At 38.6% G+C, this 144179-nt stretch overlaps 1 protein-coding gene across 1 annotated transcript; it reads right to left on the bottom strand.

Annotated features, from left to right (window-relative positions):
* Positions 1–34628: 34628 nt before the first annotated feature.
* Positions 34629–87555, bottom strand: NUDT14 (nudix hydrolase 14). The gene is made up of 5 exons (XM_081314036.1): positions 87255–87555; positions 61169–61212; positions 45873–45937; positions 43259–43496; positions 34629–35252 (listed from the first exon to the last, which is right to left on the bottom strand). Exons 1-5 carry the CDS (start codon positions 87333–87335, stop codon positions 35012–35014), a joined length of 669 nt encoding a protein of 222 aa, XP_081170162.1. The 5' UTR covers positions 87336–87555; the 3' UTR covers positions 34629–35011.
* Between the last annotated feature and the right edge of the window lie 56624 nt (positions 87556–144179).

Below are 144179 nucleotides of genomic sequence, written 5' to 3'. Positions count from 1 at the left end.
ATCTTTGGGACAAGACAAGGTACATGCTGAACTGGCTCATATATGTATCTCCTATAATATTGCATGATTGTCTGGTTTGGAAGCATTACTGTGCAGAGAGTGGTGAGGATGGCAGAAAAGATTATTGCTAGTTCACTTCTTTCTATCCAGGACATAGCATATAAGCACTGCTTGAGCAGGATACTCAGGTTTGTCTGGGATGCTATACATCCTCTTCACGACCTGTTTTCCTTGTTACCTTCTGAGGGGAGGCTTTGTGGTATCTGAAGCAGAACATCCAGATTCAGTCACAGTTTTGTTCCATATGGCATCAACCTTGTGAACTCCACTATGTATTCAAAATGGACAGTGATTAATATTTATATATGTATGGGTGTAGATATACATATCAATCAATCAGAATAAACCTGGAAAGGACCTTGGAGTTCTTCTAGTCTAGCCCCATGCTCAAGCAGGAGTCCCTATATCTGTCCAGTCTCTTCTTAAAAACCTCAAGCCAAGCTGTTCTGCTAGTTAACTGTCCTCACTGTTAGGAAGTTTCTCCTTAATTCTGTTGTTTCTTGTCTTGCTTTCTGGTCCTTTGGAAAATAAGTTGACCCCCTCCTCCTTGTTGGCAGCCTCTCAAATACTGGAATACTGCTATCATGTTCCCCCAGTCCTTCTTTTCTCTAGACTGGTCATTCCCAAATCCTGCAACCGTTTTTGGTATGTTTTAGTCTCCAGACCTTTAATTATCTTAGTTGCTCTTTGCATTTTTACCAAAGTCTCAACATCCTTTTTGTAATGTGGTAACCAAAACTGGATGCAGTATTCCAGATGTGGCCTTACTAAGGCTTTATAAAGCGGTACTAATACTTCACGTGATTTTGATTCTATGCCTCCATTTATATAATGAAGGATTGTATTGGCTTTTTTGGCTGCTGCCGCACACTGCTAACTCATGTTTAAGTGATTGTCCACTAGGACACCAAGGTTCCTCTTATACTTACTGTTTTTGAGCCAGGTTTCACCTAATCTGTACTTGTATCTTTGGTTTTTCCTGCCCAGGTGTAGAACCTTGCTTTTCTCCACATTAAATATCATTTTGTTAGATAGAGCCCATTATTCAAGTCTGTCAAGATCATTTGGATTCTGAGCTTGTCTTCTGAGGTGTTGGCTATTCGTGCCAGCTTAGTGTCATCTGCAAATTTGATGAGATCCCCTTCTATTCCCTCAACTACCATGTCATTTATGAAGATATTGAAGAGTACTGGGCCTAAGATAAGAATCTTATGGTACCCTACTGCTTACTTCCCTCCATGTAGATGTAGTACCATTAAAGACTATTGTTGAGTATGGTTTGTCGGCCAGTTTACAAATCCATCTAGTGGTGATGCTGTCTATCCCACATTTTTCTAGCTTACTAAGAAGTTGGTTGTAGTCTACTTTGTCAAATGCCTTGCTGAAGTCTAAATATACTATGGCCACAGCATTTCACTGGTCTACTAATTTTATCACTTTGTCAAAGAATGAAATAAGATTAGTTTGGCATGATCTGTTTTTAACAAACCTGTGCTGGCTACTAGTTATAACTTTATTTGTTTCTAGATGTTCACAGATTTGTGTTTTGATTATTTTTTCCAGTATCTTCCCAGTTATTGCTATCAGGCTGATTGGTCTGTAGTTTCCTGGATCTGGTTTCCCCCCCTTTTTTGAAGATGGGAACCACATCAGCTCTTTTCCAATCCTCAGGTAGTTCCCCAGTTCACCATCCTTCTGTGCATTTTATTTTAGATTCACCTGGAATATGCAATTCAACTCACATGTTGAAATCATCCCAGCTTACCTTCTCTGTGAACACCAACAATTCTAACAGAAGAAAAGGTATCATGGTAGATGAATCTGATGAAAGGGTAACAAATTATGGCTCTCAGTTGTGTGTAAAAGTCTTTATTTGGATGGCTGTTGGAAACATGAGAGACCACATGCTGTTAAGTATTTCATTAAAACCTGGAATACTATAGATAGAATATTTTGTTCATTTCTACACCCCAAGTTCCTATGCTTGGATACAAATATACAAGATCTGAATAGGTAAATTCCTGTGAGTCAAATTGCTAAAATAAACTGTGCTGTGCTGCATTTCAGTTTACTTATGTGTTTAGAACAGATCTGATATTGAGACCATATCTGCACATTTTATTACAGTTATCACACACACAATATATTTATCACATATTATACTACTCAACAGCTAGTTTTAATGTCAATGGCTTTCTGAAATGTTCTTTAGAGTTTAGTGTTTAGATATTTCAAGAAAATGACCGTGTAAAATTTACACTTTGTAAATAGAAAGCTGTGTCAAAAGCATGTGAAGTTTGTTTAGGCATCAAGTATAACTTTGGGAGAGTACATCTTAAATTGTAATTGTGAGTGGCCTGATCTTGCAGTATGCTATCTTTCTTAGATAATAATATATTATTAATTAAATTTAACATTCATTTCAAGGATTTTCTGATGTCTAACGTGTCTGTTGATATAGCTGCACTATGTGCTTCATGACTATATTTTTTTATAATAACAATTATATCGATGCCTGCAGAATAATTTGTTTAGCTGTTGGGGGCCCTGATGATGAAGCTGAGCGTCCCAAAGGAGTGGCCATCTCCTTCAGCATGTTTATTTTATTCTGCAGTATCGTGTCAGTGAGTCTGCCTAAATATAGCTCCTATGAAGAGCATTAAGTTTCCTGTTACACAGCCCTCCTCCAATTTACCTTACAGTAAATGGAGGGGTTGTGGTGGAGAGAATGAAATCAATGAAATCTCCATTCTCTGACTCTTACTGTGGTTAAGTAGAAAATCCCATTGTGTTGCTAACTCTTTCTTAGAGATTTCTTTCATTTCCTTTAAAATAGTTTTAAAAAACCCAGATTGTGATTATGTTGAATTTTTTTAAACAGTGTACTTTTTAATTTTATATTTATGTTTGGATAACCAATTTGCCAGGATTTCGAATTTATGCCACCTATGAATAGAGTCCCAAAACTAGTGTCATGTCAGGAAAAGAAAATTCATGCATAGAAATCTTGAAATGTGGAGGCAGAGGTTAATGTGGGAGGGTTTTCCTCTCACTGAAAGATCAGAGAGAATTATACCTCAAAATGGAAGTCTGATGGAGCTGCAAAAGTTCTACATGAAATAAAGGTATTAATTCCACTTAGGGACTAGCTCCCCTTACAAAAACAATGTGTAAATCAGTTACATTTAATGTATTTTCATTTTTTAAAGCATTCTGAAGCAGTATCCTATTAGCAGTACAAATTAAATTGCAAAGCCAGTTGAATTATAAATTCTACAAAACAGATATATTGACCTTTGAAAACATTGATGCAAGGAAGGCGTGAAAACAAGTAGACCTCCAGACTGAGGTTTCCCTCGGCTTCAGATAAAAGCTCTTCTCATCAAAACTGTCTTGACATGCTTTTAAAAGCTAGACAAAAGAATGAGTATGCCTAGTACCATGGGCTTCATATAAATGCTGTATTTTCATTTAAAAGGCTCTAAAATCCAGGTCTTTAGATTCTGGCTAGAAAAGAAGTCTGTTAAAATGGAAATAGGAAGCTAGGCAGCTTCCTTATGCTAAGAACATAAACATGCTAACTTGCAAATTGAAGGTACTCTTTTGCAGCTTAACACAACATGTGAACACAGCCATTGGGATGTAAAAATCATGGCTTTGAAGCCAGCCAACCATGATTCATTTAATAAACCGTAATTGACCAAACCATAAGTAAAAACAGAAGTTCTCAAACTGTGGAGTAGGACACTCAAGAGATTCTGAACAAAGGGGAGATGGGGTTGTACTTTTTAAAAAGAAAACTTGATCAGACCAGCATAGGCAAAGCAGAAATGACATCAAACTCACTCTGGCTTTGCTCTGCACTTTGCCTACACAACTGACAGTAGGTATTACATTATCAAATTTGACAACTTCTGTGATATATAAATTAAAATACAATTATTACAAATAAGCAGAATATTTACTGCTTATCTTACACCCTGACCCATCATTAATTTCATTCATGTTGGATAGGTTCCACAAAATGCAAAGCATTAAGAACTTGGGGGGGGGGAGTTTGTATGAAACAGGTTGTAGGTCTTTCTCAGCTTGTTCTGCCTAGCTTAGGGTTGGCAACTATGATGGCTCAAGAATCTCCAGAATTATCTGATGTTGTAACATGAGATTTATACTAAAGATTTATGTACACTATTGAACTATTGATTAACCCAGCCATCATGTTGCTTTTTAAATATCCAATTGTAAAATGAGAAAATCAATAAAATATTATTTATAAAAAAAGAATCTCCAGAATTTCAGTTCATTCAGTGAAACGTTTTTGTTTAAAATGAGAGACAGAGAGATGCTGAAACGTGCCTTTTGTTTTCCAGAGAACAGAAATGAAAGAAAAGCAAACTTACAGTGTAAATTTCAGTTGTTGATGAACAATGGCAGCTATGAAATAAAATACTTGGTCAGGTGTGATGCAACAGATGAGGAAACTAAAATAGTGCAGCTAAGCATTCTTGCTTGAGGCTCTGTTACACAGTTTCTCACGGCATGCAATGTCAGTTCTGCAGTGCGCTCTCTGAAAAATGCAATCCCTTTCTTGGTACTGGCTTTAGTTTCTGTAGTGTTTAAATGCATAAAAAAACTAGAACAAAAATATAAAGCACTTCCAGCGTAATGTGCAGATCAAATATTCTTGAAAGCCCTTTGAAATCAAAATACTGTATAATGGATACATAGTGCAATAATTGCTGTCTTGATAGAGCCACAGAGACTCAAGTTCTGTTCTTAGTCAATGCACCAATCCCTAAATAAGGATTGGATGGGGAAGAATTTCCTGAAAAGGGATTCAGGGAGCACCAATAAACTAATAGAAGCTGGCCAGCTTGATAGCCATGAGGAGAATATGCAGCTCACGAAATGCAGATTACCCATTTCTGATCTCAATGTACAAACTGTGCTGAGAAGGATCTATGCAGTAGGAAATACTTTTTAATTATGAGAGTTTTCAATTAGCATGTAGATAAGAATGGTTTTCAACTTGGAACCTGCATTCACACATTGCACTGAGCCAGTTTGTTTAATCATAGTTTATTGAATAAGTAACAACTGACTGAGTTTACCCAGCATGCTGAGTCATTAGTCAAGGATTGCAAGCCACAATGGCTGAGTTATGGAATTAGGTCAAAGCCAAACAAACCATATCATATGTCTCATCATAAAATTAAATATGAAGTGTGAACAGAGACAAGATTTTCAAAAGATTGCTGACATTCAGCTTCAACAAAGTCTTCTGAATGAATGTAGCTGATAGAATTATTGACCTTTCTATGAAGCAGGAACTGGTTATAAGATTAGGAAGAACAATGTAGAATATATGATTATTGCTCTTTAACTTGTTCATAACACCCGTAGTCAGCAATATGGTGGCCATGTTTGACTTCAGATTAGTGACAATGATTAGAATAAAAATGGGCTGAATTCCAAAAGGATTTCTTCCAATGGGTATTACAGTGACAGATGTAGGAAATGTTTGCACATTGAGGAAAACATTCTTGCTTCATGTCTTTTGGTTTAGCAGGATATAAATAGAACGAATGAAAGAATGGCTATTAGTCATCATCTATTCAAATAACCCTATTTTGTGGTTTATTTACTTATACAACTTAAATGCCATCCAGCTCCAATCAACTCTGGACAGCTCATTACATTAAAACAAATGTTATCTCTCCTCTCTCCTCTCCTTGTCTCTCTCTTTCTCTCTTTCATCTCTCTAAACAAGATGGTGAATCTGGTCAACAGCATACATATCATACACCCAAGATGGACCTTCAACCAGTCTCTAAAGCCTAGGAGAGAAGTCAGATCTTTAAGGCTTTCTGGAACACCCTGTGGGGGTGGGGATGTTAAGACATCTGGATGTTTGAGGGAAGCTCATTCTAGAGGGCAGGCACCATAACAGAGAAGGCAAGCAGTCTTAGCAGGTTGCTTAATCAAAAGGATGTAGAATGCACCAAGCCTGTCAAACAACCATAAGCATAAATCATTAGCAAAATGCACAGGCTAGGTTCACACAAGATTCTTGGCAAAAAAAGAACAGTTGGCTAGTTTTTCAGTATAGAGGGGTGTCCAGAGGGTGGTGAAAAAAGTCAAGATGGCAACCATAACAGTATGATTGAACTTCCACCCATTTTTAATGTGATACATATAGAAAGAGGCAGAGTTTCACTTTCACTACATTGGCTGCCATTTTGACTTTCTTGATCATAATCTCCACATAGAGTTATGCAGATGCATGCATACATCAGAAAGGACATTGTATGGCCAGCATCTGCAGAATCCTGCTAATTTTATCATAATGACAAAAACAATGTCATAAGGACAATGTTGGGGGCAATCAAGCTGACTTTGTAATACTGTAATGCCGCTTGGGAGGGGTGTGAAAGCCCTAATAAGCAGGCATATACATAGAATGAAGGCTCCTGCTAAGCTTGTAAGCCGCCCTGAGTCTTCGGAGAAGGGCGGGATATAAATGGAATTAAAATAAAAAATAAAAATAAATAATATATACCTTTTGTATATATGTGCACAATGCCACAACATATAAAGTTTGCTCACTTAACATCAAGTAAGTAACTTATGGGACACGGTGGCTCAGTGGGTTAGGACACTGAGCTTGTCGATCTGAAGGTCGGCAGTTTGGCGGGTCGAATCCCGAGTGCTGCGTAACAGAGTGAGCGCCTGTTACTTGTCCCAGCTTCTGCCAACCTAGCAGTTCTAAAGCACGTAAAAATGCAAGTAGAAAAATAGGGACCACTACGGTGTGAAGGTAACAGCGTTCCGTGCGCCTTTGGCGTCTAGTCATGCCGGCCACATGACCACGGAGACGTCCTCGGACAAGCGCTGGCTCTTCGGCTTTGAAACGGAGATGAGCACCGGCCCCTAGAGTTGGAAACGACTAGCACGCATGTGCGGGGGAACCTTTACCTTTACCTTTAAGTAACTTATGTTTTGGCTTAACCTAGTCTCTGTGAAGCTAAATAAGTCCCACAAGAAGACTTAACCATGGTCAACAACTTGGATGGTTTTAAAAAGATATTAGAGAAAAAATATGGTTATAAACCACAGTGAGTCACAATGGCTGTATAACACTGCTTCCGCTTCTGTTCCCAAAAAAGAATCTTGCATATTCTTAGTATTTTTTTGGCAAAGTATTTCTTCCAAAACATTTTCTGAGAAACTGGCTATAAAGAACGAATTTATTTCATGACCTTGATTTAAAACAAATGTAGGCTGTCCAATACAGCAGGTGCACAGAGGTTCATAGACTGTATGTTGTGTGTGCTTATGTATGTGAATGAACTGGACTCTTTTTCTTCCTAGAAACTGGCCATTAAGTTAGTTAAACAAAGAGGCTCCTCATTAGCCTCCTTTATGGTGCAAAAGTAGTAATGAGTCCTGGTGAAACAAAGTTATTGTTGAGCATAGGGAGACTGGAGTCTAAATAAAGAACTCCAGCCACTTTCTGGCAATGCCACAAGCTTTTTCTTAATTGTAAAGAAGACAAGAATGTAACAGATGAAGCTATTGCCATAGATCTGTGCCAGGAAGTTGTTAGCTTGCCCGCTTTTATTGGCACATTTAATACTATGCCATGACATTCCCAGGGGATCTGTAAGAAGCCAGAGAAGCTCTTGTCCACTGGAGAAATGATTGTGCAATAAAAAAGAGCAGATTCAAACATACCCTGCAGCAATGTTTCTCACCCTTGACAACTTTAAGATGTATGTACTTTACTTCCCAGAATTTCCTAGTGAAGGGAATAACTGACTGGGAATTTCTGGGAGTTCAAGTCCTCCCATCTTAAAGTTGCCAAGGTTGAGCTGCACAACTGCAATGGACTCTGGGCAGCTTACAAACAGATAAAACCATACTGATAGCCCAGACTAAAATAATCTTAGAAACAATATAAAACAAAGAAAACAATGCATAATTCACCAGGCCTGTCACCAAGCCAGGTTTTAAGAGTTTTCTGGAACCTTAGCAGAGAGGGTACAGTCCTTATCTTTGGGGTTAATGCTGTTCTAGAGGGTGGGGACCATGACAGTTGGAGGAAGAAACGGTCTCTCTCTACCTAGCCACCACAAGTCACAGTGCATCAGTACCAGAATAGTTATTTTGACATCTGAGAAGTCCATCCCAGAATGGTCTCTTCCTGATGATAAACATTCAAGTCATAATGAAATCATTAGCACCGGCTTGCCTTTTATAAGCAACCACCTTGGAATGCCTAAAGTGGCGCCTCATTCTACCTGATGTTTAACATCATTTGGGGGATTTCACACTTTGCAGCTTCCAATGTAAGGGGAATGTGATATTCAGGATAGAAAGAAGTATTGGTGCATTTGGACATTGTTATTGAAGAATGCTGTGGACAGCTAAGAAAACAAATGGATCATAGGGTAGATCAATCCAGAATCTCATTCAAGGCACAAATGACCAAATTACCACATCTTGGGATATATAACACAAAGAGCATAGCAAGGTGGATGGATCCTATTACAGGAAACCTGAAAGACTAGGATTGGGACAAATAATACTGGGGGAGACCCATCAATATTCTTGCTAAAAGTTGATACTATTTTGATGACACATAATCAAAGGGGGATGGCAAATTAGGATAAGGGGCACTGTCGGTTACCTCCCCTGAAACCCCAACTTGCAGTTAAGGTTCATTTTATTTAATTTATAAACTGCCTTTATTTCCTTCTTCACAGAAAGAACGTAACGTAACACTAACTGATGTCATTCCCTCACATTTCTATATTCTGTTGTGCCATCCTCTGTACTACCGTTTCTCAACTTGGACAGATTTAAGCTGTGCCCCATGCTGGCTGGAGAATTCTGGACATCGAAACCCCACAGTTTAAAACTGCCAAAGTTGAGAAACATTATTCTACACAAGTGTTCTTGTTGAGATGCCAAGGGCTATGGCTGTTTTGTAAGTTATGACATGATGGCAGGAAAACAGGCACTTCCATGTCAGGCATGCTGGGCATCGGAGACAGCAGAAATTATGTGTCCTAGCCTCAGGAACTGCATTTTGGCAATATGCAGTGTATTATCTTAAAAAAAACTTCCCTTTTTATATCCCTGAGTAATTTTTGGATCTCTCCCATCCCCAACCAACCAAATAACTAAATAAATCAAGTTAGAAATATTAGCTAAATTCTAGAATAAACTCTTATAAATACTTGTTTGTCTGGATTCGTGTACTTTATTTAAGTTGCCAGGTCTATATATGAGATAGCGTATATTATATATTGGGGAAATAATATAGTATAGATTATGTATAATCTAGTGATTGAAGATAGGAGCTCTGAGGCACCATGCCTTAGGTTTAGTTCTCTTTTCAGTAATGAAATCCTATTCAGTTTCTAAAAGCAGCTCTCCAGCTTTAGCTTTATGCGTTAATATGGGAATAGAGCCCTGGGGCTAGAGGTGGGTGTAAAAGATAACATATGCAAACTATGTTGAAACTGTTAATTTAAAAATATGGTAAAAATGCTAAGTGGAAAGAGAATGTAGCACCGATAAAAGGGTGCAAAATTTTATGAAGATTGCAGATTCAATCCAAGAATATTTTTTGCTGCTTCTTAGGTTTTGAAATACATGTTTTAATACTGTTCGTGATATAGGGGAGAAGTCAAACTACAGAACTGCCCCGATATATAATTTCCCCAAATGTTTGCAGTAAAGACATATAGAAAAGAAAGCTTGGGAGGGATGAGTATATAAACACATGCTCAACATATGATTCATCCAAAAGGGCTGGGGACATATAGGATGAATGGAGACAATAAACCTTGTCTGTCCGAGCAACTCTTGGCATGAATTCACAGGAATGCAAACTGGGGTGGAAGATTGGGCTGTCTTCTGAAGAACATGTTTGAGCAGGAAGCAGAAGGCATGTCTGCTCCTTGGTCCTGGTGACTAAGAATATTTCAAAGAAATGCAGAGGAAATACAGGGGTAGGTCTTCTAGGAATTGTGGGATATAGTTTTGGAATGTGATCTTCCAGACATGGCTTAATTTCTTAAAATACCAGGTAGCAGACAACACAAAATATTAGGGGACTTGGAAAGGCCCCCACAGGTGGAATAGAATAATTTATGCATTGCCATCAAAGTTCATACTTTCTGTTAAGTAAACGAAGAGCAAAAGAAGGGTGCCATATCTGAAGAGCTTACAGCGAAATGAATAATGTTATAGGTCTGCTTTTTACAATGGTATATGTTAAAATTTCCAATTGTACTGTATTAGGTGAACATAGTTATATTATGAACAACTTTGTGAAAATATGAACGTTGAAAAATGGGATATAAATATCTAGATAGCTATTTAAAGATATAGTCAGTAAATCATATGGTAAAAGAGTAAGAAATTTGAAGCCATCAATATACTGTTGGGCTGAAAATGATTCTCTTTCAATTTTATGGAAAATTAATGGCTTATTAAAAAAACAACAAAGGAAAATCCCAAAAGGCAATTGGACTTTCTTGGGTTTTTTTTCTTTTAAAATGTTTCACTTTCTCATCCAAGAAGCTTCTTCAGTTTTGGCTGAATGGTGGGGAAACCATTCAGCCAGAACTGAAGACCTTCTTGAATGAGAAGAGAAATGTTTTTAAAGAGAAAAAAAAACACCAAGAAAGAAAGTCCAGTCGTCTTTTGAAAAGCATCTTTGGGACAACCATGACCTGGATAATTGAGAATCTCCATAGACACACAAAGGATAATATTTAGTGAAAGTATTTCAGGTTGAGATATGATGTTCATATGGTACTTCCTTGAGCTTGACAGTTAAAGGTGATGGATTAAATCTTATGCAATCATCTTTTTAGCTCTCTGATAGTCTGAGTTTAATTTGCACCCCCAGGGAAAACATTGTAAGAAATTCCTTCTGTGATGCTTTTACAGATTATGGTGCAAGAAATGGGAAGTTACAGTGTATAGTGATGAAGGGACGGATAACAGAAAAGAACTCTTTAAGATCATTTGCAACCTTGCAACAATACCTTGCTACCCCGGCACTTCCAAATTAATTCCATAGTAGCTTAAAAGTGACCTGAGAACGATAAATGACTTTTCTGGAAATCAGATTTTGGCTAGTGTTAAATAGTTCTTCAGAATTCTTATGACAAACCAGCCCTTTCACTACTGACTAAAACAATAAATTAAAGCAAACAGTCATGGATTGGGGCAGGGTAGGTGGCAATTGGAAGCATCATATCAGGAACATCTAAAGAGTAATTAACTTTATCAAGTAATTCTGGATAATTTGTCTTTTCTGCTACTCATCTCAACTCTTGCTATGATTGTGAGAAATATATGGGCTAACAGAAGCTCATATAAAATAAAGTCAAGTCTGTTAGTCTCTTTTGGTTCCATACATCCTTCATTCACTACAAATACAGCAATTAAGACAGTAAACATGATGAAAAGCATTTATCTCATAAGATGTGCATAAGTTGGCAAAACAGCTTGGATGCAATAATCTTGTATGGCTTGATCTAAGACAGACATGTCAAACACAAGGCCTGGGGGCCGGATCCGGCCCGTGAAGTGGTTTCATGTGGCCCGCGAAGCCATCCTGGAAACAGTGAGGGAACGGCCCCCACTGCCTTGGCCCTGGCCCAGAGACCCTCCTTCTGCCAGAGACCCTCAGATCTGTCCCACTCCTGCCCAGGCCCCCATAGGCACCCTTGATGCGAACGATGTAGAGCTGGCCACGCCCACCCAGTAGGCCAAACACAGTCTAGCCACGCCCACCCAGTAGGCCACGCCCACCCTGGCCATACCCACCCGGCCCCCTGAGGGCAACCGCAATGCTGATGCGGCCCTCAATGAAATTGAGTTTAACACCCCTGATCTAAGAAGATCTGCAGACCCCAGTAAAATGGAAGGTTTCTATGGCTTATTTGGATTTGGAGCAAGCAATCATTCAGTCCTTTTAATAATTAAATGATATTTGAGTTGTCTAAACTTCAAGAAGGACATGAACAGCTTTCTTAGCACTAGAATCCAGACCTGAAATATGCCCTTGGTATTTAACAGCTCACATTTTAGATTGATTCTTCAGCTAGAGACTAAATGCACAAACAGATTAATATTTTAGTTTGAAAGTCTGTAGGATACTAATTCAAATTCTTCCTGTGAATTGAGATCAGGTTGGATTTCAATGAATATTACAAAAATAAAGTTGGCATTTCTACAGCTATAAGAAAAGTCTATAAATATCTCAATGGTTTAATTTTACAAGAGAGATGAAAAATATTAGCCAGTAGTAAAAAAGGAAAGCCACACAGTTTCAGGAGACATGGAATGCACAGTATACTAAACCTTTAGAAAATCCCACCTTTCTGATGTATTCATTAATATAGGTTCAGATAATGCTGTTTTTAATGTACGTATGTGTGATAAAAGCATTTTAAAATGACAGGAATTTTCATTGGCTGATCTGATTGGATGGTTTGCTCATCTGCATACAGATGGCCGATAGATGTGTGGGTATCACTTTATGATACTGAATACCTTGGTTTGAGCCTTTATCTGATGCTACTGCAGGTGCAATGGATCAGAATACCTCTGGATTACCTATAAAAGACTGCTAAACATTTGTGAACCAGAATAAAAAGAGTTGGTTCAAAGAGAAGAAGAAAGGCAGCTTTAACTTACCCAGATGGCATCATTTGATTCAAATTCTTATTAAATCAGTCACATTAGACTCCAAACAAGTATACATCCATATTCATACATTGTAGAATGAGCCAATGGCATTTTTCTATGCTATATAGTGTGTGTGTGTGTGTGAAAAAGAGGTGCTTTAACTCTAGAAAAACAATGTATAAATTTTTTATTTTATTTTTATTTTAATTCCATTTATATCCCGCCCTTCTCCGAAGACTCAGGGCGGCTTACAAGCTTAGCAGTAGCCTTCATTCTATGTATATGCCTGCTTATTAGGGCTTTCACACACACACCCAAGCGGCATTATTAGAAAGTCAGCTTAATTGCCCCCAACAATCTGGGTCCTCATTTTACCTACCTCGGAAGGATGGAAGGCTGAGTCAACCTTGATAAATGAAAAAGAACATGTGCTGTGTTGCCTGTCTTCCATAAAACCAAGCTGTCCTGACTTTTTCCCCCCTTTTGTCTATGGCCATTGTTTAAAACACTGACAGCTGAAATATAAAGGTGGTTAAGCCAATTATAAATGAAACATGAGATTCCAGTACTTATAGCATATGACCAATGATGCTCAGGACCCAACTCTCCCACTTACTCTTCCTTTCCAAACTTGGATCTGGAGATTAATGGACTCACATGGATCAGCCATGAGTAAGGACTAGAAATGGGGAATAGATTTTGTCTCTTTTTTGCCCACGGTTGCTCTTCTTCATCACTTAGGTTCCATAGGATGTTAATCAGCTGTGATGGGAGCTTGGGAGACAGAAAGAAGACCTGGTGCTTAGACTGTGGCTCTTCCTTATGTCTCCCAAGATCATTCTCACATACAATCACATCTGCTCAATTTGCAAAGACCTACAGAAGCCCCGTGGTGTTTTGGGGATGCAAGAGTCGGGAATGAACTGAACTGAACTCCGACCTCCGTTCATTCCGCCGGGACCTGAAGACCTGGCTCTTCGAGCTCTCTGGCCCAGGCTGAGGATTAATCTTATTTTAACTGGGGTTTTATTTATGCAGGGACAAATATAATTTTTTTAAATTTGTTTTTAACTTTTGTATCTTGGTTTTTTTAATCACCCTGTAAACCGCCCTGAGTCCTTCGGGAAAGGGCGGTATATAAATGTAATAAAATAAATAAAAATAAAATAAATAAATAAATAAATAACTCTGATAGACAGAGTCTTCATACATAGAAGGGATTATATCCTAAGGTAAGTATGATACATTGTAGGAATAACTCATATCAGATTATTAAAACAAATTTTGGCAAATATTATTGGTAAAGAAATGTATTTTGGCAGAAATATTATAGGATTGAGAGAAGCCGCATGACATCTCAGTTTCTTTATCTGTTTCAAAATGTTTGGGCTTTAGGAATTCTAGCTTCCTGCTCAGCAGACCACTGCTACAATGACCATAGGATGGCTAAGTAATCACTGATTGTCCTACTTAAAATCTTCAATTTAAAAACTTTGTCAATTGATCCTCAGAACTGATCCAACAGCCAAGCACTTGGATAAACCATGGCTTGCCACTTGGCAGCAGGATAATTTAAATCTCTTATTTTTCCAAACCTGTTTTTATTCTTCTGTTTGTTAAATAAATGTTGCTACAAATCAAGGCTAACAGCCTTGTAAGCAAGATGGAGTTTTAGAACAACAGCAGCCTTGTCAGGAAGAGCCAATAAAGTGAGCCAGACCAAACACTGATTTTTTTTAAAAAAAAAAGGAAAGGAAAGCCTAGAACAAATAGATTCACCTTAATTTTCTTTCATATCAGGTATTCAAGCTAAGAACATTCTGAAAAAAATGTGGTTTTTTTGGTGTGTGTGTGTCACAGAAACCAGATAATTTCAGGAAAGAAGTCATTCAGTTAGGTCCAGATGGAGGGGAGTTTACAAATCTTGATTTATAACAGTGGCATAGATTGAATCTCCAGTGTCACCTGAGGTCCCAGCTCCAGAACATTATGAACTGCTGGGACAAATTCCTAACTATAATAATCTGTAGATATTTCTTCTAATCACAACCTCAGCTAGAATTTGACCTGCTAATGGTCAAAAGGCCTCATTTTCCAAATTTGTGGGTGGGAGAAATTAGGTGGGCAATAGTGTCAACTTTCTCCAGGGAAAGAGAAATTCAACACTTTGTCAATAGTCAGACTTTGCCTTGGTGGTGATTGAACCATTATTACTAAGAGCTTATACTGTATACTCTAAGTGATCCATGTCCAGATTAGACTGGCAGCCACTTTTGGAGAGGAGAAATGGTGCTCTTCTATAAAACAATGTCATTAGGTGAGGACTCTGTAACAGCACCTGCCTTCTGAGACAGCCTATCCCATAGCATATGGATGACCCCAGTGTTGCTGATGTTTACACCTGACTGTTCAGCCTGTCTGTAATAGTTCTTATTGAATTATTATAAGTTGGCTATTATAATACTTTTCAGTTGTTTTGATTTTTTTGGAATTGTATTAGTTTTTAATCCTACATTAATTACGTAGATTCATAACTTGTGAGCTGAGTGGTTATACTGTATAAATAATTAGAAAAGAGGATGGGAGGAAATTAAAAGAGAAAGCTGAAATGGACAAGTTCTGTCCCTATATTTTCCTTTGGGCTTTAATGAAAGTGAAAGAAACCAGGGAGGTTGCAGGGTACATGAACAATATTGTACATTGCCAAATGATCATTTATGTTAATATCCCTTAGTAGATACATAAATTGCAAGTAAATTGAAAATCATACTCTTCCAGAACAATTTCTCCAAAGTTCTCTTCACTTTTGAAATAATTTCTAAAACAAATATTCTTTCACCAAACTGAATGAAAAACAGTGGAAAAAAATTGAATAATTTTGCCGCCAGGCACTGCTCTGATTCATAAAGCAGCTGGGTTGAGTTTTGAGATTCATCTGAAATATGGAGGGTAACAGATGCAAATAAGAGTTAGAACAACCTAGTTGGGAGCAAGGAAAGAATGTAAGCCTCTTGCCTCCACTCTTTCCTTTATGTGATTTCAGAAATGCTATCTCCCTAGTCTGAAGAACTTGCTCAGCTACTCTGCTCATCACCATATAAGTCTGCACAAATCCAGAAATTGTCTTCAGGAAGGTACTTGCTTCAAAATCTCTTGCTTTGGGCCATGATAAGATGTGGCACAGCTCCATAAATGGCCCAGTTCATGTTTTTAGATGGTAAAAACTGTGCTGAGGAACAATAGCCAATGGGTGGGACCAAGATGTTCATTTGGGGCAGATCTGGCTACCATGAAAACTATGGACCTGTCCCAGATCAACAGAGGTTCAGTACCTACTAAGGTTGCACATTGGACCTGGTTTGGGGGTAGTTGAGATGTGATCTGGTTCTGAAGACATAGCTATTAGTCCATTGTCATGGTTAGATCACTTTCTGATTTCTTTTCAGTTTCCTTGTGTTACTCCATGTCACAGGGGGACAGGGCTTCGTAGAACAGCTTACTCCAGCCTATTGATAGATCCAGAGGGAGCATTGGGCTTTTCCAAAATTCTGGTGGAAAATTTGGATAAGGCCCTAGTTATACCAGGAATAGGCATGGGGTGTCTTAGTTAAGATCTTAAGTTAAAATCACCCCTATGTCATCTCTCTAAGTCTATGCAGATTGCATATTAGACATTGGTTTTCTAAGGAGGTCTAGGAAATGAAGCACAAGAAGAGATGTCTGGAATTTTTCTGCTTATTGTGTCTGCTGGTAGTATGGTATGTTCTGGGTCCTATCAATTAAAGAATTTCATCTTCCAGGACCCTAAAAATGTACCCATTCTGTTGCAGTTCTTGACCTCTGAAATAAGGTCTCCCCACAGATTCGTGTGGCTCTCACTCTTATGTTGATCAAATAGTTGAAGGTTGTTCCCTCAGGACTTGATTTTGTTTTGACCTGTTCTGGGTTACTTTTACTCTTATTGTTGGTTATGTTCTTTTATTTGTTGTTTTTAGTGATAAACCATCCACAATCATTTAGGAGTTGGTGGGTTATAAAGCAAATAAGTTAATGAGCACAATTTAATAATAGTATTATTAAGGTATCTCTCAGAAATTATTAAGGTATCTCTCAGTATCTCTCAGAAAATCAGTATCCCAAAGTATACAAAGAATTGCAAACTGACAGCAGTTTGCAAAACGTGGGCATACATTAAGCATATAAATATCTCCTTGGAAATCTGATGTCCACTCTTTCAGCAGCCCAAGGCAAAATGGACTTACAGAGCAGTATGGAATGACCAATAAGAACAGGCAGACCTCAACTGTCCAATAGGAATTTGCCAGATACCAGACTCTGACCAAGATTGTAAATGAAGCACCAGAGATCATTCATGCACCAAGAAAGACCAAAAAACACTACTTTAAAACTGGAGCAGCCAAGAAGAAAAATAGTTTGCTTTTATGGTAGGTTGAAGCTGAGATGAAAACTTTGTGCTGTGAATAGCAGGTTGCAAGGTTGCATGCTTGAGTGTGAAATGATCAAATGGATACACAGAGGATGCCTTAGAAGTCATGGGACGTAGTGACATAAACGTACGGCCCTTTTTTTTCATGAGGACTTGAGTGGATTCCTTAGGACTGGAGAGGGGGAAAATCACTCTCAGAAAGGCTTTTGCTTAGGTCTTTGTGGGGAGTTTTTTTGACCCTTAATCCCTTGCAAACAGTTCCCCCTCTCCCCCCACCCCCGCAATCTGTAAGGTATGGTGGGAAGGGTGGGGGCTTGTTAATTGACATTCAAAAATTCTCACCAAGTTTTTCTTTTTGAAAGAATAAGTTCCATGACCTGAAAAGCTTTAAAAACCTCTGTGCCAGAGGCAAGACAAACTTTCTCCTGAGCAGGGATCTGGGGCAAGAATCAGACATTGTGCTGCCTGAAATAGAAGAGTAAATACTTCCAACCCCATGTTCAGACATAATGAAAATGGGTTCAGTTCATTTCCAGTCAGTGACAGTTCCTCCCATGTTCATTCTTCTGAATATTTCCATTTATTTCCACATTAATCGAAAAACTCTTTTTGTTAATACATAGAAAAATAAACTATGTAGTTATGTAGGATGAATGCTCTTGTCAAACATCTAACTTTAAATGTATTTCATATTAAAGTGCTCATTTCCAAGAAACACAGGCAGACCACTAACAAAGAGAGAAATGAAATATGCTTTTTAGCATAAAGCTGGAGTTTTAGTTTTGTAAAGCCGAAAACTATTACAAAATTTAGAGTTCTGAAGGGCAGGCTGGGTTGCTCCAAGGATTCCTTAATAGTGAGGGAAACAAACAAACAAAAAGATATAAAAGCTACTCTTTTATTTTTATTTGAAATCAAGATTGCATCATTCCACTTAGCAGTAGGACCAGCTCTGAGCTCCTTCTTGGCTACTGAAAAACAAAAATAAGAACCAAGCTAATGATTTCAAAAAGAAAAAGGAAAGGAAAGGGGGGGGGGCGGCGAGAGAAGTTGATATCAAAGAATAGGGGCTTTTTTCCTGATTATAAAGAACATAATTATATGATGAGAGAGACCTCTGCCCCCTGCCCCGCCACACCGCCCCTACTTTATGTCTTCACAAATCACCTCCAGCTTGCAGACTCTGCATCCCTTCTCTGCCAAGTTCATCTGGAAATGCATGGGTAGCTCTGGCTCTTGTCTCTCCTGTCACCCCCACTCTTCACATAAGCAGGTGGAACAGCTGCAGCTTTACAAGGAGACAGCCAGTTGGAACTCATCCTTTTCCATAGAAAATTGGCAGAGCAGCCGCTCCCTGTTCAAAGCAACTGAAGGAGGAGGTCAAAAAAGGAAACCCTTTCCCAAACAACTGGCCAAGGCTTGATTACCGAAAGTGGCAGTGGTGCCCCACCTGCTAGAAGGGTCAGGACAAAGGGTTTTGAAGATAGCAGCCTTTTCGGTGATTGGAACTACAGATTGACCTCAGTGCTGTTTGGGAGAGGGAAGGCACGCAGCTCATGAAAATCCTCAGGAGGCTGCAAAGAAGCTCTCGGGAGAGATTTAATGGGAGTCCTAATGGGAGCAGGGTATTATTATTATTATTATTATTTATTAAATTTATATACTGCCCTTCTCCCGAGGGACTCAGGGCGGTGAACAGGGCACATATAAATAACAAATACAAAAATTAAAAAGAGAATTAAATAATCGCCCAATAAAACAATACAGTATAAAAACCCAGACTGATGAATATGTTGTGCCCTGTGTTTGCTAAATCTATGGTTTTTGGTATGGTGATAATTCCAAATGTTTAATTAATTTAATCAGTCACTCTCCCCTTTCTTTGCAACAGCAAAGAGCTGTCCAGAGTCACTTTGCAGAGTGAGATGGATATTATATAAATTTAATAAATAAATCTGTAGAGTCCCTATCTTGCTGGGTTTTAGAATGATCATTAAAACTTGGCTTTGTCAGCAGATCTTAAATTAGGGCAAGTAATTTTGGCGAAGGGGGCCACATGAGAAACTAGGGCTGTTGCGGAGAGCCAAACCAATAGGCTTCCTGTTGCTCTTTGTCAGAGATCTCATTGGCCCGGTCGTTGGTTGGAGTTGAGCTTCTTCTTGGTGTCCTTGGTTGGCTGTGGGAGGAGGGAACGCAGAGCCTCACCTCACCTGGCTTCAGGTCAGCCCGGTCTGGCTACCACTCTTCTGCCATTACCCCAGTGCTCCCACTACGTTCCTTCTGCTCACCTGCAAGGCCTTGCTTCAGCCAAGGTGATGGTGGGTGGCCGAGCCCATGTCCCTTCAAGCGATGAGCGCTGTCACCTCCTCAGGCTTCTTCAGGTGAGGGATGAGCACTGAGCAGGTGCAGAAAAACATTCTCTTTCCTCTCCCTTCCATAGCCACCAGCTGACTGAAGGAGTGTACGGCAATGCTCAGACCCAGACCAATTCAGCAACTTCTCCCACCCCCTGCAGTGCACTTATTTACATTTGATTTCTTATTTCTGATTGATCTGGGCAGGGACAGCCAAAAAGCTGTAAAATACTCAGGTCTGCCTTAGATACTATATATTATATGGTCTTGTCTTTCACAAAGGAACCACTTTGGTGTAGTGGTTAAGGCACCAGGCTAGAAACCGGAAGACTGTGAGTTTTAGTCCCACTACAGACACAAAGCCAACCGGGTGACCTTGAATCAATCACTCTTTATGGCAAACCACTTCTGAAATCTTGCCAAGGAAACTACATGGGATTTTGAACATTAGTTGTAATAGCCGGAATAATGTATTAGCAATGCAGGCACACTGTATTAGGCCACTGCTGTTAATAGACAACTTCCAGGACATAAAATATGCAGACTTTCAATATCTCCAAATCTTTTCTCAGGCAAGTTGGTGGAAAAAATATTCTGAAGGAGACTGAAGATTTAAACTCCTCCAAAGTAAAGGGACATACCCTTATCATGTTTCTGTCAATCTCAAGCTTATGTTTGGCTCTTCTTCTTACTGGTTCACAGTTTCCTGCTTTTTAATTCTTGTTATTGCTGAAGAAGACTGAACCAAAATAGCAGTTCAATAGTTCTGCTTTTTATTATTTGTTAGCATTTTTTCTGTCTTCACTGAATAGCTGGCATATTGATTCTATTTCCTTTTATTTTGAACATGTCTAAAGAAGCCCTCTTAGAATGAATCAAGGCTGCTGTAGGATACTGAGTTTTTGTTTTCCTGAAATGAGCTTTACAGTTCTGAGCTATGATTGTACTTTTCCTTTTGTGACATGGCCCTCTCTCCTGTATGTGTGCCATTTTATTTTCAAGTCTTCAATACCTTTTTGTATACAGGTTGTCGCCAACTTACAATCACAACTGGGACCAGTATTTCTGTTGCTAAACAAGAGGATTGTTAAGTGAATCGCTCCCAATTTTTCCCAACAGTTATTAAGTGAATCCCTGCAGTTATTAAGTGAAACCCTGCAGTTGTTAAATGAATCTGACTTCCTCCCCTTGACTTTGCCTGTTGGAAGCTAGCTGGGAAGGTTGCAAATTGTGATCACATGTCCCTAGGATGCTGCATAAATATATGCTGGTTGTCAAGGGCCCAAATTTTGATCACACAACTGTGAGGAATGGTTGTAAGTCACTTTTGTTAATGCCATTGTAACTTCCAATGATCACTGAATGCTTGTAAGTTGAGGTCACACTGGCTTCTTCTGTGTTCTCATATTACTTTATCTCACAATTATGCCTTTAGTATCTCTTTCCTTAGAACTTCCACCAACCTTGAGCATCTCTACCATTTCAGGTCACCTGCTTTAGAACCTTGTTTATCATTGCTCAATTTTCTTGTCTTGAGTTGTGCATTCAACTATGCTTAGTTTTTGTTTCTGTAAAATTGAGAAGTCCATGTCACTTATGCTCGCTTTTCCCTAGTAACTCCCAAAAGCATATCTAGTAGGATTGCCTGGATTTGGATTTGAAGGGGAAAAGGTGCTTCAGAACATGTAGGAGCGTGCTGGCAACTCCTTAAACTGAGTGTGTATTTTTCTATGATCATATTGCAGCTGCAAAGGGCAGCTGCATGATCCTAAGAAAAGATGTGGTTGCTTTAGCGAATTACTGACAGGTGCCATGTTTAAGTCCCCACATACTCTGAAACATCTTTTTTCCGAAACTCTGAAATGCTGCATAGCCCTAATACCTATGTGTAAAAGTCACATCTAATAGTAAATTCCTTTCCCACAAAAAGTATGTCACATTATAGTGGGACCAAGGAACGCTTCCCAGGAAAAATGAAGGAAGCAATGAAGTTATGCAGACAGATACACACTTACGGTGGCTCTCCTGTTTTACAGCATACAATCCTTCGGCTGAAGGATTGGCAGAGGGGCAGCCTTCTCTTTGAGAATTCCTCTCTGTATTGGATTCAATCTTTAAACATCAATTTTAAAGATAAAAAACTCCATGGTACTGAAAAAAGTGGCTTACAACCATTTTTCACACAATTGTTGCAGCATCACCATGGTCATGTGATCAAAATTCAGATGCTTAGCAACTGACTCATGACAGTTGCAACGTTCTGGGTCATGTGATCACCTTTTGCAACCTTCTGACAAGCAAAGTCAATGGGGAAGCCAGATTCACTTAACAACTATGTTACTAACTTAACAACCACACAGATTCACTTAACAACTATGACAAGAAAGGTCATAAAATGAGGCAAAATTCACCTAACAACTATTTCACTTAGCAACAGCAATTTGGGACTCAGTTGTGATTATAAGTTGAAGACTACCTGTATTTCAGTATTTTTTGTACAATTAAATCTACAAATATAACTCAGCAAATGCGAATATCAGGTTCTTCTGGCTTAATTTTTTCAATTATATATAAATGTCTATGCTTGCCTTATTGCTGATTCAAAGACTTTAACTCCACCTCTAATATATTGTTTAGGATCTAAGCATGTTGGATGAAATGGGAAGCACCTTGCAATAATGAGCATGGAAAGATTTTTCAAACGTCTGGCAGATTTTAGTGCTCCCTGATGTTCTTAAAAGCCTGGGAGGGCAGTCAGATTCAATGCTTGACAAGTCTGCCCTTAAATCATTGCAATCAAACTACCATCAGCTGCTCTAATCACAGCATCTGTGATTAAATCACAGATGAGGGAAAACATCTTACAAGCTGACCTGATATTTAGTAGTAGCAGCCGCAAGCCAGGGCTTCTGAAAGTCAGGCACAAGGGTTGAGGTCAGGGAGCTGGAACCCAAAATGGTAGAAGACACTGAGCTCACTTTCCCTGAGAATGGCCCCCTCCCCATCCCACCATATCTTTCTATGCCCATCACCACCATAATATTCTGCCTCCAAGGTATCATACCCAAGGCTGGAGGTCTCTCCTTAGCCCTGGCTCCAACCAATCCACGGAGGGGAAGCCAAGTTGCTTAAGGCTTTTCAGCCCCCTGTCAGTACCATGAGGATATTCTATGACCATTTCCACACTCCAGCCCCAAAGACACTCGCAGGCACCCAGTAACATCCTCTGTTACTGCTTGTCAAGGTCCCTTCTCCATTCACCTCCAACCCAACCAATTCCCAACTCTAGGTCTCTCCAAGAGGGGGAGAAACAGTTTCTCAATGGGAAATCGAAGTCCATAGTCATGGGCACACTGTATGGCAAGGAGCCTCTTCCTCTTCCAAAGCAACAAGGAACTTCGTCCTCTTCCTCAAGCCTGTATAAAGAGAAGGCAGAAAGGCTTCCATGTAGGGGAGGTGTGTTTCACAGTAGCTTGCCTCTATTGGTATCCCCTTCCCTGCCCAGCCTCTGCCAACAACCGTCAGTCACAGGGCTGTCAAAACAGGAAATTCAAGCAACAGCTGACAGAGCCACACACCTTAGCAGAAAACAAAAATCCTTCCTCACAAAACTGTGGTATCCAGTGTCCTGAAAACACCATCTCTCCATCTAAACCAAACTAAGTCCTCCACCAACACCTTTGGCTGAATGTTGACACACCCTGCAGCCGGCCTTTAGAGAACTTCCACCAAGATGTCCCACAAACGGGGTGGGGACATTTCCAGAGCTGGTGCCAAGTGCAAGGGGAAGGAGAACATACCCCTTCCCCTTGCACTCTACAAGATGTTTCCAGTTGGCATATCCTGTATTCTACTCTGCAGGAGGATAGCCTGAACAAATTGAAATCCAGGTAGATGCCAGCCCAGGCATTCTTATGCTCCCATCTGCTCAGCTATCAGCTACCAATTTCCTTCTGTGCATCTGTACAACCAGCCAGCTAGTAGGAAAGCAATTCTTCTGTGGCTCCTGCTCTCATTTTTTTTTCTTAATAGCTTTTCTATCCCCATCCTTAGAAGTTTTAATATTTTTTGTTATTATCTTATTCACTTGACTAGTTTATATATTTTCTTTTTTGGAAACTGTGAATGAGTCAGTCACATACCGCACTCTGCTCTTTGTCCCCAACAGTTGTCTGCAATCCATTCTTGATGAACGGATTCTTGATTCTTCCTTGCTACTGTCTCCTTCCTTTTTGCAAACACTCCACTCAGTCTATTTGCTTGAAGTTTGCTACAGATAATTTTTCTCACTTTCTCTACCCATGTCACTTTATTTTGTGTGAAAACAAAAAAGTTATAGGAATTTTGAAAATACAGTTAAGTTTTAGCTCAACTCTCTGCCCCACCCCAAGTTCAGTTTCTACATGAGTTACCATACTTAGGGAAATTCTGTCTCTGCAATTTGACATCCCCCTGCCAATGACATATCTCTGGCTGCAGAAGAGCTATAACACACTGTAAATTCTTAAATATTCCAATTCCTCAGTGCTGGTTGGAAATGTGTTTCTTACAATCTCCAGAGCACCAGAAGGCAGGACAAGAAGCAACGGATGGAGACTAATCAAGGAGAGAAGCAACCGAAAACTAAGGAGAAATTTCCTGACTATTAGAACAATTAATCAGTGGAACAACTTTCCTCCAGAAGTTGTGAATTCTCCAACACTGGATATTTTTAAGAAGACATTGGACAACCATTTGCCTGAAATGGTATAGGGTTTCTTGCCTGAGCAGCGGGTTGGATTAGAAGACCCCCAAGGTCCCTTCCAACTCTGTTATTCTGTTCTGTTATTCCTTCTCCCTTCAATTATGGGTGAGTGTTAGCCATGTACTAATAACAGAGAAGAGACTTAAGAGACAGAAAATTATCACATAATCTCTTTAATTTCAGATGCTAATAAACTAATGCTGAAGATCATCCAATACAGATTAGAGCCCCCAATGGAATGGGAGTTGTCAAATGCCAGATGTTCAGTCTGGTTTTGGAAAGGGCTGAGAAACAAGAGACATTAGTGCATACTGGATAATTGAGTTAGCCAATGTATACAAGAAAACAACAACACAGTATCTGCTTCAGTGGTTCTAGGAGAGCTTTTAATTGTCTCAGCCATGTCGAGCTATAGGATATCCTTAGGAAAATGGGAATCCCAGAACATCAGATTGCCTTCATGCAAAACATACCCACAACAGGAATTCATAGTCCAGGGGAAAGAAATGGTGGAGTGAAGATGGCTCCACAAAAAGCAAAGCCAAAAATTGCAGTAGAATGAAGCATTGGCAGACAAGAAGAGAACTTGAGATCACTCACATGTGCTCCTGACAGTTGCTCCTTGTAAGGAGATTGAAAGACAGCAGTCTCTGGTGGGTTTAAAGCTCTGGGAAATGAAGAAATTACCATCTTCCTGAAACAGTGCTTAAAAAAGGCACTGGATTCACGTGCTTCCTTTTCTAATTATGTTCAGAAATTGCTTCTTAACTGCTTTTCAGTATAAGGAATCTTTGGATCAACAGGTTTTACAGCACACAGTGAGTTTCCTTTGATCCTTAGCGGGAAAAAAAAATCCAAATACAATTTTGAGGGCTTAAATAAACAGCAAAAGCATGATTAAACATTTGAGTTTAGAAATTTACGAACAGGCTAAGTGTCCAGATAAATTTGAAATAAGATTTTTGAATTAATTTTCCCTTCCTGTGGGAAAATGCTTTTGTTTTGAATTCTTTTTTTAAAAAAAGACTTAAAAATTGGACACTAAAGGGAACTAGAAAGAATTAAAGATGAGAGTTAAAGGAGAACACTCAAGCTTGACTTACAAATACAGAATGAAACAAAATAGTTTAACATTGGACATATTTTTGAAAAATGGACCTAGAGATTAATTTTAATAGCATCAATGTGTATAGACAGTATTTTAAAAATGTTGTGGAACAAGAACAAGTTTTACTAATTCTTAACAAAGATCGAGACTATTTTGAAAATTGACTTAACATGACAGGCTGCAAGAACAACAAGGAAAAAGATGTTACATTGAACTTACACAGAAAACTGCCTGATCTCTTAATAATTAATGATACAATTGGATGCAAAAGAAATAAAAACAAAATGATGTTATGGGAAAGTATATAAGAACCAAATTCAGCCATCCTTTGCCTGTTGTCACAGATGATTCACAAACCAAAAGTCACACGTAGTTTTGCTAGAGGAAGAATAGAGCCTATTCTTCCTAATCAAGACCGTAACAGCTTCCAGACACTGGGGCAGCACCTCCATAACATCATTTGATTGACCAGGGATTGAGATAAATAAATGGGTATTATCAGCATACTGATAATTCATAGAGCCTGGAAGTAAGATGGTGAGGCAACACACTGGGGAGGGAAGACTGAGCACTGATAGGTTGATCTTCATCACGATGTTGGGCAGATGTTCTCTGCACTCAGCAATTAGATAATTTGTGCTGAGCGATGACTGGATAAAGGTGCTGTTTGAGAGCTGTGGATTTTCAAGAATGTGAACAAAAGCCATTCAAAAGAATCTCTAGTAGTCAAGGAGAGAAGCAACCTAGAACTAAGGAGAAACTTCCTGACAGTTAGAACAACTAACCAGTGAAACAACCTGCCTCCAGAAGTGGTGAATGCTCCAACACTGGAAGTTTTTAAGAAGAGACTGGACAGCCATTTGTCTGAAATGGTATAGGGTTTCCTGCCTGAGCAGGGGGTTGGACTAGATGACCTCCAAGGTCCCTTCCAACAACTTCTTCTTCTTCTTCTTCTTCTTCTTCTTCTTCTTCTTCTTCTTCTTCTTCTTCTTCTTCTTCTTCTTCTTCTTCTTCTTCTTCTTCTTCTTCTTCTTCTTCTTCTTCTTCTTCTTATTATTATTATTATTATTATTATTATTATTATTATTATTATTATTATTATTATTATTATGTGAAGGAACAAAGCCAAAAAGTGAATTAAGTATTACCTGATAATCAAAGATATTGTAATATTACAAAGCCCTATGACAAAGCCTTTCTTCTCTTTTAAATAGTTCTGCAAAACAATAAAAAGTAAAACAGTCAAACCCATTTATATATGTTTTCCCCATGCTAGAGAAGGCAGGGTTATCTAGAATATGGAAACTCAAAAATAACTTGTGCTTCTTTCTGAATTTAGTCACATTCATTTATTCCCCAATAATTCTATTGAGAATTAAATCACATTCATGAAGAAATGTGGATGATGTGGATCAAAGAAGATGTGAAGCTTATATTTCTGTCAAAAGTCTCATTCTCTTGCTTGTAATCTTTACACTATATCCACGCCTACATTGGGTAGGGTTTAAGCAAGGAATCAGTGGAGAGAGAGTACACAGGGGGCCAGGTTGCTCACACCTCTTTCTTGGTGAGAATTATTTTGCTATCTTCATAAGAACCTCACCTTTCTCTTCCCTGCCTAGGACATACAATCTTGCCAGTTTCAAATCAGTGGCTTTCAGGAAGAAACTGGACCAAGGGCTGGTAATACATTTGAGGTCACATGTTGCTTACCTCTGGGAAAGAATGTGCAAAGCTCTGAAGGGGGGGATGCTTTGCTTTGAGAATGCTTCTCGCAAAGTATCTTTTCAAGGTGGCTTTGTGAAGCAGTGTGATACACAAACACACACACATGCCTCTAGAAAATGGAATGAAGTTCTTTTTGGAACCTCCTCTGGAACTTCCTTTGCTAAACCTTTGGCATATGCATCCTATATATTTTCTTTTATGGAGAAGGGAAGGTTATAGCTACCAATTTGTTAGTGAGCCACAATTAAGAGCAGGGCTCCACAGTTCAGTAAAAATGCTATTCCATAAATATTTAAAATACTTTGAGATGAACCAAATTAATTTGCTAATTCAATTTAGAATAAAACTCATTTTTCTTAAAAATTGTGGCTGGCAGGAATATCATTAGCTAATGAGATTAGTCATGGAAAATCAAGTCAAATATGAAGATTTTGAAGACTTAATGGAACAGCAGCTTACCAAAGGATTTTTTTTACCCATATTCAGTCAGGTTTAATGTTTTACACTCCAGAGTTTAATTTATACATGTGGCAGCCTAATTTACAGATGCAACTTGGAAGAAGCATTAGCAGCAATCCATACTCTGGATTCTGTGCTGCCTTCTGCAAAAGCAAACTAAATTAAAATTAATTACTCTTTCCAAAAGGAATGCTAATTCAAGATTCTAGGCACAAGGATTTCCAAGTGTATTTTGTGCAATAAATTACAACTCTGTAGTCTTTTAAAAAGCCTTTAATATATGTTTTTAAAGCAGCTCTAGTTAATAAAGCACTTCAAGGTTTTGTTTATTTTTATCTCCATTTACCAATTAATGTCCTCATGGTTGTGTTTGCATGACATACTAGCTTACCATACTTTAATATGGCATCTGCAGTTAATTTATGTTTCAGCATGCCATGCAGTTCCAGAAAAAGGCATGAATAAATATATAATATGAACACAGCTGATGTTAGGTAGGTGAACCCAGCATAGTGTGGGTTTAGAAGCAATAGACAAAAATATAGTAGTGCTTCTACTTTTTTCTTTGTATATATAAATTTCCTATTGCTTAGAAAGAGTTTCTTAACAAGCTTCCTGAACTACATCTTGTGAGTTTTCTTTCTTCTTTTCAATCATATCTAATTCTTGGAATTAATTGGATAAATCCCTGAGAAGGTTTTTCAAAGTGGTTTTCCGTAGCCTCTTTCCTAGGGCTGAGAGAAAGTGACTGGCCAAGGTCACCCATTTGGCTTGGTGCCCAAGGCAGGACTAGAACTCACTATCTCCCAGTTTCTAACCTGATGCTACTACACCAAACTGGCTCTCATTATTTTGTAATAAGATACAAATTGAGCAGTTTATCTGCATTAAAACTTGTAACAATTAAGATAAAAAGAATAGCCCACCCTCCCTAGTCCAGTCACTGTGGAGAAAATGAGCAGTGGCATGTTACAGATAAAATAGTTTTGACAGAAAATCAACTGTCTGACAAAGTGGAAGATAATATCAAGTCATCTCCAGGTGTTGTACAGCTTATATTTCCTGGCCTTTGAACTAATAGACAAAGGTGGTAAGAGGCCGAATGCTTTGAACCTCGTGTGGACCCAAAGATCAAGGGAAGTGCTACATAGCAGCCAATGGGCTCCAGGGATACTGTCTTCTGACATTTTGGGGGTTCCTGACAAGTTGAAGGGATGAAATCTATTTTCTTTTTCCTCTGTAACTCTCTTAATCTTATAATCCACCAAGAATTATGATCTATAACATGAGTGGCCATATGATTGATTGATTGATTGATTTAGTTAGTTAGTTAGTGAGTGAGTGAATGGTTTGTCCTCAATAAAATATCTTTGGCTTTCAACCTAGTATGAGCCTACTGTCCTTGAATTCCAGAAACCGTTGGCTACTTGTGGATACTGGTGCCAACAGATTTAATTATTTGTTCACCATGATTCCTAGCTCAGGTGCCTTTTCCTGAGGATAACTAACTCAAAATACTTTGGGTCATGCTCTGTTGGGTTCTTGATATTACACTAAGTCTGCTTCTCTTCCTGCAGATACTTTATTACCAGGGTAGATAACGTCATGCATATATGAAGGAGTGGGTTGCTGAATGTTTCTATTTGACAGTTTGTTCTACCAGCCTTTATTGGGGTATTGTTCTTCTCTGATTGCTTCTGGGTCAATTACTGTTTCTTCTGTGATTGTTCATGTTTATCTGTTACTGTTCCTGCTTATCTTCATGCCGGTTAATTAAAGTCTGATAAGGAAGGATTTGTTTGCCTCTTTCCTTGACTTTATTACTTTATTTCTACTCTTAGATTTGTTGGCAGGTACTTGCAGTTTCATTTATTAATTTATTTAATTCAGTTTAGGTGCCACCCCATTCCAAGATGATTCCAAATGGCTCACATTATAATAAACCATAAAAACACATTGCAAAACAAGATGGGATCCAGTCACTCTATATAAAAAACAGAGAAAACATTCAACAAGGGCTTCATCCATCTTAAGACACGGCTTGGGACAACAACTATATCTTCAAGACCTTACAGAATGACAAGATGGGAACCATATGAGTTTCAGGAACAGAACAGGAACATTTCCTGGGTCCTGATAGATGACAGTGTTTGATTAAAGAAATCCAGAGTCAGATCTCCTGGCATGTACTGGCTACACAGAAACCATGGGAGACAGACAGTCCTTTAAAAAATTCCAATGCAATGCCAAGAAGGGCTTTATAGATAATTAACAGCATCTTGAATCACAACCCAAGGTACACTGGCAACCAATTCATGAAGCAGCAGTGTCACATGGGCTTCCTGAAGCATGCTTATTGCTAGTATTGACATGGCATTCTGGGCTAACTGAAGCTTCTGAGTAGATTTCAAGGCAGTCCATGCATAGCACATTGTGATAGGTGATTATGGCATGAGTGATTGAATGAAGGGCCCCCAGATCCAATACAAATGGTGTTCCAGATGGAACTTCACAAAGATTCCCTCTGACAAAGCTGTTTTTCAAGCAGTAGCTGTGAATTCAAAAGGACCTCAGTTTGCATATCTGTCTTTACTGGCAAGTGCTACTCCATTGAAGAGCATAGCTGGACAATCCTTGGGTCCAAAAGGCCCTAATATCCATAGCCACTTGATCTTGGTAGAATTGAGTCCTATTTTGTTAATCCAGGCCTGCAAAGACTCCAGGCATTGGACAATCACTTGGCTGGACCTGCTATAAGTTCTAATCCTTTGGCAGTCGGGAATCGTAATTCTTTTATGGGTTCTGCAATAGGTGTGACTATGACCTGGTGATGCTACCTATATTTGTGGGACCAGAATTTATAGTAAAGTGTATAAAATGTTCCTTCAATTTCCACTAGTTAGCCATTTCATTAGCAAATTAGGATTTCTGGTATCCCACCAATACTATAGTTCATGGAATTTCCTTTTTCATGGTTAAAAACATAACATGGGGGAGGTATGTTTCCATACAATATTTATAACCTGAAGAGAAAAACAATTTGGGCTAGTGGTTAAGGCATCAGGCTAGAAACCAGGACACCATGAGTTCTAGGCCCACCTTAGGTATGGAAGCTATCAGGGTAACTTTAGGCTAGTCACACTCTCTTAGCCCATGACAACTAACTTGGGTGACAAACCAGTTGATCAGTTTATTTATTTATTAAATTTATATAAGAAGAATAGAATAGAGCTGGAAGGTACCTCGGAGGTCTTTTAGTCCAGCCCCCTGGTTGAGCAGGAAAACCTACACTATCTTAGACAAGTGATTGTCCAATCTCTTCTTAAAAACCTCCAGTGATGGAGCACTCATGATTTCTGAAGGCAAGCTGTTCCACTGGTTAATTGTCCTCACTGTTAGGAACTTTCCCCTTAATTCCAGGTTGATTCACTCGTTGATCAGTTTCCAACCACTGTTTCTTGTCCTGCCCTCTGGTGCTATGGAGAATAATTTGACCCCCTACATATGCCATCCATCTCATTGTCAAGCAACTCTGATCAGCTGATGACACATGGATTTTTCCCCCACAATCATAGTAATTGATGATAAAGTAAGGAATCCTGTTTTTTTAATCTGGGAAATATGAAATTAATGCAAATATGGATTGCAGAAACAGAAAACCATAGTGCAAACTTATGTATGCTCACTCTGAAATATCCAATTCAATGTCCCTCAGAGTCATGCATAAGAACAAAACTATACTCTGATCTTGTCCAGGCATGAGCCAAGGATTTTACCACCTTAAGCCTATTAAATTGTACTTGTCTCTCACCCACACCCATTCCCCTGAGGTTTGACTTACTAAGCAGCATTCGGAAAACAGGACTAAGAATATGCTTATCCAATATGCTTAAAACTAGCTGCCTATATGCTGCTGGGCCCTATTCTAATAATGAATGTGACGATTTGGAAGAGAGCCAATATTAATGGAAGGCCAATGATAACATTCCTCAAGTAATGTAAACTTAATCAGTCTGCATAACAGGATACTATTTGTATTGGTTCCAGAGACGGGATATCAGCAACAATGGATGTGTATAAAATACTGTTTTCATAGACATTTGCTGATTGGCACAAGATGCATTCTCCTATCCATTCTCTTGATATTATGCATCCCTTAATATTTTAATTGTTCCCATTCAATTTTTATGACTATCCCCCTAATGACTAATATTTCTATATCTGTGCCAAGCTAGAACCACTGCTGGGAAGAAGAAATTTATGTGAAATTTATAAGTGGGCATGCTTTATTGGGAAGAGGGTTATGTTTCACTCCTGAGTGCATTATATAAATAGGGCATAACTTTTTGCAAACGCTGCCAATGCATAGACTGTTATTGTCATTGAAAAACATATAACAAGCAAAGCACTATGGGACGGGAGCCTTTCTATCAAGATTTTGACAAAGTGGCTTGTTGGTGAAGCTCTGGAAAGCAGCACCTCACTTTGAACACGTGCAACACCCCATGTTGAAGTGGATTTTTGCTTGCCTCCAAACTGAAACAGAAGGGGAAGCATCAAGGCATTGTGAAGCAAAGCTGCCAGGCGTCATGCAGTCCAGGGCATTATAATGTGACTATGGCATATGTTCATATTAAAGCAAGTAGTGAATCACATGTATACTTTTAAATTCAGAAATTACAATTCCTGCAAAAACCATACTGAATTGCAGTGCCTGATTATAAATTCAGTGGATGTTATGCATGCCCAAGAAACCGATAGATAGATAGATAGATAGATAGATAGATAGATAGATAGATAGATAGATAGATAGACAGACAGATAGACAGACAGACAGACAGATAAACTTTTATTGTCGTTTTTTACTGTGAGCACATTGGCACACATTAAAAATCAAAATTTGTTGCTTGCTCTCAAAGCTGTACACATACATAACCCACATTTAAATGTGCTACATACAACATATGTATAAACCTACACCTTTACATATAAATAACATACTGTATAAATATTAATTACTGTCCATCTTGAATACATAGCGGAAAGAGGAAGCCTCAGAATAAAACCACACAGACACACAAACCACACACACACACACAAACGCGTGTGCGCGTGCACACACACAATATAGATCCTGTAGATGCTGCCTATATTTGGTGATAGGAATATGATCTTGCACATTACTCTGGGCTTTAATTCAGTACTGAGTAAAGCCAATCGTCTATTGCTATCAGCCACAGAATACCAGTGGAGAACGGCCTTAGCTGACAGCATGACTGAAGAATGTCTGTCTCTTGTACAGCACATCTCTGGAGATAAGTTGCTTTGGAACATGCATTTTAAATCACCCTCCTGACACAGATAGCATTGCTATGGTAATTAATGCTAATGCAGTGAGTGAACAGCACATTTGAGATCAGGAGAAGCTTTGCTTTCCTTTCATTTGCAGATAATTTAGATTTCTTCTGCTGTGAAGGATGGCTGTTCTATTCAGGGCCTGGAATCATGGCACATTTCACAGCATTACTGAAGGTTACAGTTCTAAAGTTAAAAGCATAATTTTAGCTGTCAGCTGAATGATCCCCGTGTCTTAATTTGGAATTGAGAAAAAACCCCACCATTTTATTTGTGAAAATAATGAACATGCCATAACGTTTATCCTTATTTTACATGTTTATGTTTATAATATCCTGGGTGCTACACTGTAAAGAGAAACACTTGTAAAGGAAGTTTGAGGTCGGCAAATGGAGCTGCTCTACTTTTGCGCTCTCCCACTGGCCAGCTGAAAGGAGCACTGGTTGACAAGGGAGGTCAGTATACCCGCTATAGTGAAGCTGATGCAATCAATAATGGACCGAGAGTCCGGCGTCTGTCCCAAAGGGCCTTCGAAGCAAACAATGTGCAGAAAAGTGAAAGATTAAGCATCCTCCCCTCTTTTTCATTTGTCCATTCTAGATTCCCTAAGCTCTAGTTTTTGTACATACACATGCATACGTTTGGTTTTACTTTAAAAGTATTTAAAACTCCACACTATTTTCTTATTTTTTTAAAAGATAACAACTAATACAAACTAATGTAAAGTAAGAAAAAAAAACATCAAAGAGAAAGCTAAAAGTGCAAGAAAGGGAAAAATAAAAATAGAAAAGAAAGAAGATACAAAGCAGCAGCTTCCGATCTTCTTCACAAACATAAATTTACCACTTTTTTTTATTGTTATAGCATAATCTCTTCCTTTATATACTTGTGAGCACAACTGGGACCAGAATTTCCATTGCTGAGCAACGTGATCATGAAGCAAAATGCCATGCAACTGTATTGCTTGGCAACTGTAATTCCAGCACTCCTGTCTACTGTTGTATCTCCAGTTGTGTTGTTAATCAGGTTAAGGAGGGTGCCACAGGAGGGTGGTGGGCAGAGCCTGGGAGGGCCAGTGCAGACCACATGTGAGTTAGGGGGATGCTATAGTTTAGCACAGCTGCAGGAAGGTCAGGAAAAAAATATATGCTCAGAGGCTTCTTGGTGTGTTGCAGCTCTGTTTCATGCAAAAAGTCCATATAAGGGCTTTCCAGCCAGCAATAAACATAGACATTATCTTTTCTCTGATGAGAAAGTCAATTTAGCCATTTCAGCAAGTTCCATCAACATTGCCAACTATTCTTCCATAATGCTGAATCTTTCCAAAAAATTTAGTTCATTCATCCATTTTTTCATGTTTTTCTTTTTTCAAATTTCAGTAAACGTTTATACATTTTATATGTACATTGGCAGATTAAACTATTGTATACAAACGGAGCAAACCCCACACTCATAAAACTGATGACGTTGCCTAGTTGGGGTAATAAAACATTTGCAAGCAAACCACCAAGCTCAGAGAGCACCAAGAACACCACAGATCAACCTTGAGCAACAGATATTCTATTATACATTTTAGCAATTGCATGCTCATCATTGGATACAATTCTATTTCAAATTCAATCTTACAATGATCAAAACCACACATTCTTTTATCTACTTTAAATCTTTTTAATAGTTGTAAATAAAGTAACCACTAACAAATGTAATCTTTTGTTATCATTTCTTCTCTTGAATTTACATTTTCCTTGACAAATTCATTTATCTCAAGATAAATTATCCATTTGTGTTTGCCTATTAGTTCTTGTCAGAAAATTGTGTTTCTGACTGGACAACTTTCATGTATTGCAAACATCTTTCCGTTTCTGTGGGAGATAAAACATGGGATAAAAAACATATTTAAACTTGAGTTGCTTATCTGCCATTATTAGCATATGAACCTTATGAACTTTACTATACTAAATTTAAGAACTAGACATTCCTAAAAGATTGTTTCCAACATGGTCCCATCTTTCTGTTTCATTTCTCCAGAATCTCTTAGTGCTTTATTTTTCTAGCAGTTTTGGTGCTATGTTGGACTGAAACCACATGAAACTGAAGATAACTGCCATAGTTTTAGGAAAAGTCTCATCAAATGCAAATTTCATGGAATCCTGCAGAGGTATTTCCACAACTTCAATCAGTTCACCTTCCTCCGGATGGCCACCTCCTTCACCAGATTTCATGTCATCAGTTATCTGTGCGTAAAATAATGTCTGCTTTGATCCTGTCACACCAACTCCAGATCTTATGGGATGAAAAGAAATAACAAACAATGTAAGATTAAGTAAACCTTAGATTTACATATATATACATACACACTATTTGCTTTCTACAAACTGTGATGAATAAGTTAGAACAAGAAATTAAAAGCAAAGAAAAACATTGTAACTATATCCATTTCATTATCAATTCAGTCTATACATACCTTTCTATTATTGCAAATCTTCTTACTTGCATCACTAACACACACTCACACACATACATATTTTATATCATGGATGCTTTAATACTTTTATTGTAAATATTCTGTCCAGAATTGTGTTTTGTATCACCAAGAATCTTTTGACTGTGGCAGAATAGAAGTCTATACTCTGTTCATATGTTGCCCTTTGTTCTTTAAACTTCTCAACTCTCATTTTGGAAGATCTGATAAACAGCATGCAATCACCAATTCTCTTGAAGCAGTAACTCTTCTTTCATATACAATATTTATTTTGCAATTTGATCCTTGTTCATCTTCTCTATATGAGCAAACCACTTTAACATATTGCTTTTGTAACATACTGCCACTCACTTTTGTATTCTATCTACATTCATTCATCAAGTATTCATGCTAGTTTTACTACTAACACTCTTTAAATATGCGTTTCTCCTGCATTCAACTTACTTTGAGGTTGCAAGTTTCACTTCTGTTTAACAAGCCACTTTCACTTCTTTTGGCAAATATTCATTCCTTGCAATAGATAACATACACTAGTATGTATTATTTTTCTACCAGCATGTGCACATTTAATTTTTTCCCGTTAATTTTCCATGCTTAGTAAATATTCTTCTGGGGTACACAAATTCATATTTGCAATCTTACATTTTCTCACGACCATTCTGATCTGTGATACATTTATTTTCAGATTCTTACCCCATTAGCCCATAACACCTATCCATTTCACTACAAACAATTTGGGGTCTCAGCCAGCAATGTTGTTTTGTTTCCATATAAAAGTATATCTACATTAATGTTCTCAACCAATACCTGTTGTCACCACGTATCCTTTATATATTTATTAATAAACACCTTAAACAAACAAGGGGATATCACATATCTTTGCCTTACTCCCTGCTCAATTATAAACCACTTGGTAAACAACCCCTTTATTCTGACACATACTTCTCTTTACTTCAAAGCATGTTCTTATTACATTCAGCAACTAATCTTGAAGTCCAAGTTTGTACAAAATATTCTCCAAGTCAAACATATTCCCTTGATTATATGCTTTTTCTAGAGCAATACAATTTATCATTTCTCACATTAAAACACATTTCAAGGGCTTTTTGAAGAGCAAACATCTGTCTACACATCTTTTGTTTGGTATAAAAGCAGACTACATTTTTGAAGAGGGTTGTAGTTGGAGGCTTTGTAGGCTTTTTAATTACTTAATTACCTTATACTTTTTCAATTAGAATTCAGCCAAATAATTGCCAGGAAACTAAATTTACTAAATTTGTTATAGCTGCCCACACCATTAGACTCTAGGCAGCTTATAAAATCCAGAAAACAATAAAAACAATTAAACATACATAACAGGCAGCCTGAACTAAAAAAAACCCCAGAACAATAAATCATATAAATATAACAGGGGTTCCATAAATACCTCAATAAACACATTAATCTCATTAATTTAAAAAATTAATCTCCCTGTACTTTTTGCATTAACTTTTATAGTTCCCTTCACTCAGGATGGATACAAGCACAGGTGATAACTGACCCTAATTACTTGGCCACTTGGGAGTTGAGGATAGAGCTGCCTTCCAAGGATTGACTCAATGTTATTTTCATCTCCTGTCCTGGTTATTTGTAGTGCTTCCTCTAGCCCAGGGTAGGGAACCTTGGTTCTTTTATGACTTTGGACTTTAAATTCCCAGAATTCCTGAGTTTACATGGTTGGTTCAGGAATTCTGGGTATTGAAGTCTGCAAGTCATAAAAGAACCAAGGTTCCCTACCACTGCATCTACCCCTTTTGTTGAATACTAGCTGGTTAAAATCTTGCTTGAAGATGTCTAAATGCTATAATGAGAACTGCATTGGTACATCTTCTTACCTGAAACCTGCTTTCTGCTGTTGGGTCTCTCTGATAGGTACCTGCTCTGGGGGCTTCTTCTTTAAGCTCTATAGCGTAAAGAAAAAAACCTTCTAGCTTTCTTGATGAGCTTCAGTGTCTTCAGCCATATTTCACCTCATCAGTTGTAAATTCCTACTGTTATCTTTTTCAGAGCCATCAGTATAGATAAATGGAGCTATTTAAAAAATGATGAACAAAGGGAAAGATTGCACATCATTCCTTTCCAAGATGTGCAAAACCTTCACTTCACTTTTTATAAAAGGTATTTAATACCTTATTGGGGTCTTATATATATATACACATATATACATATACATACATACACATACACACACACACACACACACACACACACACACACATAATGTATTATTCCCTTTTATCATTTTTCTTTGCACCCCAACATCATTCATTTTAATTCCATTCTTCAATCATTCCCATACAAATCTTTAAAACATTCCTTCCAGCATTAACTACAAACCCAAAAAACTTAATCACTTTTTATTCTTAATTCTATTTACTACACTGAAAGTTTATTTGACCCACTTTCAAATCAGTTTTAACAACTCCTCCAAAATCAGTTTTCTGCCTTTTTAATCTTAATCATTCTTTGCTCTTTAAATACATTTGTTGCAATTACTTTTTCATTTCTCTAAATATACCTTTTTCTTGCCTTCAGTTTTTGCAGCAAATCATTCTCATATACTCTTAATTAATTTCATCATTTTTTCTCAGGCCCAGCTTCTTTCACTTGATCATTCTACAAAACATCTTTTTTCATACTTTTCATTAGTAAAGTCCACACATTTATGTGTGATATTTTGTAACATAATTCAATTTATTCCATTGCAAGTAACTTCCTTAACTTTTTTCCTTATGCCTTTCTATTTATTTCTACTGGGAGAAAAGTTCTAACACTTCTTCATACAAGACTTTTTCCCTTTCTTTCTCAAATCAACTATAGGTAGCTCCAAGCATAACAACAGAACAAGGCAGGTAATTTTCTATTGAATTCTACTGAATTTTCATATTCATGCTTAAAAATGGATTCTCATTAACTGTGCTATAAAGTTCTATGCTTAAGTAAAAATTTAACTTTCATTCCTCAACAGAATGTAATTTGGAACAATCTATAATCTAGATTACAGAAAACATTTTATACAACATTTATGTAGGCTCATAATGTTTGTCTTTGTTATTACATTCCAAATCCAGGAGCAATAAAGGTAATTTCCCTAGGTAATTTCTTAGACCTTCACACAATTCTGAGGTTATAAGTAGCAGGTGGAGGAAAACAGTACCCACAGAATAGCAGCAATTGACACAAAATGATATACTCTAATAATCTTAGAGGCAGGTGCACTAGCAGGTGATTCCACTAAATTATACTACGGTCATTAACCACAGTATAGTGAGGTTAAAATTGTATTCATGTATAGATTACAATACGGCATGTAGTACTGCACAAAAATAACTACATTATGTATGAATATACTCCATTTACTATATTTTATTTTTATAAAACATCAAAGAAAATTAATTTATAAAGCTAAAAAGGAAAAAAGGCTCTGGTATTGTATCCAATATACTTTTGAAATGCAACCACAGTTTGAGGATGGGCAACATCTACTTTTCCTTGCCATCTAACAAAAGAAAAAGTAGCCAGACTATAGGAGAGGAAACAAATTAAATCTGGAAAATAAAAAGTGCTTTTTTGTCAGTAAGAATCCATGCTCTTGGGGTTGCATTCCTTTTGAGAAAGCAGGTCTATAGACTCAAAGGAAACTATAAATACAGCTTCTTCAGATTTCTAGGTGGCATGGGTAATAAGGAGTGTGTTTATATAGTTACTTACCTCTAATGTGCTAGCTACAACTATTTCTGAACTGTGGAGATCTAGCAACATCTAGCTTACATCCTGAACTGATGATTGCAATTTATTTATGCCATTTACTTTCCAGATTCTAGCCAACTTATGATAAAAAATAATTTCCCCAAGTCAATATCAAATCACATTATCTAACTCTCCCCCTCCCCTTGTCTCAGGCTTAGCAGGGTATCCTACTCATGTCATCTGCAGATGCCCTTTTGCTTACCATTTCTGTTTCTTGTATGACAGAAGGTCATAGAAGGAGGTATTCATTCCCAGATAGGTTGACAATGCAAATATGTAATGTATGTGTAGTCCTTACATGTTGACTGACCAACAGTGCTCAGTTAATCAGCAGATATTACAATACAGCAAAGGTGAAGCAGACTAGGTGACTCACTGGGATACAGGCAAAAAAGATGGGTTTGTAGAGGAATGCTCACATAGTCGAGAAAGTGACAGACATGAATCAACCCTGGCATTTCTCATTACAAAGTTCCAAAAGGCTGAAAGAACCTGGCATTCTAGACTTGTTATTACTAGAGCAGACAAAACTGGTGTTGGATGGACCAATGTTTAGCCCAGAGTAATTTTATAACAGATATTTTTGCTTTTCCTGGCCTTCTTTTGTGACCTAAAATAATTCTCAGCTCAGAACAATACATACACCTTTCCACTAACCCTGGTGTGTGTTCATTTGGAGGGAAACTAAAATGTAAGAATTATAAAAAAGGAAATGCTGAGATGTAAAATATCTTACAAGAGAGTTCTGAAGCCATTTTATTATCATGGTTCTCCATTCAGAAACATACAGAACACAAAACATCCGTGTATAGAAACTTTTCAGTAACTCTTATCTCAGTGTTACCTTTCTTCCCAATTATTTGGCTAATACTAGTTTGCAACATACAGGTATAATCTAATACCACATGGTGGATTAGAATGGTGGTAAGGAAGAATTTACATCATCAAAGCCTTTTTTGAGGGTTGACTTACAGATCAAAAAAATGGTAATGATATATTGTGTGCAACAGAATTCCAAGATGCAACTGTTAAGGTATAATTGTCCATTTTTCCTCAAAAGTGTTGTACCGAATATAATGAGACTGATTCCCAACAAAGCATTGCTAGGACTGCAGGCTTTATTCCATACCAAAGAAAGCACTTTTTCATCTATAAAATTAGTCCTCTAATGTGGCTCCAAGGAGTAGCAAAAGTCTTCTCCCTAGTTCAGTGTCCTCTCTCTTTAAGTGAACAGCTTGTTAATCCAACAGGAAACAACATTTGCCAGGATTGGCAGCTGAGGATTTATACTTAATTCCCCCTTTCTCCCCTTCCTCTACCTTCTTCATTTTTTAAATGTTATTGTCCACTTTAACACAGTTGTCAAGAGGAAAAGCAAAGTTTTGCTTCTTTTTAAGTCACCAGTTTTCCATATATTTTGACATGCATTTCCAAGTATAAGAACAGATGCTTTTTTCAGAAGATTGCAATCTGGGGAGGCAGAAGGCTATAAGCACATTTTCATTTCAGAGTATTTAATTCCTGACATTTCTTTAATTCCAAATACTCTATACACACATAGTTGGCTTCTCCTCTCATTTCTGACTGAATTTCAGTGAAACAGCAACAATATTAAATCCCTTATAAAAATGGTGCTGTCCTTACAACAGTAACTTTGGAATAAAAAAACAGATCTCATAATATAATTAATAACTGAAATAATCGTTCAATTACCCCAAGGCCAGAAAATGGTCCATCTCAACAATCTTGAAACAGTGTGTTCAGATACAAGTGTTTGCTGTAGTCAACAAATGCATTTAAAAAGACAGAATATCTAAGAGCTCTAAATACCTACATCTGCAGGAAGTCAAGGGCTAATACTGTTTACTGTTCTGGCATTGCCTTCTTTAATCAGTTTTGGCAGTAAATAGGTGATTTAGCTATTTGTCTAGACTGACTGTGACTGGAGTGGTCTTGGGCTTTTAATTTTAAGAATCAGCAAACAAAAGTAAATAGAAAGGGACTTTTTCAAGGTGATGCTGGTGATAACAGCAGCCCCAACTCATGTTTCACTAGTTGCTTGTTATACAATTTCATCCAGTTATGTGTTTCCTTACCTCTGGGTCAGTTCAAAGGCTGTTACTGGCAAGAAAAATGTGCGGTGTCATGAGATCCCAACTTGGATAAAAAATAAGGAGGGAAGATATATAGAGCTACTATTTTGGGTGACAAAGTCATGTTAAATGTAAAAACTCCCTTGGTAGCAGAAAGTTTTGATGGTGGCAGGCCTGGAATGTAAGAGGTCATTGATGGTGTTCTATGAAAATTAAATATAGCAAAAGGTATTATCAATTCTGTGCAAAGAAGAAAACGAAGCAAACTGCGTATCAATTATATAACACAACAGATAAAGATTTTTCTTTTGGAGCTTCTGTGCAGACTATGATAAAATTTTCATTGTCTCCCTTGCCGTTCATGTTTATAAAGGTTGTAGATTGGATTGGATTTATGGTGGTTATTTACTGACCAGAGACAGTCAGTAGATTACTAATAAAACAAAAGTTAGTATGTAGACCATTTTGAGTTCAATCCTTGACATCTTTCTTTATTTTTTGTATGTTTTAATTAAATAGCACAACTGGGAAACTTCTGAATCTTTTGAGAACTACTAAATGACTGTTACATGCAAATTAGTATAGATTCACATATACAAGATTGTTTTCCTATCTGTATTACTATATGTGGCTTTGCACAAATGAATTACTGTACTCTGAAAATACCTTAAAACTATGTATGTATGCATATAGCATAGTAACAATGTGTCCTTAGAATATATAAATATTGCATGTTTGAAGGAATTCTTTACATTACATAAAATCAAGTGGAAGACAAGATATTGTCTTCTATTATGCCTTTATTGCATTCTGTCTTCCTTGCAGTTTTTGTGCAAAAACCAGCTGACAGCATTTTAGTCTGAAAGGGTTGCACATCCCCCCTATAGAAGCAAGTCTGTAGCTCAAAACTACTGTTTGACTGTGGTCAGGCAGTCTTTACTTAGCTCTATTAGTAGCAGGAGAACATTTATTTATTTACTTATTGATTTGATTTATTCTAGCCACTCACTCCAAAAAAACTCTTGGCAATGGTAAATCATGTCCTTCTCTATGTTAGAGTTTAAATTATTATAACATAATATACATGGCCCGATGGTTGATGGATCAGAATTGTTACAGTAGTACATCAGATCTGCAGGTTTTGTACTAGTTACCAATAGGTTTTTAGTTATAATTTGACATACTGATTTTATTCTTTAAAGCTTAAATGATTTAGTTCCTATGTATCTTCAGGACCATCTTCTGTGGATAGACTCCTCCTGTTCCTTATGCTCACTCAGTGAAAGGATGTTTAAGGGCTCCCTGCCCTGCTTTTGAGAAGGTGATAGGGGTCCTTAGAGATAAGTGCTGCTCCTTCACCTTGATGTTCTTAGAAAGGTTGTAAAAATGGTGGTGTTACAGAGAGCCTTTTATTTCAGATTGCCAGAATGGGATCCGAACAATACGTTTCAGTATTATGACAGTTTAATTGATATTTTTTGAACTTTGTTTTGGTCACTGTGTCTTTTGTTTTTATATCACAAATCATTCTCAAATATGGCAATATAGTAATATAATTAATTTATAAGTGCCTTAGAAGGGATTTATTACCCTGAAGCCCTAGATATGAAGTTCAAAGAGGAACAATTCTCTTTCTTCTTGCCTTCATCTTCCGAGCTCTTATAGCAGATGTCACTACCACCAATTCCCAGATGCCCAACGATAAAGGCCAGTCATTCTAACTATTTGTGACTGTAACCTAGTTGCAATGATCTACTAAAGCCTAAAAAATCTGTTACTTTACTAGGAACGTGGGACTAGGGAAAAAATAAGCCAAGGAAATTCACACAAATCCAATGGGGAAAAAAATCTGTCAAAATATCTAGCATATGTCTGGTGAGGTTTACAAAACCTTGATTATCATTGAAAATCATTGATCTACCAACCTGTATGAAGTGATTTTTTTTAGGCTGGTTACAGGAACTTCATACCCACATTCTTCTAAAATTTCCTCGCAAGCAATTTCTTCCAGAGAGAGCTCTGGCTTGTCTACAATACCAGCACAGAGTTCATACGTTATTCCTTTTGAAGCAGGCAAAAAATCAGACAGAGGGCACCAGCTCTCTTCAGTTTTATTCCCAAAGTACTGAGGACATTGTTGTTCCATTTCGCACATATAGACAGCTGAAAAAAAATGCAAAAAGTAAAATCAATCACTTGTCACTTTTTTGAGTGTGCATGGTTAGGTTGCATTTCTCTGAAAAGAGAAACAGGATGACTCAAGTAGATCCCATCCCATCCTTCCATGCATTAAAAAAATGGAAGAGCATTACAATTCTCATCCTGGGAGTGGTAGTTTCAGTACTACTTTGAAATAGCCATTTTCCTCAAAAAGCTGCCAGTAATATAGATATTGTGAGCTCAATTTCATGGCTTTCTTTATTACCCTTAAAACAAATATAGGAAGAGCAATTCTTTTAATTAAATAATTAGGCTTTATTCAGATTATGTGGCTTTGCCTTATTTCCTTCAAATCAGGGAGAAGATAGAAAATGGAAAATATGATTATTATGTTAATAATATTAACTAAAACATTTCTTGCCTCTCTTTTCTGGATTGAATTGCCACAACAGACTTGAAGGACACAATTAAAACAAATCTGCTTTAATAACAGTCTCTTGTATATATATATTCAAGCTGTAAAAGTCTGAAGGAATCTGACTCATTTAATGAGGTGTGCACTGGAATGTCTAATATTCTGAGTATTTTGCAAGTTGAATGGAAATAATTCCATTGAGCAGAGCAGAAGACATACTTGAATGGCTTAGAGTTTGATTTTTTTCTTCCAGAATTATTGTTATTTCAGGGACAATTTCTGTTTGTTTGCTAACATGCTTACAGTATTTTCCAGGAATCACTGATTCTTTTTGGGACACTGGTATGTACATGATGTACCATTCGGCCAGCCAAATCAGTTGCTGTATCACTAGAGTTTTATATTTTTTTATATTTTTATATATATATAAAGCCCTTTGCAAAGATTGCCAAGTAAAATTTGTAATAGAGCTTTTTCATTAATCTAGAAACAACTGTTATGATACAATGCACATAAAGGAAACATTAAGAGAAATATTTTTCCATCAAAGAAATTAAAAAGAGCAAGGTTTTATCTATCTGATTCAATTTATACTATTGTGTTAACTACTGTTATAGGGAGCCTTGGTTATGCAGAGTGCAGCCTTTATGAAATGGGATTATTTATACTGCAGTCTGACACTAAAACAGAGTAAATAGTTTTAATTTTCATGTACGTAAAAAGGTAAAATTTCCCAAATTACTTAATTCTCAGTGACTATAGACCCGTGCATGCAAGTATAGAAGTGATTTACCATTGTCTTTTTCCCAGTCTATCCTATAGCCCTTCCCCCCCTCCCCCCGTTTTCCTAGCTTGTGAACAGAGTAAGGCTGGATCATACTAAGTGATAAAGAAAGATTACCCTGCTAATTGTCTAAGATTGACTAGAACTGTTTAAAGTTGGCATCCAAACATGGGGGGAAAGCACTGGCAATAGAAATTCTTGGAGGATTTCTTAAAATGGCCCCTGGCTAATGGTGAGCTGGTAAGTCAGTACATAAGTCTGTTTCTCTCATACAACTATGATTACCAATTGAAAGAAGCAAAGGAAACTTATTTCTAGGTTTCTCACCAGTAGAAGTTAGATCAGTGGGTGCTGGACAGATGAGTTATTTTTATGCCTTTCAATGGAAGTAGGTTTGAAATAGGTTGTAGGTTGTAAATCCTACTTTTCTGAAGTTTCATGTTTTTTTAAATCAATTCATTTTGCATTGTCATTTTGTTTACCTCTTCTACCACTACAGGTTATTTTTTTTATTAAACTTATAGATATTTATAGATATTAGGAAGGATGGTAAAGTAACCATTCTTCTATTGTCAGCAAAATAGTACAAGATAGGGCATGCATACTTACTCATTTGTATATATAGCTATTGAATTATAAATAATTGGTCCAATAATAACAGAAATTATCTCATTATAATGGAGAACACTGTGACCGGGAGTCTCACAAATGGACAGGTGTTCAAGCTTGATGAGAAATTTAGTCTGTGGTTCACCTGTTTTAGAAATCTTTAAACTAAGTTTGCACTGGACAATCCTTCAGATAGATTTCTGTAACAACAATAGGCTATCCATAAAATGATGCCGTTAGTGAGTTATAGCCCATTGTCATGATTCTGACTCCCTTGCCTTAGAGAAAGAGCAGGAGATACAAGTGATAGATTTTCTCTTTAGTGGAAAACATCTTTCACCTTAATTGAGAGGTATAAACTTACAGTGAAATTGAAAGATCTCAGGATGGTAACTTCCTATGAGGAAGCTCAGAGTACAGTAATTTACCAGAACGTTGACTGTAGCTTCCTCTCGCTACAAAACAAATTATTATTCTGCAACTATACAGAGGCCCACCAGCTTTTTACGACTAAATCCATCAGAGCTTTGCTTTGCTAGAAAATAAAAACTAAAGTAAGGAAGACAATTACCTGGACGGAACTGCTTCACCAGAACAAAGCATTGCCGAGAAATATTGAAGATAAGAATGGACACACTAACAATAGGAAAGAAAAAAAAAACATAAAACCACAGATTAATGAGATAATGTACATACTGGAAGTCATGAAATTTAATTGGTTAGGGTTATATTTTAAAGCATATGACTTAACAGGCATCACTTTTAAATGATAGTTGCTAAAGTGAAGAAGCTACAGTATTTTTGATTAAAGGGAGATGTCCAAGACCACCTGATTTTGGAGACAATATCCCCGGGATAATATAAGGAGTCTGCTCCATTGGAATCCTTCTTCCTTGTGCAATGAAAAATTGCTTTTCTGCATGATTACCCATCCAGGGTCTTTAAAAGGCACTGCTCAGTTTAAGCTTGTGCTGAAATAACCTATTCACTTATAGTAGCAAGGAAGAGATCTACTTGGTAATTAGAACGATCACAAAAATATTTGCAACAAGCAGGATAGACATTTTGGAGCCATCAAGCCAGGGTGTTTTTCAGGTTATTAATTCCTTTATTCCTTATGTTGCTATGTCCCTTAAGTATATTTAATTGGATGTCCTTAAGATTTCATCCACACTTGCCAAAATTGGTGGTTTCCTCAAGAATATAGATACTTTCCTAGCTGCTTTCAAATGATCATAGTACTGTGACAAAGCAGTTGGCAACAGTCAATAGCATTGTAGACATACACTAGTTAATATTTGGAGCCTATTATATTTAAATTTTTGCTATATATACCATTAAACATAGATAAAATGCTAATTATTTTATACTGTGTCATCGTTTAGAGTCTTAGACGGTCTCTTTAGCCCAGTATTAAACAGTTTTTGGAAAACCTACTGAGATTGATGAAATTTACTCCTAAATACTGGATGACATTATTCAGTTGCTATTAAGACCCATTTTCTGCTGATAAGGGCAGAGAAATGATACTTCTTTCCTTTAATGTATCTGCGGATAGCCACCCCACCACCTTGTTTAAGGTGACATAAGCCCTTCTAGGAAAGGACTTGGAAGCTTACCTACAGGGTCATGTGGAAGAATTTTCAGGGCATTTATTCAACAAAATCATTCAATCTCATTTACAGCTGGACACCAACTTTGATATATATCCAATGAAGTTGCCTGGAGTAGTCTTGCCTGGTTATCTGAGAATGGTTTTAACCTGTTGGGGCTGAGGAAGTGGACAGAGTCCTTATGACTGTGAGCTCAGGCAGCTGCTCCTTAGATCCATGCTCCTCCTAACTAAGGCTGCCTGGGGGATGTTGCGTGGTTGGGTTTTAGCAGTGGTTTTTTCCTCTCTGAGAGAGGGGGTCTTTCTGCCCCATAAGGAGACCTGCCCCATTAGTGACCAGTGGTCTGAACAACAGAAGCCAGAGCACAGATGGAAAAAATTATTGGTTCTGGAAATTCTCCAGTCATGCATGTTGCCTTGGTACAATAAATTATCTTCTTTTGGTAAGTCAGATATATGAAGCACACGAAAACAAAACAAATTTCCCATATTTTTATATAAAACATATTTTTGTATTACTTTATAGACAGCTTTATTGCCAACTTCTTGACAAAAACATTTTTAATTGATGTACATGCTAGGTTTCCATGATAGCTTGTTAACTTCTAATATTAATTTTGATTGATAACTTGCCCTATTCCAGTTCTGGAATCTGTACAGATGGCTGAAGGGGTACATTTGAAAATCAGTGTGGATAGAAAACATTAAAAAATGGAAAATGACATTTAATAATTGATTCACTGGGTATTCTAACACAACTAGTTGCAAAATTTATAACTAGTAAACATACGTAATGGATTTACTGGGACTGTCTATATACTAAAGCCCAAAATTTTGAGGGAGGAAAGTTTGAAGGACTGTTTTACTGTTCAATGATTTTTGGTGGTTTTCTCTGGAGATGGTATTAAATATTATATTGGATGTTTGCTTGGAAAATATTTATCCATTTGATTCTACTATACTGTAGTTTTTAATCTATGTATGTGTGTGTGTGTGTGTGTGTGTGTGTGTGTTTGTGTGTGTGTATCTGTCCATATCTGTATTTTTGGTGAATATACTGTCATTTCAACACAACACATAAACACAAACAAAAAACTATTTTTATTCATGATGCTTTAACTCCACAGTATCTGTACCTATCCTTGAAAAACTGAAGATTTTTTGTCTATTCACTTTTACTGATTTATTCCATTTTCATAAAAAATTGTAAATGACAATTACCAGGAAAAAGGTATCTTATTCATTCCCTCCTGCACTCTAAACTAGAAAACTCAAGATGCATCTTCAGGATCTTGTACTTTTGACAAAATGAAAAAGGCTGCTTTATTGCAATACATATTCTACCCCTTTCTTATGTCTACGTGGAGATACAATGCACATACAAAAAGGGGAGAACTTGTGTTGCAAATGCTTTTGTCATTTGACCTCCTTATCTCCTCCACAGATACCTCTGGAAGCCTTTGCTTCCTTAAATGCAATGCATTAATTATTCTGAAATTTTGCAGGTTAGGTAGTTAAAGATATGTCTATGCTGCATAATATAGTGATAATAAATGTTCAAAAAGAACAATATTGGCACATTCTGTTTTGAAATCTCAAACCTGTATTGTATAATCCTACTCCAAATCTATTAATGTAAAATTTGGCAGGATTAATTCTTTTAGAACAGTCACATTAGTCGGAAAATTCCATCCAATCTACTCTCTGTGATGCTTATTGAAACTTTTTTAATAATTTGTTTTATTCTGTTGCTACCCTTTACAATAGACAAGAGATAAGAAGAAATAAACTTAGATTTAATATCTATAGAAATCCAGAATCAGAATGAAATGAATTCAAACTTATCTATTTCATTATGGGGAAAGGAAGATCTGCTCCAAATTATTCCTTTTTTTGCTGGTGATTTGAGTTCAAATGAATCAGGTGCATTTAACTAAAGATATTGGTTCAATGTTTTTAATGATTAAACATTATTTCTGCTTTTTTCTTATTTTTGAAGATAACCAACATTTCTAGGTTTTGATGCTGTAATATCCTCTTCAGACTATCACAAAAATAAGAATATTTTCAGCTAGGAGTGGGTTCTGTTAATATTATGGAAGGAAACTTGTTTCCAGAAATTGAGGTGAAAAATTCTCATCCAGTTATATCAGTCAAATTGAATAGAAAAGCTATTCTTAAAATGAAAAGAATATGCTATAGCTTCCTACCATGTAATTATTAAACATTAATTTTTAAAAACTTAATTAGTAAAAATGGTTAAAAGAAAAAGACAGCAACTCCAGTTCAGCATATACAGATAGGGTTGAATTTGTAAGAACTCAAGGGGAGATTTTATAAAGCTAAACTTTCAAAGCTTTGTAGTCTTTTCTTCTAACCAAGTTACTTCTGTTCCAACTTTTATAGACATTTGAGAATTTTGTAAAATTCTTCTTTACAAATGAAGACAAGGAAATTTTCACCTACTTTTTAAAAGCCTCATGAAATTAGAGTTCATATTTCAACAAAGAAACAGGGAGACTGGATAATGATTTCTTGAAAATGAGGTAACATGTGCCAACTCACTGAAGAATGGGTTATTTTCCCCCTTGAGATTTAGTCACTTAAAGACATGTACATAACAGATGGAACAATCAGAACCAAGCTGTCAAAGTTAAGGAACAAGATCAAATTAAACTTGAATGAAATTGTGCTTTCATCACAACTGTCTTGTTTCTTTGCCATCTTGAAACAACAGGGAATATTCAAGCATTAAAGATTTATAAATGTATTTTTTAACAAAAGAAGTAACTATTTGTTAATTTTTTTACTAATAATTAAATCTTTGTGAACATGATTTTTCTTATTCTAGTTGAGAGATTTATTTACTTTCAATATTATTTAATAACATTTATTATTAAGCAATATTTACTTATCAATGTTAATAGAAATAATGTTAAATTAATATTAAATAGGATAAAATAATTACTCTTAAAATATTTTTACTTTTTTAGACAAATTGGATGGTTTAAATAGCCCTTTTAGCTTTGATTTGATGAGAACAGATTGCAGACAATTATTTTCCATTATATACACTAAATTTCATTAGACTAGAAGTGTCTAGAATCTAAGATAAATGCAGATGTAAACATCAGGGAAGACATCTTGAATGAGAAGTTGAATCTCAAAACAGGCATACATACAGCTCCGTCTGATTGCTCTGAAAGTTATTTTAGTTATTGCCATTAGAGTTATTGCCAATAGAGCCTTGGTGGAGCAGTGGGCTGATGCCTCCTTAAGTAACACCAGCTGCCTGTAATTAGTGCAGGTTCGCATCCCACCAGGCTCAAGGTTGACTCAGCCTTCCATCCTTCCGAGGTAGGTAAAATGAGGACCCAGATTGTGGGGGGCAATTAAGCTGACTTTGTAATAATGCCGCTTGGGGGTGTGTGAAAGCCCTAATAAGCAGGCATATACATAGAATGAAGGCTACTGCTAAGCTTGTAAGCCGCCCTGAGTCTTCGGAGAAGGGCGGGATATAAATGGAATTAAAATAAATAAAAATAAAAATAAAATTTCTTTTAACCATTTGAACAATCATAAGGAATTTTTCAAATATCTCCAGTAACAAATACAATTCAAGGAAACCAGTTACCAGGAATAACCAAGTCCATTTTTTCCAATGAAAAAATAGTCTTATTTAGGTAGAACAAATTGGGCAAGGATGAGTTTTTAGTACATAACATAGAACTTCCAAGGCCTCCCCATCTCTGGGGAGTACAAGGCCTGGGGTGATTCCTTTGATAAGTAAGGTATTGTTTCTCAGTTTCTCAGCTTGTTTGATATTATTGCTATTCTCCTTTGGTTTCCAGAATGAGCAAGGAAAGGGAGAATTACTAGATGTTAGAGGAAGCTTCAGATTTAATTTGCTATATCTCCTTTCTTGGATATTATGTAGAATCAGCTCAAAGAAAGTTAGGTAAAGGTAAAGGTTCCCCCGCACATGCGTGCTAGTCGTTTCCGCCTCTAGGGGCCGGTGCTCATCTCCATTTCAAAGCCGAAGAGCCAGCGCTTCTCTGAGGACGTCTCCATGGTCATGTGGCTGGCATGATTAGACGCCAAAGGCGCACGGAACGCTGTTACCTTCCCACCATAGTGGTCCCTATTTTTCTACTTGCATTTTTACGTGTTTTCGAACTGCTAGGTTGGCAGAAGCTGGGACGAGTAACAGGTGCTCACTCTGTTACGCAGCACTCAGGATTCGACCCGCCAAACTGCCAACCTTCTGATTGACAAGCTCAGCGTCCTAACCCACTGAGCCACCGCATCCCAAAGAAAGTTATATTATACCTTATTGGAAATAATGCCAGACTTTAAACAGAAGATTCATAGATGTCCATACAAAGCTATAATGGCTCAAAATAATACTATGCATGCCATGATGCCATTGTGTTGTGGTGGAAAGCTTACCCAATAAATACCAACAAATAAAGAGAGGATCCCATGAAAAGTTGGTTGCAGAGTCACTGGAATCTTGTACGCAGATGAGCCAAAAGCAAGAGCCACAAAGTTACACTGCTCTCTTGATGTTGATTAAAGACAGTTTGAGCATGATAATGTCCGCCAGAAATTTGTAATCACTGCTGTTTGCATCATGATTCATGTGTTGTTAAGCCCCCCCCCCCCACCATTGAGTGGGAAGGATTTTTGGAATTTCAAACAACCTTATATACTAAAATTTTCATAATCCTTATTTAAATTAGGATAACCAATTTTGGGGCACAAGAGGTAGTTTTTTTAAAAAAAAAAAGCTGGGGAAGGGATTCCATCATCAAATTTTTCTTGTTCTCTTTCTTTTTTGTACAGAAATACCAAACTTGCTGCAAACCATATTGTACTGGGAATGTATCTGGCAACATAATACACAAAAGATTGTATCTGATCAAGTATTATGTTATCAGAATGCCAAAATAGAACACAAGAGCAGGAAAAGAGTAGGCTTTCCTTGAAAAGTCATGAGACCTATACAAGAATTTAATCTGAAATTGACATCAAAAGCTCCTGAACAATAAGTCTCATGTGCAAACATGCCAGAAATGCATACAATTTGTTTTTATTTTTACTCCCTCCCTAGAGAATACAGTCCACAAAATTTTCTTTCAGGTGCAGTGGGATAATGAGAGATCCATGAATCATTGTATGGTGTCCAGGATAGACAAGGGTATCAGAAAAATCTTGGGATGGCTGTTCCCATTTCCATGTTTCCCTCAAATTAAAGGAATATTTTTAAACTCATCATGTTAGCCTAGAGTTGCCCCACTGAATCCCCTAAACTCAGGAGATCTCTGTATGCACTGCCATCCCCAGAGGTATTTAATACTAAAGTTACATCAGGGATGCTAGTCAGATTCTACTTTATTCAACAAGAAAATTCATACCATAGAACTGTCACTGCCACTATGTATCATTCTACCAGTAGATGCTAGCAATTTATACTTTTGAATTAGCATGCAGTTTGTATTTCTTCTAATCAACAAAGTACAAAGCCTTCTCAAGCATGTCATTTTTTTATCGGTGTGCTTGTTTCCCAGCACTGCTGCTCAAGGTTAATTTCTTTGCTCAATCCTCACCTAACCCTAATAAAACGTGGTTCCTTGACCCCTAAGCTCAACAAATCTTTGCTAATACTTCTTATATAGTGTTTTTGGAGCCAGAATTTATTTCATTTTTTTTGCAGCACAATTGTTTAAGCAATGCTTATGTATCTAACACTCTAACAAGCCATAATTATCTCCTAGTTTGATTTGGGTCTCAATTCAAATATTTTCCTTTGATAGGTTTCCTTAGACATTTATCTCATTTATAGAATGTCATTAAGAAAAAAAGTGAAAAGGAAATTTTGCTTTGACCCATAATTTATCAGAAATTATTCGACTGCTGGAAAAGAATTACACAGATTCAAGCGGCTGTAATTTGTTTTTTGAAAGTTCAATCCTATAAATAATTTTTGAATATTAAAACTAATAGTACTTGAATAATAGGAATTTTTAATGGGATCAGGGAAGGCAACGGGGGAAGTACATTCCCTTCCTCAAATCAATGTTGAATTTTTGAGGACAGTTACTAAGAGTGCTATCTTTTGATATACTGATAAAGCTACATCTTATTGAGAATGCCTCGGGATGCCCTTGTAACACCCCTGCTTTGGAAGCTGCACTGGTTCTAGGTCTTCCAGGTCTAATTTAAATTCTACATGACATAGGGACCACCTATTTGAGAGATCACCTATCTTCTGCAGTTTTTGCCTGGGCAGGAAGGGATGACAGAGAGGACATGTTCCAGTTCCCTTGGTAAAATGATGTCATCTTTTGGGAACCAGGAATCAAGCCTTCTTTGCTATGATGCATAACAATAGTTCTCACCCTGATGGCATTCAGGAAGACCATAAACGTGGCCTAAGCCTTGTGATAGGATGGATTGTGATAAGGTAAAGGTTCCCCCACACATGTGTGCTAGTCGTTTCCAACTCTAGGGGCCGGTGCTCATCTCCGTTTCAAAGCCGAAGAGCCAGCGCTTGTCCGAGGACGTCTCCGTGGTCATGTGGCCAGCATGACTAGACGCCAAAGGCGCACAGAGCGCTGTTACCTTCCCACTTTAGTGGTCCCTATTTTTCTACTTGCATTTTTACGTGCTTTCGAACTGCTAGGTTGGCAGAAGCTGGGACAAGTAACAGGCGCTCACTCTGTTACGCGGCACTCGGGATTCAACCTGCCAAACTGCCGACCTTCTGATCGACAAACTCAGTGTCCTAACCCACTGAGCCACCGCGTCCCATTGGATTGTGATAGGATCCCTTATTAGAGATGATTGATATTTTTTGTTTTGGGTTGATATTTTCTCCAGGCTGCCATTTTTTAAATTTCTCTTTTTGTACTTTTTATTTATGTTATTGTATTTATATTTTGGTTTTATATTATGAGACACTCAGAATTGCTCTGGAATCATATGATGCAAAATCAAATCAAATAAAAATATGCAATGAGATAAAGATAGTAGTATTGCACTCTTTTACCAGACAGGTCCTCAGAATAATTTCTGCTGCTCAATTTTGAGGCAATATCTTAACATTACATCTTTTAATTAGCACACTTTTTTTTACTTTCCCTAACTTTGACCATACAGTAATAAAGGAACACCGAAGGTTAAATGTGTGCATACTTGCATAATATTTACTAGCTGATGCAATTCTCCCCAACAGGCAACATCTTTCTAAAGGGCTATAAAGCTGCTGTGCATTACAAAAGAAAACCCACACAAAAACATTTAGCCTTTCACTCTAATAAATCCACTTTATTTAGAAAAAAAAGGGGAAAAAAGGAGGGGGGACAAAAAGCAGGGAAGTAATTACACTGATCTTATGACTGCTTCTTTGCACTGCTCCCAGTAAAAAGAAAATTCAAAAGTGTGGTTCAGTATTTAAAACTTGGCACTGAAAATACAAAGTTGAATATATTTTAACTGGTGTGTATATATATATATATATGTGTGTGTGTGTATGTGTGAGATTAACAATATGTTATTGTTGGAGGTTAGTGTTGTTATACAACAATTTCCTATGATTTTGATTTAATGTGAATTCAACCACTCATGATGGTTATGTTTCGCTCACAGTTTCATTATCACTATTTTTAATTTAAACCACCAATATTTTGAACATACCACTTTTTCTTACCTCTGTTTGTTTGAAGAGACGCCTAAATATACTTCAACGTTCTTTGGTGTTTAGTGTTTATGTGTGTGTTTGTGCTTCTGCATCTATGTGCCTTTGCTAAAGCATGATAAAACAAGGTCGTTTTCCACAGGGGGATACATATGAACATTGATTAGAAGAAACATGTTTTAATAATTTATACTCATTTAGGGTCAGTTAAAAAGGGTTGGCTCAGTGGGTTAGGACGCTGAGCTTGTCAATCAGAAGGTCGGCAGTTTGGCGGGTCAAATCCCGAGTGCCGCGTAACAGAGTGAGCGCCTGTTACTTGTCCCAGCTTCTGCCAACCTAGCAGTTCGAAAGCACGTAAAAATGCAAGTAGAAAAATAAGGAACACTACAGTGGGAAGGTAACAGTGTTCCGTGCGCCTTTGGCGTCTAGTCATGCCGGCCACATGACCATGGAGACGTCCTCAGACAAGTGCTGGCTCTTCGGCTTTGAAACGGAGATGAGCACCGGCCCCTAGAGTTGGAAACGACTAGCACGCATGTGCGGGGGAACCTTTACCTTTACCTTAGGATCAGTTAAGATTACAACTATGTAACATTTTTTTACCAATCCTCTTTTTAACACAAGAGCCTACAGCAAAAAAGTATATGAAATGCTACCAGCAGTAAGACCTGCTGTTTTTCTAACCCACCTCATAAAAAATAAGAAATATTAACCATTACATACACATTCACTATATGTGGATATAAATAACAACTATATATAGCCTTATAGTTTATACTGTTTTCAGAGTTATTTAATCAGCCTATACATTCAGTGATAAGCTATGGAAGAATTCTTATATGCCTATTTAAACTAAGCAGTATGGAGCAATGTACTTCATGATTTTAAACACACAGAGAGACACACACTTTGTAATATAATATGACTCATTTAAGCAAGCTATCAATTTAATTAGACAGACAAAAAGCAAATATAATATTGAAGGATGCATATCAAGGTGTATTTTTTCTAAATAAACATATTCTACAATATGATTTCAAATCTAATTTCTGTTAAATACAATGAAATATAAGTCACATTAAAATGCAAGTTCATAATAATGACAGTCCTGGGAAAGAAAAAGGCATCAGAAGGAAGCTCAAATAACCCTGTCTTGATTCTCTTTGAATGATGGGGCAGCAAGACATTCTAGCAGCCTTTTAAGATTTTTTTATTATACCCTGCAGAAATGAAGTACCATACCGGTAATTCTTGCATTATCTATTTCCTCACCTTCCTACCTTGAAAGGGTGGCAAAGTTGTAATAATGAAAGTCAAAGAACACAGTAAAAAAATGGGAATGCAATTAAATATTAAGAAGACCAAATGCCCAAAATAGATATAGCAATCAATCTTGGAACTGACAGTGAAGATACTGAAGTGGTGGATGGCTTCTGCCTTTCAGGATTGCAACTGCAAACTAGCACTTAGTATAGCAGTAATGAAGGTTTTGGAAAAGATTTTCAGATTTTGTGACATGTCTATTCCTATAAACTTTACAATCACATAGGCAGTGTTTTTATTTCCCCATGATACTCTATAAAAGTGAAAGCTGGACTCTGAGAAAGCAGGATAACAAAGAGTATTGACACTTTTGCCTTTGGTGTTAAAGAGCCTTGAGAATATCATGGAGAGCCAACCCCCCCCCCCAAATGGATTACTAATAAATCAATCCAGATTTGTTTCTGATAATGTTTTTGATTATGGGGATATATTTGGTTTTCCAGAAGAGTAAATCAAATGCCTCTGGACATATGAGAAGATCTTGCTCTCTTGAGAAGTTTATAATGCTGGGAAAAGTGAAGGGAAAGGAAGCAGGATGACCAGCACATGTGGCTAATCAGAACACTATAATTTTCATTCATGCCTTGAACAGAAATCTTTAAAAAATGTAATAGACGTCTTTAATCCTCTTTAATACAATTGTATTGATGCAAAATTAGCTACATAATGTTGCCCTGTGCCTTATTCTAAATAATGTTTAGTACCTTGTACAACTTATATGAATCTGCAGTTGACAATAAGTATAATTTCAATGTTGTTATCTTATTGGTTATTGAAATTTAGAATAGTATGGTTTTATTCAAATTAACTTTGTAATCTTAATGTATCGCTAAAACAGGAAGCTTTCTTTTAACCCATATCCAGAATTTAACATATACTTCATCACAACTGAGACCACAGAAACAAAAACAGCCACTAAATAAATTCTTTTCAACAAACTACCTATAATGTTGACAGAGTGGTGGTGCAATAAATAATACACCGCAAACATACAGTGCAAGTGTTACAAGCACTAAAATCTAATATATTACTGACCAGAGCTGATGTAACTGAGTTGACATAACCCAATCCATCATTAATATCTTTTGAATAAGACAAAGTTGCCAATAGTGTGTAGCTTTCACTTGCTAAGAGATCTGAGCCATGGTTCTACAGAATATAGGGAATTTGTCCTATATGTCAGAATAATACTCCCTTTCCTTAGCAAGCTGTTTCAATACCTAGCCATTCCTTTTTTTTAATGGAGCATTATTTTAATAGAGGTTATGTTTCACCATCTACTGTAGCATTCAAAGCATGCTTGCTCAAGCATTCAACCTCATGCTTGCTCAACATAGATAATATTCTGGCAACAAAGGATATGCTGAATCTTTAATCTTGAATTAAAGTGTCTCACAAAATGAATATTCTGCTGCAGCTAGCATATCACATTATCACAATAGCAGAGAGAAGGGAAACACTTGCTTTCAAGAGATGACCTGTTTGGATGAAGTAAGCTTTCTAACCATACAGCCATTATCTTATAATATAATGTTAACTGAATGCTAGCAGGACAAAGAGGAGAGATTCCTGGAATAAGAGTTGAACTCTCACTATATTCAGAGTTTGTTTGTGTATAATTGGGTGATTCTGGGCTTATGTCTAATTTCTTAGCTTTGTATTTTAAGGCTAAGATGGATGAGCCCAATTAGCTGAATCTTTGAGGGAAAGAAAAATTCCAGTATAATTAAAGAAAATAACATAAGAGGCTTACAATGCAGGCAATATTACACCAGGTTTTGCCCTGAAATAAAATTTTATTCTAGTAGGAACAATTGCTGATGACATATTTTGGAGTAGGCAGTGGAGATAAAGAAGCATTTCCTATCTCTAGAATAATAGGAGTTCTGCAGCATGGAGTTAAATGGTTCACTGAAATACTGTGCTCTGTAGACACTAAAAAAGTTACAGCATGACAGCTGCTGTACATGGGAAGGCAACAAATGCTATGTGACCAGAGATGACTGGCATAACATGTGCATCTTACACAATCATGTTCATAAGTATCTTAAAAATATTCTGTGGAAAAGTCTTTTTAAAATTATAATGGTACCAAAACCAACAAACTAGCCCATAAAATATTATAGTAGCACAGAAATTATGTTATTTACTGAAGAAACAATCTACAAATTGGTTATATCCCAAAACAGTAAAACATTGTGAGGTACTGCATTTTCAGCAACTCAGTATTTTGTTATAATCCCCTAGAAAATGTCATTTTCTTTCTTAAAATGATGTTTTTGAACTGGCTTTCCTTGCTTCAGAACTCTCTTCCCTTGGAGGCAATGAGGGTAGCATAATTAAGAGCCAATTACATTTATCTTGACATAATGCCTTTGACAAGCTGGTTTAGTAAGGAGTAACTAGGCTGCTATTCTGATTCTTTGTTTTTCTGAATGGCTGGACAGAAGAATTAAGCAAATGAATTAAGTGCCAAAGGCTAAGCTACTATTCAAGTTTAAATCTAGCTTTTGCTCTGTGTACCCTAAGGAATATTTTTCTGTTTTTTGCTCTACTTGAAACATTCTGCCAGAACATTCTAAATTATCTGTGTTCCAATAAAATTTGAATGCCTCACATTTTCTGTGTTATGATAGGAGAAAATTGGAAATGTTTTGAATACATCAGGCTTAAAAAAACTTTAAAACAAATATGCTCATTTTTCCCCCAACCCCATGGCTAAGTGAATAATTAAAAACCATTGCTTCTGTTGTGTCCAATAGGGATTTTAACTCTTTAATTTTTAAAAAAATGCCCATTTTTACATAGATTAGTTTCCAGATAGCAGTTAATATAGACTACTACTCTATCTCATTCAAGCAACAAGTATGTTTTCCAATTCATCTGCCTTATAGAAATAAGCTGAACAAAATAGAACTACAATGAACTACATCTACGTGGAGGGAAGTGTGTAGTGGGGTACTCAGTTTTAGGCCCTGTGCTCTTCAACATCTTCATCAATGATTTGGATGAGGGAATAGATGGGGAACTCATCAAATTTGTAGGCGACACCAAGTTGGCAGGAATAGCCAACACTCCATAACATAGGCTTAAGATACAGGAGGATCTTGACAGACTTGAACACTGGGCGCTATCTAACAAAATGAAATTCAATGGTGAAAAAAGTAAGGTTCTACATTTAGGCAAGAAAAACCAAATGCACAGGTACAGTACAAGTAGTACCTTGCTCAATAGTGGTAACTGTGAGAGGTATCTCGGAGTCCTAGTGGACAATCACTTAATTATGAGCCAGCAGTGTGCTGCAGCTGCCAAAAAAGCCAACAAAGTGCTAGGCTGCATTAACAGAGGGATAGAATCAAGATCACGTGAAGTGTTAATACCACTTTATAACGCCTTGGTAAGGCCACACTTGGAATACTGCATCCAGTTTTGGTCACCACGATGTAAAAAAAATGTTGAGACTAGAAAGAGTACAGAGAAGAGCAACAAATATGATCAGAGGACTGGAGGCTAAAACATATAAGGAACGGCTGCTGGAATTGGGTATGTGTAGTTTAATGAAGAGAAGGACTAGGGGTGACATGATAGCAGTGTTCCAATATCTCAGGGGCTGCCACAAAGAAGAGGAAGTCAAGCTATTCTCCAAAGCACCTGAAGGCAAGACAAGAAGCAATGGATGGAAACTAACCAAAGAGAGAAGCAACCTAGAACTAAGGAGAAACTTCCTGACAGTTAGAACAATTAACCAGTGAAACAACCTGCCTCTAGAAGCTGTGAATGCTCCAACACTGGAAGTTTTTAAGAAGAGACCGGGCAGCCATTTGTCTGAAATGGTATAAGTTTTCCTGCCTGAGCAGGGGATTGGACTAGAAGACCTCCAAGGTCCCTTCCAACTACATCATCATCATCATCATCATCATCATTATTATTATTATCATCATCATCATCATCATCATCATCGTTATTGTTATTGTTAGTATTATTAAAAATTCTCTGCTAGATTTGTATGCCTATTTATGTTTTTACAAAAACAAAACTCCTTAACTCTTGTATCATTAACATTATAAAACCTAAATAAAAAATAATTTGTAATGCAGCAGTAAATGCATTTATCATATGTATATAACTAGGCAAAATATAGACATTATCATAAAAATAGAAATTAAAGCAGCATACTTCAAAAATTGTAAAATGAAACTATAGACTAAAAGGCCCATAATATATAAACAAATATAAACAACATAAATCAGTAAAAATGTACCACTGTTCCATCAATGAACAAAACATGTATTTATATAACAGTACTTGTCTTGGCATTTGCAACTTATCAGAAGCATGTTTTAGGGGCTATCCCCATCCTAGCCAAAGGCCAGGTCTTCAAGGCCCTCTGAAATGCCAGCAGTATGAGAGCTTATACTTTTAAATTTGTATAGTTTTTATTTTTTTATAATTGTAAGCTGCACAGAGTTACTCTGAGATATGATGGACAGCCAATAAATAATTTATTATATAAATAAATACATCAATCATTCAATCAATCTCACGGGGAACCTCATTCCAGAGAATGGGTGCTGCTTCAGATAACACTTCTGGAGTCTCAGTAGATGATATTATGTAATCACTCGATCAGATCTGTTGTTATATAATAATCCATCTGAAGCTGGGAAGGGACTACTCATGAAAGTCATTGAGGAGGTATAATCCCATTTAATGCATGTAATTCCTTCTATCATCTTTGCTTCTCAAGATTCAGTTGCAGTTTATGGGCCCTTATCCACCATATCACTGTACAGTATTTAGACACTGATCCAAGATATGTGTATTTTGATTTAAATGATATGGAAGAGTACACTTAATTTTAAAGTTGCTGAGGACCTTCCCTAATGATTTTACACAAATATAAGTAACACTGGGGATGAAGCAGTGCTTTGTAGCATCCCACAAAATATTGCCAGGGTGTAAAAACATGGCCACCAAATCATATTCTCAAGAGATTACACCTGCAAGTACAAACAGATTCATAATCTGCTCCTAACTTTGTTTAATCCTTTTACATATACTGTATATAGTAATGTAGGTTTACTTCGTGGAGTTGGCAACACAAATATATATATAAAGTCTCAAAATGATAAATATTATTATGTGAAACAAAGAGAACAAGAATGAGAGAACAAATTATTTTAAAAAGTATACAGTAGCATATTGCCCACCAGTTGCATTCTTTGAAATTTACCTGTCATGTGTCCTCATGAAATCCCAAAGTTTTGAAATACCATTCTGAAAAAAAGGTATAATAAATAAGTAATATGTTATATTAATGTTCAATCTATTCCCATGCAAATCAAACAAGTCAACTTTCAGCATGCTTTTAGTTATAAATGCCACAGTTAGTTTGGAAGCCTCTCTAAATTTCCTACTTTTGCTGGAAAAGTTGCATACATGCTAACTAGCTGCTGTGAAAAAAGCCAGGCTTTATGGGTGCATCTATGTATTTTTCTTGGCAATAATGTGGGAAGTGATTTTCCCATTGTCTTCTTGGAATATTTTTTCCAACAGTCCAATCTAGAGTGCAGATTATACTTTATCCAACCTTTCTCTAGTTTAACCATGACCAACTCTGCATTGCTACTGAACTGAGTTTAAATATGGTAGCATTTCCTGTTATATTAGATGACTGCTTAAAGTCTTTCCAAGAAAGTGCACAGGACATGTGTGTTGACATACAACTGACTCTGGCTTTCTAATAGTCAAATAATTCATATTGGTTAAGATAGTTTATAGTTCCATGCCAGTGGACAGATTGGATCTTTGACAGTTCATCGTAACACTATTATTAGGCTTGAAACAAGAAAACAATTACACACGCGGACCAAAAGACAGTAAAATTTTGATAAGGAATAGCTTAAAGGTCAAAACCAACTCTTTCCAACCACTTGTGCTAATGTTGAGATCAAATCTGTTCCTTCTCATCCATTGTTTCCAGACATCAAGAAATAACCTCAAAAATATCATTTTATTTGGACATAGAGCTATAACTAATATCAGCATATTGAGAATGCTTCACCCCTTACTGACAGATGACCTCACCCATTGGTTTCATGTAGATGTGAAACAGGAGTTCTGCGAAACTCCACACTGGCCCCCATCAACACCAAGTGGATCTGACCCTGGGAGAAGGATGAAAACTTTGTATTACTTTAGCTCCCCCACTTACAACTTTTTGAACTGATCCAGAAAGATACCACAATCAGCCATATTGAAAGCCACCAACAGATCAAGAAAAGCAAGGATGGATGCATAACGCCTATGCCATTTGTGCCACAGATTATCCACAAGCATGATCAACTGCCATTTCAGTCTCATATCTAGACATGACACTTGACTGAAAGGGGTATAGATAATCTCTAAATTAGAAAGTGACCTATAACTGCCCATCTTGCAGGGAATTTATATAGTTAGTAAACAGTTGTAGAGGAATAAAAGTACTTCCTTTTAAAAAACTATTAATCGGTATGTAATGTTGCCCAGTTTAATAGTTTTCTCTATTTTACGTTATATTGTTGTGGATTGAAATGAAAAATATTCTTTTTGTCTTTGCTGCTAGTATAATGGAATTCAGATCAGTTTTGTGCAGTTAAGCTTCCATTGTTCCAAATACCGACTTCACGTTGACAGTCCAGTAGGAAGGCTGCTAATTATTAATAGCAAGCAAACAGTTACCAATGGTTATATGGCTCTGTGTACTTTACAGCACATTAAATCTAACGTACTTATGGTGATTTTATCAGGTAATACACAAAATGACAATGATTTATTGTCTATTCAACAAATATGTTTATAAAATAATGAGGACATAACAAATGGGGAATCAACTTTGTCTTTTGAGGCTTCTCTTCATTGCCCCAGATCAATAACCATCAACATGTTTACCATGCAGACATTTGCAATAGTAAGATGGGGTCCCAGTTACTGCTCCCATTGCTATTGTCAAAAGACTGAGGATATTTTTCTAGTATCAAATTTATATAGAGAAAGCTAGTAGCAAAAGCAAACACTATTAACCCTGCAGTGCTAGCTCTACACAAAAATGTCCCCTTATTAGAAACTGCTTGAATGCTGGTATTTGTCAAATAAAAAAGAGAATTCTCACAGAGAAATCTGTTTATGTATTTTTAAATATTCAGTCACTGAACAGATCTAGGCATTCCTGACAAATAGGATAGGATAGAATAGATAGAATTAAAATAACAGAATTGGAAGGGACCTTGGAGATCTTCTAGTCCAGGCGTTCCCAACCTATGGGCCACGGCCCACTACCGGGCCATGGCCTGCTGGCCACCGGGCTGCAGGAAAAACCAAAAGTACAAGTACAGATTAAGTGAAACCTGGCTCAAAAACAGTAACTGTGAGAGAGACCTTGAAGTCCTAGTAGACGATCACTTAAATATGAGCCAGCAGTGTGTGGCGGCAGCCAAAAAAGCTAATACAATCCTTGATTGTATAAACAGAGAAACAAAATCATGTGAAGTATTAATATTGCTTTATAAAGCCTTAGTAAGGCCACACCTGGAATATTGCATCCAGTTTTGTTCACCACATTACAAAAAAGATGTAGGGACTTTGGGAAAAGTGCAAAGAAGAGCATCTAAGATGATTAAAGGCCTGGGGACTAAAAGGTATGAAGAACAGCTGCAGGATTTGGGTTTGGCTAGTCTGGCTCAGTGGGTTAGGACGCTGAGCTTGTCGATCAGAAGGTCGGCAGTTTGGTGGGTCGAATCCCGAGTGCCGCATAGCAGAGTGAGCGCCTGCTACTCGTCCCAGCTTCTGCCAACCTAGCAATTCGAAAGCACGTAAAAATGCAAGTAGAAAAATAGGGACCACTACGGTGGGAAGGTAACAGCGTTCCGTGCGCCTTTGGCGTCTAGTCATGCCAGCCACATGACCACGGAGACATCCTCGGATGAGCGCTGGCTCTTCGGCTTTGAAACGGAGATGAGCACCGGCCCCTAGAGTTGGAAACGACTAGCACGCATGTGCGGGGGAACCTTTACCTTTACCTTTAGTCTAGAGAAAAGAAGGATTAGGGGGAACATGATAGCAGTGTTCCAGAATTTGAGAGGTTGCCAAAGGAGAGGGACAACTTATTTTCCAAGCACCAGAAGGGCAGGAAAAGAAAAATGGATGGAAACAAATGAAGGAGAGAAGCAACCTGGAATTAAAGAGAAATTTCCTAACAGTAAGGACAATGCTGGAGAAGACTCCTGCGAGTCCCTTGGACTGCAAGGCGATCAAACCAGTCAGTCCTAGAGATCAACCCTGACTGCTCTTTAGAAGGCCAGATCCTGAAACTAAAACTCAAATACTTTGGCCACCTAATGAGAAGGAAGGACTCACTGGAGAAGAGCCTAATGCTGGGAAAGATTGAGGGCAAGAGAAGAAGGGGACGACAGAGAATGAGGTGGCTGGTGTTGTGATTCAGGGTCAGCCTGTGGGTTCGGCAGCTGGGTCGGATGACTCGGATGACTCAGACGAGGGGGAGGAGCGGGGTGTTGAAGACGAACTTGCTGATGATGGCTTGGAGGCTCCGCAGAGCCCCCAGCCAGGCCCTTCTTACTTGGTGGAGACTCAGCTACGCGAGCCCGACAGTGCGGATGATGATGACCCACAGCTGGCCCTGTTCAAGGACGCCCGACGCAGGAGGCAGTCAAGTAGGAGCAAGCAGAGAAAGGCTGTGGGACTTCTCGGAAGGAGGCACAGGGAGGCCGCGCCCTGAACTCTAATAAAGGGAGTGTTTGGGGAAGGGCTGGTTGCTGAAAGCAACCGCTCCGTTTGAGGATCAAAGCTCCGGTATCTTGTTTCATGTTTTGTTGTTTGTTTGTGTAATAAACTTGGCAGACGTTTTCCAGCCTCAGACGTTTTCCAGCCTCTGCCGTTTGTACAGGGGTTGCCTTTCTGCAAGGCCGGTAGCAGGCTGGTACAGAACAGCTGGATGGAGTCACTGAAGCAGTAGGCGTGAGCTTAAATGGACTCCAGAAGATGGTAGAGGACAGGAAGGCCTGGAGGAATGTTGTCCATAGGGTTGCGATGGGTTGGACATGACTTCGCAGCTAACAACAACAACAGAGGACAATTAACCAGTGGAACAGCTCGTCTGAAATGGTATACAGTAGTGTCTCCTGCTTGAGCGGGGGGTTCTTACCTTCCAGCTCTCTTCTGATTGATTGAAGATGCTTATATGAGAGAGATGCTTTTATGCCATTCAGGTTTTGTACTTGAAACTAAAATTGCTAGGTTCATACAATGCACTAAATCTTTAATATGAATTAACAAAACCATTTATAGCATAGCATAACATAGCATACTATGGCCAAACAAATACATCTTATTATAGATTGCAGCTTGTGTAATTATATTGAACTGGGTTTGTACATCACAAACTGCTCAATCTCTTTTTAGCCTTAGTGTGTGAATCTAGTATCAAGCCTCTCTATAACTTATGCCTGCTGCAGAAATATTGCTTTATGTTTTATGCATGTGCCCTGTAATGCAGATATGACATATGATATGATCCTCCCCTCAGTTGTGAAAACTAAGCATGAGAATGATCCTTGACATCCTCTGAATGGACATATGCCCCAAGCCTGCCGATTCAGATCTACGATCGGCTTTTTGAGGGTACACAAGAAAAAAATTTAGGAAAAAACAGGATGGTGATAGGATAAAAGGTATAAACATAAACCTGGGAAGAAAAGAAAGAAAACATTTAATGGAGATGAGGCAAACAGGGAAATTGAGTAAGGAAAGAGGGAGAAAAACCTTAGGAAAGTTTTACATAAAAGGATTAAATTCCATAGATAAATGATTGTTTTTAAGCAAGACCTAATTTTCAAGCTCCCTTTTCAGCAGGAAGGTACAAGTATTTGAGGTCATGCTACTTACTTTTTTTATGGGTCCTATTTTTACCAGCAATATAAAAGAATTCCCTATTCCTAATATACAGCAATTATTTGGGTGGGATGGGGAAATCATTTTCCTACTAGTTAAGAACAATATTTGCATCTAGCTAGGAAGTAACCAATATGACTAACAATATGACTCCATGCAGTTTCAAATGTTATCATGAAAATATCCTCCCTCTCTATACTGTCCTGCATAATAATTAAATTGCTGAGCACAAACAACAAAACACATTGAGGGATAGATTATGTGCCTAGGGGCAAAATGAAATGCTTAATATTTTCTTAAATTTGCACTATCCTGGTTTTATTAGCTAAAACATTATTTTGTTTAACCGTTTTCTATTTTAGCTAATGAAAACTGACTTCAGATCCAATGTAGTTTGCAAAACAAGACAAACTTGGATATTTCTAATTTGATTGAGGGTTTTCCTTTTTTTCGCCAGCTGCACTATTGATGCCAATTTCTGTCATGTGCCATCAATAGCTAACACAACGAGTGACTATGGCAATGCCCCTGAATGTTTTGTACCTCTAGGTCAATATGAACTTGATGGAGTTCATTTGTGCGCATTTCCCCTTGCATGCTTTTCCCTTTGTACTATTTAATTACATAAGCTTAGAAGGAATTTTCAGATCTTCTTTCAGCTGTCTTCTTGTAAATAAAATAACGAGAAAGAAAAAACCTCCAAACTTTCTTTTTCACTGCTTAAAACATCATTATTTAAAGAGCATATAAAGCCAAATCTGCATATGGTATTGTGATATCAGAATTATCAACATAAATTGTGCATCACAAGACAGAGACAGCACATTTGGGCTTATATAAATCTCTTTGTAAAAAGAGCTCCTTTCTACACAGCATACAAAAAGTATAATCTTCCAACGCTTTCTGATGTGGAAGACAAAATCGTTGACAAAAGTTATTTCCCATACCCTTAATATGAACAGTTAAGGTTCTACAGTGAATATAGTGCTGGACATGGATCAAAATTTATATTTCTATTGCAGATAATATACCAAATTATTGATTTTTCTTTGCCATCTACCACAGACTTCTCACACAAATAACAAAATTAATCCACATGTAAAATATGATAGTGCACTTTCCAGATTCAATTACAGCAATTTTCAGATGGAAGATGTTATCTCGAGGACCTTGATTATTTAGCATAGACAGTATACACTGAACTAAATGGATTAAGAATAGGGTGTATAATGGCAATAGTTATAAAGAGCTTGTTTTGGGTTAGTGGGTTGTATGAGCCCAGTGGTTTTCATTTATTCAGCAAATCACAATTAAATCAAACTTAGTTTAGTGCACTATATAAACCCAGTCAGCATGACACCTTTACATGTTTCCAAATATAACAAACAAATAATTACCGGTACACCAAGTAAAATCTTTCAAGTGAGCTTGACTCCTTGATCCCATTCCCATGACAGGTTCTCTACTCTCTTTTTGAAACAGAGCCAATTTGATGGACTAGAAATCAGGAAGCATGAGTTCTAATTCTCCTTTAGGCATGAATGTTAGATAGGTGACTTCAGGCCACTCATTCTCTCTCAACCCAACCCACATTACAAGATTATTCTTGTGAGGAGTATAGTAGATAGGAACATGAGTTATACAAAATAAAGGTGGAATATAAATCTAAAGATTAATAAATAATGTAGCAAGGTTAAACACCTACTGTGACCACCTAACACAAACAAATGAACAAGGCATGCATATTTGCATAACATTTTGAATGTCAATGCTGCAAACATTGACATGTTTTTTCACTGACAATATAAGAGGCAGCCTTTTGCTTTAACTGTTTGGCTTTGAATCACTAAAGCGTGGGAGGAATTCAACCCGGATGTTTTCAGAAGATAAGAGCCTGCTTCAGAAGGGAAATGAAACTTCATGTGTTAAACTAATTGGTGAATGTGATTTATGACGTGTAATTAAGGGAGGGAGATTCTGTATGATATGATGTGTTAAGGGGAGGAGAATTCAGATTCTGGCATCCATCCATGAGTGCTGATGCTCCGTTCTCATTATTATAGACTTTTTTGGAATAAACAATCATGCAGTGTTCTTTTATCTGTCTCATTAATTGGAACCATGACATTGAACATATGTTGATGTTTGTATCTATATGGTAAATGTAATCAATAATCTGAATAATAAAAAATAAAAAAATAATTATACTAGTAATAAATCTCATCATATTGACCAAATTATTTATGATCCCATTGTTTAGGCTGAGACCCAGCTCTCACTGTTACAAAATTCAAAGTCTGATTTTGACAGTTTTGATCTTTGAATTAGATACTAATTGCATTCTAACCTTGCACTACCCATTAAGCAATGTAAGGTAGCATGTTTTGATTTCCATTTAGCTATTTAGTTTTTTAGAGTTTCTATTAATGATTTAGTATCATTTTTACCACTGTAGTTACTTAAATTTCTGATTCAGGCCCCAAGTCAGAAATGAAAATAAAATCCTATTTTTACAAATGATGAAAGCAAAACAAAACACTACTGTTGAATCCTTTTCTAAAAAGTTCCAAAAAAATAATCTTAGTGTCTCAGCAGTTACCGAGTTTCCACATTCAAAGCCAGCTACAAATAAGTGTAACAATACTGTAGACTCAGACTTCAATCTGCATCCAAATTTCAACTGACAAATCTAAACAAAATGTAATAAACCATAAACTTGGGAATAACCATTTCTTCCCATGCAATCATCTGAAAGATGTACACTTATAATTTTAATTGACAATATATATTCACTCTTTATAGTAACTTTTATAAGTTTTATATTTAGACAAGTGACTGTAAAGAAAACACATCCACAAGGTTATGGCTATGTAGCTTAACTGTGAAGGTATTTTTTTCCACCATTAGGAGGTAAAACAAACATTTCTGAACATGTTTTCTCTGCTCATTCATCTATTAATGTGATACCACAAATACCACAGCTAAGGCCACTGTGTTCATTCAGCTATGAAACTTACTAAATGGCTTTGGACCAATCAGTATTTTTTAGTCTAGCTCCCTCTTATATTATTCAGCATGCAAACAGAATAGCTCCATGAAGAATACACTGAGCAAGAAAATGAGGGACATAAAAAGGAAGTACTGTATTTTAATAAACATATTACTGTAAACAAGCATTGTGGTGGAAAGCAAGGCCCCTGAGACTCCAGTTTCTGCCTCTGCTGCAACATCCAGCTGGTTATTCTCACTGTTGTCTTTATGCTGTTTGTAGCTCCTCTCAGCAGTGGGAATCTATAGCTTCAAATGTGTCACTTGCATATCATGTAATGCCTGCAGGTGCTCCAAATACATCCGGTCCTCAGCATACAGATACCATGCACCATCCCAAAACCAAAAAATGAAACCAATAAATACCACAAACAGACAGCTCTACAAACAGCAAGAAAAATGACAAAAACTGTTTCACACTCACACCCCACAGTAACATTACAAGCTTCTCCAACCCCAAATACAGTTCAGGGTGCTATGCAATCAGTTCTGAGGCAACTGAAAATTGACTTCCTAGGGCATCTTTTATCTTCCAGCAAGGACTGTTATCTGAAAGATCAGTAGACATGTTGTTGACATAAGAAAACATACAGTGAATTCTTTTGAATTGCCAGCATTTCTGCATAAATATGAATTAAAAGGTGATTTATATATTGATTGGGGAATATGATCCAAAGCTACATATTTTTGTGGTAAAAGTAAACTTTTGCTTTCAGTAACTGGTGTGCCCCCTTGGCCATCAATAATTGCAACTGAACATTTCCGATAACTGTTTGATCAGTTCTGCTTGGAGGAATTTTAGCACATTCCTCCTTATACAGTTGCAAGAAAAAGTATGTGAACCCTTTGGGATTACGTGGAGTTTTGCATGAATTGGCCATAAAATGCGCTCTAAACATCATGTAAGTCACAACAATAGAAAAGCACAGTCTGCTTAAAATAATACTACACAAACATTAGCTGTTGTCATGTTTTAATTGAACATAAGATGGAAACATTCACAGTGCAGGGTGGAAAAAGTATGTGAACCCCTAGCCTAATGACTTCTCCAAGAGCTAATTGGAGCCAGGAGTGAGGAGTGAGCCAACTCGAGTGGAGAAGGGATCATGTTTTAGATCAGACATGTCAAACTCACGACATCACGTGACATCACATAACGTATCGGGACAGTTTTGCCATTGCCGTCAATGGGGTGGGCGTGGCTTCTGGATGGGCCAGGAGTTTGACACTCCTGTTTTAGATCATATATATGAAAAAATATTGAAAAAAATCAAAGGTTCAGAAACATTTAAGTACCATTATACAAATAGATTAGCATTATTATTTTCCTTGCTAATTAGTTTATTATGAGGCCAGCAGTTAAATTATGGCTATAACTAGGATGCAGCAATTGGCACCAGTACAAAGTGATTCCAGAAAAAGAAAGTAAAATTTCAATGTTTGGATTTAAAATATAAAAATACTAAAGGTAGACATTATATCACCTAGCATGTTGAGTAATTTCTAAATGTTTAGAATGACTCATAGTTTGACACCAGTCTGGGTGTCTGATGTAGGCCAGATTAAGATAAATTCATGCATATTCATAAAAAATGGCAGATATTGCATCTACTGAGTAAACATTATAGAAATATAATCATGAAAAAATATTTTTGCAATGCTTTTGGCCAGAGCACTCCTTATTGTTTACATGAGCGAGGCCATTTAGAAGAAGCAAACAAGGTTTAAGTGCCGTAATGAAGGTACATAATAGAATATAAGCCAAATTTGTTAGAGGCAAAAAGCCAAACAGGACCAGCTGAGTGAGGGATTGTTGCCATCTTTGCTTTTCCTAAGAAGATATCAGGTTTACAAGCAAATGTTTTCATCCAGCTAGGTTGTGATGCAGAATTAACTCTGATTCTTTTAGGTTGCTAAGTAAGCTTAGTCCTGATTAGAACATGGTTGGCACTATTTAGCAAGTCGAGGACTGCAGGCTAGCTTGGGGAAAAAACATTATGCAGGAAGATAGTGGCAACCCACACCTATAGTATGAGAAGAATATGGATATGTTGATAATAGTCACAAGGTATTGAACTCTATATAAAAGCCACTTAGTATTATTTTTAAGCAGCTTTTGAAATGGCTTGGGTCCGGGATATTTAAGGGAACACCTGCTGCCAGCATCAAGTTCCCTTCGTCCTGTGCGCTCCCACATGGAGGGCCTTCTCAGGGTGCCACCGGTAAAAGACTGCCGGCGGATAACACCCAGGGGGAGGGCCTTCTCAGTGGGTGCGCCTGCCCTTTGGAACCAGCTGCCCGTGGAGCTTAGGACTGCCCCCGACCTTCGGTCATTCCGCCGGGACCTGAAGACCTGGCTCTTTGAGCTTTCCGGCCCAGGCTGAGAGTTTTTAAATGGGGTTTTATATTTGTTCAGGGATTAAATTTAATTATTTTAACTGTTTTTAACTTTTGTATTGTATTGACGTTTTTAAATACTTTGTAAACCGCCCTGAGTCCTATGGGAAAAGGGCGGTATATAAATTCAATAAACTAAACTAAACTAAATACCTTAGCCTAGAAGAATGGCACTTTTATGTCTTATTAGATTTTTTTAATACCACATTTATTATTTTTTATAAATAACTCAAGGCAGTGAACACACTTAATACTACTTCCTTCCATTATTTTTCTAGTCCTCTGTTTTCACTCTAAAACAGTTGAAAAGTGTTGAAAAACACTTGCCCAAGGGAGGAGAAATCAAATATGTGACATTGGACAGAAATAATTGCATAAAGTATTCCATAACATGGGAAGAGAATGTTATTTTGACTAAGTACACCGTTAACCTCTCTTTTTTTAAGGGGCATACAGAAAAAAATATTGAAGAACTAGGGTAAAATAATTATTTTATCTTTGGTAGTTTTACCTAATGCCCTTTCCATCTTTAAAATTGGAATCACAAAAGCCTTTTAACAAGCCATTCTCCCACTGATAAAAAGCAAAATCAGTTTGCATCTTAGTCTCCAAAGTACCACAGAAGCCATTTTCCACTCACTTATTTCAAAAGCCATTAAAACAAACTTGTTGAAGGGCAGCAGTAGGGGGTTAATGGAAGGCAAGGCTTAGAAACAATCTTTAGATTCTTTTTTTTTTCTAAAGAGTTTCTCACAGGTCCTTCCAATAAAAATGACAAAGATCTTCACAATTCTTACCCATCTACCAAAATCAATGGAAAACAGAATACTAGTACCTTCAGTTAAAAAAATATACTTTTTAAAAAAATGTAGGTGAAACATATAAAACATTTTTTTTAAAAAAGAAAATAACTAAAATTACTAGAAAAAAAGAAAAGAACAAAAACATATATCTATAGAAAAAAGTTTGGTTTCAAACACAACATTAAATCTTGACTGTAGAGTAAATCTGAACAATCTTTTCACTACAGCAATGGAGAGCAAGTTCACATGCAAAGAGAAAACACATATCATCAATCTAAGACTGTAACTCTTAAGTGGCACTGTCTTTCTATCACAAAAAAAACTCAATAAATCTATAGTTCTTCAGATGATTCCAAATGTCCAATACTTAATTTAGAACCACATTCACATTTTAAACAAGTTATTCTTCTGAAAATTGTATTGACAAACCTAAAATGAAATACGGTGAGACAAGCATATATCCTATGCATCCCTATTTCCTCCATTATTTTAGTTTAATGTTAAAAAATATATCCAGCAAAATGTTTCTAGTTTCTTGATGAAACAATAAATTACATATAAGAGAAGATAAATACATTCTTTAAAATTTCCATAAAATATCTTTGACCAGTGAGGATATAATCCCATTTGTAATGATCTTGGACAAAGAATTTAAACTGCACATTTTATTTCAATTAATTATAAAAGGGAAGGAAATCCATACTTGGTCATAACTTGTTTTGAAATTTTGAACTGTTTAATATTAAGGGTTTTTGTCCAACAAAGCCATCACTGCCTATTCCAATATTTATGATTGTGTACCTAAAATACCCGTTAATGAGCTGTATTATTCGAGACTTGTCACACTTTTATAAAATCAAACTCTGCAAGGTAGATAATTTGAAACTTTCAGATTTTAAGCTTTCTTTCTTCCAACTTTGAATACTGCTACTTACTTCTGTGGAAAAAGTAAGTGCATTGTCTTGGCTCCAATATTTCTAATAATGGTATTGGCCCCATTTTCAGAAACAACTTCAAATAGGGTTTCTTATAACTATCTACCAGTCTCAACAGTGACAGGGAGGAATCTTTTCCCACCCCTCCCTGTTTTTCAGCTGTGTGATGTTTGAAGGGTTTCTTGAAGGGTTTCTTGCATATATAGCCTATTTCAAATTACTCCATAGCATTTTTATGTGATTTAGTCCTAAGCTTGACTTTGTCAGAACTCTCTTACCTTTTTTCAGCTATTCCTTGGTGGATTCACTGGAATGTTTAGAGTCATTGTCAAATTGCAAGGTCCACTTTTGGTTAGGCTTCAGTCTTCAGCAGATGCTCTCACATGGTCCTCTAGGACCCTCTGGTACAATGAAGATTTTATAGTGGACGCTATGATGATGATGAGCTTCCCAAGCCCTGATGCAGCAAAGCAGCCCCAAATCATATCATTTCCACCACTGTACTTTACAGTTCGTTCTGGTTCAATGCTGTCTTTGGTTTATAGCAAACATGTATTTGGATATTGTGCCAAATAACTATATCTTTGCCTTGTCTGTCCAGAAATATAATGGTATGTGGGAATGACCTTGAGAGACAAGCGAAAGGGAATATCTGACAAGAGAGGGAGGAGCTCCAAGTAGCTTAAAGGTCAGAGAAAGAAACTTAGGAAGGTCCCACCCTAACTGATGAAGCTGTTAAGTGATGGTAGGAGATTTGTACTTTCACACTTGCAAGATTGTTAATATAGCCTTACAACAAAATAAAATTTGCTCATTCAGTTGTATCTTTGTCTGGTTTACCTGGGAGGGCTGACAAGAACAATTGTTCCAGAAGTCTTGGTCTTTGCCTAGGTGTTCATGAATAAATTTTAGTCTTACCCTGGTATTCTTTCTGGAGACCAAAGGTTTTCTCCTGGCATACCTCTCATGTTGATCCACATTGTGTAGCTTCTTTCTAATGGTAGACATACTCTGATATCATTAGTAGTGAGAGCTACTGCTAGGTCATGTGATGAAATTCTGCGGTTTTTAGAAACTTCTTTCAGCATCTTGTGTTCTGCCTTCTAGGCTTTACTTGGGAAAGTAAATACACACTTTACAAATTAAATTTTGTCCCTTTGTAGATGATCCTCCAGGCAATAGAATGCTTGATATCCAATTTTTAAATCCCCTTCTAGACTCATAGGCATCTATAACCTCTGAGAGCTTTTTTGACTAGGCATGTTAATAGCACACACTAGAATAAATCAAACTAAATGTCCGAGATTTAAATAAGGCAGGGTTCTCCCTTCTAAAATGTTCTCATTTTCATCTGATCTGGTATGCCTGATTCTAATTGTAGATATTTGAAGTATTGATAAATATAAAGGTGTAAATTTCTCCACATGTGAAAGTGACATTTGCGTTTATTTAATTTTTTTTCATTTGTAAAGTTTACTAACTGTCCATCTTACCACAAGGTAACTTTGGGCAGCTTACAATATTAAAATTGCACAATAGACTAAACACATAAATGGTATATTATATCCCATTTATCAAAATTTTTGAAATAAAGATCAAATATTGTATGTTGGAATACGATGAAGTTAAAAAATTCAATGGGTGTATCTACTTTTTCACAAGTGTATATACAGTAAAAGAATGCTGCTACTTAGATTCTGGGAGAGATAAATTACTTCAAAATATTTAATTGCAGAGATAATTCTTACAATTGCAAATATAATTCTGTGTTGCAGATATCATAGGATAAGCACATTCCTAAAACTGCCTTTTAAAACAAACCAACAAACACAGAGCAAAACACAAAATGATGGAAACAGTATTTAATAATATTATTCAACAACTTCCTCTAAAGCTGAGCTTTGCAGATCTTCCTGAATGCATGCCAGACTTTCCTGGTAGATTATTCCATAGCCCTAGAGGCAATGGCAGAGAACTGACACTGTCGTTACCTCCCACAATGATGGCAAATAAAGCAAAGGACCTGATGAATAACCTAATTGGAGAGCAAAAAACCCTTATGAGATGGAAATGATCTCAAATGTAATGTCCTTGTAAATTCTGCAGAATACTTAAACAGCAACCTAAACTGAGAAGTTATTTAGATGCTACGGTTGTTCATGTTATCGAACACAATCCAGCAAATAAAAATTCAGTCTCTCCTTCTTGCACTATTCTACCTAGCTTCAGCATCATAACCTTTCTAACCTCAGAGACTGTCTAAGGATCTGACCTATGAATAATCGTTTATTTTTAAAATACTTAGATGGTATACTTAATGAAGGATTTAAAAACTGAGTTAGAAGTGAACTTTAATAAAGAAACTTGTTCTCTTTTTTAAAAATTAAAAAGTAACTTAAGTAATTGGCGAGAGTACTATGAAAATATATACTTTATTTATAGAAGCATTTACAGGTATTAGGTTTGTAAACTCCCAAGAGGTGTATATTTTTAAGATGAAATCAGGGGAAACTTAATTGCCAAACCCATTTTTGCAGGCCCCAGAACCCTCTCTGAATGGATCACTATGTTTCAATGATATAATTTCTGAAATTGTGTTATGCTTTGTTTTCCTTGAAGTCTGATGGCAGTACCACACATTTAAAATAAATTATGCCCATTTCAGAAAATGGGCAAGGGCCACCTGTTTGTAGCAAACAGTGCCATTTTCACTAACATTTAGAAGACTGGTATTTATTTAATTTATTACGTGACCATATTTTCCAAAATGTTTACAATAGGAAATATATTAATAAAATAGCAACAAAAGCATTTTAACTCAGAATTTTTTTAAAAAATAGAAAATCCTCCTGGCATCTTTTAAAAATTGCTTCCAATATGAATATGACCAAGTTTGCTTGTTTGAATTTAAGCAAAAGCTGTATAATCCAGAGTGTTTATTATTTATCTGTATCCCACCTTTATAATTTTATTATAACTCAAGATAGTGAACATATCCAACACATCTTATTGTTCCTTTTTCCCCACAACAACCTTGAGAGAGAGTGACTGGCCCAAAGTCACCAAGCTGGCTTTCATGGTTAAGATAGGACTTGAACTCATGGTCTGCTGCTTTCTAGCCTGAGTGCCTTAACCACTCAACCAAACTCTCTCTCTCTCTATTGTTATCAATAAGCATTATGCCTGCAAAACACAGCTATATTTTGAAATTCTGTAACTTAATGAATTAAATAGGTTGCATAATACATGCATTAGATTGACAAGACAGCTTATTATACAGAGGTGAGGTAATATGCTTCCACTCACCTTTCTTTCTGACATAACTTTTGTATACTTGCAAAGTCCAAAAACAATCCATATACCCAATGTGACAAAACAAGAACTCTTTAAAGGTGGCACTTTTGCAATTTTGGTTTCAGAGCTAACTCTCAGAAAAATGAGCAATGAAAATAGAACTGAAGGCATGAAATTTGATAATAAATCTTTATGTAGGCACTACTTATAAGTGCCCCTATTTTTTATTCTCTTATCCAATAAAATACTCTTAACATGTTTAAGAATATAATCCCTCAACTCAGTGTGTGATTCTTCCTTTAATATGTGTATCACAAACACTACCTTCTGTAAAGCAAAGACATTCCCATAATTATATTGAGCAGATTAATGAAAGAACACTCACCTTGAAAAGTTTTGCCTTTAATGTATTCATCATCGCTCATCACATCTGTCCCTGCAAATCCCATTTCCTATTCTATTCATGAGGTGCAGCAACCTGGAGCTTTAGTGATTATAGCCACACTTTTCCCATGGCCTTCTCACCTCTCATCTCACCCTTAAGAACACCATTCCCATTGTTTATCATCTGTTCTCTTCTCCTCAGAAACTGCTGTTAGAAGTTCACTTATCCCTAATCTTGCCTGCTGCCTTTGATATTCTTTCTAATCCAACAATCTGTCAACTGGGGCATCAACCCATGTCCAAGCCAGCTGCTCTCTCCCAGGCTTCATACAAAATGTTCAGAAGATTGTGATCCAGCAAAAAAAAACTTGAAGCAAATAATTAATGTTGATTCGATCAGAGCTCATGACTTTAGTGTGCTATTAAGTAGATGACTGAAGAAAACTAACTTTTTAAAGTTCGTTTAAACTTGGCTGTTAATACATTAATGAAATTCTGGTCAATGTGTAAAGGGACATGATTAAAGAAAGTAAATGCATGAGGAAAGAAAGAAAAAGCTTTTTTAACTAAAAAAGGACAAAGAAAACTATGTTCACATACAAATATGCTTACATAGAATGAGAAATATCTGCAGTGTTAAAATGAAGTTTATTGGTAAGCTTCTTCAAGAAAGTATAAGGTGAGAATAATAAACATAAATAAACAGCTATTTTACTATAACTATATATCAGAAAGATGGTAGGGCTAGCAAAGCAGACAGTGGATCTTTGTTCTGTAATTTAGAGGTAACATTTATTGATTTTCTGTACCTTAGCAGCACTATGACAAACAGATGGTCCCCAGATAGCAGACAATGCCTGTGTTCAAGGTAACCTGGTATTTAGTAGGAAGGGAGGGTTCACATATTCAGGCCTGCTGTGAGGACTATCCCAAGACATTTATTGGATAAAGTTGTTCAGACCCACTCAAAGTTAAGATTCAGACAGGATATGTCTATATGAATTTCATCCTGTACCTGTCAAATGGTTGACCCTATAGTTTCCAAGGAAATGGATAGGATCCACTCAGTTACCTGCTTATTAGATCCATCCCCCTCTTGGTTAGTTAGGACTTCCTGGAAGATAAAATGTGGTTAGGTCCAGGAGGCAGTAAATGGATCTTTGAGTGACTGAATGTTTTTGCCTATCTTGAAGAAGACAGTGGTACACCTCCTCTCCAAATAGCCATTTTTCAACCCAATATTGATGACATCATTGATCATGGTTGTCAATTATCTCTGGTGAAGCTGGAATGGTGTTGGTACAACCAGATGATTCAACTGTTCTGGTTCTTCATTTTTCAGGAACCTTTATCATCAATCATGGTAACCTTCTGGACAAACTACAGGTATTAGGATTGGAGTCACAATGTTACAGTGGTTCTCCTCTTTTCTCTATTACTGGTTCTTTTGTGTAGTGAGTTTGTTGAGCAGGAAAGGAGACGTGGCAAGTGAGTTCAGCAAAGCTCATGGTTTATTGCTTGCAGGATCTGAACTGAGAATTGGACTGCAGCCTGCAGCAATTTATAGCCTGGCCCCTAAGCGGCAGCCAATAAAGCAACCCATTGCGACCTAGGGGCAGCCAATAGCAGCCCTGGAGATGGGGTGTCTGAGTTGCTGGAGAGCCGTTAGCTGCTCCACCTTACCACGTGGTGTTACCGTTGAGCCCAATACATAACACCCCTCCCCTCTTAGAACAGACAACATCAAAGCAACAATTTAGCAAACAATACAAGTTACAAGATTTAACATCATAGCATCAGTTAGCCAAGTTACACAATTTTAACACCATAATGAATAGGCTTCCATTAACAGCATTGTAGACAGTTAACATCATAGCTCCAATATTGTTTTGGTACAGTGACAAGACAACATTATAGTTCCTTTATTTTACAACATAATCAGCTAGATAAGTAGGAGGCTTGCATGCCCTTGTAGAATGCCTCAGGGTTCCAGTCACTTTCTGGTCTACCATCGGGCCTGGCAGACCAGTGTTCCTTGATGCACTTGAGTCAAAGGAATTAGATGCTCTCTGGCTGGCCTCTCCAGGTTGGCCCACCCCAGAGTCAGACTGAACAGCAGAGTCAGCACAGCGGTTGTTGAAATCTGGTTGGCTTGCTCTGTCAGGGGATCCATGTTGCACTTCTGGACTCCCCTCCTCTACACTCAGTTCCTCATTGCTTATGAAGGAAGAGTCTTGAGAGTCCATGTATGGGCTGGCTTGGCTGCAAGTTTGGGGACTTTGGGAGGATGCAGTCCTCACTTAGTGGCCGTTCTGGAAACCATTTTCTGAGTTGATCAATGTGGCATCTGACAACTTGCCCTCCCTCCAGCCCCACTTCGTAAGAAAGGGGACCAGATGATTTGGTAATTTTACCAGGAACCCACAGATTCCCATGTCCATAGTTTCTGGCCCAAACCCAATTGCCCATTTGCAGCTCCCTTGGGGGTTTTGGTCGAGAGGCTTCTGCTGCCACTCTATCTGGATGCAACCTATCCAGTTTAGTGATCAGTCACCTCCCCCAATGAAGTTCTGCAGGACTTTTGCCTGTAGCAGTGCAGGGCGTAGAATGCTGGCAAAGTAAAAAATCTGCCAGTCTGTGATGCCAGTCCCCTGTAACTATGCGTTTAAGTGACTCCTTTGTGGTCCTCACCATACATTCAGCTTGACCATTAGAAGACGGGTGAAAAAGGGCAGATGTTGCGTGTCTGATAAGGTTTGCTCTTAGGAAGGCCTGAAATTCAGCAGCAGTGAATTGGGCCCCATTGTCTGAAACTAAGACATCTGGCAACCCATGTGTGGCAAAGAGTTTTCTCAGCACCTGGATGGTCCAACTGGGATTACTTCAAGCCATTTGGAGTGGCTGTCTACCACTATGAGGAAGAGCTGTCCCTGAAAGGGCCCATTGTAGTCTATGTGAATTCCAGACCAAGGAGTGTGCGTTTCCTCCCACCTGTGAACTGGAGTGTGTGGCATTTCAGGCCTAGATTGCTGGCATGTATAACATCCATGTACTTGTGCCTCAATGTCCTTGTCTAGGCCAGGCCACCAAAGGTAGCTTCTTGCTAAAGCTTTCATTATGACAATGCCTGGATGGCCTTCATATAGTGACTGTAAAACTCTATCTCTCAGTGAAGAGGGAATTATGACTCTGTTCCCCCAAAGGATGCACCCCTTGTGAGCTGATAGCTCATGTCTTCTGACAAAGTAACTCTGGAACTCAGAGCCTGGGCTTTTATCTAACCACCCCGTGTGTACCCATGAAAGCACTCTACTAAGTGTTTTATCTGTAGCTGTTTCTGTAGCTATGTCCCCAGCGTGGAGGGGAAATTCTGGCAGGTCCTGAATGGACAGGATTCTGGCCGCAGGGGCTGGGTCTGGTTCCGTTAGTGGCAGTGGGAATCTGCTCAGGCCATCTGCATGGCCCATTTCTTTGCCGGGTTTGTGAACCAGCTTAAATGTGTATGCAGATAAGAAAATAGACCATCTCAACATTCTTGGGGAAAGTATGTGGGGAGTTTGTTTGTCTGTTGTGAAAAGTCCCAACAGTGGTTTGTGCTCTGTGAAGACCATGAAGTCCCTGCCATATAAATAGTCATGGATTTTTTTTATTTCTGCTACAATGGCTAAGGCCTCTTTGTCAATTTGAGCATAGTTACGCTCAGCAGAGGACAGTGTCCTTGAATAAAATACAATAGGGACTTGTGTTCCATTCTTTTCTAAATGACTCAAGACTGCCCCCACCCCATAAGGAGATGCATCACATGCTAAACAAACTGGTTTAAACTCTCTAAAATGAGTTACAGTAGATTTTACTGACAATAGTGCCTTTAGGTCCTGGAAACTTCCTGTGAATGCTGGTCCATTTCCATGGAGCTTTTTTATCTAAGAGCCTGTGAAGAGGCTCTGCCAATGTGGCCTTGTTAGGTAGAAATGCATGGTAGAAGTTGAGGAGGCCCAAGAATGCTTGTAGCTCTCCTTTGGATTTAGGACAAGGAGCCAATTTAATGGCCTTCACTTTGGATTCAGCAGGGTGAATGCCGTTAGCATCAATTCGAAATCCCAGAAATTCAGTCGAAGAGACCCCAATACTACATTTACTCTTTTTTAATTTGAGGCCTGCTTCGCGAAGCCTCTGTAGGACAGCCCTGAGCCTGCTGGCTAACACTTCTGTAGATTCCCCAGCAATAAATACATCATCAAAATAAGGACAAACGCCCTGAATGTTTTTAAGTGTGTGTTCCATGATTCCCTAGAAAATGCCTGGAGCAATGCTAACTCCAAATTGTAAACGCTTCACTTTGAAAGCCCCTGTGAGTCACGATCGTCTGAGCCACGGCTGTGGCCTCATCAACCGGCAATTGCTGATAGACCTGTGCCAAATCTAATTTTGCGAAAATAGTGCCCCCTTGCAAAGAAGCTAAAATGTGCTTAAGGGCTTTGTTAATTGTACATTTATAGTCTGCACATATTCTAATTTTTCCGTTGGCCTTAAGTGGTGTGATTATAGGAGTTTCCCACTCCCCACCATCAACTGGTTGTAAAACGCCCTGTTCTACAAGCTTGTCTATTTCTGAGTCAATTTTATGTTTGAGGGCAAAGGGGACCCTTTGAGGCTTAACCCTAATGGGGACCACGTTGGGATCTAGCTTGAACGAGATAGGCGGGCCTGTGTATGTTCCTAGGGCTGAATCAAAAACATCTGCAAAGTCCTCGCAAACTACGTTAGATTTGCAGCTTGTGTCCAGTTGATACCGGTTACTTGAATGCCTAAAGCATCAAACCAATCAAGTCCTATTAGACTCGTTCTCTGGCCCCCTACTACTATGACATCCAGGTGCCCATAAAACCCCTTAAATTTTACGGCCAAGGTGGCTTCCCCCTTAACTTTGACTTGAGTGTTTTGAAAATCAGTTAAAATTATGTCGGAGGGCCTTAGCTTGGCCCATTTTCTACTGCGACTGCACACAAAATTAAAAGTGTCCAGGGAAATAATGGAGACGGCAGATCCTGTGTCCAACTCCATTTTACAGGGGACACCTTGTAGCTCTACCAGCAGTTTAAATTTTTGTTTGAGGGGACGTCAGGCCCCGGTGTGGCATACACTTCTGCGGCTTTTACAAAACCCCACACTAAACGGTCCCTGGGCCCCAGTACCTCTCCTGGTCGGACCATCCGACTGGTGTTTCGGTGGCCGGTCCCTCTGGTGAGCTCTGCAAACTGCTGCGATGTGGCCTGTTTTGTCGCAGGCCTTGTACGTGGCTGACTGGAATCTCCAATCAGCGCGTTGGTGGCTGCTGCCACAACCTTTACATCTAGGTAAGAGAACTGCCTTGTAAGGAGCCTCTTGCTATTGCTTGCTGCTGCGGTGCTGTGCGTCGGGCTGCTTGTGTAGCTTGTTGACTTCAGGATCTTCTTCCTCTGAAGATTCCTCTGAGCGTTTGGCATCTTCGTGGTGGACTGTTTCTTCGTGTTTTGTTGTTTTGGCGGGCTGGACTGTTTGGACTGCACCCCCAGCGGTTTTGTCTGCCATAACTTCATCCTGGGCTTCCGAGAAGGTTAAATTCGGTCTAGCAAAAAGTCTTTGAGTGTTCGGTTCCGTAGGCCGCAGATGAGCCGGTCTCACAGTCGCTCTTCTACATCGGAAAACTTACACAGGCGTGCGGCCTGCCTCAAGGCCGCGATGTATTCTGATGCTGTCTCACCAGGCTGCTGCATTCGCAGTTCGAATTTGTAACACCAGGCAATCACCGACATCTTTGGCTGGAAATGTTCTCCTAGCTTCTTCTTAAGTTCAGCATGACTCCAGCAGCGTCGGGGTGAACAGATTTTCGGCCAGGTCGAATGTGGCTGGGCCGCACACACAGAGCAGCGTGGCGGCCTTCAACCCATCTTCTGTGACTTGGTTGGCCTGGAGGTAGTTTTCTACCTGGGACAAGTAGGATGGCCATCCCTCTGGAAGCTTGATGTCGAATTCACGAAGCCTTCCGACCTTGGCCATTTTCTGGTCTTCTCGGCTGGTTCCTGCGTCTTCTGATCCTGCTTCTCCAAGGCCCAGGGATTGATCCACTAAGCACACGGTCACTAGCGTGTCTGGCTAGCCGACCGTAGGGGGGGGGGAAATGCCTTTTTCCTGCCAGGCGTGCGCTGCCTCTCCCCTAGTGAACTTCAGCTCTTTTGGAGAAGCAGGATCCCACCTTCGTCGTCAGTGTTGTGATGGGTTCGTTACGCAGGAAAGGAGACGAGGCAAGTGAGTTCAGCAAAGCTCATGGTTTATTGCTTGCAGGATCTGAACTGAAAATTGGGCTGCAGCCTGCAGCAATTTATAGCCTGGCCCCTAGGCGGCAGCCAATAGGTTTAAAGCAACCCATTGCCGCATAGGGGCAGCCAATAGCAGGCCTGGAGACAGGGTGTCTGAGTTGCTGGAGAGCCGTTAGCTGCTCCAGATTACCATGTGGTGTTACCATTGAGCCCAATACATAACAGGTTCCACTTGATTTGTGTGTGAAGCCAAAAGCTTCTGACTTTCATGATGCCTCAACTGTCCCAGCCTTCCTGATCATCATTTACATGAAGCTGCTGGGTTAGGTAATCTGATGATCAGGTGTTATCAATATGCTGATTATATGCTGCTATATTAGAGTCAATTTGATGTCATGGTTAGGCAATAGGTTAGAAATCAAGAGACTGTGAGTTCCAGGCATGCTTCAGCGACTTCAGACCAGTCATCTTTTTTCAGACATAAGAAGATGATAATGGGAAATCACCTCCAAAAAATCTTACCATAATTGCCGGAACTAGTCCAGACAGTCAAAGGGAATTAAAACTGACTTGAAGGCACATACATACACACATAGATTCTTGTTTGTTATCTCAATTTTGGGCCAAGAAATTGATGCTATTAAGGTCCTTTTCCAGGTATGTCTGATCAGGGAAGAGTAAACTTAAAATGAAAACTGAGTTGCTGTTTATTCCTGATTCTTCTGGCATCTTGTTTTTTCCACCTTTATTGCTGAATAGGATTCTTCTTCCTTATACATAACTAAAGTGCAATTTGGAGAGCCTCCTCCTTGATTACTGAAATGTAATTAAACAGAATTCCAACTGTTAAATAGCGGGTTCTTTGGTGCAGGAATGACGATGCAGAACGGAGTACAGGGTAACTCATTGTTTATTTCGTGCTGGAACTGTACTGGGGAATTGCCTGCAACTAGCCGCAATATGTAGTCTAGCCCACAGGTCTGCAACCCACGGCTCCGGAGCCGCATGCGGCTCTTTCAGCTGTCTCCTGCGGCTCCCAGTCCTCTGCCATGTGCAGTCCAAAAAAAAAAAGTGGGACTAAAAAATTTCAACCAATCAATTCAAATATGCAGGGTAGGTGCATATTTCGCCTTGGCTCCACTCTTCAGTCAAACCCTGTTCTGTGCATGTGTGCATGTACACGCATGCGCACACATTTTTTTGTGGCTCCCAGTTTTTCCTTTTGTGAGGGAACCGGTTCCGAGTGGCTCTTTCACTGTTTCAGGTTGCTGACCCCTGGTCTAGCCCATAGGCGGCCAATAGGTTTGAATCAACCATTGCCGCCTGGAGATAGCCAATTGCAGCACAGGAGACTAGTAGTCTGGGTTGCTAGAGAGCCGTTAGCTGCTCCAGCAACCCACATGGTATTTCACAAGAGCCCAGTACATAACACCAAATACTATGAATTTTAGGATTCTCTGTAAGATTTTGAAATTATTGAAATCATTTCCTCAAAAGAACTCAAAATTTGTGCTCTTTTTATATTCTTAATAGCATATATTTATGCAAGAAACTACTGAAGTATGCATTTACAATTGTTCAATTAATGTATTTAGCAATATTCCTAGCTGTAACCATTTGGAAAGCTTAATCATAATAAAAGTACACAAATGTCATTTCATTCTCAAGATTTGATTTCACTACATAAAATTATATGCATCTAATAAACAAAGATGTTATGAGAATCTATCAAGAAGTAATAAATGTACCCAGAATATCTTACAGAAATGCAGATATTACAATTTACAATAGTAAGTCCAAATAAGGCAGAATTTATCCAGGTACAACTATTCACATAAAAAAAGTTACACTTTTAAAGTTATGCTTCTAAAAGGTAAAAGATTCCATTTAGATACTAGAATTATTTACTTCCTTTCTCAAGGAATCTTTCAACTGGGATATTCATATACATTGTATTTATAATAGAATCAATAAGCTAATAAATAATAATTGATATTCTCACAAAGCACAATACTGAATTATATATTTTTAAAGATTCTGAGTATTAATTCAGAGAACCACTAACTATAAAGCAGCTTTAAACTACTCAAATTGTCCATCTACTCAAATTGTTTTCTTGTAATAATAGTTTGACAGATCAGACAGAATTTTCCTAGCCTTGCTATTTAAAGGGAGGCTAAGAATTAATCTTATGCCTTGAAAGTTGAACATATGGACAGGGTTTGTAGATTGCACTAATTCATGTTTGGTTTACTAGTAAAATATTAAGTAAACTACAATCAGCTAATTTGACAAAGCATACTAAACCAAAACCAAATAAATTTTATTAGAAGGCTTGAATCATCTCATTGATCATAAAGCACTGTTGGTTATATTTAAAATATGGTTTAGCACGATCTATTAATTGAGTCAAAAACTTGCTGTGTTTATACATGGTTTGCTGAGCTAACTACAATTGGTTTGGTTCAGAAAACACACTAAGTCATAACTTAATATGTTCTATGAAATCAACTATTCTATAAACTATGATGCATAGCTTAATGTATTATGTGCTTCTATTCAATTGCATATTTTACCCTATTATTAAAGAGATTAAAGCCTCATACTAAGATCACTACTGGAATACTCACTGAAAGTAATGTATCTATGGTCAACCTTCATCACTGGGTACCTTGCCCCCACCTGACTTACACAAACATAAAATGCAGGAAAGCCTTTGGAAAAGCAGACATAATCTTTCATTCATTCAATAGCTTTATATAACTGTCAATTTATTCAAGGAATACTACCCAGTGAATGGAAACAAAACTCAGGTCTTACATGGTAGCCATTTTGCAACTCTTGCTCTCATTATAGCCATACCAAGGTGTTTTATATGCATTAACCTAGCAGGATTTTTCAGGACAGTCTGAAAAGGGTGAATAGGTGAGTTTTGACAGTTTTAAATTGAACTTGAAATTAATCTTTACTAATACAGAGAATTCTAGTCAGAATTCTATTGTCCCAGTCAGCATTGTATATTTTGGAACAATTGTTGGAAAAGTATATCAGAAGATAGGGAGATTAATTCTGGTTGATACTCCCGATACATACAAATATGCTAGTTGTGTTGCCCAATGCAGAGACTAAGGCAGGGGGAGGCAACCTCGGCTCTTTTATGACTCATGGACTTCAACTCCCAGAATTCCTGAGTCAGCTGACTCAGGAATTCTGGGAGTTGAAGTCCATGAGTCATAAAAGAGCCGAGGTTGCCTACCGCTGGACTAGGGGCATGTGGGTATAAATTCTGCAGTAAATAAAAGTACAGAAAGAGCTAAATTAGTAGAGTGGTGCAGTAAAACAATCCCTACTCATTTTCTGATCTCAAGCCATCCCTCAAACATCTATAGCAGGGGTCCCCAACCCCCAGTCCCTGGACCGGCACCAGGCCGCGGCATGCCAGAAACCGGGCCACGCAAACAAGCAAAGCCCTATCTGCGGGATGCAGGCAGTACATGAAACCACACCCCCTCCGGTCCACAGAAAAATCTCTCTCCACGGAACTGGTCCCTGGTGCTCAAAAGGTTGGGGGTGTTCTGATCTATAGGACCAGATGTTATTCCCATATTCCCGAATTTGCCCATTTAAAACAAAAACAAAACAAAACAAAAACCTGAAGCATGCTCAAGAGAAAGGGCACACAGCAAAGTAGCTAAGCCCATTGTACAACCACGCGACGTTGCACCCATAAAAGAGGAAAAAAGAATCCCCGTGCCTGTGTTCAAAGGCAATCATTGCAAAGACCATTTAACTAAATAAAGATAATGCACTTTTCTTCTTGTGGAAGAAATTCTGCCGGCATTCGAAAACGCTCAATCCTAAGTGTCAGGAGTTTTGCTAAGGGGGGGGGGGGGGAAGGGGCAACCCTATGAAGAAAAAGTTGCTTCTGACCCGGTACCCACAGGCTTACTCTGCCGGCCTGTAAGGTCCATCCATCCCTGGGCCCTAAATCCCCACCAACCCTTTCCCCATCCACCAGTAGCGACTCTAGTGAGGATAGGAAAGCCCAACCCTCCCGCCGCCTCCATAGCTGCGCCTGCGGAAGAGCCAAAAGTAGGCCTTTCTCAGCAGCGGCTCTGCGTAGTAGCCTAAGCTCTTCAGCGGAAGTGGGCTAGCTCGGCGCTCCTGAAGAAGGCGGCGGCTTCTCTCGTGGCCTTCTCACCTAACCTGCTTACCTGGCGGTATCGGAGGCGAAAAGGCCGCAAATATTGGGAGGCGACGCAAGGTCCGAGAGCCAGTTCCTCGATCGATTCCATGCCGGGTTGCCGCTACTTCAGCCTCGGATGACGGCGCGCTGTTAACCCCGCAGGGAAGCCGAGAAGGAAGGAGCGAAAAGAAAGAAGGGGAGCGCGGGCAAAGAGCCAGCCGGCGGGGAAATGCATGCGGAAACTAGAAAAGAACGGGCGGTGCGCGAGGTGTTTCCCTTTTCCCTCATCTTTTCCCTAGGTGGATGAGTGGAGTTGGAGGGCAGTGGATGCAGGGCAATGCTCTTCCTACGGAAAAATACTTAGAATTCAAGGTGGAGGACAAGGATGTTATTAAAATTCTTCTTTAAGGGATAAACGCTTGAGGGGGACCTTATGAAGTAGTTTGCACTGCACTCTTCACCCCCACCCTACCCCTGTTGTAAGAGAGAAAGGGCTGTAGATATACGTGTATGTATATATGTGTGTGTGTGTGTGTGTGTGTATTACATTTATATCCCGCCCTTCTCAGAAGACTCAGGGCGGCTTACAAGCTTAGCAGTAGCCTTCATTCTATGTATATGCCTGCTTGTTAGGGCTTTCACACACACCCCAAGCGGCATTATTACAAAGTCAGCTTATTGCCCCCAACAATCTGGGTCCTCATTTTACCTACCTCGGAAGGATGGAAGGCTGAGTCAACCTTGAGCCTGGTGGGATGCGAACCTGCACTAATTGCAGGCAGCTGGTGTTACTGAAGGAGGCATTAGCCCACTGCTCCACCAAGGCTCTTTATATGTATATGTATATGTATATGTATATGTATATGTATATGTATATGTATATGTATATGTATATGTATATGTATATGTATATGTATATGTATATGTATATGTATATGTATGGCAGTTCTTAGGAGGTTTATCTATGATCGCTAAGAATCAAAAATGACTTGATGGCAAAGCATCAAGAGTTTTGGGGAGGGAGTCCTTGTTGCTCTCTGAGTTTGGCTGTTTTCTTGCAAACATTTCATTACCCAAACTAGATAACATCATCAGTGCTAGAGACAATGATAGCTAATTGAGTGATCAGGTGACTATAGCCATAGAGGAGTTCTGAGTGCCTTTTCTGGACTAGATAAAAATGGAATAACAGAGTTGGAAAGGACCTTGGAGGTTTTCTAGTCTAACCCCCTGCTCAAGCAGGAGACATTATACTATTTCAGACAAGTGGTGTCCAATCTCTTCCTTAAAATCTCCAGTGGTGGAGTACCCACAACTCCTGAAGGCAGGCTGTTCCAAGTTCACCCCAATTACTATTAATTGCATTACATTAATTTCCTTTATTTTTTGGCTTAGCAAGCGTAGGCGTTATTTGTGCACCATGTTTTATGACTTAATATGTGCCATCCAGTCAGTTGTACATTACATTATACTTAAACTATGTCTTGCCAGGCCATGATAATTCTATGTCATCTTTATTTCACCCTTGCAAAATATACTAGTATCATTCCCAAATTATGAAGAAAGTGCTGCAAAGAGACAGGCAGAAAAGTTACCATAAAACTGCCTGGTAAATTTTTTACTGAATATTGTTAGACAATTGTGTGGTTCCTTTTTTTCTATTTTGAGAATTCAGGGAAAGTAATTTTGCATATGTAATCAACTTCTGTTCTTGAAAAATGAATGCGCCCAATATGACTTGGTTTTGAAATTGTTACAAATTAACCAAATTGAACAATCCTCATAAATCCTTTTATTTGGGAGAATGTTTTCACAATTGCTGTATTCTGCATTTCTGCTTGTTTTAGTTAAGCTAGTAAATAGCAAAGAGTTCTCCTTAGCATTAACACCCTTCACCAGCTAAACCTTTAGCTTCCAAAATTTGAGCATTTAGCTGAAATATAACAATTAGCTCAATTTCTTTCTGGGTGATTGGGGGTGGGAAAGAGCTGCTGAAAATACCAGGAAACTAAATTTTCATCCAGTACCTGTCTTTGTTCTCCATCTTGTGGAATATATATAGTCTTATTTATGTCAGCCCAGAATTCTTATTAAACACTGTTATTGAACAAGATGTTTAAACATTTCTGAATATTGCCCACTCACTTTAGACCAAGTCATATGCTTGAGTGGTCTACATGTCTGGTTCATTTTCATATGATTAAGGAGAAACTATTTTAAAGCTATGTAACTTAGAGGAGAAAGGAGAAATAGATATTTGTCTCCTCTGTGTACCCCATTTCTATAAAGACTTCTGCGGCCCACTTTTCTATGCAAATGTAATAATGCATATTTAATATACATACAGGTAATTCTCAACTTACGACCACAATTGAGCCCATAATTTCTGTTGCTATTTTACAACCTTTCTTGCCAGAGATGTTAAGTGAACCACAGTCATTGTTAAGTTAGTAACGTGGTTGTTAAGTGAATCTGGCTTCCCCAATGACTTTGTCAGAAGGTTGCATGACCTCGGGACATAGCCTTTCAGAAGAAAAATGTTTTTGTTCAATGATTTGAAAGTTGTTTCAAGATTGTATCCCGTCTTGCTGCCGCCCAGTAACAGAATGGATGTAGCAATTTGGACTGTCTGTTTCCATAGTGCTAGTGTTAAGGATTATTTTAAAAAAACCCACCTCTTTACCTTTCGATAATTAGCCTCTGGAAAAGACAATTTGGCTATTAAATCTAGCACTAAGCACTGAGTATGCAGTTAGTATGCACATGGATCAGGTGATCTTTATATCAATGTACAATATTTATTGGAGAATCCAGCACAGAAGATTCAGAAAAAGCCCCTTGCAGTATATAATAAAGCAAACGTACACTTTATTTACTCAAACCTCTCTTAATTATCTCACTTATCAGATCCTGAATCTTTTATTAGATTTACAGAGGGTTTCCACAGCAAGGTATGGCCTTTTGAGTCCGTGCTAAGCACATAGTCTTGAAATTGTTGCCTGGTAAAATAGCCAATAATTTACCTTATGGCCCACTTCTAAGCTTCAGCATCCAATCTTTTTTGTTGTTTAAGAAGGATGCATATTTAGGCGCTGGAAACATTACTGAAAATAAAGATTATATTAAGGCTCGTTACGTGCAACAGGATAGCATCTCATTTTAGTTTTAAATTAAAAGGAAGTTAAATGATGAGGTGTCGAGGGATATGTTAATGGATGCTGGCACCTGGTGGCACAGTACTGGGACATAGTTTTATGCTTCAAGGTATAGCTTTGAAGGTGAATCGTTTCCAACAAACTATAGATAAAAAGAATTGTAAAAATTGGTCAACAAGTTTTGGTTCAGGAAAAACTAGCCAAAGTTTTCAAATTCCTCTCTGTTGTGTTAGTAGAAAGAGAGGACAAATTGTGATATGGGAATCAAAGTTCTTTACCATTTAGCAATAGCATTTAGATTTATATACCATTCCATACTGCTTTACAGCAGTCTGTGGTGGTTTACAAAGTCAGCATATTACCCCAACAAGCTGGATCCTCATTTTACTAACTTCAGAAGGATGGAAGGCTGAGTCAACCTCAAGCCCATCGGGATTGAACTCCAGGCTGTGGACAGAGTTTGTCTGCAATGTTACATTCTAACTACTGCACCACAATACTTTACTGAAGCTCATTGTAGCATTTACATTATTTTGCCAAGTCTGACCCTTCACAGTGATTAAACTGCTCAAATTTAAAATAACAATTCTTGAAGTAGCTTTGATGGCCACAGGTTCAAGAATACAAAAACAGCAGAATAGCACATTTAAGCCTTGAAATAGAATTTCACTTTTATTCATTATGCCACTCTATTTCTGAATAGGCCAAACAAGTCACAAGGAATTTATTTTTGAAACTTTTGCATCTTGGGATTGAGAGACTCTTGTCAGATTACAATCAGGAATAACACAAGGAATCAATAACGTAAGCACCAATCATATAGCAGAACATTCAGATGTTCCAAAATACCTTTATGAAAAGTTAGTTTTCCATAGCTTAGTAATAGAGAAGTAGCTGGCCAATTATCTGGAAGTAGTTTATTCCAGAAGTCATAATTGAAAAAGCTTGAGGATGGGATCCTCCCAAATTCGGTATCCTTAACAAGTCCTTCCAATCAGAACTCACCAGTTACAGGAGACAAGAGAAGGAAATTTCAAAGATAGCCAGGCCCTGAACCAGACAGGGTTTTATAACCAATATCTGAAAGCTACTGGTAGACAGTGCAGCTCCTGCAGTAGTAATGTTAGGTAGGTTAACCTAAGCATACCCTACATTAACACAGACTGTTGGATCAGCCGAAGCCTCTGAATAGTCTTCAAGGGTAGCTGTAAAGTGCCAAGGGCCTGAGTCATTGATCCAGAAAAGGCAATGGCTGATGCATAAGATGTAGCTGTGCAGAAGCCCTCGTGGCCACAGTCTCTACCTGCTGTTCAAGCAGGAACTATCTTCAGGCTTGAGCTCATCCCAAATAATAAGGCTTCTGTAATCTCAGCTGGATTTGACCAGCTGGCATCAAATTCTGAGCAGCTATGAGCAATTTTATTCTCCAGGTGCTGCATTAATTCATCAAAACAGACCAGCAGATCTTCCATTTTAGTTGAGTTAATTTAATGCCTTTGGGAGGTTATCTGCAGATTGCAGTAAGAGTGGAAAAATAAGTACAGGTAATTCCTGAGTTACGAGCATTCACTTAGCACTCATTCAAAGTTACATGATGAGTGTCCCCTAGTGCTTACGAGCATGTTCCGAAATTATGAATATTGCAGCATCATAGCAGTCGTTTGCCCTTACGAGCGAGCACAGTGGCTCTGCAACATTCACCCTGGTTATTCCTTCCCTCCCCACCCCTGCCTCGGGTCTCTCTAGGCACTAGGCCTTCAATACTCACCCTGTGAAGATCGAGATCCTTTGCTTTCTTGGCTGCTCCAGGCCTTTGGTGCATTTGCAGAGAATGGAGGCCTAAAGTAACACAAGATCACGCGATATTAGTGGGGCGAGATCTCACACTACTGATCTTGCATGATCTCATGGTACTTTAAGCCTCTGTTCTCTGCAACAGAGAATGGAACCGAAGCCATGGGATGTTTCCACGCGCCTCCAGAAGCTGGATTAGGATGTCGGAGGCCTTTTCCAGGCCACTGCCACCCTGATCTGAGGCCAGGGGAAGCTTCTGCAGCCTTCAGTGGCCTGATCTGGGCTCCGGAGGCCTTTTCCAGGCAGCTGCTGCCTGGATCTGAGGCCGGGGGATGCTTACGAAGCCCTCTGGTGGCCTGTTTCCGGACGGCCTGGTAAAGGCCTTAAGAGCCCAGATTGGGCCACAGGGGTGGGGTGGGGTGGGGAGGTGGCTGGAAGCATTCCCAACCTCAGATCTGGGCGGCAGCGGGCTGGAAAAGGTCTCTGGTGCCTGGATCAGAAGTGCAGAAGTGTCCCCCAGCCTCAGATCCAGGCAGCAGCAGGAACCGCGGCAGAGAGGAGACAGATATTTTCTAGGTGAGTCTGGTGCAGGAGGAAGGGAGGGGGAAGCATGAGGTATCTTAGTGGGTTGCAGAGGCCTTGGGGACCTGTTCCACCACTAGGCATTCCATGGCCTTCCCCACCCTGAGATACTTCATGTTCAGTTAATGAGCCACATGAATTTTAACGAGCAAGGGAATGATCTCGTTCGAGGTAAGGGATTCACCCCAACAATGGTTGGAAACTGATCAAAGAGAGAGGCAACCTGGAACTATGGAGAAACGTCTTGACAGGACAATTAACCAGTGGAACAGTTTGCCTCCAGAAATCATGGGCGCTCCATCACTGGAGATTTTTAAGAAGAGACTAGACAATCACTTGTCTGTAGGTTCTCCTGCTTGAGCAGTGGGCTGGACTAGAAGACCTCCAAGGTCCCTTCCAGCTCTATTCTATTCTATTCTCATTCACTAAGCTAATATAATCAGCCACGTCAGACTGAAAATTCTACTTTTGCAGTTGCAAGAAACAGAAACATCACCCATGATGGAACAGTGGTTAAGGCTGCATTTGGAATACAGGGCTGCAGATCTGTTGTAATAGAAGCCACCATTTTTTTCTATCTGAACCTGGAGGAGATTACTGCCATTACATAGGATACGAGATCCTCTTGTGGGATCATTTCCTCGTTTCTGCTGCATGCCAGATACAGTACCATTTTTCCTTGGCAATGACCTCTTGAATCTTCAAGAGTTGCATGAAAAGCAAGAAAATAGACTGGGGACCCCCTTTTCTAACCTATGTTCCTTCTGTTTCTTTGGCTGTGTGTTGCTGTTTCCTGTTCAAGCAAAATCAGCTTGCATTATTATTATTATTATTATTATTATTATTATTATTATTATTATTATTATTATTATTATTATTATTATTATTATTATTGCTGTTGTTCTGCTACTATATTAGTTTTAGTTTCTGTTGATTTTATTCATAGCTCTTGGCTAGGGCTTACCTGCGCATGCCTGATGCTGCATACCTGTGCCCTATTCTTTGCCTCTGGCCACTGTTGAAAGCTGAGCACACCCACCCGACCTGAACCTGTGTGAGCATGTGGAGCAAGTGAGTCAGATCGTCCTTTGCTCCCTGTTCTAGCCCAGCCCAGCCCAACTGCTCAGGCAGCAGACAAGTGTTTACCTTGGACATAGAGGAATGTCCCTTGCAGCGCGGCTCCCTTCCTGCTGCAGCTTTTAACTGGAGCATCTGAGTTGGCTGATTCATTCCTAGTTAATAGTTAAGTTGCTTTCAAAAAAAAAAGTTCTCTTATTACTTATTGTTTAACCAGAAGTCGCAGAGGGTCAGCATAACTATAGCTGTGCTTTGCAGAGCAAGACCCTGTCGATACCTCTATGGTGTTTGTTCAGATCAGTAATCAGGATATGGGAGTCCTGCTCGTAGCCAAATTTATACAGAATTTTCTCTTTTCAGTCAGCTTCAGAAGTAATAGTTCCAATGTTTGAGAAATGAACTCTGAAAAAAATTGGCACCCTTGTTAGATGTCTGTATATAATAATGTTGAAATCTAATAATTGAGGGTAAGATGACTGAGCAAACAAATAGGAAACATGTTGCAAGTGTACAGTTTATAGGGAAGTAGTCTCAGAAAAAAGAAATACTGTGAAAATAAGTGAGGTTGCCATTATTTGCTTAGATTACAGTTTTAATAAAATTCTTACATATAAACTCATTGGTTACAAATAATCCCACTCGTACAATACTACAGTAACAGTTTCTTTGTGTGTTCTATTCCATTTTATCAAAAGACTGCAAGCTGATTATTTACGAAAGATTATTTTGAGAGCACTTCCAAATTACCACTATGGTTACTTTCCAATTTTGCATATATGAGTTTGAAACTGACAGCTGTTGTCTTTAAAAGAGATTGACAATTGTTCATAGGTGCCAAGTCAGCCACCTCAATGTAGAAAACATCTGTAGGACATGCAAAATATTTCTTTTAAAAATGCTAAACATTCTGAAAAAACTAAAATGACCATCTTCCTTTTTCTGTCCAATAGCAGATGTGTCAATATGTTGGCAGGGCAGTTGTTCCAGCTGTCAAAGGTCATCAATCAAGCAGGTTCAGGTAGCTTTATGAATATCTACTCATCATTTATGCAGGCTAAAGGATTATTTTTAACAATACCTATAGCCGTCTTTCCCACCTTGACATTATCCAGATGGGCTGGACTATAACATGACTGAATACTGAGACAGTTATAATTCCATATATCTGGAAAATATTGGGATGGTGAAGACTGGACTTTAAAAAGTTAAATGGCTATTTTTTCAATTAATACTTCAGGATGAGATAGATAGATAGATAGATAGATAGATAGATAGATAGATAGATAGATAGATAGATAGATAGAATCTGCACAGGAACTTAGCTGTTTCTAGCTTTCAGACAGAAAGCTCTGATGTTGTTCCTGGAATCAGTTGGATCCATTCTCCTAGTTTAGGAGTCACAGCTCCAAGTGCTCCTACCACCACTGGTATCATCTTGGTCTTTATTTCCACATTCTCTCCAGTTCCTTTTTCAGACCCTGGTACTCCAGCTTCTCATATTTCTTCTTCTTGATGTTGCTGTCACTTGGCACCACTGCTGTATTTTGGTCGTTGACTACTACACAACATCTGGTTGATTAGCTAGTATCTGCCTGTCTGGATTTGGAAGTCCCACAGAATCTTAGCTTTCTTATTCTCCATACTTTCTGTGGGAGCTTGCATCTGGACTTAGGATGGTCTCACCCATATTCTGTGCAGATGTTCCTGAACACAATGCCAGCTACTTGGTTTTGCCATTAAGTGTATGCTTTTCCTGCCTGCATCTTACACCCTCCACTACTTGTTGGACTATCTCTGAGGCCTCTACATAGTGGGCCTTTTGTATCCTGTCTAGTATGGTAAACCTCTGCTTCTATAAATCTGGTGCTTAGTTCTGTTTTGTGCTGATATGATCAGTGCCTCAGTGCTGTCTTTTTGTCCAGCTCTTCCCAGTGATAATATTTCCTAATGTCTGCCACTCAGCTATCTGTCAATGGTACATTCCATGCAGGGTCTTGCCTTGCCATGGCATTTCCTCTGCTTGATCTTCCTCCCATGTCTGCTACTGCCTCAGGCATTTTCTCAGCAGCTCATCTTTGGGTGCCATCTTACTGATGTATTACTGGATGCTCTGGTTTTCATCCAGGACAGCCACTTTGACACTCACCAGGCCTTGACCGCCATCTTTCCAGCTACTGTCCAGTCTCTGAGTGTTGGACTTGAGGTGGAAACCTCTGTACATTGTGAGAAGCTTCCAGGTCTTCACATCAGCAGCTTCCATGTCCTTCTTTGGCCAGCTTACTATACCACTGTATATATATGACTGACAGGGTGTATGTATATGTTGATGGCATGGATCTTCTTCCCATTGAGCTGGCTCTTTAGGACTTATCTGCACCGTTGGTGATACTTGGATGTTGTTATCTTACTTGCCTCTTCATTGTGGTTCCCATGTGACTGTGGGATACCAAGGTACTTTTAACCACTTGGTATGTCTGCTATGTGGCCCACTGGTAATCCCTACTCATCAGCCTTAACTACTTTGGCATATGCTACACTTGATAGCCACTTGTGAGAGCTGTCTTGAGTTGATTCCCCAGTCTTCCACAGTCCTACCGAGTTTTTGAGGAAGATTCTTAGTGTCCTGTGGACTTTGGATAGCCCCAGGCATTCAAAGAGCCATGTATGTGGCATTGAGTCATAGGCTTTCCTATGACCCAGGCTGTGCTCAGATCTGTTTAGATCTTGAATCTTTGGCAAATGCTCCATGTATGAGCAACTGGTGTTTTGAGCCTCTGATGCTGTTCCCAATGCCCTTATGAACTGTGATCATATACTGGCCCATATGATCCTGTAATTTGGTGGGTATAATGCCTGATAGGACTTTCCATGTTGTAGGGAAGCACATTATTGGCTGGTAGTTGGAGGACATTGTTCCCTTGGGGTCTTTCATGAGCAGCACTGCCCTTCCTTGTGTTAACCAGTCTAGGCAGGAACCTGCTGCTACCAGCTGATTCATCTGTACTGCTAGATGTCCATGCACTACTGTTAGTTTCTTTAGTCAGTAGGCCAGGTGTTGTCCAGCTCTTCCTGTTCTTGACTTGCTGTTGGATGTCTGCTGCTGTGATAGTGACTAGTTCCTGTTCTGGGAGATTGCTGTGCTATGAGCCTTTGTTCAGCAGTTTCAAGGCTACAAATGCACTTTTATTGTTTCAGTAGCCAAGTCTTATCCCTAATCATCACACCTTTCTGTAATTCCACCAGTTGACTAACTTCCCTTTGAATAGCCTTGATCTTAGCCTCTAACTTCATTTTCTTGGGGGTGGTACTGCTGCTCTTCTTGATCATGTAGCCAAGCATATCCCAGATTATAGTGGCTATAATGTGTACCAGTTTATTGGTTTGAATTATCATTGTAGTAGTGACTGTTATGAGGACTATACTGGCATCTTCTAACATATTAGTTGATGGTACTTCTCTACTGAGCCCACTTACCACCAGATTGCCTTGATTCCTCAACATCTGACATGGAGTTTGTTAATCCAAGCAATGTGTGAACTAGCATGACTCTCCTAGCTCATGTCATTCTCATAGTGTATTTTTGAGGTAGGGAGGTGAAGCATTAGGGAGTCTTTCTCTAAGGAACCCTACCAGCAAGATTTGAACCCTGGTCTCCCACATCAAAGGCAGTGTCCTACCATTAAGCTACAGATTATTTGGAGATATGAGTAACATATTAATATTTATAATTATCCTCTACAAACTTTATAAATAATATTTAATCCAGCAGTTAAAGTCTCCAGACTGTCCTTATGGGGGAACTCAGTTTAGCACATGTTGCAAGAATTTAATCATGATGTGACTAAGCCATGTTTCACTGGGGCAAGATCAGTTTATGGTTCATTTGTCAGACCAAAGAGAATATGGCAAAAAGCACACTTTGTCTGGCTATAAGTAACACCTGCATCTCCATAGATAAAAGTCAGTCAAGGAGTAATTCCCATACTCATGCCTGGACCTGTAAAAGAGGTCCAGCCAAATCACACACCAATTCTACACAGAGATACAAACTGTATTGCCTGGATAATTTTGATGTATTCAGACTATAATTACTTCCAGGTAACTTGTTACATTTTTCAAGTTTTTCAAGATTAGAAGATGGAAAAGAAAGGTAGAGCTCTGTGTCATCTGCCTAAGAAAGTCCAGCTTTTCATGTGGATACCGAGCAGCATAGCAAGTGTGATAAAAAAAATGAACACAAGCATCTCAATATCTTGCCAATGCAGTGCCAGCCCCTCCCCCCACTACTGTGCATTCAAGAAAGATGATCCAGAGCATAATAAAATTTACTCTGGTTTCCCTCCTTCTATTTATTTTTTTAATGTAAGGCATCCAAGACAATATTTGTCCAGCCTAGAAGTCAGAGTAGATTGGATGTAAATACCATCCTGCCTGCAAAACGTACCCCAAACAGCAGCTAGGTATACTTTTTCAACACAATCTGACCTGTATGGACAAAAGTGATTGTGTCAATGCTTCCTACAAAATTATCAGGCTTTGAATGAATATCAGGCTTTGAAAGAATTAGTGTTGGACTAGCTTTTTCTTTATTGTATCCATCATATAAATAATCACAAACAACATCAATCTAACTAGACACAACATTATGTCTTTTAGCTTACATTTCCAAAAGTGACTTCAATGCTTAGAGTAATGATGTTAAATAGTTTGTCAAGAAATGATGTTAGTTTACTTATATGTTGGAATATCAGTAATAAAATTTACTTTGCTCTTTTACTTGCAAAATAATTAAAGTATTGAATTACATGTTAGTCTTCAGTCATTGGCATATGTACAGATTGTCAAGAGGGTTCCAGAGAATCACTGAAAGGGAAGCTGGAAGACAATTTAAATGTAAATACCCAGAAACGGAACTCTTTTCAAAGAATTCTTAAGTAAAAAGTGCTCAAATCTAATTGTTGCATTTAATACAAGAAAATATCCTCTAGATAGGTCTTGTAAACCTCTCATAGTTTAAAAAGCATTGGATTAAATCCCAGGGGAAGATAGACAAAAATACATGTAAGCAGAAAAAAATAATTTCAGAATAAACACATGTTGCTAGTTTTGACCCAGATCATGTTTGACCAACAGACACAGAGGATATTGCCTGGAATTACAAGAGAATTACAATAATTCTCTCAGTTTAAGACATGTGTTCTGTCATTTAAAAGTCACGCAAAAGCATTATTTTTTCCTCTGTTTCCTTACAATGACATTCTGTCCTTCAGTTTTGGGCTTTCTAGCAGTTCCCAAAGTACTACAAACAGGAAATAGTGATTGGGTTCATATATATATACTGAACTATAAACCATGCTTGACAAATTTCAAGGCCTAAATACAGCACTCAAGCACCCAAAGCCAGGAACCCAAACACTTGTTATAATGTGTGAATCAAACGGATCTGTATATTATTTGATGGTAACAAGAAACATGCCCTGCTGAAATTAGCAGTGCTTGCAATTAATTATCTTACACATTTTGCTCTTCTTCCTTAATGATGATAACAGTAACTTTGCTGGATCTGCCCAGCAGCATCTTGCTTCAATCCAGTTCTATAGCAAGTATAGTTTAATGGAATAATGTATAAGTCCTGAAACAGTTTAGCCATCAGAGTAAGTGATGAAAATCTGCAAAGGGAATTCTATATTCAGCACCTTGAGAACTTTCAAAATATATGAATGAATGAATGAATGAATGAATGAATGAATGAATGAATGAATGAATGCTTTTGATAAACTTCAACAAATCCATCTTCCTTTTTGAACCATCTTGACCAATGGTGCATCACTCCCCAAAGAAACGTTGTGATAAAAAATGAAAAAAGTAAGTATGGATCTGCATAGAATTTATAAAGACTGATAGAAATGTACAGATACAATTATGAAAATAATAAAATTTAAATGAGCAGATTGAGACTCAGCAGATGGCAACACTTAGCACTCTAGCACTTCCTGGATCTTGGAAGCTAAGAAGGGTCAAGATGGTTAGTACTTGCATGGGAAATCATCAGGAAGCTACTGGCGTGATTGGGAAGTCGAACAAATCTGAAAGGAAGGCAATGGCAAACTGGGAATCCTGCCAAAAGACCAGCCTGGTCACCAAGAGTCAGCATAGTCACTGTGACATTGACATATATGCCTGTTCAAGTGAATAATTTCAAGGCTTTGTTCTCCTTTCTGATATTTTTTTATTTTTGAATTTAATTTGGTTTGGAGTGCCCTTCAAGCAGATAGCACTTCAAACAGGACTACTCTCTGCAAGATAGGATGCATTGCCAATCTAAACAAAAGAGGTCACAGAATGATTTATGATGAAATTCAAGGGTGATCATTTTACTTTGAAGGGCTAAAAAGCCTATTTTTCTTGTATCTAACATGTTCTTATATTCCCATTTCTGAAAGATGTTGGACTTGGGACTTGCTATTTCCATTTCCCTACAATACCCCCATATAAGCAGGTATAGTAGAAAAATAAATGGTACCCTCACCCAGGAATACTGCTCCTACTGATCAGTATCTCTAGATATTACTAGAAGATTTAAATGACTCATAATAGGATATTTTGTCCCAAACCTTCTCAGAGCTGATGACAGTCTGACACATAAAAAAAGAGTCATCACCTTGGACTGTGTCTAGGCCAGTTCTGCTCCTGAGACCTGGGAGTAAAGTTGAGGCTTTGCAAAAGTAAAGCCTTTTGTCAGGGAATTATTAGTATACTTAGCTCTTTATAAAATTTTAAGGCATTTAAGGTTTTATTAAATTTCCATTTTTAAAAATTATTAACTATTTTTAAAATTAGTTAAACCACTTTCATTATATGCTTTATTAATCCTACCTGAATTATTTCTCTGCTGTGGGCTATATATAGTATATGAAAATTTCACTTACATTTAAGTTTCCTAGGAACAGCAAAAAAGAGCTGTGCCCTCTGGCTGAATATCTCCCATGGGGCCAAAACCAGCAGTGACTGAATCTTAAAAAAAAGAAACCTTCATGTGAATCTTTAAATGTTGCCTCAGTTAACACTGACAAGTTAAAATTAATTCTGAATGTCAGTTTTTCCCCACATCAACCTCTTATTTAGTACAGTGGTTTTTGCTTTTTCCTGTTTTGGGGAGGGGAGGATTCTTAAGATATTGATTGATTGATTGATTGATTGATTGATTGATTGATTTGATTGATTTATTATATATATATATGCTGCCCTTCTCCCTAAGGACTCAGGGCAGCTCACAACAATAAAAACTAAAAAAGAACATGAAAATACAAAATTTAAAAAAGAATTAAACAGTAGATATGTTCAATACATAGTAATTTAGCCCCATAAAACCAAATTTAAAACCATAGTCAGTCCAGGCCCGATTGTTGAAACATCCATGTCTTCAGGTCACGGCGAAAGGACCAAAGGTCGGGGGCCATCCACAGCTCCGGAGGCAACTCATTCCAGAGGGTCGGTGCGCCCACAGAGAAGGCTCTCCCCTTGGGGGTCGCCAGCCAGCATTGCTTAATCGACGGAACTCTGAGGAGGCCGACTCTGTGGGAGCGAACTGGGCGATGGGAGGTTGACAATGGCAGCAGGTGGTCTCGCAAGATATCCTTTTTTAGGGCTTACATTAAAATTTCCCAAACCTCTGAATAGAAAAAAAAATCTACTCACCTTCTGCAATCTTTTCCAAAGGGATTCAGAGGTCATTAGCAGCCTTGGGACTTTCAGCTATCCACCCTTGTCCTCCTTAGTCACCTTTAGATCATCTTGTCCCCAAACTCTGATTAAGATCCTTCTGATATCTTTAGAAAGTTAGATTTTTGAACTCTAGTCTACATCCTTGATATTTTGCTCTGTCTGCAATTCACCGAACCATAGCTTTTGTTTATGTATTTATTAAATGTATTTCTATATACTGCTGAGAGTTTTTCTCATAGCAGATGCACACACAAAATAAATACATAAATATTGTGTCCCAGTTACTGTAACTTTTGGGTGAACTCATCATTTTAGTTTTTACGTCTTTTATGTCTTTTATACTGTATCTTCTACAGTTTATCTTCCCTTTAAAAAGAAAGAGATTTTTTTTATTAAAAAAAGCATAAGGAAGATCTTGCCACCTTTACAATGACAGATGTTTCTTTTTGTCCTTGAGGAAATAGAGGAAATGTGAGATTGCTTTGTAGTTATTCATTTGCTCCTGAGTGACAAGGTTGACTACTAGTCATGTCCTTTATTATTATTATTCTTTTGTTTGAACAGGAGTTGCATGTGAGTGCAACTGAAAGCACTGGATAATGAAACCGTTTTTTTCTTTTAATTTTAGCAGTAGCATAATTAAAACATAAACCTATAAACTGTCTCCTCCTCCAATAGGTAGATGAATAGATATATTGGGCAACTTTTAAAAATTGGGTCATCAAAAGATTGGATGATTATATCATATGCAATATAACAGGGAAGGTTCTCGATTTTCTGGTAGGGAGTGGAGGAGGTGTTATTTCTTCCACCAGTGACAGAATTCCCTATTAAGTTCTGTGAATGAAATTTGCATCTATTTATATAACTTGTGTGAGGTTTTCTGCAAATAGAAATCTTATTAGGGAAGTCTATTTGGGAAAAAATGTTGTACTTAAAGTTTGGGGCCTGTTTGTTGGGAAAATGTCGCCTTTGGTGAGATGGACAACTATATAAATTTGATAAATAAATAAGCCAGAAAGTGGACATGAAAGGGGAGGAAAGAATGAAGCAGGACATAAGGAATACTGATAAGCTGCCACCTGGAGGAAAATTCAGCAGGATGTAAAAATACAGAATAACACGCAACTCAGACATCTATTTCTCATCTGACACAGCTAGTTGAGAGGCAGCTGACGTAGTTCTGGAGATGTTTGACCAATATGCCCCTACGTAGCAATATGTACGGGGTGGTACTGATTGCCCATCAAACTGACACATTGGACTGGAAACAGGCAGTGCAGCTCCAATCTGAAAATTTAGTAGAAACAGCCTTGCCTGAACATTCATAGCTAATTTGACCCTTCAGATTGCAGTCAATAATATAAACTGTATTCACAATAATTTGGTAGGCTGGTGGAAGTCAAAATTGGTGCAATGTGGTAGGGGAATCATAATCCAAGCCCTGTCCTTTTTATATGTCCATCAATGTCATATGAAGAGGTGAGGCTTGGATTGTAATGCTACAACCTTCTTGTCTGTGGACTTCCATCTTATGGATGCCACTGTCTTGATCAGGGTAAAACAAATACTGCAGGGCAAAATTACACAGCAATGAAAAGCTACATTGGAGCACCACATATAGCAATAGCTACATTTAATTTTCTAGAGATGATAGGATCTGCTGCTTTAATGGCCGTGCTAGGAAAGCAAGATCCAATTATTAGTTTAGATCTAGCTATCTGTGATCTCCATTTTACACTAGCATATTGCCAGCAGCATATGTATGTTTCCTAGTTCTCATCCTCCTATCTTTATAGAGACTAGCTCTGCTTTAGCAGTTTTGCTTAGCACTTATTCAACTGCTAACTACTAACTTATCTTGACCAGCAAACACAGCATGCAAGGTGGTGTAGAGTGTTTTGCATGCTGTGTGCCATTTGTCTTCAAGGAGCATCCGACGAGGGATCAAAAAAGTGATGATAGCAGTCACGATGTCAAGGTTGTGACAGCCATCTTGACTTTTTAAAAACTATCTCCTGTAGACACTCTTGGCCTTATTCATTCTGTCACTGGTTTCATCCCTTGTTTACCCATTTTAACTAAAGATAAATATTTGATTGACCAGGAAAAGGAAGTAACATTTTCACATCCCATATTATTAGCATACAAAATTCATTATCATAGATCAGAGGTCCCCAACCTTTTGGGCACCAGGGACCGATTATGTGGAGAGGTTTTACCGCAGACAGGAGGGGGCATGGTTTTGTGTGCTGCCTGTATCCCATAGATGAGGCTTTACTTGTTTGTGCAGACTGTTTGCTGGCATGACTGCTATCATCACTTTTTTGATCCCTCGTCGGATGCTCCTTGAAGACAAATGGCACACAGCATGCAAAACACTCTGTCATAGATTATTATGACTGATATCATTGTTTTTAAAGAGAAGGTGCTTGAATTCATAGAGGATAGATCCATTCATTTAACTGGCCAGTTCATACATAAATATACATAATTTTGTGTTCCTGTAATTTAAAGATAGGCAGTTGAATGTGTGGATTGACGCCTGCTGCATTTTAGAGAGGGCTGTAAAGCACTATGAAGTGGCATATAAGTCTAAATGCTATTGCTATTGCTATAAGGCTAGTATCTGCATTTTGGTAATACTAATTTTTAAAGGAAAAAATAAAGAAACTGCTGTTGCCTTTTGAAAAGCTCCAGAGATGCTTAAGACTGAGAAATAAAGGGAAGGCATTTGGGGAAGGATGTGCTCAGTGTTACAAAGGATTTTCCACCTGGAATCTGCCTTCATGTAACTTAAAGCCTTCCATCCATGTCCTCTGGAAAAAGAAATGAGAAGTCTTGACCTCTTGTGTGACGTCCCTTGAGGCATTTGAAGAGCGTTATCGTATTCCCCGCTTAGTATCTTTTCCAAAATCTAAACATAGTCCCGTTTCTTCAACATCTCTTCATGGAATACAGTTTTTAGTCCATTGTTCATCATTGTTGCCTCTCTTTGAATTTGTTCCAGTTTTTCTGAATCCTTCTGGTGTGTGCTACCACGGGTTGGATGCAATACATAAGGTGCAATCACACCAGTATTTAAAAAATGTAGTAAAATTAGTTCTTGTGACTTGGAACTATATTTATATCAGTACAGACTAACAATGTATTTGCCTTTCTTTGAAGCCACATCACTGCTGACTCTTACTCATTTTGCATTCAGTTGTTATTTCAAGAGCCTTTTCAGAAATAATATTAGCAAGGCAGGTATCTGTCATGTTATACTTGTGCCCTGAAGAACTTTCCATTAGTTTCTGATCCCTTTAAAAGTCCAATCTCTCTAATATATTATTTTAAATATATTTCTGTCTTTTAGTTAATTTGGTGTCTTGCCATTTTCCAAAGCTATCGAAGAGATTTTACTATTTGTGGTAAAAAAAAATCATAAATCTTTAGGAAGCAAGCTGATTTTCACTTCTGTTTTTTCAACACTGGGGGTTAAGTGGTTAGGTGGTTAGGATGTGGGACATACATTGTCTTCTAACAACTCCTCTGTACTCCCTGGGACCTGTGATCTCCTGGGTCAGATTCAACAGGAGGTGAGTGTCCTATGTTCACCCTGTCCTCTTATTATTTTTGTCAAGTTGAGATTGATCTTCCTAGTATATTAGGTTTCTGAATGTAGTATGTGTGTTTTTGAAGCTGGAGATCAGAATTTGGGAAACTGTCTGGTTTTGCTTAGCGTAATTGCAAATCAGATATAAAAAAATATGAACATTAGTGAAGCAGTCAAGAATGCTTACAGTTAATAAATTTTTATTAAAATGGTCTCTGTACTTACAGCATCAGAGATTTACTCCCCTCAGTGCACCACAATGAGTCTGTGTTTCACTGAGGGGGTAATCTATAGATATAACCCACAAAGGTGTTGCTTTCATTAGGCAACTGTTGTAGCCCTTCAGGCACTCTCTACCCTTTACCCCGTGAGTTGCTTGGTTAGGCACTAGCAAAGGAGGATTAAATAATAAAGATTAAGTCTGTAGCAGATCTTAGGTGCTTGCTAAGACAAAAGAGGGAAATAATTCTCTATTTGGGATAAGTGCTGGAAGGTTGTTATCTCATAGCTCTTGAGAATAAATAGGAGGAGGAGCCTATTTTAGTAGGCTGCACTTGTCAGGGCTTAATTTAAAAAAATGCAAGTCAGTTACAGGGCACTATCACAAACCCCTCATTCCCCAAATATAGCAATAGGTCATCTGCTATATTTCTTAAGTTTGAACTTCAATAATTGCTCATTCTTAGACTTTTCTAATATCTTAACATGCATTGTGCTTTGCTTTCCATAAGAAAGCCTCAATAGTCTTTGGTTATATTAACTGGCTAGGGGTTCTGTAAGTTGAAATACAACACAACTTGACAGCAAGTTGTGAAAATGCAGCTAGTAAGAGCAATAAGTAAGAATACTTTACAAATTGTATGAAAAAATCTTGATATTGTTTAGTCAAATAGCACATTTTAAATAGCTACATTTTTGTTTTTAAAGATCTTAAAGTAGCTCTACAGCACATTCCTTGAATGTTTTATTCTTCTTTTAACTGTCAGGAGTTTCCTGGGGAAAAAAATCAGCCATAGCCAGGCTGTCTTTTATTTAAACCACTCAGGAAACATGAAAAGGAAACAGTTCTAAAAGCTGGCATGGAAAAAGCAGGTATTCAAATTGCACATTTCCTTGGATTTCATGTCATGATTGTCAAAGAGAAGAAAGACAACTAAAAACATATATACTGTGATTATTTCTTTTTGTCGTATTGGTCGGGTTACCAGTAGGGGGGGCACTGAGGCATCATAACATCCCCTAAAAAAAGATATAGATTTGCATAAATATGCATATGCCAATTGATATACGTATATGCATACATAAAATAAAATAAAATTATTGCATTAATTTCTGAAGAAATGCAGGACTTTTATCCTAGAAAAGAGGATTAATCTGATTCTGACCTTGTGAACCTTCTTCTACCTGATAAAGTCTGTTCTCTTGATGGGAACTTTGAACCTGCTCCTGCTCCTTCTATTGCAGGGGTGTCAAACTCGCAACATCATGTGATGTGTTACGACATATCGCGACTTTTTTTGCCATTGCCAGCAATGGGGTGGGCGCGCTTTCACTATGATGCATCTGGCCCACGGGCCAGCAGTTTGACACCCCTGTTCTATTGTGTCCCTTTTCTTTAAACCAAACTGAGTGGTCAGTCTTGTTCTCTGACAACTACTATATGTGGCCCTCCTAGCTGCCAGCAGAAAGCGATTCAGTTTATAGACGCTGCTATAACTAGTGTGATGTAATAGTTAGATCAAGTCTGAAAGACTCGGGTTCAGGTCTATATTTAATGATGGAAAGTCCCTGTGAGGCTTTGGCTCTTGCATTACCTCTTCGCCCATCTCCCATATTGTTATTATGGAGATGGGGAAGGAAATACTATGTTTGCACCTTGGGCTTCTGGGGAACAGGCAGGATGGCAGTGTAATGCATAAATAAATAACATATGAAATAGATCATGATGAAATAGTTTATGAATTTAGTCAGTCCATGTCCTGCTTTTCTATTCAATTGAATACTCAGGATGCTCAGCTGAATGCTCAGAAGGTTATTTATGTGTTTGGCTATATTTATTTTTGGAAGTTACGGGCAGATGTTTTGGAAAAAGGAATGCAGGACTTCAGAACAAAGCTCATAACAAGACTAGTCTTTTTAATCTAGGTTTGCAAAATTCTGCTTTCACCACTTTCTTCTCCATTCCCTTTATCTTCTTATCTTTTGTCTTCTTGAAGTTCATACAATAATCTTCAAAACTGCATGCACATAAGATGCCAAAGTCTGGCCTGACAGCTGTTGATGCCACAATGGCTCATAACTCCATGCAAACAGCTCTTCCCCATCTTACCTCTTAAGGCTGTATGGAAATTATCAGGTTATCTTCTAGGTCACAGGTTTGACCAAGGCAATCTGTTGCCTTCCTGTTTTTGTCAACCTTCTCCATACCAGCAACTCTGCCACACCAGCAACATGGCTCAAATTTTAATCAACATTTTAATCGTCAGCGTATCCAGGAAGATGGACAGACAGGATATGAAGGAGCCTATTACTGCTTGCAGATTGAATAAAAATCAGTTCATTGTTGATAAGAAAAGACTATATGCAACTGGAAAATGGTGAACGTAACATGTTTCTAATTTCATACTAAGCTGAGAATTAGACACGATCATTATAATGTCTTTATATGCCAATTTTAGGTTGGAGAAAGTCTGGCTGTTCTAGTCAGGCTGAAGTCAAATTTTGGAGTAAATTTTGAGAATGGCGTATCTTGGCATTTCAGCCTGTTCTAAATGGCTTCCTGTCACCAAACGCTATTAGGTATCAGCAGGAAATTACACATTTATGAGTGATTTACTTCTAAACAAACACGGCTACCCAAACAATACGTTATTGAATTGGACTGTGAGCTTTTTAAAGTATTTCAGTGAAAGATTGTAACAGCTGCCTCAGCTGATAACTACCTTTAGGATAAGAATATTGTTGACTGAATTGTTTGCCGATTGTTTCAATAAAATCTAGTTGCATCTTGTAGATGAGGGAGGGGGAAATAAAAGAAAGCCCTGTGGAGTTTTATATATTGACTTCTTTAAAACAATATATTTTCCTAGTTGCAGTGTTCATTGGGTGGGAACTTTATTGGCCACAGTTGTTGTGGAGGTTATATCAAGATTTTCTTTTGAAATGTAGTTTCACCGAGGGCTGGGGTGGGAGAAGCAGGCACCAGGGAGCCTGGTGTGTAGACCTTCCCTTCCCCATCAAGTCTAAACTAGTTTGCACAAAGAACAATACTTTTTAAGAGCAGCGGAGAAAGATACAAGATAAAGAATAATCAGAAGTAATTCTGCCCTCAAATTGCAGACTTGGTATTTGAGAGTTTTGAACTTTAAAAAGAAAGTCCAGCTGTGGCAGCTAAATGGCTATTGAAGTCTGTTATCAGAGGGCGGAAGAACCCCTTGTGAATTGTAAAGGATGTTAGCATGGAGGAGTTGTTTACCCCCAAACAACTTCAGTGGAGAAAGCTGACTTGAAGAAACATACTGTGTATTTATCCCCACTCATTATAAAAGTGCAAAAATCCAGGTGAGTAGAGATAAAAGAAGATACATAAAACTCTAATGCCTTGTTGTAATCTCGTGACCATCTGGATCCTCTGGGAGTTGAAGTCCACACATCTTAAAGTTGCCAAGATTAAGAATCATTGCTCTACTTCTTTGGTGGGCAGAAAGATATATCAACATAAACGGCAACATCAAGAAGGCATGCAAATGGGGCTATACTTACTGCTTTACTGTAGGACAGGACAGTGTTTGGTGGATTCTCCATCCCATCAACTAGGATATTTTTAGACATTTAAAATTTAATTTAGTATTGATCTTCAATGTGCTTGCGGGCACATTGACAGAGTCCCTCCCAATTCATCCTGTGTCCTGATTATGCTCCACTGTCTTTTCAGATTAGGTAGATATATTTTCTTGACATGGGAATTCATTTGTTATATTTGAGAGAATGGTGTTCCAGGATGCCAGAGTCATGACAAAAAAGACCCAGACTCTTCCTGGGTTCTGCCAGAGTCCCTGACAAACTGGATCTGGAACATGCCTTTCCTGCTGGATCTAATCAGATGAATAGATACCACTGTGGAGAGATGGTCCTGTAAGTAACCTGGCTCCAAGCCACAAAGGGCATTGAAGGTAGCCACCAGCAAGGGAGTTCTGTGAGAAAGGAGTGTTTTCCCCTTCTTTTTCACTTTTTCCCAACTCCTCCTTTTAGTCCAGGTTAGTCCTCATCCTAAGAGCAATCTTCTGGGAGTTTGTAACCAGAACAAGCATTCAGGGAGCAAACAGAATAAATTAGGTAAAGGAGATGTCAGGCAATAATCCAGTAACATGGACAGGAAAGGAAGCATAATTATGACCTGCAAATTATGTGCAATGTTTGTTTTCCTTCCTGAAGAGGGCCAAAACCACACCTGTAAGCCTGTTTCCTTATTGGAGGAGAAGTGAGAAGACTGAGAGTTGCTACAAAAGAAAAGATTAGCTTTTAATAACACAATTGTTTGGAAGCATGCTTGCCTGACCAGAAAAAGGGAAACAGAGGGATTCCTATACAGAACAGCTGAAGCTCTCCAGGAGAGGCAGAGAAATAAGCAAACACCAAGAAACAAGAAAATCTTTTTTTGGCAGCAGGCTAATTGCATAGATAGCATGTGACCCAAAGGAGGAAGATCACTAACCACTCAGTCTCAATGAAAATCAGGTACAAGGATCTTCCTCACAACTGCCTGAACAAACCATGCCATGAAATAGTGTAGAAGACATTTGATTCTCCATGGTTTAAGGAAATTCAAGAGCCATGCTGAGAAAGAAGAGGTGTGTTGATTCCTTTTGAAAGGACTGAAACACCTGTGTGTGGATTTGGTAAGACATCAGGAAAGTTTAATTGTCTTCCGAATGCCTGCGTATAGGATGTGACGGAAAGACTATCTATTCTAAAACCTACCAGTTGTCCTTCATAACTGACCCAATGTGAATGAATCACATAGCAGAAATAACCTTGAAAGGAAACTATAAGGCCTTCAGGAGGAAGAGGAAAGAACTGGGAACAGATACTTTTTTTAAATAAATTCTTTGAATAAAAGTTCAAGGCACAAGAAAACAAATCAGGCTCCTGGAATTAAAAAACCAGCTATGAAGATAGTGTCATCAAGAAGGGTTTAGAATCTAGCCTATGCTACTTTTATGAAAGGAACTTGGGAAGAGATGAGATGTTCTTACAAAAACTGGGAACGAAGTATTTAATAGACACCTCACTATCTTCTTTAGAGGGTATTAAATTAGAATAAAAGGTAGAGGATGGTAAAAGCACAGATCCAAATATGAAGCCAAAGAGAGGGACCAGAAAAATGTGAAAGTTTAAGGCATCTTTTTGAGCAGACAGAGGATACAGATGAGGGTTTCTTGTATCAAGCTTTTGCCCATTCTTTTTTTTCTTCTTCTTTTCCTTCTGTTCTGTTGTATCCGATTTTTTGAGACTGTCTGGACAAGTCCCTGCAGTTTTCTTGGAAAGGTTTTTCAGAAGTGGTTGGCCATTCCCTTCTTTCTAGAGATGAGAGAAAATGACTAGTCCAAGGGTACCTAAGGCAGGACTAGAATTCAAAGGCTCTAGTCTGGTGCCTTAATCACTATACCAGAATAACAGAGTTGGAAGGGACCGTGGAGGTCTTCTAGTCCATCCCCCTGCTCAAGCAGGAGACTCTGTGCCATTCCAATCTTTTCTTCAAAATCTCCAGTGATGGAGTACCCACAATTTCCAAACTGACTCTCATTGCCCATTTTACTTTCTTTCTCTTGAGTATTACCTCGGATCTATTGAAGCAGTGGACTGTACATATTTCCCAACTTTAGTCTGATCTAGAAAGAACTTTACAAATCTTTTGTTCAAACTCAGCTTCCTTATCTTGTTCAGTTCAGCTTTTTCTTTCTATCATTTGTAGTGTACCATGTATACCATGTACATTCTGATCTTCCTCCACGTCTTTCATTTCAGCCTCATACCTCTCTCCCACGTTTCCCTTTTTATAGTGCTGAACTTAGTTTCAGTATGGGCAGTCTAGGAGTACTTGCCCCTGAGATAGGAGGAGGATCTGCCAACTCCCCTCTGCCCTTTCTGCCACTGCTGTCCCTTGCTACTTACTCTCTCCTCTTGCGTGGTCCTTCCTGGACTCATCTGCCTTACTAGAAACAGTACCAGAACTCACTGCTGAGCAGTGTTTCTGAGAGAATTTATACAGTGGATATAGAGGCAGCGACTCATCTAGGAAAACAAGGTGGAATAGAAACACTCAAGCAATTGTTCCTGGAAGTGGAACAATTCCAACTACTCCACTATTTGAAGTATTTGCTTCATTGTACCCAAATATTAAGAATGGTCCTGAATGGAATATCAGAATCAAATCTAATCCTCTTAAGTATCTGTTCAAAGCTTTAATAGGATTTTAACTGAAAAGAATATCAATTAAATAGTTAAACAAACTTACACATGTTAAAAATACCAGGTCTATTACATGGAGTCTGAATCATCTCAGAATTCACATTAAATCTCCAAATAAAGGCAACCGGATGTAAGGCTTTGTTTTCTGAGTTTCACCATTTCCCCTTTTCATCTATAGTTGGTCTTTGTGGTAGGAAACCTTGATTTTTATGATGCTCTTTTATTACAAGTTAAGTCTATTGTCATCAGTTTTCCTTCTCCTAAACAAGGTCATTTTTCAAAAATTTTCAGAATTGACCACAATACAAATATTATCATAAACAGCCTGTGGTATGAAAAAGATTTTAAAAAATGCAACCTTGGCAAGTATCTTTTGAACAACAGTTTATTTACAACTTGGTTTGCATTTCAATGTTCTTATAATTCTAATTTTGTTCCTGGGAAGGAAAAAAAACACTCATAGGTTTGTTTGTCCTAAATATGTTTTGTTTTGAATTACATTAAAGATCTTTTCTTTCATTAATTGATTTTAATAGCTCTAAAGCTTTAATCTAGAATTTTGATCATGAAATCATGAGACAACTGCTTCACTTCATATGTAAAAGAATGTTGACAATACATCTCACTAAAAACATATTGGGGATTTTCATTCCCAGCAGATCCATGGCAAGACAACCACTTGCAAGAATTAAGTCTGGTTAATGTTCATTCCTTTCCATAAAAAAAAAATCCAGCTCAAGAGGTCCATCCACCTTCACCTTTTTTTATTCTTTGCAAAGCAAAATCCTCTGTGTAATGACAGTGTGGAGCTCTTTACAAAAAGCTATCCCTTGACCACAATGATTGGAATGAACATGGGGCCATGTCTGGTTACCCAATCAGTTGAGCAAGTTCTGCAAGGGAAAGTTTGCCTTTGAGGAGATCATGGCACTTCTGGAAATGTTTGAGACATTTACTGAGGGAAGAAAGAAAACAATCGCTTCAGCCTTGCTTACTTTCAGAATATCTTTGCCACCAAACAATGTAGTAAATTTACATCTACATCTCTACCACATGTAGCTCCCTCTCAATCCAGCCATAAAACCATGTTTTTTAAAGGTTAATGAACCAGACTTGGCTTCCTAAATAACTTGCTTGTAGTCAGCAGACAAGCCTCTGATGCCGTTAGAATACACTGGTATTGGAAATAAGATGTTGTTAGCAACCTCTTTGTGTGGGGTAGGAGTTGAATCAAAAGCTCTAAGTGGTTAGTGATATACACATGCATTTGGAAAAGGCAGTTACTTGTTCTCATGGACTACATGTTTCCACAGTTGTTAATTTAATCAATAATTAACTTGCCTCTTAGGAGAGCTTGTTATGATAGCAATTCAAGTAGAAAAAGTACCATTTACCTGAATAATGTCCACAGAATATCTTTAAGATATAGCAAACCAACTTGCAAATTGGATGTAATCTGCAGCATGAGCCAGGAAAGCTTGTATACATGAACAACATACACAAAAAGCCCAAAAGCGAAATATTGTGATTGGCATGCTGGAAAAGTATCTACAAATCAATAGTTGAACTTAAGTATCTGTTGCATGACTGCAGTTACAGAGATCTCCCTGATCATGTGATTCATTCTCAGCTCTCTGCCAGTATCACTGGTACAAATGGCATGAAAACCTGATTACAGGAATATGGAAAACTGCTTCAATATATTCCTAACTTGGGATTCACAGCTTAGTAAATAAAGAACTGCCTGCTGGAATATTTGAATCTACTGCTTCCCCTTTGACAATGCTGCAAACATTGACTACACTGCATTCCCAACTCAGTGTTGCCCTCCTATTGCCATACACAATTGTTTATTGGTGGTACACAAGGTATCATTGAGGTAAAATGCCAGCCTGGAAATTTCAATAGCTTCCTTGTGGCTTGAGAACTGAATCCTAAAGTGTGTGAATTTGAAGCTCTACTAAGGTCATAACAACTCTGTCCTTGTCATGTAGGAAACAGGCCTTTGAGAATATTGTATTACTTCATGGAAATTCCCTGCTCCCCAAGACATTTCATGGACTCCTTTCCCTTTCTGGCCTTTAGGAAGGCCATTAAGATCTGGTTATTTAAACAGGCCCTGGGGACTGAATGATTTGGTTTTCCTTTGAGCCATTTGCAAGGTGTTAATTTGGGTCTGTTGAGAAATTGGAATGTGCCGATTGTATTTCATCCCTGGGTCTTATATAGATGAATTACGTTGTAGCTGTATATTGTCTTTTGTGTTGTTTTTATCTGGACTTATTTAAGAAAAATTGTATTCCACTCAGGGTTGGTTCTGACTGAAGTGGCCTATAGGTTCAGTCAATCATGTTACAAGTATACATTGATCATAAAGTTGACCTGGAACTTCATCAGAAATCTCTAGTCAAACTTAACATAAATGGCATCTAGCAGATGACTCCTTAACAAATCAGTTTAAATCAAGAAGAGATAGCTTGAACTAAGAAGATTGCTATTCCAGTTACAAGTAAAGAATTGTGGAAGGATTTTTTTTTAAGTTTGAAAGGGTAAAATTGTAGGCATATAGACAGGCATTTAGGTATAGAGATAGAAATAGAAAGAAATAGTTCATTGTTTTGTCACCAAGGCGATATTCATTTTAGCTAAGTGGCTTGAGAGCGGCAAGGAGGCTGTCTTGTATTTTTGTTGCAATTAGGATTAGAAACCTGGTTGCAGCTAAACCTAGAGTACAACTTTGTGGAAATCTCTATCAAGCAGATTGAGAAAGATTGATCCTCATCTGTTCTTTCAAAATGGAAGAAGGTAAACTGGATTAGGAGATATTATTATTTTTTTATTATTATTATTATTAAATTTTTATACCGCCCTTCTCCCGAAGGACTCAGGGCGGTGTACAGGGCAATAAGTATTAAAAGACAAAGTACAAAAGTTAAAAAACAATTAAATATTATGCCCGATATATACAATAATTAAAACCATGTTAAAACCCCAACCCCAAACCCATCAAACCAGGCCGGATTGCTCAAATAAGTAAGTTTTTAGATCCCGCCGGAAGGAGCGAAGGTCGGGGGCCATCCGGAGCTCAACCGGCAAGTGGTTCCACAGGTCTGGAGCGCCCACAGAGAACGCCCTCCCCCTGGGGGCCACCAGTTGACATTCTTTGATCGGAGGCACCCTGAGGAGGCCCTCTCTGTGGGAGCGCACTGGACGGAGGGAGGTTGATGCCGGCCGCAGGTGTTGCCGTAGGTAATCTGGACCCATGCCATGTAGGGCTTTGTAGGTCATTACCAACACCTTGAATCTCACCCGGAGGGCAGCCGGCAGCCAATGCAGCTCGCGGAGCAAAGGTGTAACATGGGAGTATCGGGAGACTCCCAACACAACTCGCGCGGCTGCATTCTGCACCAGTTGGAGCCTCCGAGTGGTCTTCAAGGGCAGCCCCATGTAGAGAGCATTACAGTAGTCCAAACGAGAGGTCACGAGCGCATGAGTGACTGTACGCAAGGCATCCCGGTCCAGATAGGGCCGCAACTGGTGCACCAGGCAGACCTGGGCAAAGGCCCCCCTAGTCACAGCTCCAATATGATCTTCTAAAGAGAGCTGTGAGTCTAGGAGGACCCCCAAGTTGCGCGCCCTATCTACGGGGGCAATAGCTCACCCCCCCATGGCAAGAGATGGAGTAATCTGAATTTCCCGGGATGCTGGCACGAACAGCCACTCAGTCTTGTCAGGGTTGAGCTGAACACCTTGGTGTTTTGTAATAGATTTGGTAAGGTCTCTCTGACTCTTCCCTGGTGGATAATTTTGATCTATCAAGTGTTATAGCTCAGTCTGTACTCAAGGTTGAATTCTTGGTCATGCAGGTCAAGTAGCCTGAAATAGCTTTATTGAGAATGGCAGGGAATACCAAACACAGGAGTAAGCAGGGACAAAGTCAGCCCTAGGCTTCTATGGGTATTGGAGATTTGAATTAATAGTATTCCTTGTTGGAGGAGATGCTCTTGATGTAAGCAAAGTGCTAAAAGAATAGGACTTTTATCTAAACATAAAATGCTCAGAACCAAAATAATAGTCTTAAATATAGAGTGTGGTCTTAGTTCATCTACCAGTAAATGGAAGCAGACATTCATTGTATTTGAAATAACTCAATTTATTTAAAAATACAGCTAGAAAAGAGTCGATTCGAAGTTAGATTTTGAAGAGAGGAAAAAACTCTGATGAAGCCTAAAACACAAAATGTATTTGTCTCTTTAATACAGAGGTTACTTTAACCAACTGCAAGCCAAGTGCTAAAGATGAACAAGAACATCATGGGAAGAACCTTTCCATTATCTATATTTCACCATTTGTTACACAGGTCAAACAATGATCCAATCTCCCACAATACTATAGAATCTATTGGCTAAAGTTTTCTATTTAAGTTGTTTGATAAAATATTTTGCAACTACAGACAGGATATATATACAGTGACAGAAGCTCATGCTAATACCCTTACTTTAAAAGATGCATTGTTTCTTTCTACTATAATATAGTATAATAAATATTTCCTCAGAGAAATATTCTATATTCAACATTTTTATACAGCAAATAAGATTCAGCTAGGGGCGATTAAAGCATAGAACAGATTCTGAAGGGAGGCAATGGGAAAACCAGACATTCATGACTGTTTTGTTGTAGTATTGAAATAAAACTTGTAGAATGGAAAGTCTCTCAAGAAAAACTAGATCCCTTTAGATAAGCATAGTGATGTGAATTAAGGAACACAGTCTGTACATAACCCGATTCCAAGTTGTTTAGGGTGGTATACATGAAATGCAAATCTTGAATTTGGCTTAAACAGCCATCTGTCTGGAATGATATATGGTCTCCTACTCAAGCAAGGGGTTGGACTAGAAAACCTTAAAAATGATTGCCAGGGGTTTATCATTTTACAACATGGCCGTCACACTGTGTCACAGGGGGACATGACAATTCAAAAGCACCTGCCAATCTTTTTCATTTACTCCCCTTCAGGATGCTTCCATGTTTCCCTTTTCCTTTTTCTGGCCAGATAAGCATGCTTCTAAACAAAAGTGATATTAAAAACTATCCTTTGCTTTGTAGCTTGTAAAATTTTTTTGTTAAGTCAAAGAGCAAGCATGGAATTAAGATAACTCTTCCCAGGTATGCAATGGACTCCAAAAGCATAGGAACTCTCCCCTCCCCAAAAAAGCAATAGTGAGAATATTTATTTATTTATTTAGATTTATATACCGCCCTTTCCTGAAGGACTCAGGGTGGTTTACAGGGCATTTAAAAGAAAGTCAATACAAACGTTAAAACAAATTAAAAAAGATTAAATAAAACCCTGATAAAATTAAAACCCAGTTAAAATTAAAATTAAAAATATTCTCAGCCTGGGCCAGAGAGCTCGAAGAGCCAGGTCTTCAGGTCCCAGCGGAATGAACGGAGGTTGGGGGCAGTCCTAAGCTCCGCAGGCAGCTGGTTCCACAGGGCAGGCGCACCCACTGAGAAGGCCCTACCCCTGGGTGTTACCCACCTGCAATCTTTAACCGGCGGCACCCTGAGGCGACCCTCCCTGTGGGAGCGCACTGGACGAAGGGAGCTTGATGCTGGCAGCAGGTGTTCCCTCAAATATCCCGGACCCTCGCCATTTAGGGCTTTATAGGTCATCACCAGCACCTTGAATATTGTCTGAACATGGTTGTTTCTTCCAAGAAATAATAGTTGTTGGTGCTTTACCAGTGTTTGCATATAAAACCAAGTGTGGCCTTGAGATTAAGTCCCTTGGATTCAATCAAACAATAACCAACAAAATATTACAACCTATCTTTTTTTAAGAATTAAAACAAAAGATGAATTCTAAGGTGACTCAGTTGAAGTCACCTTAGATGAAGAGAAGAATGCCAAGGCAGAGGCAACTAGGTACAGTATCACTAGGTATCACTAATTATACGCCATGGCTGACACTGTTTCTGGCATTCTTGGACAGCTTCAGTGCTTTTGTTCTTCTTGGGGCATATGGCTGCAAGCTCTCCACCAACTTTTAATTTCCTACAATGCCCATGAGCATCATTATGTTGGAGCTTCATGAAGGATGTTAAATGAAGGACATATACATTGCTGATGCTCGGGAGAAAAGACATTGGGTGACCCATCAGATGGCACTTTGCTGGATAGTTCCCGTTGATTGTAGATATAATCTTGTTTTATTTGCCAGGTATTCTATCGTTCCACACACACACCTTCCTGTCTCTAATTTAATCTTGGCTCAGATTGAGTTGAACTTGGCTCATATTTATTATTTGAAACAGAAGAGACACTGGAGATAGTTTTATATTGTTATTTATATTATAATATGTATGTTATTACATTATATTATGTTATATAATACTTAGCATACTTTGTGTTTTCAAGTCAGCCTTGACTTCTGGGCAACTACATAGACAAGTTGATGCAGCTCCTTGGCAGCATTTTCAGAAGTGGGTTGCCATTGCCTTCTTTTTCTTAGGGCTGAAAGAGAGAGCCTGCCCAAAATTACCTAGCTGGCTTTATGCCTAAGGTAGGGCTAAATCTCACAGTATCTTGATTTTTAGCCTGATATGGGCTCACACAATACATATTATACACAGTGAATAATTTCTTTGATAACAGTTACCTATTACATATTCCACAGAATATGTGCCTTCTGGGAAAAAGTGTAAAGTGGTTAATGTAAATTTATTTTATTTTATTTTTAATCACACAAGATCAAATGATTCCAAATGATTCATTGCTTGTAATAGACACTGTGTTCCCAGCATCACTGGAACTGATGTTCAATAATGAGCTTCTGAATGAGGCTACAACAAAATTATAAGTAAGACCTGCTCCATGGCTTTCTAAATGTTTCATTCAAGGAATTTAACTTTCATTGTTCATTCTGTAGTGACCTCTACTGGGTAATAGATGAAGGTAGCATCACAAGCATTGTGGCATTAAAGAAACCTTGATAGGATTTCTTATCAGTTCTAGTGCCAACCAGGAATGCATTTGGAATGTTTTGATGTTTAGAAAAATGTGGGAGTTGCACCTATTTGTAGACTGTTTCTATGTGTAAGTATGTGCTTATGAAAACATTGGTTTGAAGTGTTTCTGCTAAAGAAATTTGGATTAAGGCTGTAGTTCAGGAGTGGGCAAAGTTTTTGTGGCCAAGAGCTCCCTCACTCCTTCCTTCCAGAAGTAACCTGATGATGCTATGATTCCACCAGGTGAGCAGGTCCAAACACACACACACACACACACACACACAGAGAGAGAGAGAGAGAGAGAGAGAGAGAGAGAGATGAAGTATTTGATGACTAGATCGTTAACATTTAAACACTATAAGAACAAGTGCCTCCAGATACTAGCTCATACTTTGAGAACGACAACAGTGGTTTGACAAAAGCTTGATTATTAATAAAAGTTTTTTTTGTCCTGGAGATCAGTGGTTTTAGCAAATTTAAAATGGGTATACCTGGGACTCAAGTTTTTAGAACAATTAAGGATATATACACCCCCACCCAATCAGAACACACCCACCATTCAAAACACACTCCTACCCAATCAGAACACACTTACTCCCCCACCCAATCAGAGCACACCTCCACCCACAGAACACACCCCCTCTGGCAGTTTAAAAAAGAGGAACAAACAGCCACATGCTTCTCCCAGAAGAAGGAAGCAGAAGCCACCAGCCTGATGATGACGGATGGGATTCTGTCGAAACATCGCCCCTACACCTTTAGTTCTACGCGGGGAAAAACCCGAATAACCAAAGATCCATATATATATGTGTGTGTGTGTGTGTGTATGTGTATATATATATATGTGTGTGTGTATATATATATATATATATATATATATATATATATATATATATATATATATATATATATATACACACACACACATACATACATACATTCACAAACACAAACACATATACATGGCTTTTTTTGTCATAGAATGCACAGAACGGAGTTCCAGTACCTTTTTTGGATGGAACCTTGTAGGGTAGGCAAGGCGGGTTATATGACGTGTGTGAGTTCCGGCACCTTTTTTTTTTTTTTACAAAAAAGCACTCTGTGTGTGTATGTGTGTGTGTATACACACACACACACACACACACACACACACACACATATATATATATATATATATATATATATATATATATATATATATATATATATATATATATATATATATATATATATATGGCTCTTGGTATGAAGAATATGACATTTCTTAAAGTAATTTCCTCAAGCGATCCCCAGGGGGAGGGCGTTCTCTGTGGGCGCGCCTGCCCTATGGAATCAACTGCCAACAGAACTCCGGACTGCCCCCGACCTTCGTTCATTTCGCCGGGACCTAAAAACCTGGCTCTTTGAACTATCTGGTCTTGACTGAGGGGTTTAATGTTTTTAAATTGTGATTTAATTTTTGTGGCTAGACTTAATTTAATTTATTTTAATTTATTTTAATTTTATATTGGATTGTTTTTAAATTTTGCCTTGTAAACCGCCCTGAGTCCTTTGGGAATAGGGCGGTATATAAACCGAATAAATAAATAAATAAATTACTTCTCAGTTGTTTGCACTAAATGGTATATATAATCCCAGATGACAGACAGATGATTTTTCCAGTGTCGTGGTGTTTGCAAACATAACCATAATATGCAAGGTTATTCAAAGGATTTATTTTCTTGCAATCAGATTTCCAGGACTTTAGGAGTAGAAGAAAGAATGATCACCCCAATGGAGAAACATAAGAAAGAATTAATTGGAATTAGATCTTATATACATGCTTATTGAAGTCCCAACAATTTTGAATTCCTTTAATGCTCTCAAATGACGCTTTTCAGTAAGACAATATGGATGATTGGAAATGGCAGGCTACATTCATCTACTGGTCATCATGGGGAGAGCTAGGTAAATAGTTGCAGAAGTAGGCCTGACTTTCTGATTTTATAATTCTCAAAACTCTACTTCCATCATTCTGAAATTCTCTGTCTCTAGAAGGATCTACCATGTGATATTCCTGAATGTAAAAACAAGAACTATAATTGCTTAAGAGGAAACTTCATTTAAAGGAAAGTTATGATGCCAATTTATATCAGTTGAAAATCTGGCCAAGAATTTACAATCCAGACTAGTTTTATTACTATTAAGAGAGTAGTGGTGCCTATTCAAATTCCCAGCAGAAACCTTAGCTGTTGGAACTTGCCTTTATACTGACTTTTCTTTTCTTTTTTGATCACCATAAATCATTTTCATTTTGCTTTATGGTTGGTCTTGTCTATGTATTAAAAGGCTTGTTTACCTGTGCCGTGCCTGTAGATGGGTTGTGCTCTTAAGCACAAAAGGCTTCCTCTTGGTTCAGATAAAGGAGTGCTAACAATTCTATCCATACTTGCACTCACTTACTCTGTATTAATCAACACTCGGGCTCCCATTGATTAAGGAATATTAGTGAACTGGTAACTTAAAGCTGCTTGGAATTGCTATCCAGCTTTGATGGGGAAAAGAGGAATTTAAGGACCAGTGAAGCCAAATAATACATCATATTTTTGAAGATGCTGCAAGGGACTATAGGATGAAGAAGCTGGGGGAGGGGGGCACAAAGAGTTTTTTTCCTCACTGCTTCTAGTCAAGGATGTGGCCCAGGAAAAGAGAAAAAACTACAGTGAACAAATGGATATGCTGATAGTGCCAATCTCCGATAAGGGACTTCTAGATACTCAAAAGAATTGGGAAGAATGTGTTAAAAGCCAATCCAAATGACTCTGTGCTGAATCTTATGGGGGGAGGAGAACGCCTTCCCCTCAATAAAGTGAATGAGGTATTGGGTACAAGACCATGGGTGATACCCAGCATGTGGGAGCATTGAATAATGAGCTTATAGATGCAGGAAGGAATAGATCAGGTTTATGACCCTAGGGTTCCAGTGACTCTATACCAATGCACAGAATAGGCATTATTGACACTGATGGAATGAAAATCAAAACTAGAAAAAAGAAATTAAGGGAACTGGAGTGGCGGTATATGTGTTGAAACGAACACGTGCAGAGATCCAAGAACCTGAGCATAAGAGACTAGTCAAGAATCTTTGAAAGAGGGTAAGAAAGAGGAAACAAGGATATTATGAGCATGAGACAGAAATCTGCATCCTAACTAACTCTGACTGATTCTACTTTCTATATTAATTATGTATGTTCAGCAGCTGAAAATGGCTTCTAGAAGCAGGAGTGAGCAATGCTTTCTAAATATTCAGTTCTGAGAAAGGTAAACCATTTGTTGAAATATGATGTATGAGGTCTAAGGATAGAAATAGCTTCACTTTGTGGAAAAAGAAACCAATGAAAACACTTTTTAGACCATTATCAACTACAGTATCCTTATGAATAAAATATCTATAATGAGTGTGGGGAGATCATTTAATTTTGCACTTATATGTGTACAGTTATTTCTAAAATTAATTATTGACCAATAGTTTTAGCTCTATGTCATCTTCTCTTATATCCCTGAATTTGAATTATTGTACAACAAATCCTTAGCACAAACATACTTCAGTTTAGCAGTATTTGGATGCAATAGTCAAATTTTTCCTTATACTGTATATTCCCGTGCAAAATCCCGTTTGCTATTTTATGCATATATAAAATGTGTAAAGCTCATTTGGATTTAATGGACAGTTCTGATTTATAAAACCTTATACCCAATTAGCCTGTTAAATTGAAGGGTTTCCTATATTTCTATATCCTATACAATGGCTCTGTAACCCTATATATAACCCTTTACATAACCCTATACAGGATCTGATTCTTTATACTATCTATACATATTCATCATATTATTCTTAAAATGAAAAGATTTAAATTTTAAGGAAATTGGTCCTATGTTTAATTCTATTCTGAGAAATTAATATGCACATTCAAATGGTTTAGGTTTTCTCTTATTTTAAAACTCCAATATGGCAAAATCCTTTTGAAACCCGTCCCTGCTGATTTTATGGAAGTATCATTGTGAATAAAATTTTACTTCTTCATTTCTCTTAATTGATTTTCTTTATTGTACAATTTCATCAAAGCATATTGTTTGGTAATTTTGAAGTTGCAGCTTAATACACCGGCAGGGCACCAGTTGGACAAGATTGTCCTAAAATATCTGTACTGCCAGGCAAGTAGTTGTCCTGGAAACCAACTCTGTGATCTCTAAAACACTCTTGCTTTATAGAATGTTTTAAAATGAACAATAAAAAAATAACAAATCTAATTTTACTGCAGCCTGCTTTAATGGATACCTTGCACGTTTCCTGTAGCTTTATAGCTTTCCAAAATGCAGCTTTATGTGGAGCAGAAAACAAAAACATAATAACAATTACATCAACAATGCAGAATAAAGAAGGTGATCATATTTCTAGAAATGATATACTTCTAAGCAATTAAACTGTGCTTATTTGACTACAGGAGCAGGTGTGAAACCCTTGGAAGATTCTGGATAAATGCTGCTTTTAAAGTTTACATTTTAATAAAAGAGGTTACAAAATGTAAGTAAGTGGAAAGTAAAGCTATATATTTCCTAGCTACAGTTGCTGAACCTGTTTGACTCTTTTCATTTATTTAATCAATGACAAATAGCAAAGCTGTTCTATGGGAAACAGTTTGTTTTGTGCTTCCAGTGGCAGCACACATTTTTTTGTGCTTGATGATCTTGTAGGTACCTGGTTGGACATCAATTATGCCCTAGAGAACAATTGTCACTTCAAATAAATGAAGACATACTTTTCATGTGCCCAATTTCTTAAATGCTTTATGGCGTGGGCAACATCCCCCACTGTGTTTATGAAGTCTTTAAGGAAAATGGGAAGGACTTCCGGTGGCTGCGCGGCGCCGGAGACAGCCTCCCCGGGCTGCCCGCGGCTCAGCTGAGTGATTTTCGCCCGAAACAGCGCCGATCAGCTGTTCGGGCGAATTTGAAGCCCCCTCCTCGGGAGAAGAGGAGGGGGTGAGGCCCCAGGTAGGGGTAGAGTTCTCCGGGGCCGCCTGAGCTTGGAGCTTGGGCGGCTGAAGGATTGAACTCCCCCGAAGCCTGGGTTGCTCCCAGCTGGCTGCGTCTCTGCTCCGGATTTCTTGGAGCAGAGCCAGGCGTCTGCGACCACCCTTGCCTGAAGGAAGGACTATGGATTAAAAGGAGCAGGCAGAGCGGTACAAGAGGAAAAGGTGAAGAGGATTATTTTATTTTACTCTTGAGCTTGATGGACTTTTTAAACTAAGTGAAAGTGCGTCACAATTGAAAGTTAAAGATGGCGGCTAAACCTCCCCCTAAAACTCTTCGGAGTGGTGGATCTTCTCCGGTGCAACAATCATCATTACAGGCGTTGCACCCTCCTGATGTATTGACACCGAAGGACTTACGAGACGCTCTTGAAAAACATGCCCAGGTAATTTTGGAATCAATGGGTGATAAATTTGCACAGATGGAGGAGAAATTGGAGAAACTGGAGGAGAGAATGGAAGAGAGGATGGAACAGAGGTGCAGCGTGATGAAGGTAGACATTTTGTCTTCAGTGCATAAAGTGGCGGAAGGTGTGGAAGATTTGGATGAAAAAGTGGATGATTTGATTCAAAAGAATGCCATATTAGAAGCAAAAGTACGGGAGAATGAAGATTTAAGAGATAAAATGGAAAGAGAATTAAGTCTTGCTCAATATTACCAGATGCAGTTTGCTGTTAGAATTAGAGGTTTAAAAGAGAATACTAAGGAAGATTTAAAGCAGCTGGTTTCTGAGGCTCTCGAAGTGGTATTAAATCAGCCAGCATCTGAAATAAGAGAAGGTATGGATAAAGTGTTTCGTGTGAACTCATGGATTGCTAGACAGAGAAAGTTGCCTAGAGATGTGGTGGTTTACTTTGCTAAAAGAGAAATTAGAGATGAAGTTATACAAGCTGCCTATGATGCTAAAGTTGTGATTGCTGATCAAGAAGTCTTGGTTTTAAAAGAAATTCCTCCAAAGATTTTAAGGAGAAGGAAGGACTTTACATTTCTTGTGCAAGAGCTCAAGCAACGAGATATAAGGTTCAGATGGGAGATTCCAGATGGGCTGATGGTGATGTATGAAGGTAAAAGGTACCGGCTGATTACTGTGAAGCAAGCGCATGATTTCTACAATAACGTTTTAAAAGCAACCCCATTAACACTTCTGGAAGCTGCAAAGGGATCTGGAGAAGGAGAACACCAAGAGGTTGAAGTAGAGGGAAACGGTGCTGGAGGAGATCAAGCTATAACTTCTTTGGATGATCCTAGAGAGCAAAGGGTAACGCGTGCTGCTTTAAAACGAGCAAAGAAAATAAAAGAACAAGACCAGCAAAAGTCTTTGGAACTTCCACAACGTACGTACAGCCAAGCAGTGGGAGGAGCACGGCCTAAAGAAGATAGTCCTATCAAAGCAGTGCTCCAAGAGCTTTGGGAGGATATGCATGGCAACTAAATTTTTAACTTGGAACGTTAATGGACTAAATTCACCACAGAAGAGGAGGAAAGTTTTTCAATATTTAAAGCAATTTAAGATAGATGTTATATGTTTGCAAGAAACGCATATTAGAGTTGTGGATCAAAAGTATTTATCGAACTCAAGGTTGGGTACGCAATTTGTTGCTTCTGCAATGAATAAGAGAAATGGAGTGGTTGTTTACGTTAAAAGTGCCTTAACAGCAGACTTAATTGAAGCAGATAAGCATGGAAGATACGTTATGATAGAGCTGCTGCTAGAAGGTAAAAAGACGCTCTTAGTTGGATTATATGCTCCTAACCAACAACAAGCGGATTTTTTTAATTTACTTCACACAAAGCTTACCCAGTTGGATTATAAATCTTTTATTTTTATGGGGGACTGGAATGGTGTTTTGGATGTACAGATGGACAAGGCTGGAGCTTTTAAGCGCATTCCAAGTCATGCTAGATTGCCTAAATCTTTTTTTGAAATGAAGGATGACTTGGAATTGCGAGACATTTGGCATGAGAGACATTTGCAGGAAAAGGATTATACTTTTTATTCTGACAGACATCAATCTTTTTCTAGGATCGATTTTATTCTGTTGACTAATGATTTTTTTTTTGAGGACTAAAAAGGTGAAGATCTGTGCAAGAACTATCTCTGATCATAGTCCAGTTTGGTTAGAGATTGATAAGGAGAAAAGAGACAGGCGCTCGTGGCGCGTAAATGAGAATTTGTTTAGAAATCAGAGAAATGTGGAAGAATGCAAACAGCGGATGAAGGATTTTTTTGAAATTAATATGAATAAGGGTACCTCTATGGATATGGTTTGGGATGCTAGCAAGGCCTACATGAGAGGGGTGTTGATATATATGAATAATAAACATAGATGTGCTGTGGAAGCTAGGAGGAAAGATCTGGAGAATGAAATAAAGGAAAAAGAAAAGGCTTTGATTTTGAATTCAGAGGATGTGAAGACTAAGGAGGCTATTAAACTGTTAAGAGGACAATTTGATAAATTAATGGCTGACCAAGTGGCAACCAATTTGCAGTTTGCCAGGCATAATACCTTTTGCAATGCTAACAAACCAGGTAGATGGTTAGCTTATAGACTGAGGAAAAAACAAAGGGCTTCTAATATAGACAAAATTGAGCATAAAGGAAGGGTTGTGTTTCAACAGGACCTTATCAAGAATGCTTTTGTGGATTTTTATTCTAAATTATATGCTAAGGAGAAGATTAATGAAAAAGATATTGATATATATTTGGAGAATGCTAGCATCCCGGTTCTTACGCAAGCACAAAAAGAGGGGATTAATCAATTGATTACAGAAGAAGAAATTTTTACAGCAATTAAGGGTTTGAAGGTGGATAAAGCACCAGGTACGGATGGTTTGACTGCGGCTTACGACAAAAACTTACAATCAGAGATGATAAAACCGTTAAAGGAACTGTTCCAGACAATCCAGAGGGGGGGAAAGGTGCCACCGTCTTGGAGAACAGCTTTTATTTCCTTGATTCCGAAGGAAGACCAAGATGCTACTCAAGTTAAAAATTATAGACCGATATCGCTTTTAAATACAGATTATAAGATATTTGCTAAGGTTTTGGCTAATAGACTGATGAGGGTTCTGCAACAGGTGATTCATGGGGACCAAACGGGGTTTATTAGTGGTAGGCAAATGAAAAATAATGTGAGGCATATAGTTGATGTGTTAGAGTTTTTGGAAAGGAACAACCAGATCCCTGCGGCGCTAATTTTTCTAGATGCTGAAAAAGCTTTTGATCAATTGAATTGGAAATTTTTGTTGAAAGTTTTAGAAAAAATGGATTTTGGGGAAAATTTTTTACAACCAATTAGGGCATTATATCAAAAACAAACTGCCCGAATTATAGTTAATAATAGTCTGACAGAAGCATGTAATATTGAGAAGGGCACAAGGCAAGGGTGTCCGTTATCGCCCTTGTTATTTGTGTTAACATTGGAGATATTATTGGTTAAAATACGGAATTCGGAAAAAATTAAGGGGATACAAATTAGAGATCAGGATTATAGATTGAGAGCATTCGCAGATGATTTGGTTGTTACAGTGACCCAGCCAGAGAACTCTGTTGTGGACCTGATGGAGATAATAACACAATATGGAAAGGTTTCTGGATTTAAAGTTAATATACAGAAAACTAAAATTTTGGCCAAAAATATGACAGCTTTGCAGAAGGCTCTCCTAGAAGGATTAACTGGATTTGAGATTGTTAAAAGGGTTAAATATTTGGGGGTGCTTTTGTCGCCCTCTAATACAAAGTTATATAAAAATAATTATGAAAAACTATGGGGGAAAACTCAAAAAGAATTGGAGAGTTGGGAAAAATTGCAATTGTCTTTGTTGGGACGGATTGCAGCAGTGAAAATGAATGTCCTGCCTAAATTCTTATTTTTATTTCAAATGATACCGATTCTTAAGAAAGATTCTAATTTGGAGGAATGGCAGCGAGGTATCAATAAATTTGTGTGGGCAGGGAAAAAGCCACGAGTTAAACTTAAGATTATGCAGGATACTCGTGAGAGAGGTGGCCTTAAAATGCCCAATTTTAAACTATATTATGAAGCTGCTGCATTAGTAGGAATAAGTGATTGGATTAATTTGACACAAGAGAGATTATTAAATCTTGAGGGCCACGATTTGTTGTTTGGCTGGCATGCATATTTGTTGTATGACAAGAAGGTAGACAATGTGTTTAGAGTGCATATTTTAAGACAAGCATTGTTGAGAGTTTGGAAGAAGTATAGACATAAGTTAGATTGCAAGATACCACTGTGGGCAATTCCAAAGCACGCAATAGAAAATATACATGCTGGTTTCAAACATGATGTGACTACGTATAAGGAGATCCTAAGCTTGGAAAGAAATGTCTGGTGTTTGAAGCCATATAGTCTCTTGCGAGACGAGAAGATTGTTCAAAATTGGTTTCAATATACTCAGCTACGGGCCAGGTGGAAAGAAGATCAGAAAAATGGTTTTACAATGACTGATGAAAATTTGATAAAGCAAATTAGAAATCAGGGACCAGCACATATTAAACGGATATATCTTGCGTTGATAGAGATTGATTCAGAAACAGAACTTGTTAAGGATTGTATGATAAAATGGGCCCAAAATATCCAGGAAGTCATCACAATGGACACGTGGGAAAAGATTTGGGTGAGGAATGTAAAATTTACACAAGCTCAAAATTTAAGAGAGAATTTTTACAAAATGTTTTATAGATGGCATTTAGATCCTAAAAAGCTTGCAAGTATGTATCCGAATTATCAGCCTAAATGTTGGAGGTGCGGTGATGAAGACGCGACATATTTTCACATATGGTGGACTTGTAAAAAGGTTAAGGCTTTTTGGATAAAAGTCTGGTGGAACATGCAGAAGATTTTTAAACAGAGGATAAAGTTTTGTCCGCAATTTTTTTTGTTGGGAATAACTACAGATGCCACAGTTGTGGACACCAAGTTGATGTTGAATTTAATCACGGCAGCAAGACTCTTGATAGGTCAGTATTGGAAGAAAGAGGAACTGCCGACCATAGAAGAGTGGACTTTAAAGGTTTCCGACCTGGCAGAGATGGCGAAGATTTCGGCCTATTTGAAAGATCACTCGCAAGAACGCTATATTATGGAATGGAGAAAATGGATTGAGTTTATCCAGAACAAGTATAGGGTTAAGAAGTTTCATGTAGCATTTGAATAAGTCTTCTTTCTTTTTTTCTTTTTTTATTTTAGTTTCTATATATATATCTAATATTACTAAGGTTTGTTTTATCCTATATACGCTAGAGAGTGATGGATTTTAGAGTTTATAGTTGTTAGTATATGGTTGTTTATGATTGTTTTTTTATATATATACCTTGTATTTAGCTCTGGGAAGTCGGGGGGGGGGAAGGGGGGAGGGGGGGGAGGTAGGGGGGGAGGGAGAAGGGAGGGGGAGGGGGGTTTTTAAAGAAAAATTGTATGTTAAAACTTTTCAATAAAAAAAAAAGGAAAATGGGAAGAACTAAGTGTTGTTAGCTGCGAAGTCGTGTCCGACCCATCGCGACCCTATGGACAACATTCCTCCAGGCCTTCCTGTCCTCTACCATCTTCTGGAGTCCATTTAAGCTGACGCCTACTGCTTCAGTGACTCCATCCAGCCACCTCATTCTCTGTCGTCCCCTTCTTCTATTGCCCTCAATCTTTCCCAGCATTAGGCTCTTCTCCAGTGAGTCCTTCCTTCTCATTAGGTGGCCAAAGTATTTGAGTTTTAGCTTCAGGATCTGGCCTTCTAAAGAGCAGTCAGGGTTGATCTCCTCTAGGACTGACCGGTTTGATCGCCTTGCAGTCCAAGGGACTCGCAGGAGTCTTCTCCAGCACCATAGTTCAAAGGCCTCAATTCTTTGGTGCTCAGCCTTTTTTATGGTCCAACTTTCACTGCCATACATTGCAACTGGGAAGAACATAGCCTTGACTATACACACTTTTGTTGACAGGGTGATGTCTCTGCTTTTTAGTGTGCTGTCTAGATTTGCCATGGCTTTCCTCCTGAGGAGCAAGCATCTTTTAATTTCTTGGCTGCAGTCCCCATCTGCAGTGATCTTGGAGCCCAGGAAAATAAAATCTGTCACTACCTCCATTTCTTCCCCATCTATTTGCCAGGAATTGAGAGGGCCGGATGCCATGATCTTGGTTTTCTTAATGTTAAGTTTCAACCCAAGTTTTGCACTCTCCTTCTTCACCCGCAACAAGAGGCTCTTTTGTTCTTCACTTTCTGCCATTAGAGTGGTATCATCTGCATATCTTAGGTTGTTGATATTTCTTCCAGCAATCTTAATTCCAACTTTTGATTCATCTAGCCCTGCCTTGCTCATGATGTGCTCTGCATATAAGTTAAATAGGCAGGGCGACAGTATACAGTATACAGGATGTCTGGCTCGAGGTCAGTGACCACCTCATTGTGATTATCAGGGACGTTAAGCTCATTCTTGTATAATTCTTCTGTGTAATTTTGCCACCTCTTCTTAATCTCTTCTGCCTCTGTTAGGTCCCTGCCATTTTGGTCCTTTATCATGCCCATTTTTGCATTAAACGTTCCCTTCATCTCTCCAATTTTCTTGAAGAGATGTCTGGTCCTCCCTATTCTATTGTTTTCTTCTATTTCTTTGCACTGTTCATTTAAGAAGGCATTCTTATCTCTTCTAGCTATTCTCTGGAATTCTGCATTCAATTGGGCGTATTTTTCTTTTTCTCCCTTGCCTTTTGCTTCCCTCCTTTCCTCAGCTATTTGCAAAGCTTCTTCAGACAGCCATTATGCTTTCTTGCATTTCTTTTTCTTTGGGATGGTTTTAGTTGCTACCTCTTGTACAATGTTGCAAACCTCTGTCCATAGTTCTTCAGGCACTCTGTCTATCAGATCTAATTCCTTAAATCTATTTGTCACCTCTACTGTATATTCAACAGGGATATGATTTAATTCATACCTGAGTGGCCTAGTGCTTTTCCCTACTTTCTTCAGTTTAAGCCTAAACTGAGAAGCTCATGGTCTGAGCCACAGTCAGCTCCTGGTCTTGTTTTTACTGACTGTATAGAGCTTCTCCATCTTTGGCTGCAGAGCATATAGTCAATCTGATTTCTGTGTTGACCGTCTGGCGATGTCCATGTGTAGGGCCGTCTCTTGGGTTGTTGGAAAAAAGTGTTTGCTATGACCATCGTATTCTCTTCACAAAATTCTATCAGCCTGTGCCCTGCTTCATTTTGTACTTCAAGGCCAAACTTGCCTGTTATTCCAGTTATCTTTTGGCTTCCTACTTTAGCATTCCAATCCCCCATGATGATAAGGACATCATTTTTTAGTGTTAGTTCTATAAGGTGCTGTAGGGCTTCATAGAACTGGTCAATTTTATCCTCTTCAGCACTGGTGGTTGGGGCATAGACTTGGACTACTGTGATATTGAATGGTTTGCCTTGGATTCGAACTGAGATCATTCTGTCATTTTGAGGATTGTATCCCAGTATTGCTTTTCCTATTCTTTTATTGACTATGAAGGCTACTCCATTTCTTCTGAGGGATTCTTGCCCACAGTAGTATACCTGATGGTCATTTGAATTAAATTCACCCATTCCTGTCCATTTTAGTTTGCTGATACCTAAGATGTCGATGTTCAGTCTTGTCATCTCTTGTTTGACCATGTCCAGCTTTCCTTGATTCATGGATCTTACATTCCAAGTTCCTATGGAGAAAAAATCTTTACAGCATTGGACTTTCCTTTCACCACCAGACACATCCACAGCTGAACGTCCTTTCAGCTTTGGCCCAGTCGCTTCATTCTTTCTGGCGCTACGAGTACTAGCCCTCTGCTCTTCCCCAGTAGCATATTGGATGCCTTCCGACCTGAGGGGCTCATCTTCCAGCATCATATCTGTTATGTATGGGGTTTAAGCAGCAGCTCAGCAAAAACCACCAGGTGGCGCTGTACTGTTACCGTATTGGCTGGTTAGCTTTCGGCGGGAGATTCAGATGAACGGATTGGCCGAGAGCGTACCTGGCAAGATATATAAGGGGTACAGGTAACCCCCTTTGTTCAGTACAGTCCTACCCACAATAAAGAGCTGTTGCTGTACTCATCTGCCTGTTTTCTTCCATGCGGTCCAGAACCTACTACACAATAGTGGCGACGAAGGTGGGATGCTGCTTCTCTCAGAGCTGAAATCACTAGCTGAAATCACTAGCTGAAGTCACTAGGAACGGAGGAAAGAGTATCTTTCTCCGATTCCCTTCTACTGAAGCAGCATCCACAGGACCGGACACAGCATGGCAAAACTCGGTCAGATCAGCGAATTTGATGTCAGCCATCCGGAACGCTGGGAATCGTATCTGGGCCAGGTCGAGGGATACCTGCTGGTCAACCAGATCATCAAAGACCATTTTAAAGTGGCAGCCCTGCTGTTCATCAGTGGGCCTGCCATTTACGATATAGCCGTCGGGTTGTGCTCACTGACAGCTATTGGAACTGTTTCCTATAGCGATCTCACGGCCAAACTAAACAAGCATTTCATGCCTCGGAGGTCCGAAATGTTCTGGCGGTTCTGGTTCGTCCAGTGGATCCAGTTACCCGGAGAACCAATGGCCGACTTTATAGCAGCCATGCGACAGGCCGCCCGTCTCTGTAAGTTTCCCGATTTAGAGGATAGGCTTTGTGACCGGATCGTTTTCGGTCTAAGCAAGCAGCGGCTGTGACAGAAATTGCTCGTGAAGCCTACAATGAGCCTGCAAGAGGTTCTGGACATTGCAGTGGTCTGTTGGAGTCGTTCCCGGGATGAGGATGCATTGGCGAAAGGTACCAGGAAACCCCTAGTCACCACCTCCAATGCCTTCGTGAGTCTGAGAGCCATATCCCACACTGGGGTCCATTGGCTGCTCACCCCGCAAATCAAATTAGAGGTCCTTTTGCAAGGTGTGCCTTGCAAGATGGAGCTCGACTCTGGTTCCGCCGTCTCTATAATTTCTTACGAGAGGTTTAAACTTGTGTGTGGCCGGAGCAAGCAGTGGGCAAAATTAAGACCTACCAATCTAACTGATTTTCAAAATGCACCTGTTAAAATTAAGGGGGAGGCCACCCTGTTGGTGGGGTTCATGGAGTTCTGTGGGCACTTGGATGTCCTAGTAGTCGAAGGCCGGAGGACTAGCCTAGTGGGGCTGGACTGGTTTGGGGCTCTGGGCATAGGGATCTCAGGGATCCATAGCACCCAGGCCAAGAGCCTCGAATCCGTCTGCAAAATGTTTGCAGACGTATTCGATGGCAAGTTAGGCAGGTACACCGGGCCACCCATTAAATTCAAACTGAACCCCAACATCATGCCCATTAGAATTAAACCCCGGAGTGTCCCCTTCGCTCTCAAACACAAAATTGAGAACAAATTAGATAGGCTAGTGGAGCAAGGGGTGTTAGAGCCAGTAGAAAGGGGAGAGTGGGAGACCCCTATAGTTACCCCACTAAAGGCTAATGGGGAGGTGAGGATCTGTGCTGACTATAAGTGCTTGGTGAACTGGGCCCTTAATCCGCACACTTACCCGGTTCCGACGGTCAGCCACATTCTCGCTTCTTTCCAGGGCGGTGTTGTGATTCAGGGTCAGCCTGTGGGTTTGGCAGTTGGGTCGGATGACTCGGATGACTCAGATGAGGGGGAGGAGGGGGGTGTTGAAGAAGAACTTGCTGATGATGGCTTGGAGGCTCCGCAGAGCCCCCAGCCAGGCCCCTCTTACTTGGTGGAGACCCAGCTGTGTGAGCCCGACAGTGTGGATGAAGATGACCCACAGCTGGCCCTGTTCAAGGACGCCCGACGCAGGAGGCAGTCAAGTAGGAGCAAGCAGAGAAAGGCTGTGGGACTTCTCGGAAGGAGGCAAAGAGAGGCCACGCCCTGAACTCTTATAAAGGGAGTGTTTGGGGGAGGGCTGGTTTGCTGAAAGCAACCGCTCCGATAGAGGATCAAAGCTCCGGTATCTTGTTTCATGTTTTGTTGTTTGTTTGTGTAATAAATTTGGCAGACGTATTCTAGCCTCTGCCGTTTGTACAGGGGTTGCCTTTCTGCAAGGCCGGTAGCAGGCTGGTACAGAACAGGCGGCGCCATCTTTGCGAAGCTGGATCTCGCTCAGGCATACCAGCAGCTCCCAGTTACCAGGGAGACAGCAGATGCTCAAACCATACTAATGCACAGAGGAGCTTTCAGATTTAACCGTTTGCAGTTTGGTGTCTCTGTAGCTCCAGGAATCTTTCAGGAGGTGATGGAGAAGACTCTGAAGGGCATTCCAGGAGTGTGCCCTTACTTTGATGATTTCCTCATCGCTGGAAGCTCTGAGGAGGTATTGGCTGAGAGACTGCAGGCTGTTTTAAGTAGGTTCCACTCTGCAGGGCTCAAACTCAAAAAAGACAAGTGTAGCATTGGGGTGGCATCCACAGAATTCCTAGGGTTCAGGATTGATGCCAAGGGAATCCACCCTGCAGAATCCAAGGTAAGGGCAATCAAAATGGCCCCTACCCCAAAAAACAAGCATTCCTGGGGCTCCTGAATTTTTACCATTCATTCCTCCCACACAAGGCAGCCATAGCTGAGCCTCTGCACAGGCTCCTAGACAAGCAAGCTGTATGGAACTGTACCAAGGTCCACGACAAGAGATTTAAAAACCTAAAGGAACTTCTATCTAGTAATTCCTCTGTCACCCACTTCATAGAGTCAAAGCCCATTTGCATCGCTTGCGATGCATCTCCCTATGGAGTGGGCGCAGTACTGAGCCACTTAGAGGAGAATGGAGAATGGTGCCCAGTGCATACTACTCCCGTACGTTGTCAGGGGCAGAAAGGAATTACGCCCAGATTGACAAGGAAGCCCTGGCTATAGTGGCCGGGGTCAAAAAATTCCATGACTACCTCTATGGCAGAGATTTCACCATATTCACGGATCATAAGCTTTTATTGGGGTTGTTCACAACAGACAAACAAACCCCTCAAATTCTGTCACCTAGGATGCTCAGATGGTCCATATTCCTATCTGCATACACATACAAACTGGTTCACAAACCAGGTAAAGATATGGGCCACGCAGACAGGTTAAGCAGGTTACCCTTAGCAAATTCAGAACCTGATCCGGCACCTGCAGCCCAAATACTGACCATCCAGGACCTACCCGAGTGCCCCTTACAGGCAAAAGACATAGCCGCTGAAACAACAGCAGACAGAATCCTGACCAGAGTTCAGTCTTGGGTAGTCACGGGGTGGCAAGAAAAGAGTCCAGGCCCAGAATTCCAGGCTTACTTCAATAGAAGACACGAACTGTCTGCTCACAAAGGATGCCTTTTGTGGGGAAGTAGGGTCATTATTCCCAAGACACTGAGAAACAAAGTCATAAAGTCACTACACGAAGGACACCCGGGAATAGTCAGGATGAAAGCATTAGCTAGGAGCTACATGTGGTGGCCAGGTTTAGATAAGGCCATAGAGGAACAGGTTAATAGTTGCTATTTATTATTTATTTATTTATTTTAATTCCATTTATATCCCGCCCTTCTCCGAAGACTCAGGGCGGCTTACAAGACTGCCAAAGGTCCAGACCAGAGATGCCCCATGCACCTGTACACAAATGGGAGGCCACACCCCTCCGGTCCAGAGTCCACATTGATTACGCTGGTCCTTTCCAAGGACAGCTGTTCCTAGTGGTGGTAGACAGCCATTCCAAATGGTTAGAAGTGATACCAGTCAATAGCATGACTACGGCCAAAACTATCCAAGTGCTCAGGGGGCTCTTTGCCACACATGGCCTCCCTGATGTATTGGTCTCGGACAATGGGCCTCAATTCACCTCTGCTGAATTCCAGGCATTCACCAGGGCCAACTTGATTAGGCATGTCACAGCTGCGCCCTTCCACCCGTCGACCAACGGATTAGCAGAATGCATGGTACGAACAACCAAAGTGTTCTGATTCAGGGTCAGCCTGTGGGTTCGGCAGTTGGGTCGGACGACTGAGAGGAGGAGGAGGGGGGTGTTGAAGACCTTGCTGAGGGGGTTGAAGATCTTGCTGATGAGAGCCCTCAGCCAGGCCCCTCCCACTTGGTCACCACAAGGATGCATTGAGGCACATCATCAGTGGCAACTGGCATCAAAGGTTGGCACAATTCCTGTTAGCTCAATACTCCACACCTTGCACAGCCATGGAGAAAAGAGCCCAGCGGACCTTCGTTGGGGTAGGCGCCTCATCACCAAATTGGACAGGCTACACCCTGACAGAGTGGCTGCAGAGACTGAGCAATCCAAGCCCTCTAGAGAACTTCTCACCAATGACCTGGTTTGGGCACGGAACTATGGGCCGGGACATGCATGGATTCCGGGGGTGGTGGTTGACAGAACTGGGCCTTTGTCCTACATTGTAGGGATGGAGGGGGACCGTCAGATCAGATGACACATAGATCAAATCAGGAAGCGGGTTCCTGAAAGGTCACAGATCGATCAACCCCAACAACCAAAAACAACAGGATGGGAGGTGAGCTGGTCCTTACAACAACAGGCCCAGGACCATCACGACAGCGTGTTTGCAAGGGCTGACCCTGGGATGTTCACTGAGCCAGGACTCAACCACTGACTCTGCTGTCCCGGATGAATGGCAAACTCTGAGGCAGGCATCCAGGGCTCACAGGCCACCTGCCTATCTTGCAGACTATGTACACTCTTGAGGGGGGTGCAGGCCTAGAGTCAAGTCATGGTTTGCCATTAACCATTGTTACTGCAGGAAAATATGCATGTTGTTTTGTATTAAATATATTGTTTGTTTTTTTAAGGGGGAAGGGGTGTTATGTATGGGGTTTAAGCAGCAGCTCAGCAAAACCACCAGGTGGCACTGTACCATTACCGTATTGGCTGGTTAGCTTTCGGCGGGAGATTCAGATGAACAGATTGGCCGAGAGCGTACCTGGTAAGGTATATAAGGGGTACAGGTAACCCCCTTTGTTCAGTACAGTCCTACCCACAATAAAGAGCTGTTGCTGTACTCATCTGCCTGTTTTCTTCCATGCGGTCCAGAACCCACTACACAATAATATCGTTTTGCCTTTTGGTACTGTCCATAGGGTTTTCATGGCAAAGATACTGGAGTGGGTTGCCATTTACTTCTCCAATGGATCATGTTTTGTCAGAACTCTCTGCTATGACCTGTCTGTCTTGGGTGGCCCTGCATGGCATAGCTCATAGCTTCATTGAATTATGCAAGCCCCTTTGCCATGACAAGGCAGTAATCCATGAAGGGGAAGAACTAAGTATTCAGCAGCAAATATGTATAATTGTTTTTTCAATCAATTGATTGATCAATCAATTAGAGCTGAAAGGGACCTTGGAGGTCTTCTAGTCCAACCCCCTGCTCAAGCAGGAGACCCTAAACCATTTCAGACAAGTGGCTATCCAGTCTCTTCTTAAAAACCTCCAGTGATGAAGCACCCACAACTTCTGACAGCAATCTGTTTCACTGATTAATTGTCCTCACTGTTAAGAAGTTTTTCCTCAATTCTATGTTGCTTCACTCCTCAGTTAGTTTCCATTCATTTTTTTCCTTATCTTTCCTACTGGTGCTTTGGAAAAAAAATTGACCCCCTCTTCTTTGTGGCAGCCCCTCAAATACTGGAATACTGCTATCATGTCACCCTTAGTCCATCTTTTCTCTAGACTAGCCATACCCAAATCCTGCAACAATAGAAGAATATGTTTGCAAGTGATTATGGAAAGAGGAATGGTGGAGGATGGGTAGGTAATGCAATCAGCTGGTTTAGTTGTTTTGTCCACCCAATATTTCCTTTCTGCAAACATCCTACAACAAAAGATGGGCTGTAAAAGAAAGGTGGGAAGGGTGAGCAATATTTCTTTGGCAAAGAAATTTATCTTAAATGCCCAAGCTTTCAGGAGGAATGCAAATAGTGACCGTGGTCAATATGGTCAGCTTAAATAGGTACACCCATTGCATCAGCATATAACAGAACAGGAATAAATACCTTATATGATAAAAGGTATATATCAGCATATACCAGGAAAGAGAGACAGTTTGGTCTAGTGGTTATAGCACCAGACTAGAAACTAGGAAACTGTGAATTCTAGTTCTCCCTTAGGCATGACAACCAGCTGGATAATCTTGGACTAATCACTCTCTCTCAGCCCATCTGCCTCACAGAATTGTTGTAATTGTGGGGGAAATAGAAGGAAGAAGTTTTAGGTATGTTCTCTGCCTTGAGTTCTGTCAACGCTGCTAACATCGAATGTTATTGCTTGACAAGAGATGAAGAAGTAGCCATTTCATAAGTTAAACTTGTGTATTGCTTTAAGAGATTGGATTAAGGTTGGGAGGGGGAAAGAGGAAGATTGTTCCTCAAGGCCATCTGAAATTAAAGAAGATAAGAGCTTGGCGGGTTTTCTAACGGAAGGGAAACTGATTCTTTAAATTAATTGGAGAATATGATTAATGATTAATGACAAAATTAGAAAGATGGAGAATTGTGTTTTAATATATTGTGCAAGGGGGCGGAGATTTCAGATTCCAGCTTCCTTCGAGCAAGCATTTGCCGGTGTATTAGGCTAATAAAGGACTTTTAAGGTAAACAATGCCTCAGAGTCACTTGAAAAGCTCATACGTCGGAAACGTGACAAGTTCTTTATAAAAATAATAAAGGTGGGATATAAATTAAACAAACAAGCAAACAAAAACAGTAGGCTTTCACATTGTAGACATTCTCCGTTTTCTCTAGTAAGAACATGCTGCATATAAACTAGACTAATGCAATGAGAGGTGCTTGAGGTTGTCTTAACAGACAACTCAGAAACTTCATCTGCTATAAAAGTGGTCTGTGCAAAACATCCAAAGAAGCATTTCACCAAGTGCACTGACATTAACAATATCCTCCCTGAAGCACTGAAGCAGTTGCATCTTCCCAAAGGCTTAGAGGAGGCAGTTTGAAAGTCATGCTGGTTGTCTGTACCTGAATGCACAATCAAATCATCTGCTGGAACTGTTGATGGTGGTTGTGTGAGGACAAACAATAATTCATTTAATGACCGTTCAAAGTTATACCACCACCGAAAAAGTGACTTATGACCGTTTTTCATACTAATGACCATTGCAGCATCCCCATGGTCACATGATCACAATTCAGATGGTTGGCAACTCGCTCTTATTTATGATGGTTGCAGTGTCCTGGGATGATCACGTGATCAGCTTTTGTGACCTACTGACAAGCAAACTCAATGGGGAAACCAGATTCACTTAACAACTGCAATAATTCACTTAACTGTGGCAAGAAAGGCCATAAAATGGAGCAAAACTCACATAACAAATGTTTCACTTAGCAACAGAAACTTTGGGCTCAGTTGTGGTTGTAAGTCCAGGACTACCTGTATTAAGTACTAAGATTGGGTGAATGCTATTCTAGACCTAACTAACAACTTCTTCCTTCAAAAGCCAACAGATAAGGCCTTCAGCAATCCCTACTTAGCATGACAATTCTGGCCATCTTTTGGTGAAAGTCCTTCAAATAATGTTTACAATTAAAAAAGAGAAAGATATTAATTACATTTATATTTTAAGGTGAACATTCCTAATCCATACTTTTAAAACCATTAGCATAGCAAGCCAGAATATAGTTAAAAATCATGTTCCACAATGTAATGTTATAATGCAGTAACTGAACAACTGCGCTTCAATGTATATGAGGGAAAAGTGTATTTAAAGTTGTAATAAACATGTATATCAGGAAAGGTGCATTAAAATGCATTCATAAATATGCATGAGAATTTATACAGATTTTCACAGTCTTAAAAACAGTTGCAAACAGATCTAAAAACAGGATGAAGCAAACTTAATTTTAAGAACTGAATGAAACTGGATAGAATTGCCTATCTCTAGTTACAAGAGAAATCTTTTCTGAATTTTTCCAAGTTATAAATAGCCTCCATTCAAGGCTGTCTTGATCATTCTGCTACAGTTAGCAGTGGCTGCAGCTATACAAAAATTCAGCTGTTCTGATCAGTTCAGTTGGTAAATCTCTTCTGAGTCAGACCTCTCTTAAAAATTAATCTGTAACTTTCAACTGTCAAATAGTATTTCTCAAAACATTTTTGCTTTTACCTTCTTGGGCTGTAAACTTGGAAGAGCATCTAGAAAATGTCCATATGAAGTGCACCTTTCTCCTATCCTTGTACTGAATAAAAAATAATGCAGGGTCCAGTTTCTCTGATGAATAAAACATAATTGTTGACAAGAGACGTCCCAAATCAAAGATGGTAGTGTATACACACTTTCTTGTGATTAATTCAGCCTCACTGATGGCTGTGGACAGAGAAGTGCTACCAACCATCTGTCATTGGGGAAAGCTCTTTTTTGTGATGAAGTCAGCTGCAAAGTAATTGTGAGGGTTTTTTTTCTTCTTCAACAATTATCTCCTTTCACTGTGAACTTGATTAAAATCCAGCACGGAGCATGCAAACAAGCTTTGTAAATTTGTACTCTGACAAAAGGGAAAGGGAAAATGATCTGCCTGACAAGAAAAAAATACTTGCAGAATGGATAAGAATAGAAGGGAACTCATGCTGAGTCAAATAAAAGTATTTACCTGGATGCAATCTTGTTGACTGATTGCATCAGACAGGGCTTGAATCTAGGACATGAACTTTCTGTCCTTCAGAAATTATCTCCATATCAACGCTTCCCCTTCCCAGATCTGCAGTTGTTATGGAATTTTATTTATTTATTTATTTTATTACATTTATATACCGCCCTTTCCCGAAGGACTCAGGGCGGTTTACAGGGTGATTAAAAACAAAGATACAAAAGTTAAAAAGAGATAAAAAAAATTATATTCGTCCCTGCATAAGTAAAACCCCAGTTAAAATTAAAATTAAAATTAAAACTAAAATTAAAATTCTCAGCCTGGGCCAGAGAGCTTGAAGAGCCAGGTCTTCAGGTCCCGGCGGAATGAACGGAGGTCGGGGGCAGTCCTCAGCTCCACTGGCAGCTGGTTCCAAAGGGCAGGCGCACCCACTGAGAAGGCTGTATCCCTGGGTGTCGTCCGCCGGCAATCTCTTACCAGTGGCACCCTGAGAAGACCCTCCCTGTGGGAGCGCACTGGACGAAGGGAGCTTGATGCCGGCAGCAGGTGTTCCCTCAGATATTTAAGCAAACTAAGAGAGCTGGTTATGTTCTGACTTGATACAAGGCTGTCATTAAGCTGAGCAAAACTAAATGCATGATGTATTTAAAGATGGTTGCCTTAATAGAAAACTAAATATTTTCTGACAATATTTATGGAGGCCTTTTGCTGAGTGACCCTGTCTTTAGGGTTATAATGAATGGAGATTAGAAGAAAAATAATAATAATTTTGGAATTTATCTGTGTGCAAAAAAAGGCTCAAAAATTACTGGTGACCAAGTAATAGTCAAACATCAGGTGATTATCTTTCAGAAACATGAAACCCTGCCTAAAGGATCTGTGTTGGGTTAAAGATGAAGAAGCTCTCCTCATGACTGAACCTATGAAGTTTTGTTGTTAGCATTACAGAAACAATTTGTTATTTGCCATCTTCTGGGATATTTTTTCATCATATTCAAAAGTGGTTGCTTAATCATTCTGTCACTTCAGACTCCTCATATCCCAATGACATCATCTCTCCAGGAATGTCTGTTGCTAATTGATTCTCTGAGTTCTTGTAACCTCTTGCCTGTATCATCAGTAAAGCTAGCTTGCCATGTTGTTGTCCAATTGCCTCTTTTTCAGTTGCTCTTATTTTTCCAAGAATCAGGTGATTCTTGCTTTTGCATTGTATGTCCACCATATTTAATATTTAATTTCATTTTTAGTACTTCTGTCTGGTTTTACTTCATTCAGACAGTGGTCAGTTATTTTGGTGCCTCATGAGAGAGCCATTTCATTTTCTATATATATATTTAGGACAGGGATGTCAAACTGGCAGCCCACAGGCCAGATGCATCACGTGCAGGCCATGCCCACCCCAGATCCAAAGGCAAAAAACACCATGATACATCACAATAAGTCACATGATGCGATCAAATTTGACACCCGTGATTTAGGATATTTTGGTTTTCTTCTTCTTTTTTGGTACATATTTTATTAATTTCTGTAGGGTTAGTGTTAGTGTTAGTGTTGGGTTTTTTTTAAATAACATTCTTAATATTTAGCAAATAGCATATTGTCTGGGTTCATGTATTTAAAAAAACAAGTAAGAGTTAATTCCTATATTATCATAATCAATATATTAGTTAATCGCTCAATAGTCTTCTTACTAGTATATATTCAATGTTACATAGTACAGATCGTGTTCCTTTCTCTCTAACTCGCTTTTCTAGCCATTGGTAAAAATTGTCCCATGTTCTAAAGTACACTGAGTCTTCTTTCTCTTTTATCTTTAATGTCAATCTGTTCATTTCTGCACAATCTAAAATTTTCTTAATTAATTCTTCTTCTTGCTGCAGTTAATACATGTAAAATTAAATATATACAATCTTTCTCATAGTTTCCTCCTATTATGCCTAACAGAAACAGTTCTGGCTTGAAATCTATACGTTTTTAGTAATTTTTTTCAACCATATGTGTATTTTTGACCAAAATCTTTTAGCTTCAGGGCATGTCCACCAGATATGATAATAAGTACCTGGTTTTTGCTTACATTTCCAATACTTCTTTGATGTATTTTTAAACATTTTTGCTAATCTCACTGATGTTAGATGCCATCTGTAAAACATTTTGTATAAGTTTTCTTTGTAAGCCACTGCTTTCATTAATTTAGCATTTCTTTCCCATAATCTTTGCCAATTTTCTAATTCTATATTATGTCCAAAGTTCTTTGTCCATTGGTTTGCTTCTTCTTTAACAATATCACAAATTTCAGGCTAAAGTTCTTCTGTCAATTCAAATCTAATCAGTTAAGTCTATTCTTTTCCATTCCCCATAAGATTGCAACATGTCTAGGGTTACATCATTCTAAAAAACTTCATTCTAGATAAATTCAAGACAAAACAAATTAAATGGTTGCAGGATGAGATATTTGAGAACTTCTGTAACATTATGGAAAAAAATTAACAGTCAAATTAAAGAGTAAAAGATAAAGTGATTCAGTCAGATTAGAGATGGGGGGATAGAACCTATTACTACTTTAATGAGTTAATGGCAGATGTTCAAGTAAACAGTGACAGAGAGCAGGGTCATGATAGCCCCCATTGTGAGATTGTGCTGTGATAATGGAAAATTGTTTCTTTTACATTTCTGCATCTTTGGATATAGTATGTTGTACAGAAGATACTAATGTCATGACTCATTTTTTTTCTAACTGAATACACACAATTCTACAGCACACAGAGGAAACAGATATACCTAAGTTTTAAAAAGTTTCACAGCAAATATAAATCCTGTTTTAAAAAAATAGGTGTGGAAGTTTATATCCTTTTGGTTTATCTATTCATCGATAACTTTTACAAGCCAACAACTTTAACATGCCAAGGACTATTTACTGCTACCTTTTAAAATTCCCAATTCATATTGCTGATTTCCCATGCATTTTCCTAGACTTTGTTTTTGTTGAGCAAAGTCTGGCGATGGCTGTTGCTCCTATTACTAAATCATATGTAAATATTACTTCCCTTATTAGAATCTCTATATTTTTGAATTCTATTTGCTCCGAATTGAAAGTGTGGAAGATTGCTTCTGTACCTATATTGTCTCCGAGAATTTCCCAGCTAGCATGTGGCTAGGGAATTCTGGGAATTGAAGTCCACACCTCTTCAAGTTGCCAAATTTGAAAAACATTGCCATAATGTTTGTCTAATTAAAATTAGACAAAAGATCATCTGGACATTTTGTGGAAGATCCTGTTTTGAAAATTGCTGGGAGGAAAGCTTGTTCTGAAACCTAGGACAGCTGGGAAGGCAGGTCAGCCACCATATCTAATTGTGGAAACATAAAAGTGCCCTGTCTAATGGTCAAACTGAGAGTTGTGACCAGTTGCTGCCTCAGAATATGAGAACATGGTTTGAAGTGTGTTTGTAAATCAGGATTTGTATTAACAATGGTTTGATGGAGCAACTGAAAAGAAAAAAAAGGAAAAGAGTTGAAACTTATTTGGTTTTTGATGCTACTGTACCTAAATAACAAGTTGTGTTAAACTATAAGTCTAAACAACATTCAGCACATGATTGGTTGGACATACAGGAGAAAGTGTTCTCCTTTCTTCCTTCTCTTCCTCCTTCCCAAAACATATTTTTTTGCCAAGTACAGTTTAAAACCAACAAAAATTTGATGCTGGTAAATTCCTTCAATGCTGCAGTTAAAGTTTAGACATCATATTTCAACAAAAAGAGCATGCTTGCTCCCATAAAAAGTATAACAAATAACAAAATAATGCATTTATTGACACAAAGCATAATTAACTTATATAATTCAGTGCTACTGCCATAAGTTTAATTCAGATGGTTTG

This window comes from Vipera berus (assembly GCF_964194415.1).
Source record: "Vipera berus genome assembly, chromosome: 1".
Classification (NCBI taxonomy): domain Eukaryota; kingdom Metazoa; phylum Chordata; class Lepidosauria; order Squamata; family Viperidae; genus Vipera; species Vipera berus.
The sequence above is the reverse complement of the archived record's forward strand: the minus strand, read 5'-3'. Positions and strand labels throughout refer to the sequence as shown.

Coding starts and splice junctions, on each gene's coding strand:
- NUDT14 (XM_081314036.1), bottom strand. CDS start 87,335: ATGGAATCGATCGAGGAACTGGCTCTCGGACCTTGCGTCGCCTCCCAA. Junction 61,213..87,254: donor TTCGCCTCCGATACCGCCAG/GTAAGCAGGTTA, acceptor CCTTTTTTTCAG/AATGGTATTTCAAAACTTTG. Junction 43,497..45,872: donor GGTGAAGCAGTTCCGTCCAG/GTAATTGTCTTC, acceptor ATTTTTTTTCAG/CTGTCTATATGTGCGAAATG.